Source organism: Erythrolamprus reginae, chromosome 5, assembly GCF_031021105.1.
Source record: "Erythrolamprus reginae isolate rEryReg1 chromosome 5, rEryReg1.hap1, whole genome shotgun sequence".
NCBI lineage: Eukaryota > Metazoa > Chordata > Lepidosauria > Squamata > Dipsadidae > Erythrolamprus > Erythrolamprus reginae.
This window is the reverse complement of record NC_091954.1, coordinates 67,976,315-68,098,210: the sequence shown is the minus strand read 5'-3', so window position 1 is coordinate 68,098,210 and position 121,896 is coordinate 67,976,315. Positions and strand designations below refer to the sequence as shown.

Here is a 121,896-nt window from a genome sequence, read left to right as displayed (position 1 = left end):
ATAAGAATTGCTGAGAAACAATGAACTTGGTTGGAAATGAGATTATTATTATTTGTATAAAATGAGATGATTATTTGTATAAAAAATATTATGAATAAAAGTTGTTACAGAAGACCTTGATGAGCATTGCAATCTGTGTAATTAAGGGACAGAACAGATTGCGCTCCACCCACACCCTCAGTTCACAGTGCGGGAAATCGCGACGTCATGCAGCAGTTACAAGCAGATACCCAGGCTTGCCGCCAAGATATTCAAACTCTGCAAGCCCAAATAGCTAATTTACAGCAAGCCAAGCACCCCTGTACCTCCTCTGAGACCTAGAATTATTTTGGCTCACCCAGAAATTTTTTTCAGAGACCGTAGCAATTTCCAGCCCTTTTTACAACAATGCAGATTATTCACTGAAGCTTCACCAGCCAATTTCCCTAATGATGATATAAAAGTAGCTTTCATCTTCAGCCATTTAAGTGGTGGTGCTTCTAGGTGGGCATCTCTCTTACTTGGAAGACAGGATCCTATCTTAAGAAGTTATGCAGGATTCTGCCAGCTGATGCAGAGGGAATTTGTTGACCCCCTTCTTGTGCAAAATGCCACTAGGCAACACCTGTCATTGCACCTTTACTGTTGCACTATACTACACCATTGAATTCCTGGGACAGGATACTTTCCAGAAGGCATCTCTATAGACCCTGGCAAGATCGAGGCCCTGCAAACCTGGCAACACCTAGCTGTTCAGAGATTCCTAGGCCCTGCAAACCTGGCAACACCTAGCTGTTCAGAGATTCCTAGGATTCTCAAACTGTTCAGAGATTCCTAGGATTCTCAAACTATTAACAGCCATTCATTCCAGGGTTTACCAAATTGACTGCGCCCCTCACCTGACTCCTCCAAAAAGGAGTCAAATTCCAGTGGGGCGATAACGAGCAACAGGCATTCTTGACTGTTAAGCAGACTTTCATGAAGGAACCCATCCTCAAATAGCCAGACCCTTGCTGTCTTTTTGTGGTGGGAGCAGTGCTTCTTCAAACACGCTACGATGGCGGCCCCGTTTCTATGAGCTTACTATTCCAGAAAGCTGAATCCATCTGAACGTCATTATACTATTTGGGAGAAAGAGCTGTTGGCCATCAAGACTGCTTTCAAGATCTGAAAACACCACCTGGAAGGAGCTCGCCACCAAATAGAGGTCAGAACTTATCACAAAAAATTAGAGTTCCTGCAAGCAGCCAGAAAATTGAATTGACAGATCTGTTGGTCATTCTTTGCCAGATTCAACTTCAGTGTCACGTACACACCAAGTTGACAAAACAAACGAGCAGACGCCTTATCCCGCAAACCTGAGTGCCTGCAGACCAAAGAACCCTTGCTGCTTCAAAACATTGTACCTGTTGAATCAATTGCAGCCGGGCACAATCTGGTAGATCTACAACAGCAAGATGACTTGTGAATCAGTGAAAGCAAGAAATTGGGCCCGACTCACTGTGGACATTTTCTGAGGATCTGCTACGCTTCCAAGACCAATTGTATGTCCCCAACCAGGCCACTTTGCAGCCTCATCATGAACCAGCGCCATGACAATCCTGCAGCCAGACATTTTGGTCTCTTCAAGACTCTGAACCTTGTGTTTCGGACTTTCTGGTGGCCCAGGCTCTGCCATGATGTCCAGTCTTATGTGAACTGTGTCCGTTGCCAACAAGCCAAGGTAGCCACAGGAACCCCTCCTGGACTGCTACACCCTTTACCGATGCCTGAGAGACCCTGGGGAACATTTCCATGGATTTCCTGGCCTATTTACCAGTTTCTGCCGGCTTCACCACCATGTTTGTGATGGTGGACATGTTGATCAAGATGGCACATCTCATCCCTTGTCAAAGAGTACCAACAGCTAGGGTCACCGCACAGTTGTTCATCCAACACATCTTCCAATTACACGGTCTACCTGAGAGAGTAGTGTCAGACCGAGGAACCTAGTTCACTGCGAAGTTTTGGACAGAACTCATGTCAGCTCTTCAGGTTCAAGTCTCCCTAGCCTCGATGCATCACCCGCAGACTGATGGGGGTACGGAGAAAGTGATTGGCATCCTGGAGCAGTATCTACATTGTTTTGTCAATGACCAGCAAAAAGATTGGTCCAAATACCTCTCCGTGGCCGAATTCACTTTCAATAACTCCCAACATACTTCCACAATATACCAAATATACCAAAAGGATCAACCAGAGAACGAGAGTTCCAGAAAAACTCAAGGTAGCATCACTACATGCTGACATTGAGCAAACTTGTCCTGAAGGAGGACTTCCAAATGCTAGTGTAAGAATGCAGGTGCCAGAGCGGATTGTAGTGGTAGGTAATAGTGAAGACATTCCACTTTCTAGGCCCTCAGATCTAGATCTTCTACAGTCAACTCTATTCAAGTCTCTGTCACTGAAAACACCTCCCCATGTTATTTCACTCAGTGATCATCCACTAGATTTTCTGGACCTACAGAGACCTCCTTCTCACAATCCTCAGAATGAAGAGATTTGGTCAGTAGGAAGGCTGAAAAGAGAACGTCCCATGAGTGTAAATGCTACTCGTCAGAATGACCAGTTGATGAGAAATGAAGCAGCGCCAGTGTTACGTGGTGGGTCAGCAGCTGTGAGTATCTCTAGCTGAAGCCAGATATACTCTTTCACATATAGACACATCGTTAGAGGGAGCATCAGAAGACATGACAGTTGTGGATGCTGTTTCTTTAAGTGGACAGATAATAAAACTTAATTGCCGCCTATAATTTTTGGAAGAGGAAAATAGAGAGCTAAAAGGGAGATGATCATGTATTCAATCACTCTAGCATTTTGGCTACTAAATAGTTGGCTTTGGTTTCGGCACTAAAAATAGCTTCTACATTTAACAAAATATGACAGTGGGGAAATTCAAAAAAATTACATTTATTTCTGTCTCTGAATTGTATGGTGACTTATGACCTATGTACTGGAAACATCTGCCACTGTAATAAAAACTAATATATTACAAGGTTAAAAGGATGCTTAATTTTTTTTAAAAAGAATTGTTATAACATTAACTCTTTTTTTTTTTGCATGATAATGTACATTTGAACTGTATTAATTTACAAAGGGAAATGTCTTCACCCTGCAAAGGTATCTACAGACACTCTTTGCATAGAAAAACAAACATGGATTTTTCAAATAATCTACAAAATGGTGTAAATTACATTAGGATTTTCATTGTTTTTGTATTATGAAATACAGCACCTTTATTGTTAACTAATTGCACTTGTTTTGTTTAGCCAAAATATTTTTGTGGTGGTTTGCCAAATGGCATCCTTATTTATCTATAGCTCTCATTCTGGCAAGTGTACATATGGATTAAAATTATTATTTGCTAGAATGTCAGCAGATTATCCAGAGGTATTTGTAAAATGTGGTTTAGCTTCAATTTTGCTTCCCTCCCCCCCTTAAAAAATAAAAATTTAAGCAAGTCTGTGTGAGTGATTCAAAGATTATGGAACAAAGTACTGAGAGTAGTATAATTCATAGAAGTAAAGAGATTATAACTTCTTAAAATAAAATAAAAAATGATATATATGTTAATATATACTTCTTTTCTAGGTATCAGTTAATAGTATGCTATGAATTTGTCCAATCTGCTTTTAAAGTCTTTGAGACTGCACCTTGTCATTGTTCATGCCCTAGAAGATCAGAGTTCCACAACCTTTCCGGCTTGGCAGATGAGTGGAGGGGAGAGAGGATGGTTCACCCAAGTGGGAATGCATGCGCTCGCCCACCAATCCGCAGCCCAGTTCTGAACAGCTCCAGTATTTCTTTTATCATTGTCATGAAGAACATCTATGCTGTCTCTAAGTTATACACCCCCCCCCCCCAAATATCTGGAAAATGGCAGCTTTCTCCTCTGCATGTGGTTTTTGCAAGTCTGTGCATCTTAATGGACAGCTCCTCACTATGTTGGATGGAACCCTGCCAAATCTGAAGCCTCGACCCGTGTGATTCCACTGCTCACTATGAGCTTCCACGTGGTGAAGAATATTAATGCCCTGGCATGCCTGTATCAAGCCCACTGCCAGAGCAGAACCCCCTTGGGGCACTTCCTGGCAGGGATGTGCAGACATCACCAGGAAAAGGACCGATGTGCCTCCAGGAAAGTACTGACTATCCACAGCTGTTCCACGTGTTCTTATGGTCCTAGCTTCCCCACCTGCTATGGCGATTTCCAAATAAACAGTATTTTAAGCCCTTTGCAATTTTCCTATATAGACTATTATAGAGTGGGGACTTTGTGCCACCTTGTGGGCAATGAAGAAGCTGTAATATGAAGAACCGTTCCTGGTTTTCTGTGCTCAGTGAGTGGAAAGTCAAGATGCATCCATCCCGCCAGAAGCAACCAGAAAGGTATCAGCAGGAGGAGGCTTAGAATCTAGTATTTCAGCTTTATCCCTGTGGATGGTCTGCCCCCTACTGGCAAGTGGCAACAGAACAAGCTATGTAGCCTGGAAAACACATCTAGAGGAGCCAGAATTGTACCTTCAAGAATTAAGCACCCAGTTGTGCTGCAGAAGACAATCCAGACATGAAATTCTGGAGTCAATGTTCCCTCTAATTTTTTTTCAGTGTGGGCGGAAAAGTATAATGTCTGAGCAGCACATTTTCATGCCTGGGCGTGGATCGGTTAGAAACAAAAGGGGGGTCACGTGACCTCAGGACACAGCAACGGTCATAAACATGAAACGACAGCCAAGTTTTGATCCTGTTATCATCGGGCTCCTGCGAAGGTCGTAAGTGTGAAAAAGGGGCATAAGTAACTTTTTTCAGGGCCGTTGCGGCTTTGAATGGTCAGTAAATGAACCGTTGTAAGTCGAGGACAACCTGCCTTCCCCCCAGATGTTTTCTGTGGAGCTTCAAAATGGATTCCTAATCTGCCAATCTGCTTCTAAAAGAGTGCACTGGTCAGACATAATCCTGGACTTCTGTTCTGACCCCAATGGAGGCCCACATTTCTATCTCCCGAGTAAGACTATTTTTTCTATTTAGATATATGAATTTAGGAATTGCTGATCTGTTTTAATAAACTTAGAAGTATTGATTATAATAAGATATGTAGTAGGTGATACTGATTTGGATTAATGCATAAATGTAATTGAATTTAGAATTGTTGGGGAGATTAATGATGTTAATGATTTTTAATTGATTGAAAATAGAGAATATAATTTTTTTCATTTTTTTCTTTTCTCAAATTGACTGAAATTTAAGAATAATTAAGTAAGAAATGTAGATAAGTATTAATTGGCTAAATGTTAGATGGGCTCAAATAATTTTTAAGTTTGGGATTAGGTAAATGTACTATTTAGAGCGGGGGAAGAAGTCTGATATTCGTATGTGTTTATGTTTTGTTTTTAATTTTCTTTCGTTAACATCTGATTGGCTATACATGGTTTTCTTGGTTTATAGAAAATGTATAAAGAAAGAAGGAAGCACTTTGGCATAATGGTTAATAAGTTAGAAATATAATTGGTGTACTTTTTGAAGGAACATTAAGGAGGGAATTTAATTAAAAGGAAATGTGTGTAACTGGATGACAAAACTAAAAAAAATTGCAACTTTTTGGATGATTGATATTAGTTGCTAACAAAATACTTCATTTTATTCATGGAAAATTAGATGGTACACTATTGTTTGAATGTATGTTGAGAGAGAAATTTAAAAAAAATCACACACACCCCAAAAGTCTTTCCTTCCTCTGTCCCTCCATTCATTTCATTCTTCCTTCCCTCCTTGTTGTCTTCATTTCTCCTTCCTTCCTTCCCTCTTTCTTTCCTTGTTCCCTCCATTTTTTCTTCCTTCCTTCTTTCCTTCCTTCCTCCCTCCATTTCTCTTTCCTTCCTTTCTTCCTCTGCACTTCTCTTTCCCTCCCTCTTTTCCCCCTTTCTTTCTCTCCACTTCTCTCTCTTTTCCCTCTCTCTCATTCTTTCCCTCCAGGTCTCTCATTTCTGTGTACTTCTTCCTCCCCCCCCCACTTCTCTCTCATTTGTTTCTCCTCCCTTTTTGCTCTCATTTATCTCATCTTCATTTCTGTTTCTCTCTTTTTCCTCTCCCTGTTTCTTTATCTTGTCATAATCCAGAAGAAAGGGCTGCAGGACCCGGAGGGAGGTGCGGGAAGAGACAGGCTCTCTTCCAGTGGGGGGTGCGGCTGCAGTGGGAGCAACAGAGCCCGGCAGGCAAAGGAGGAGGAGGAAGAAAGGCGGCTCACAGAGGGGAGCCAAGGAGGAGCGATCCACGCTTTTGTAAGCTTTCCCTGTTGGATGGTCAATCTTTCCCTGCTGGTTGGCGATTGACCATTCAGCCGGGAAAGCTTACAAAAGCGCAGATCGCTCCTCCTCGGCTCCCCTCTGTGAGGTCGCCTTTCTTCCTCCTCCTCCTCCCTACTGCTAGAGGGTGATTGACTGGCGCCGAGGAGGGTGGCGGAGGGACCCGGCCCATCCCCAAAGAAAACGGCTCTTTGCCTGCCACCTGCTGATCTGGAAGCTGGAGAGGGCCAGCAGCAGAACGGGGAGCTCGTGCTCCATTCGCCAGATAAAAGCCTTCACGGCTTCCCCCCCCAATTCCCTACTGTCTACCTACCACGGACGGTTATGGATATGCGCTGGAATTGGAAAGTGCTGCATGGAGTTCTCAAACCTCCTGCGCTATAGCGCACAGCGCAGCTTAGGGGGACCATTGTCTGGAGCGTCTTTAACTGCTTAAGCCTATGGCATTGTTGGATAGGAAAGAAGAGGACTGGTCTTGGTCATTAAATAATGCTTTCTCCTGGGAGCATTTTTGTAAATGTTAACTATTAAATTATATTTTCTAAAAAGCTGAAAAAAATACTCGTACAAACTGAGAAATTGAGGCTTTTTAAAAGTTTTGTGCTTCTTGGGGCATCAATAAATTTATTAGGTGGTGCATGAAAGAATGACAGAAAGGATTATAAATATTTAAAAACACCTAAACATTCTGTTTCAATATTCTGAAACAGTTTCAATATTCTGCAAAACTCCGAATGGCAGCAAAGAGATATAATCTGTGTTTCTTTGCTTTCATTTAGTGCTCATTCAGAGTTTTGCAAATCAGATCCAGTAGCATTATCCCTGCACTTTCTAAAAGTGATGTTTATATTAAGTTAGATGTCACAACTAATTATGAGCAACTAGACATGTTACTAATAACCCTGCACATTTTTCCAGTCTGAGGAACCATTCCATTGTTTACACTTCCATGCACAATAGCTTTTTAGATAGTCCACCCCACATTATTTATCTCTACTCATTTCACCTAACTCAAATATTACTAAAAGGAGCAAAGATCTATACAGTGTTCTTCAAGATTAAATTAAGTTAGCCTGGGATGAAGATAATCCAGATATAAAGTCTTGGGAGTTTTTGGTTGACATTAAATGTAAATGATAATTCAAAATAAAAAATGAGACTTCCATTATATACTTCTTGTCAAAAGAAAAAGAGAACTAGAAGAAATGAAAAAAAAGAACTTTTTCACAAGTGCCATCTAATAATAGTAGTTGACTCTTTTATTGTTTTGTTATCAGCGTTTAAAGTACAAGCCTCACCAAATAACTTGCCTAATTATTTAATGGCCTCTGAAGTTCAAAAATAGTTTTGATATAGATTTAAAGGTCCCTTATTTTATTACTGAATGAAAATTTCTAAACTGGTTTTCTTGACCTTTTTAGCTCATAATTATTTTGCTATGTGCGTGATTGATTTCATTTCCCCTAGGACAAAAAGTAATTACAGAAAAAAAGCTTGCCAATGTTGTCTTTAGACATGCAAGACCAGGAATAAAGCAAACCAAGTCCATATCATATTATTTATGTAATGCTTTAAAGTTTTCAATTACTTTAGGTATGCTATAATTATTATTATTATTATTACTACTATTACTAATCATTACAATAACTGCAGAAGATAGATCAGCATTTTTAGTTTAATATTGCAAATGAAGGATGGATATAAAAGTTAAGAAGTAACCTGCCTTGAACAAAATGAGTAAATACACACAAGAACAAGGCAAGAACAAAGAATGCTTTGATTAATGGATTATCTTATAAATGCTGTAGTAATGATTTACTGTATTAACAGGGTGAACCTCAAAGTTCTTTGGAACATATTCCAAGTGCGATGCTATGCTTCCAGCTACTATTATGCCATACTAATACCAGTATACTGCTCATCCCAGCATAAAACTGAATAGCATGTACAGTAGTACCTCTACTTAAGAATGTCTCTACTTAAGAACTTTTCTAGATAAGAACCAGATGTTCAAGATTTTTTTGCCTCTACTTAAGAACCATTTTCTACTTAAGAACCCGAGCCGGGAAAAATCTCCCAGGAAATTTGAGAGCGGCACGAAGGCCTGGCCAGTTTCCTGCCATTCCCCCTTTAATCCCATCCATCTGGGCTGCCAGAGGTGTCTTTTGGTGGTGCTTAAGGAGGCTTTGGCAGTTCAGAGCGAACAAAGCATTTTCCTTTCTCTGGGCTCTTGGACAGGGAATAAACCTCTGCCAGCGCCCAGAGAAAAGAAATGCTCCCTTCGCTCTGGGCAGCCGAGGAGTCACCATAGCGAAGGAAAGGTGCCGGCTACAAAGTGAGCAAGCGAGAGGAGAGGGGAGGCCTTCAACATGGGAAGGAAGAGGCAGCAGGTAGCAGCAGCAGCAGCAGCCAGTGTATGGGAGGCAGCCTCATGCCGGGTGCGAGAGCGCTTTCTCCGAGCGCTTCGGGAATGCCTGCCCCGCCTCTTCTGCAGCCCCTTCACTGACAGCCTGGGACGAAAGCGTTCCCAGCAAAGGGGCTGCAAGAAGGGTGGGGTGGGCGTTCCCGAAGCACTCGGAGAAAACTCTCTCACAGCCTCTTCGCTGGGAGCGCTTTCGCCGAGCGCTTCTGGAACGCCTGCTCCACCCCTCTCGCAGGCCCTTCGCTGGGAGCACTTTCGTCCAGGGCTGTCAGCAAGCAGGAGAGGTGGGGCAGGCATTCCTGAAGCGCTCAGAGAAAGTGCTCTCACATCTGCTTCACTGGGAGCGTTCGCCGAGCACTTCGGGAATGCCTGCCCCGCCCCTCTCGCAGCCCCTTCGCTGGTAGTGCTGTCAGCAAAGGGGCTGTGAGATGGCCGCTTGAAGCTGCCCGCCAGGATCCTCACTAGCGGCCGGAGGAGGAGGAGGAGAAGCTGCCGCCACAGCCACACCCCAAGGCGGGAGGCGGAGGACGAGAAAGCCGGAGAGAGGGATGGATTGGGCGGGTGGGGGGCAGCGGCGGGAGGCCAGGGGTGCGAGGGGGCCAGAGGCAGGCGATGGGGTCTGGACTCCTGTGCCCGAACATGGCCTCCTTCCCCGCCGAACCCCCCGGCCGCAGAGGAGGCACAGAAACTTTTGCAAACTTCAGAGCCCGGCGCAACTCCTCCTGCAGCAGTGGCTGCAGTGGTGGCTGCTGTTTCTCCTCCTCCGAGCAGGCGGCGGCTCCTAAGCGGGCTCCAGGTTCAGGCGCGGCTCCCCACCCCCGTGGAATCCCAGCAGGGGCTGTAATCAAATGGGAAATCCCGGCGGAGACAGTCACAAGGCAGGAGAATCACTACGGCAGTCAGAGAGCGCACGCGCAGTACAAGAGCACACTCGCAGTAAGAGAGCCCATGCACCCGGGCTCGGGTTCGTAAAATGAAAATGGTTCTTAAGACAAGGCAAACAAATCGTAAACCCCGGGTTCATATCACGAAAAGTTCGTATGAAGGGGTGTTCGTAAGACAAGATATCACTGTATATAGAAATAGAAAGTGATATTAGGTTGGTCAGTGATATGAAGTAAAAGCATCAGAATTCTTGTACATACAGTAATGCAACATGTAGCATATGGGGTGGCACAGTTGCAGTAGAATTTGAGCATACTTTCTTGGAGTCAGCAGGAGAATCAACATCCATAGACTCAATTTATTGTTCTCCAGATTAACTTGAGTGAATTTCCATTACTAGACATCAATATTTGAGCTGTAAAACCTGGTTTTAAAGCTTATACTTGTCTTATATTTATTCTTCCCTGGGCAAATACAACAACCTTTTGAATAATTATTTTTTCAATCTCTATAAGAAAATTTCACAGAATTGAAATTGGTTAACTTCATAATATGCACATCCTTTGACACTACATAATATCCCTATTCTAATTAAACTGTAAAAAAAAGAATTCGTGGAGAATTTAGGGTTTTTTAAATAACAATAACAACAACAACAACAACAATAATAATACAAAATAGAATAGTTGAACAGCAAAATGTAATAGCACTGTGTTCTGGCCTATTCCTGGTCACATAAAGTCATAGAAATTTGTAAATGTTGAGCCAATATTTTCTATAGGATTCCTTTTGTGGCAGTAGTGCATCAAGATAATTTGATCACTTGCTATTCCATTTCTCAAGAGATTATTTTTCTACAGGCATTTCCAGGTTTCTGCTCTATTAGAACCATCGGCAGAAACTGCTTGTTAACCCACAACCCCTTGAAGATAAACTGGACTACTTTCTCCATGTAGGTTTTGTATCCAAAGTAGTGCCTCCTCAGTAATCACATCGTTTTTGGGGATTCAATTACAGTGGTCCCTCGACTTGCGCGTTCTCGATTAGCGCGAAACGCTGCAACGCGGTTTTTCAAAAAATATTATTTAAAAAATAAAATATTAAAATATTATTTAAAAAAAAATTTTTTTTTTAAAAAAAATTTTTTTTTATTCTGTTCCCTGAATGGAGACCGCCGGCCGCTCAATCGGGCCGGCAGGGAACAGAATGGAGCCTTCCGCGGCGGGGCTGGTAAGGGGGGGAGCCGAGGGGGGAGCCGAGCCCAGCCCCGTGGCATTCGCTTTCCTCCCGCCGGCAGCCGACTGATCGTGGGCTCCTTCGCAACCTCGGAGAGCTTCCTGGTTTTCGTGAGCTTTCATGCCCCGGAAGCTCTCCGAGGTTGCGAAGGAGCCCACAATCAGTCTCGGCTGCGGGTGGGAGGAAGGCGAATCCCCCGTGGGCTCCGTTACATTTTCCGCTGCCAGCCAGGCCATGCTGGCGGCAGCGGAACAATCGCTGGGTGGAAGGCGTGCTCGGCTCTGCCGCTCCAGCCGCTTTCGGCCGAGCCTCCCCGGCCAAGCAGCCAGGGAAGTCGAGCCAGGCGTGGCGGCGGCAGCGCTGCTTCTCCGGTCGCCCGGTCCTCTCCTGCCTCCTGCGCCGATGTTCCCCGCTGCGACGGAAGGCAGTCGCTTGGCTAGGGAGGCTCGGCCGAAAGCGGCTGGAGCGGCAGAGCCGAGCACGCCTTCCACCCAGGGAGTCCTGCCCTTTCATTCCCGCCGACCACAGGGGCGAGGGGTGGGGATGAAGGGGCAGGACTTCCCGGGCGGAAGGCGTGCTCGGCTCTGCCGCTCCAGCCGCTTTCGGCCGAGCCTCCCTAGCCAAGCGACTGCCTTCCGTCGCAGCGGGGAACATCGGCGCAGGCCGCCGCCACGCCTGGCTCGACTTCCCTGGCTGCTCGGCCGAAAGGGGCTGGAGCGGCAGAGCCGAGCATGCCTTCCGCCCGGGAAGTCCTGCCCCTTCATCCCCACCCCTCGCCCCTGTGGCCGGCTCATCCAGGGGGGCGTGTGTGGACTGGCAAGCGGCAAGCGGGAAGACCAAGGGAAGGTTCCTTCAGCCGCCCAACACCTGATCCGCTCCGCAGCGCGTTAGCAGCGAGGAGCCGAAGATGGGGTTTCCCCTTTGCCTTTACCCCATCTTCGGCTCCTCGCTGCTTCCGCGCTGCGGAGCAGATCAGCTGTTGGGCGGCTGAAGGAACCTCCCCTTGGTCTTCCCCGCCGCCCACACGCAAACTCCACCATCTGCGCATGTGCGGCCATGAAAAAAATGGCGCACATGCGCAGATGGTGGTTTTACTTCCGCATCCAATATAACGCGGAAATCGGTTAGCGCGGGAGGTCTTGGAACGTAACCCCCGCGCTAACCGAGAGATCACTGTATAGTAAAAAAAAAAACCCACTTTGTATATATTAATTTAAGATTGAACATGGTATAATTGGGTTGAGCAACGTAAATGTTTAGGCATGAGTTAAATATCACAACTGCCTTCTTAAATCGTTCAATGACAGAAACTTAACATATGGGGGGGGACCCTCATTTCTTTCCCCAAAGACAAAGTGTTCTTACCACTTCATTTCAGATCACTTATTGTTGAAATGCATTTTATTTTGACGGAATTTCTATAAAATGAAGAATGAGTATAACACTGTATTAATTCATAATACAAAGGTACAGTTTTTCTGATATTCTTTTTAATGAGTTTTTAATCTGTGTTAGTAGACACAAACACAGCCATCCAGCCAGCCAGGGGTATTTTTGTGGGTTCTGAAACTGATCCTGAAACAGTATCATTATACCTGTCAGAATTTTAATTAGGCAAAAAATCAGCTCTGGTATCAACTTAAATCCCAAGAGAAGATGAAAATTTATATTCTAGACAATAACCAAAACTAAACTAAAAGTCCAATTATAAGCCTGAAATTTTGGCATAATAAAGCCACTTTTTGATTCAGTATCATTTATTCAGTATTAATATCTGGTTTAAAACATACTATCCCCTTTATACATTTGCCCCTCATCTTTATATGTATTCTTTTAATATTTCCAGAATTTCTACTAACATAGGTAAAAACTCATTAAAAAGAATATCAGGAAGACAGTACCTTTGATCTGTACCATTTCATAAAGTTTGTTAATTTACAGGCCTAATAAATCATATGAATCCAATCTATGTAGCTGTGGAGAAACCCCAGATAAATCAAATATGTCTCAAAAAATCACCCTCATTCCCTCTCTCCTTCTTTTCTCAGTAACCAAAATCTGCCCATTTTGAGTTAGAGTAAAAACACCAGAACTGTCAAAGGCTTGACAATCTGGTATAAATCCAATCAAACCTGCATGCATAACAATTGGAAAAAAATGTACAAACATAGTATCCACATTCATCAAGAAAATATAGCTATATTAGATCTATATATACTTATCTATATTAGAACACATAGTATATACTTTCTTACTTGGAAATGTCTGTATTGTTTTACTCATTAAACATATAGGAATTTATCTGAAAAAGTTTTGCTATATACCTCCAAGAAAATAAAAGATATAAACTCCTATATTTTATATCAGTCAATGAGAAAACAATCAAGGCCAGTGGCCAGGAGCTTTTCCTGGTTTCAGATTTAACTGCAGTGACAATTTCTTGAAGTAAATAGGTAAAGTAAAATTAATGACCTTTCCCTATAATAACTGCAGTAATCTCACACTGTGTGTGCTTTTAAAAGAAATCTATTTCATCATTTGTTGATGAATTAGACCTAAACAATTTATATTTTTTAGAAGTGTTGATTGATTTAGAACCTGTATAGTTTCCCATGTGAATAAATGCTACAATACCACATTGCTTAATTTCTGTCTAAAGGCCATTAGTTTATAGATTTTTCTCCTTTCCCAATATTGGTGCCTGGTGCAATGTAATAAAAAATCTGTTTTAGAAGCATAAAGCTTATGACACTCCCATTTAGCAGACACCAAAGATTTACATTACTCAGGGTTGAATGAAATCCATAAAGAATTAATAATTCTTCAACTATTTTTTGTGGGGATTTAACTTTTAACTAATTGTTGCTCAATTTTGTAAGAATAGTATGCTTTGGCAATATCCCATATCAGAGACAGTGATGTAATCTAGTACCTACAGGTAGTGTGTGTGTGTGTGTGTGTGTGTGTGTGTGTGTGTGTGTGAATACAATTTCCTGTTCTACCTGATCAATTAAACCTTAATGCTTTAACAAAGTTACACTTAAGGGCCACCTAAAAGATACATGTAATGTATTGTCAAATAAGGTTATACATTTCAGAAAAACATAATCTGAAATTGTATGTTGATTTTATCTGAAGTATATCTGAAATCGTACATCCTGAATCAACTTTAAATACCAAGGAATGTGAAACAGGAAAAGGTCATCTGCTTGTCTTGATGCAAAGAGGCCTCACATACCATTTGCTGAAGATACAGACTCAGAAGGGAGTGCCTATCCTATAGACCAGTGTTTCCCAACCTTGGCAACTGGAAGATATTTGGATTTCAACTCCCAGAATTCCCCAGCCAGCATTTGCTGGTTGGGAATTCTGGGAGATGAAGTCCAACTATCTTCCAGCTGCCAAGGTTGGGAAACACTGCTGTAGACAACCTGCTACTGAATGTTCAAGGTGGTCCAGCATGAAATCAGTGCTTTCGCAACTCCTGCAGCAGAAGGCCTGCCAAGCGAACCTTAAAACGGTATGGACGAGGGAATAGTACCCTTGCGGGAAAGGAATGTAGGTCCTCCACAAGGTTAATAGCAATAGCACTTAGACTTATATACCACTTCACAGTGCTTTACAGCCCTCTAAGCGATTTATAAAGTCAGCATATCGCCCCCAACAATCTGGGTCCCCATTTTACCTACCTCAGAAGGATGGAAGGATGGTGAGCTTGAGCCTGGTGAGAGTTGAACTGGCAAACTATAGCCAGAAGTCAGCAGAAGCAGCTTTCAGTACTGCACTCTAACCACTGCGCCACGAAGGCTCATTATTATTCCCAGCTTAATACTTAATACCAAAGCAGGACATTTCAAATTATACTTTTACAGATCTTTAAAATTGATGTGGCTTTCTGGAAGTATTCACCGCTGTTTAAAAGAAGATACAATAGAACTGGGCCTCTTCAGATCAAGCATTTATTTTAAAAACCTTCTTCATTTATCATTGTCCAGAACAATAATAAAGCAGTCTTTAAAAAATAAGTCTACTCATTTGAATATTCTATAGACATTTCTAGTTGCTGACTCACCTCCTTGCAGCAAAAAACAAACAGCCAGTTTCAGCCTTTTCCTCTACCTGCAGCAATTTGGTTCCATGGAGCTTTAGTTTCACTTTCATTTTAGCATGGGGGCTTGCCGGCAACTTCAATCAGCTGAGGTTGGGAGGCAGATAAACAGTGGCTTGTGCTAAGCAGGCTCTGCTGCTGTTTGCTGCAAGGAGGTAAATTGTTGGCAGGCAGAGACCAAAGAGTGGGGGTGGATGGAACACACCAAGTTTTCACCCTCTTTGGGGGGCTAAAAGGTGCCTCTTATACAGTAGTACCCCTAGATACGAGCATAATTCGTTCCAGAAGGGAGCTTGTATGTCGAGGCAACTCGTATCTGGAACAAATAACTTTAGACGTTGTTTTTCCCCTCCGAGATAACCAAAAGCAAGGATTCTTGCGCCACCTAGTGGACGCTCGGCTCGTATCCCGAATTTGAGCTCGGGACTGGAACAGAAATGTCTCTCCCCTCGTGGCTCATATCTTGAAATACTCGCATGTAGAGCAGCTTGCATCTAGAGGTACTACTGTATTCCAAAAAATACGGCAATAATCTTCTTTTGCAATTTCAGTCACCTATAAATTGTCCCGATGAGAGTGGAATTCCAGCAACACTGTTTCACCCTGAAGGATTTTATCAGCTTTCAATAAATCAGTTGTAGACATATCCATAGACTTCCCACAGTCTTCTCATTTAGAGATTCTATTTTCGGCTGGAGATAATCTAGCACTTAAGTGTTTATAGTGTCTTTAATCTCTTTTATGTCATCTCCAAAAGAGTGGCCATCACTTTTTTTTTTCACTAGCTGCTGCAGTTTTGCCTTGAAGCCTAGCCATTGGGGAGAAGGGCACTCCGCTTGGGGAAGGCAAGTGTATCTTATATCCACCAGCTCTGTAGTCAAAGGTCAAACATGGAGCCAAGTATCACAAGGCTTCCCAGGACACAAGTGAGGGAACGATTCCAAAAGGAAAGGGGAAATGTTTTCAGTGCATGTTCTTGAAGCCTACCACTGGAGTTCTTCGCTGAAAGTAATTGTCTGCACATCCTTCATTCTGTGTCATGGCATGCTGCTTAGAGAGAGAGCAATTAGCAAATTTGCTGACTGCAGCAAGCTCGCTGGCAAGGCTTAAAATTAACATTATTTATATAGCACAATCAGTGGACATGACACTTTGTGGAACTATAACAAGCACAAAACAATATTCAGTTACACCCTTGAGTAGTCAGGCTGATGGGAAGTGACGGGAATTGTAAAATGAGATATCTAAAAGATGGGCATGAAAGTAGCCAAATGAGAGGATTGATACGGAAGGTGGAAAAGATCAACAAGAAGTTCAAAGGACACACGAGATGGAGGGTTACAGGAGCAATTAGGGCCAGACTCAGAAAGGCAGAGAGAACAGCAGTAGTTTTGATATAAATAGAACAAAGTGGTGCCCAAACTGGTCACTCTATTTTTCACCACCCATATTTCTGCCCAATCTGAAATTTGGAGGAAAACTCTTTCAAACAACATTAAATAAGAAAATAACAAGTTGCCAACATCATCCATCCATCCATCCCTCTTTCTTTCTTTCTTCCTCTTTCTCTTTCTTTTCCTTTCCTTCCTTCCTGCCTTCCCCCCTCTCTTTCTATCTCTTTTTCTCTTTGGGTAGGTGGGGAGGCTTCAAGTCAGTATTGATTCCTGACAACTGCCAAGATACGTCCCTGCACTTTTCTTGGTAATATTTATGGAGGTGGTTTGCTACTGCTTCCTTCCTAGAGCTGAGAGACAGTGACTGACCCAAACTCAATGGACTTTGTTTCCAAGGTCGCCCAGTATCTAGCCCAGTGATGGCAAACCTATGACATGGGTGCCGCAGGTGGCACGTGGAGCTATATCTGCTGGCACATGAGCCGTTGCCGTAGCTCAGCTCTAATGTGCATGTGTGTGCTAGCCAACTGATTTTTGGCTCACATAGAGGCTCTGGGAGGGAATTTTTGGCTTCCAGAGAGCCGGGGGGGGGGGGGGGATTTTTCCCCTCCCCTGGCTTGGGGAGGGCAAAACATGAGCCTATTGGTCCCACCAGATGTTGAGAAACAGGCAATTTCTGGCCTCCAGAGAGCCTCTAGAGGGCGGGGGAAGCTGTTTTTGCCCTCCCCAGGCATTTAATTATGGGTGTGGGCACTCGCGTATGATGTTATAGTATGCATGCACACTCTTTCGGCACCCGAGGGGAAAAAGGTTCGCCTTCACTGATCTAGCCTATTGCCTTAGTACACCACTTTACCTTACACTAGACTCTTATCTTTTATTACAGACTAAATTGTTATTCAAAATGTGTCCACCTGTCTAGAAAAAAAAAGCTAACCAAGATAGCAGAGCCCCTTAGGTTAGAAGCAGTAAGAAAGAGCAATTTTTTGGAAAATTGTTTACTGCCTCATCACAGCTACCATAAAACTTCTAATAAGGTCCTCTCGTGGAAACTATTACAAATGAGCATGCACAAAAAAATTTGGTTGTGCCAAACAGTGATCTGGGATTAGAAAAAATGGCAAGGAGAAGAAGTATATCTGGAGAGGCAGGATATGTGTACACATATACATGCACAGTGCACACACATGCACACCCCATGCTCACTGGTGGGGCATTTTTCAATGGAGGGTTGCTCAGAGTTGAAATGGGAGGGCCATTGGTGTTCTCTTATTTTCTTGCAGACATTTCACAAGCTAGGTAATGGCTGGAGAAAAACAAGCAAACTCAGAGAGCCCCAAAGACCCCTCTATTTCAACCCTGAATTACAAATATTCTCTTTTATTAGTCAACATTTTTGAATGAAAGGAATAATCACAGCCAAATTACCACACCTGGAGTACTGCATTCAATTCTGGTCACCTCACTTCAAAAGGTTCATAGAAATGCTGGAAAGGGGACAGAAGAGAGCAAACAAAATGATAAAGGGACTAGAAACCAAGACATATGATGAGAGGTTACTGGAACTGGGCATGGATAGTCAAGCAAAAAGGAGGGGCAGGGGGGATATGATAGCAGTATACATGTACTTTAGGGGTATGCCACGGAGAGAACATAAGAAGAGCCATGCTGAATCAGGCCAAAGCCCATCGAGTCCAGCATTCTGTGTCACACAGTGGCCCACCAATTGTCCATGGGGATCTTGAGCAGAAAGAGAAAGCAAAACCCTCCCTTTCCCTTGACCCCCAACAAATGGTACTCAAGGGAATCCTGCCTGCCTCAGCCAACATAGAGGCAGCACATGGACATCCGTTTCAATAACCACCGATACACTTGGCATCCATGACTCTGTCTAATCCTGCCTTGAAGCTATCAAGGCTGACAGCTGTCACGACCTCTTCTGGAAGTGAATTCCATAAACCAACAACCCTCTGGGTGAAGAAATATTTCCCTTGATTTGTCCTCACTTTCTTACCTATGAGCTTTAGGAAGGGCCCCCTTGTCCTAGTACAGTATTGTGTGATAGAGAAAAGAATTTTTCTCTATCCACTTTTTCTATTTCTATTTTCTTTCTTTTCTTTCCCATGCATGATTTTATACACTTCAATCAAGTCACCCCTTAAACGCCATCTTTCAAGGCTGAAGAGACCAAGGCGTTGCAACCTGGTTTCATAAGGGAGGTACTCCATTTCCTTGATCGAGGGAAGGGAGGAGGGAGTCACACTATTTTCCAGAGCACCAGAGGGCCACACCAGGAGCAACCAGATGGGAGCTGACCAAGGAGAGATTCAACCTGGAAATAAGAACTTTCTGACAGTGAGCGTGATCAACCAATGTAATGGCCTGTCAGCGGAGGTTGTGAACGCCTCAACGCTCGGAATATTCAAGAGGAGATTGGATTGCCATCTGGCTGAAGTGATTAGATTAGATTAGATTTATTGGATTTATATGCCGCCCCTCTCCACAGACTCGGGGGGGCTCACAACAATGGCAAAACAGTACATAGTGACAAATCCAATACCCACCAATCCAATTACAATTTAAAGCTAAAAATTCATAAAAACAACCCCAGAATATATAAAAAACAAGCACACAATCAATCAAACACCAAAACAACATGGGCAAGGGGGAGATGTTTCAATTCCCCCATGCCTGACGGCAGAGGTGGGTTTTAAGGAGTTTGCGAAAGGCAAGGAGGGTGGGGGCAATCCTAATCTCAGGGGGGAGCTGGTTCCAGAGGGTCGGAGCCGCCACAGAGAAGGCTCTTCCCCTGGGTCCCGCCAGACGACATTGTTTAGTCAACGGGACCCAAAGAAGGCCAACTCTGTGGTCCGGTGCCATGAAGGGCTTTATAGTGGTATAGGATTCCTGCTTCAGCATTGGATTGGATTGGTTGACAAGGTTCCTTTCAACTCAAATTAAATAAACAAATAAATAAATAAATACATAAATACATGCATACATATATACATTCCTACATACATACACATACAAACGTACATACATACTACACACCAGTACTTGAGCCAGCAGAAAACTACCAGGATAAATTTTAATTCTTCCACTAGTGTTTCCTCGCAAATGGATTTCTACTTATTGCACTGTACAGGCCCCATTAAGGATAGAGATTAGATTCCCCTGGCATTTTATCCTTCCCTTCCCACTAAATATTACCACCCAATGAGAAAATATGCATCAATATTCTTCCTACACTGGACTGGGGCTGGAGTTTGGGAGAAGAGGTTGACAGATGACTAGACTAGCAATGGGTGTGTGCATGGAAGCATGACTATCAGCTGATATCTCTTTTCAAATAGCATTAATCTCAAGTCCAAAAGAAGCTTTCAAGTTTAGTGCTATTCCAGAAGAAGGCCCAATCCACATTCAGAAGCATCCTGAATATCAGCTGATAGGGGCTGGGTTAGTTGTGCCATGAAGCAGCAGAAAGACAGATTGTTCTAGTTTCAATAAGCACCCCACACCTGCCCAGGTGCAGTAGGAGAATTGTGCTGGACTCCGCTAGCCTTCAGAGCCACGGGGGCGAGCACGCGTCTCCCTCCCACCTTAGCAGCCCATCTCTGTCAGAGCCGAAAAAGGACTTGCTAAGGGAGATGGGGAAGCAGCCAGATGGAAGTGGGAAGGGGTTCTGCCCGCCCGCCCGCCCTCCTGCTCAGAGAAAAGGCCGGCCAAACCCTACTATGGCCCCCTTCCTTTGCGGCCCTGCTGTCCGGCCCTCTTCACCTCGGACAAACCAACTTCCATCTCCCCAGCACTTTGGCGAAGAGCCCCGCCCTGTCTTCCTCTCAAAGGCGGAGCGGCGGCGGTTCATTAAATAAACCTGCCAAACAACCAACCGAGCGGTGTGAGGAAATAAAGCCAGGCCGTGGCGCCTTTTCCTTCCTCTCCGCCATCTGCCTCACAGACTCGCCGCCGGTTTGAGCCAAGAAAACGGCGAACCCCATTTAAACAGCAACGCCCAAAGGGCGGCAACGGCAGGCGGAGGGGTGGGTTGGGGAGCTCCGAGCCTTCTCTGCTTCAGGCGGAGCTGAAACGCGCCTTCTACGTGTTTTCCCGCGGGCAGAGTCAGGCGCCCGCCGGGCCGCCCCTCGGCGCGCGGGGTCGGTCTTGCCTTCCACGAGTTGGAGTGGCTGAGAGCCGCTTTTGGACGGGGCCGTTTTCTTCTCCTCAGCTGACGCGTTTTGAAAAGGCCCCGCGGTCCGCTCCCGGCCTCGCTTGGAGGCGTGTCCCAGGACGGGCAAGGTAGGGCAGTTTCGTGGCCTGACAGAATGTTCTCCTCCTTCCGGGGAAGCCTCCGCTTAAATCCCGGAGGGTTTCCAGGCCAGCGGGGTGTTTAGCTACTGTTTCTTTTCTTCCCTTCCTTCTCTGCCAACTATAGGAACAAGTTTCGTTTCCGTAGACGAAGCAAGTGGAGGAAAAAAAAAAGGTTCTTGGCTCTTCCTTCTTTCTACAAAGGCCCCCTTGGAGCACCACCAGCCGATAGCCACGTTATAGAGACTAAGTTTGCTTGCTTGACCCCACGCTCCGTTCTTCAGTGGTTACCGTTTTGTTTAGTTTTTTAAATAGTTTTTATTGAGTATAAAATTTAAAAAAACATTAAAATAACAAAAACAAACATATAGACAATACAAAACATCACTTTTACAAATATACATAACAACCTTTAACAATTCTACAGTGAATTGCCTTAAGGTTAGATTTTCGTTTATATGTTATTAAGTCAAACTATTTCCTTTACAGCTTTTATCTATTTCTCTATTAGTAAATATATATGTATATCCATACATAGATTGTCTTAAGTCCTTACATATGCATATACAGTGTTCCCTCGATTTTCGCGGGTTCGAACTTCGCGAAAAGTCTATACCACGGTTTTTCAAAAATATTAATTAAAAAATACTTTGCGGGTTTTTTCCCTATACCACGTTTTTCCCCGCCCGATGACGTCATATGTCATCGCCAAACTTTCGTCCAACTTTAATAAAAAAAATTTTAAATAAATTTTAATAAATAAACATGGTGAGTAATGATCTAAATGGTTTCTAAGGGAATGGGAAATTGCACTTTAGGGGTTTAAAGTGTTAAGGGAAGGCTTGTGATACTGTTCATAGCCAAAAACAGTGTATTTACTTCCGCATCTCTACTTTGCGGAAATTCGACTTTCGCGGGTGGTCTCGGAACGCATCCTCCGCGAAAATCGAGGGAACACTGTACATAGAAACAGAAGATTGACTGCAGTATAAGACTTCATAGTCCATCTAGTCTGCCCTTATACTATTTCCTGTACAGTATTTTATCTTAGGGTGGATATATTTTTATTAAATTCAGTTACTGTTGATTTACCAACCACGTCAGCTGGAAGTTTGTTCCAAGCATCTACTACTCTTTCAGTAAAATAATATTTTCTCACGTTTCTTCTGATCTTCCCCCCCAACTAATCTCAGATTATGCCCCCTTGTTCTTGTGTTCACTTTCCTATTAAAAACACTTCCCTCCTGAACCTTATTTAACCCTTTGACATATTTAAATGTTTCAATCATGTTCCCCCTTTTCCTTCTGTCCTCCAAACTATACAGATTGAGTTCATGAAGTCTTTCCTGATAAGGTTTATGCTTAAGACCTTCCACCATTTTTACTGTCGCTTTTGTTGGTTTATATTTATTGCTAGATACAAAACCAGTCTCCTCCCCCCCCTTTTGTTTTTCGCCTCCTCATAAACAGGAACTAAATTGAGGTAACCACCTTGAAAGCTGAGCGTTTTGTGTTTCTTTACAGATGAAGTGCGTCCTCATTTCCAGCGAGGGTGCTGAAGTCCTTTTCTACCGGGCAGATACAGACTTTTTGGCAATGCTACACCAGCGATTTGAAAGCAAGGATCAGAAGGAGGATGAAGTAAGAGCTGAAGAGAGAATTAGTACAAATTGCAGGAACAGGAGATTGATGCTCTTGGGATCAGCTCCGTTTGGAAATTGTAACTCTTGAAGCATTACAGCAAGTGTACCTAAGATTTCTTTGGATGCCAAAATGGCAGTCTGCCAGCTTTTGCAGGCCCCAGAGCCCCATGCGAGTAGATGGAGGCAAACGTTTTCAGGCCTGTTTCTACAGTACAGTATATGTTTTGTAGTTCAAGGGATTAAAGAGCACAATGGGTCCTTTAAACCTTGCCAAATCACTCAATAAAGGAGTAGTGGCCCTGTAAACTTTTGATATATTGCTTCTTGGTCTGCTGTACAAGGCCTAATGTAATTAGGTACATTAATAGTTACATGTTCCTGTTCAAGAGTTTATGTATAACTTCTTGGAAGGATATTGGGTTTCTGCTAGTTCAAGATATGTGTGTTAATTGAAAGACAAGAATATTTGCTTGTTTTCCTTCTTTTCACAGAGACCTTCTGTGGAAGACAGCATCAACACATTGTTTGCCCCCATGATCATCTCCTGTGCAACTATGCTAGAAAAGTTAGGAGACACATACACTTTCTTCTCTGCTGAAAATGGCAAGCATCTTTATGTGCTGCATATGGTAATTATTCACTGCCCTGTGTTACAAGTAGTTGGTGAACTTCTAACAAAAGGGGGATAAACGTCTTCTGGATGTGCCACTTGCTTTAGGACAGAAATGAACTGTCCGGTTTCAAACATTTTCTCTCTTCTCCCAAAAGAGTTTTGTTTCTATGCAAAATAGAATCTTCTCTACAACTTTGTCTTTTTTAAAAAGCCACAAATCAATCAACAAATAACAATGAAATGATACAAAACAACTTAGCTTAAAACAGCAACAGGATTGCAATATCTCTCCCTGACCTGGGGCCTTCTTATGTGAATTGCATTTCAGTTTTCATAAACATCAGTTTGCATATCATTTGGCCACAATTAGGGGAGTATTTCAGTCAAAAATGAGAGCCAACCAGATTTCCCCCCCTACACTTTAGCTGGGGAGTCTCAATCTTCTCAGTTCTGAGTCTTTCAGTTGTAGGCAGATTTGTATCTGAGTATGTCATAGACTAATGACTGGCCTCAAACCAATTTGGCTTTTTAAATTGGTAATTTAGGTGGCATGGATATCTAAAGCACATGTATCCATATATGTGCATATGAAGTCCCAAGGGAATCATCCTTCAGCTGGATTTGTCTACACTTCAACTCCCCTTATAGTTGAATAGCTTATAGTAGACTGCACACTTTTGGATATGTCTTAGACAGTGTTCTCTAAAGTGAGCTCAGTGACTAACCATCATCAGTGAATTGCCTTTGACTTTTTATTTAAAAATAAAAATGTGTTTAGAGTTTTTGGAGCAGTAAAAAGAGGCTTTTAAATCAAGTTAGTTTTATGGTACATGTTACCAGTACTTGTTGTTGATTTTGTTTTCTTGTCCTTGTAGCTGGTGCAGTTGTGTAAGTGTTTCTTGCTTGTTTTACAGTTTGGCGAGTACCTGTACATTGCCATGAATGGAGATGGCTGTGAGAGTGAGGATGACTTGCGCCGTCAGATCTATCTGCTCAGAAGATTAACTGAGGTTCACTTTGGCCTAGTCACACTGGACAGCCACCTCTTCCATCGGGAGTGAGTGACTGGGTGAAGATGGGGTTTTTGCTTTGCTGGATTTTTCATCATGGCCTTTCCTTGGATGGAAAATCAACCATGCTTTTTATATGTTGTTTTTCAGCTCTACTAACATTAAGTTCCCCTTTTGTAATTGTGCTAAGTGACATGAGGGCAAGATCTTTTTCATTTTTCTCACTCTTGGAATTTAGACTCGAATACATGTTGCACATTAGTAATCCTGGTCAAACTGCTGTAATATAATGTTTATCAACTTTGGCAGTTTTAAGATGATTTGACTTCAACTCTGAAAATTCCCCAGCCAGGAGGCTGCCTATGAAATTCTAGGAATTGAAGTCCAAATGTCTTGAAGTTGCTGCAGTCAAGAACCATTGCTGTAATACAACCATCTAGCCCTGTAATGGTGAACCTGTGGCACGGGTGCCCAAAGTGGCAAGGAGAGCCATGTCACCTGGCATGCACGTCACCCGTTCCTCTTCCGTGTTTCTGGTGTGCATGTGCACATGATGATCAGCTGGCCTATGTGCGTGCAGCAATGTCAGAAACCGGAAGAGTTGGTCTTCCGTTTTCCAGTGTGAGCATGTGCGTCAGCCAGCTGATCAGTGCATGCACATGCATGGCAGTAACCAGAAGACTTGCCAGAAGTACATTTTCCAGTGTGCGCATGGCCCCTGGACAACCCCTCTTCCTGGTCTGAGGTCCAGATGAGTGTGTGTCTAGTCCTGTGCTTTCTTTTTGGCACTCTTTGCCAAAAAGGCTCGCCATCACTGGGCTAGCCCAGGGGTAGGGAAAGTTGGCTCTTCTATGACTCATGGACTTCAACTCCCAGAATTCCTGAGCCATTCATGCTAGCTTAGGAATTCTGGAAGTTGAAGTCCATATCATAGAAGAGCCAATTTTGCCTACCCCTGGTCTAGCCAATGGCAGTTTTAGCCATTGTAATTTTCATATACTCCAATACCAGCTTCATGAAAGTCAGTCTAATATATTCTCTAATGCATATCACCTATGTGTTAGAAATTGGTCATAAAGTTCTGAGATAGAAAAGTTGGCCTTATTTATAGTTGATAGGCAAAAACAGCAACATAAAGACTTCTATGCTTCTCATGAACTGCTTGGTATATTGCTTGGTATATTAAGGAAGACTGAATAGTTGGGTTAAAGATAATGACTGTGGAGTGCAGTAGCATTTTCCCCTGTAGATAGAAAGGGGGACCAATGGCAAAGTATGGAGTGGGTGAAAGGGAAAATTAGTGGTACTCAGCTGATTGGCTTGGTTTGGGTTTTTTTAGACTTCGCCCAGTAGAAACGGAACAACGAGCTCATACCTGGGGGCTTTTTCAGAGCTTGCTGCAGACTTATAACCAGCTGCGTGCGGAAGATCAGAGTTTTGCTGTAGAGGTAAAGTACAGTGGGGTTGTTGAAATGCTTCTGAAATGCATCATTTTAAGAATGGAGATGGGATGAAGGAATTTATCCTACATTTGTTTAGAGCAATAGAAATGTACTTTATGTTCTATAGGGGAATTCAAAGGCACCCAAGCTCCGGAGGTAGGAGTGGAAAGGCTTTTGAAATATAAATGTCCCTCTGCTCATCTTTATCAGGCTGTAGAGCGACTGATCCACCCACAGTTGTGTGAACAGTGTATTGAATTCTTGGAGCGCCAAGTTGTACAGTACATCAATAGCAACACTGAATGTGCTGGACATGAAGTACTGCATGCTTTCCTGCTCGTAGACACTAAACTGTTTGCCTTTTACTCCAGGTAAGATCCTAGTTCTCTTCAGTCATCTTCTGCCTAAAGTAGACGCCACTTTTCCCAACAAATTATTTAATGCTTCCCACTATCTGGGCCTCCTCCTCTGAAACTTCCCACAGTCTGGGCTTCTAGTTTGCTTTCTCTGTCCCTTTGGGAAGCTAGTATATGGCTTCCCTAACAATTACATTCTTTTTCTCGGTGGTGGGGGGCGCTTTGTTTCCAGCCGGAATGCCAGCTGTCTGCGACCAGCTGACTTGCTCACTCTGCTCCTGATTGTGCAAGATCTATATCCCAGCTCTTGTAAGGACCAGCCTGTTCCTGGAGTGCTTGCCCAGGTAAAGAAATAACTATCCCATATAAAGGGAATAAGAATATCTTGGTTTATCACTGTCTTCTTCCCTCCCTCTGTCTAAGAATCCCTTTGACAACTGTTTTGGGATGGAATGTCAGTGTAGAATCAGGTAGAAACAGAATTCTTTTATTCATATAAATATTTATGTGCCAGATATAGAGATATATGCCACTTTTCCTTCGGAGGCTTAAGACAACATGCATAAGCATTCCCTTCGCCAGTTTTTCTCTTCACAATAAAAGGAATTAGGCTGCCAAATAGTGACTGATTAAAAGTCTTCTGATGAGCTCTTTTGGCTGAGAATGAACTTAAATCAGCTCCTCTTCAGTTCTAGTATCTTAATTACTAAACAGTATTGGCTCTCTGGGATTTGCACAAATGCCCGAATGTTCAAGTCTTCCTTGTTGAACTAGAATTCAGAAGATTAGTTCAAATCCTCATCAACTGTAAATCTCATTGATATTCACTCAAACATGTCTAAAATGAAGTTGAAAGATGTAATCAATATATGTTATCCTAAATTCTTTAAAAGAAGGATGGGATGAATGTGACCTTTAGCTCCTGTAAATGCTTATTTCCCCATGTTTTTCTACTATTTTAATTTCCCACAGGGCTACAAAATTAAGTTATGATTAGGCACTGTGAGAAATTAAACACTGAAAAAGTAGCTTTTTATACTGGCACTGGATGCTGATGCCAAACCTTTCTATTCAGCCTATAGAAGGAGAAATAAGTCTTCAGAGACCTCAAAGCAGTGAGAGCATTCCAGTGAACACCCCCCTTTACCACAGCACTTCTGAAGAGCAGGTGAGTACTGGTTAGCCTTTGGTCCAATCTTTCAGTTACTTAAGGTGGTTTTGGGTTTGGATGCTGGATGTGGACTGGATTTCAAACGTTAGAATAACCAAAAAACAAGAAAGCTTCTCTGAGGTTTGGGACAGGCTGTATGAGATCCAGTCTTTGCCCGGACTGGTTAATCTCTGTTGCACACTACAGTGGTACCTCATCTTACGAACGCCTCTTCTAACGAACTTTTCAAGATACGAACCCGATGTTTAAGATTTTTTTGCCTCTTCTTCCGAACTATTTTCACCTTACGAACCCAAGCAACTGCTGCTGGGATGAAGGGGTTTCCTTTCCCCCCCTTTTTTTGAAGAAAGAAAAGGGAGGAGCTGCTTGGGGGAGGAAAAATTTTGTAGAGAACAACGTGCTTGCAAAGGAACTGAAAGGGTGTCTTTTTAAGAAAGAAAAGGGAGGAGGGAGGGGCAGCTTGGGGGAGGAAAATTTTTTGTAGAGAACAATGTGCTTGCAAAGGAACTGAAAGGGTGTCTTTTGAAGAAAGAAAAGGGAGGAGGGAGGGGCAGCTTGGGGGAGGAAGAATTTTGTAGAGAACAACGTGCTTGCAAAGGAACTGAAAGGGTGTCTTTTGAAGAAAGAAAAGGGAGGAGGGAGGGGCAGCTTGGGGGAGGAAAATTTTTGTAGAGAACAACGTGCTTGCAAAGGAACTGAAATGGTGTCTTTTGAAGAAAGAAAAGGGAGGGGCGCCCCCCTTGCCTTTCTTCCTTCCCACTCACCCTTTAGCCTAGCCTTGCTTCTTCCACCCGCCCCCTTTAGCTGCTCCTCCCTGCCCTCTGTTCGCCTCCCTTCTAAAGTTTGGGATTTTCCTGAAGAATTTGCACGCATTATTTGCTTTTACATTGATTCCTATGGGAAACATTGTTTCATCTTACGAACTTTTCACCTTACGAACCTCCTCCTGGAACCAATGAAGTTCGTATGATGAGGTACCACTGTATAAGAATTTCTTCAGGGGCATATGGGAGGAAGCCAAGTTGAGTTTTGGCTGAGTCAGTTCCCTTCTGCCTTCCCTCAGATAGCAGACGATCTCTCTATGCCTGAAGAGTTCTTCACTCCCAAGGCTTCCCCTAGCCAACAGAGCACAGGTGAGTGGGATCAATTGTAGAGAACATTGATATGAGATTATGCAGAATGAGGGGCATCCTGTTATGGCTCTGGGTAGGACTCTTTCAGAAGTGGGTTGCATATTAATTGGCTGCAGTAAATGACAATTGATATTACCTTGGCTGTCTGGCTGTCTTCTCTACTACTATTGTGACATTAGAAAAATAATGTCCTAAAGCTGATAAAAACTGCAGAAAAAGGGATAGGTATTGCTCCAGATGTTTGGATTAGGATAATAATGGACAAAATCTTGTGTGCTGGTTGCTGTCTTTTTTACTTCTTTCCCATTCTTGGAGGAAGGGTATATTGGGTGCTTATATGGACCATCAGCCAGTAGTTATTATTTTATTTATTTATTTATTTATTTTATTTATTTATTTATTGGATTTGTATGCCACCCCTCTCCGCAGACTCGGGGCGGCTAACAACAGTAATAAAACAGCATATAGTAATAATCCAATACTAAAAACAGTTAAAAACCCATTATTATAAAAACCAAACATACATACAGACATACCATGCATAAAACTGTAAAGGCCTAGGGGGAAAGAGTATCTCAATTCCGCCATGCCTGGCGGAAGAGGTGGGTTTTAAGCAGCTTACAAAAGGCAAGGAGGGTGGGGGCAATTCTAATCTCTGGGGGGAGTTGGTTCCAGAGGGCCGGGGCCGCCACAGAGAAGGCTCTTCCCCTGGGTCCCACCAAGCGACATTGTTTAGTTGACGGGACCCGGAGAAGACCCACTCCGTGGGACCTAACTGGTCGCTGGGATTCGTGCAGCAGAAGGCGGTCCCTGAGATAATCTGGTCCAGTGCAATGAAGGGCTTTATAGGTCATAACCAACACTTTGAATTGTGACCGGAAACTGATCGGCAACCAATGCAGCTATTATGCAGCTATTCCACATTTATTTTTATGGGATTTTTGTTGAAAAAGAAAAAAATGTGACAGAGGCTGCAAGTGGAAGATGATTGTGACTGAACATGTCAGTAAAATTTTGTATTTGAGGCAGGGACAAGAAGGCTTTGAAGGCTTTGTTTGGAAGCACTCTTGACTCCCTTCTTTTTCTGCTATCTGAAGGAAGTGTCTGGACTGAGGGTGTTGAGTCACAGAGTGATGGAGATGTAAATTCTGCTGATTTCTTGGTAAGTACTTGGATTAGGGTTGGTAGTGTTGTAATCTATTTTTGTACTTTCATCTTTTGGGGATTTACTCTTTCCTACACTTTTCTCTAACCTTCACCTATTTTATCACCAAAGCAGAAATTGTTTTAGGGTACCACCCACCCACTCATTGCCCTTTTTGTAAGCTAGGCCTTTAGCATAGGCTTTGTTCACCTGTTGTCCCCATATGGAGAAAAGAATAAAACGAAATCTCTCAAACTCTGTAAAACTCCACAAAAGATAAAACGTAGCCATAGAGAAATGCATCAGTAGAAGATGGAGAGAGGTTATCCCATAATGAATCAAAGAGTTCAAGACAGAAAAGATAACAAAGGATTTTCTTTATAGTAGTTTCCCCAGATTTGGTATCCCCCAGATGCATTAGACTACAATCTTTATAATCTTCAACCAATATAGACAATCCTCCTGGCTAGAGAATTTGGGGAGGCTTGTTCTGTGATACAATAAATAACTTTCATTTTGGATAATGTAGATGAATAGTCTACCTATCCTGATAAACATCCTCCAACCCAATTCTTTTTTATCCTGGAAGAATCATTTATAATAATAATATTATTATTATTATTATTATTATTATTATTATTATTATTATTTAGATTTGTATGCCGCCCCTCTCCGCAGACTCGGGGCGGCTCACAACAAAGTGAAACAATTTACAACAAATCTAAATTACAGTTTAAAAATATTTTTAAAACCCCATTTTCTAAACAAACATACATACAGACATACCATTCATAAATTGTATATGCCCGGGGGAGATGTCTCAGTTCCCCCATGCCTGACGACAAAGGTGGGTCTTAAGGAGCTTATGAAAGGCAAGGAGAGTAGGGGCAGTTCTAATCTCTGGGGGGAGTTGGTTCCAGAGAGTCGGGGCCGCCACAGAGAAGGCTCTTCCCCTGGGGCCCGCCAACCGACATTGTTTAGTTGACGGGACCCGGAGAAGGCCCACTCTGTGGGACCTAATCGGTCGCTGGGATTCGTGCGGCAGCAGGCGGTCTCGGAGATATTCTGGTCCAGTGCCATGAAGGGCTTTAAAGGTCATAACCAACACTTTGAATTGTGACCGGAAATTGATTAGCAACCAATACAGACTGCGGAGTGTTGGTGAAACATGGGCATACCTAGGTAAGCCCATGACTGCTCTCGCAGCTGCATTCTGCACGATCTGAAGTTTCCGAACACTTTTCAAAGGTAGCCCCATGTAGAGAGCATTACAGTAGTCGAACCTCGAGGTGATGAGGGCATGAGTGACTGTGAGCAGTGAGTCCCGGTCCAAATAGGGCCGCAACTGTTGCACCAGGCGAACCTGGGCAAACGCCCCCCTCGCCACAGCTGAAAGATGGTTCTCTAATGTGAGCTGTGGATCGAGGAGGACACCCAAGTTGCGGACCCTCTCCGAGGGGGTCAATAATCCCCCCCCCAGGGTAATGGAAGGACAGATGGAATTGTCCTTGGGAGGCAAAACCCACAGCCACAGTGTCTTATAAGGGTTGAGTTTGAGTCGGTTGACACCCATCCAGACCCTAACAGCCTCCAGGCACCGGCACATCACTTCCATTGCTTTGTTGACTGGACATGGGGTGGAGATGTAAAGCTGGGTATCATCAGCGTACTGATGATACCTCACCCCATGCCCTATGCTGTAAGCCACCCTGAGTCCTCCGAGAGGGGCGGCATATAAGTCCAATTAATTAATTAACTAACTAAAGCTTTGAACAAGTTACCTCATCCTAATTAAAAAACAAACAAATTCTATTCAAGTGTGTGGAAGAAATGTGGGAATGTTAACTTCCTAGAACTCAGTTCTGATGAATATTGCCTCCTCTTGATCTGCTCTCCACATATTCCCTACTTGCTTCTTCAAATTGTCAGTAGTTGGAGCTATTGCTTTACATTGCCATCACAAATTGAAAGTAATAGCAGATTACCTTGGCACATCCTTAAATCATAACGAAACAAGAAGTCTTGGAACATTAATCTGAATATATACTGCAGTTCGTTTTATTTTAATTCCATGACACCTGTACATTTTCTTCCTAGCTGGCTGAGGATATGCTGCACATTGTAGAATCCCCAGCCCCAGAAGCTACAAATCCCCGGACAATATTTCTGGATGTCAATTTGAAAGAAGGCTACTGTCCCATGATGCCACACACAATGCACTGCCTTTTACTCTGGCCAGGCATCTTTCTGGTACTCCTCACAAAGGTGAACAGAGTCCACAGACATTCATTTGATACAATCCCCCCTCCCCCGGTACAGGTGATTTCTCAATGTCCACCCTCTTTGCCTTCTAGAACCCTAGTTCCCAAGTGGCCCTTTCTATCTACCAATTGCTGGAGGGAATCCTGACGATAGAGAAGAAATTGAAAGAAGGACAGGAGACCCGGCAACCTCTGCGTTCTCAGCCATTATTTTTGGAGCTCCGACATAGAATGGACAAATTTGTCAAAAAGCTGAGCGGACAAGAGTCACGGGTAAAAATTAAGTTAATCTACACAGAAGTAATATTAGTGGAAGCTTTTGCTCAATTTGAGGAGGGCTGGGCTAATGACTGATAAAATCTAATCCTTCAGCATGGGATAGAATTGAGTAGTCCTTTACAGTAGTTGAGATCCCATTTTGCTTTGGGAATGATAATGACACCTCCTAGATAAGAAAGGAGCGGAACTCTGTTGTGCAATGGATTCTGAATGCAACTTGTTTCTCAATGTCCCTCAGTTGCAGAATACTTGGCAGGACTTAAAGAACAAAATTTCCTCTCGAAGTGAGTCTGTGACTTCCTTGGAGTGAGTATTAGTCAAAATTATCACATCTGCTGACTGATATGCACAAGTAAATTCATCCACTCAAGCAGAATACATCTATGGGATAGTTTAAATTTTGCACCTGTGAGTATTGAGAAGGAAGAAACAAAGATGTTCAAAATTATACATAGCATATAGCAAGAACTAAAAATGTAAAAGATAGAATAAGCAGGAGTGGGCAACTTGTTGCTTTCAGAGCTCCAACTGATTAAGATTGTTAAAACCTGGAGGGACAGGAGACAATTTCCTCAGGTGGGTGGCAAATGAAAACTAGTTTAAAGCTAAAAATCAAAATGCTATAATTTATATAAAACAAGAGATTGTTTTGTCCAATGTTCCTCCAAAGGTAAAGAGTGCAGTACTTCAGCTAAGACTTTTGTGCAGCAAAGAAAAAATAGAGAAAACAATCAAAAATTAGGGAAAGGAAAGCAAAAGAATTCCATATGGATAATTAGTTTTCCTGGGTTGCTGATATGTTCCTTATAAAAAAAAATTGTAGAAAAAAAATTGCAAACTCAAATCAGGCGTGACGTTTAGAGAGAACTGTTCTAAAAACATAGTGATATTTACTTTGGTTCCAGGCTTTTGCAGGCATTTTGCAACGTCCGGCGGCAGCTCTGTGCTGTATACCGGCTCCTTTTCCTAGGATCGCCAGGGGCCCAAGGCCTTCCTCAGAACTTGCTGGAGCGGGTGCAGCAAATCACACAGTGAGTGAGAAGGAGCAGAAAGATGAAATTGCAGCGGAGAGTCTGGTGGGTTGCAGGATTTGTAGGTGCCAAGCACTGTTGTGATAAAAATCATTAATATTTATTTTTCTCCATCTTGTATTGTCAGGGACAAGCTCAAAGACTGGAAAGACTTCTTATTGGTAAAGAGCAAGCGTAATGTCACCATGGTTTCATATCCTTTGATGTTTACCATTCCCCTCCAGCCATATTTCCATTTTGGTGGGGAATGCTAGAAGAACTATAGGAAAATACCCTGTTTCCCCCAAAATAAGACATCCCCCAATAATAATCCCACTCGGGCTTTTGAGTGAACGGCAACAAGGCCAAGCACTTATTTCAGGGTTCAAAATAATGTAAGACAGGGTCTTGTTTTGGTTTTATCTATGGTAGAGAAAGGAGAGGGAAGTACTGGGCAAGATACTATTTTGAAACAAATATGGAAGCAACCTTGGCAGAGAAGTAATTTCTTGGGAAAACAGCCTTGAAAACAAGAATTTATTTTCTATCTTCACATGCACAAAACCTACTTCGTGTTTCCCTTGCTATAGGCATGTGGCAGAACAGGAATAGAATAGCACAGTTCCTAAGTTTCTCAGGTTTTGGAACAGAGCCATAAAAACATGGTGTTGATGGATAACAAAAATACAGCAAGAAAGTACCCATACTTCTAGATAAACATTAAACTCTAAAGAAATTAAATGATAGCTCTGTTATTCATTCAGTTCTATGTTTTAAAAAATAATGATTGGGCTCTTGACTCCAAAAATTCTATGAAGTGCCTAAATATTGCTGGTCATGGCCCAATGGAAAAGATGCCTATATTTAACCAAGTCCTTAACCTGCTTTCATCTACATATTTGGAAAATTTCCCAGGGCTGGTGCATTTCATCTATGTGGATCGTACAGTAGGACAAATGGTGGCTCCATCACTTGGCGCATCAGAGGAATCTTCTTCAGAATTAGGCAAAGGACCTCTGCTTGAATTTATAAAGAAGAAGGTAATGATAAGTGATTGACAAGTCATTTGGTGGGGGAGAGCCTTCTCTATTGCAGCCCCGGTCCTCTGGAACCAACTCCCCCCCAGAGATTTGTACCACCCCCACTCTCCTCGCCTTCCGAAAAGCACTGAAAACATATTTATGTCGGCAGACCTGGGGCTGTTGAGCGATAACTCTGCGCTCTGTCCTCTAGTATATATGGGTGATGACTGTGTGTTCTTTATTGGGTTTTAATCTTTCCATATGTTCTTATGTATTGGGGCATTTTAAATTTTGTAATGATTTTACTGTTGTAAGTCGCCCTGAGTCCGCTAGGACATTCATTCAATAAGGAAGTAAGTCCTTAGTCCTATACATTCATTCAATAAGGAAGTAAATAAGTGTCTGTATTGATATAATTGCAACGGGAGATTTTGAATTTGAGGTTTGGGCTGACTCTTAAAGAAACGTTTACTTTCCTTTCTCTGCCTTTGATCCACAGGTATGGTCACTGGTGGCTTTGGCTCGAAGCTACTTGCAGAAGGGCTACAATACAATGTTGGTCCGAGATGGAGACTACTATTGTACCTACTTCCTCTGGTTTGAGAATGAGCTGGTAATTGTGGATGAACCTGGAGCTCAGAGTAGAAGGGAGGGGCAGGATACTATTTTACAACTTAGTATATAAAAGAGATTGATACGGGAGTTGAAGACCAACTTTTCTTCAGAGTGTGGTGCAAATGATATAGAGAGATTTGCTTTGGTATACCCAAATCAAATTCATAATTCTTCCCCATTAAATCCACAATTGGCTATTCCTAGTTTCTCTATTTAATTGGTATAATTTATGGCCAGGGAGAGTCTCCTTTTCTCCTACTGCTGCTTAAACAACTTGGAATCGGAAACACTTCCTGATTTATTGCAGGTCTTTCAGATCCTTACCAGTAAAGCCAGATTTACTCATCTTTGATGAGGTATTGGACTTTCCCAGCTTTGGGGAGGAACAACTAATGTGGCAATTAAATACTGACGACAGGAAGATAGTACAGACTGATGACTTTAGTCCAGTCTTTCTGAAGAGCACTAAGATGAGGATGCCTTCTGTAGCCATGAGCTAAAACACACATATCTGCTTCAGTTCAAAACATCTTTTCCCTGACAATTTCTTTCTTTTTCCCTGTAGGGATATAAGCTGGAGGTTACGGACGTGCCAGTGCTTTCTGATGATTCAGTTCCCATCGGGGCACTGGCAGGTGATTATTATAGGTAAGCAAGGTTTCTGACTCCATAGATACTGATGGGTGCAGAAGGGATTTGATTCGAGCTCTGTGATTAGATGGCAAGGACAGTGTTTACGGCTTAATTAACTGCCTCTTCCTCCTAGCAATGGTATAATTCACAACTTTGAAGTCGGCTGCCTCCAACATTAGGTCTAAATCTTTACTGTAGTTATCCTTGTGTGATATGAAGTTGAAAGGTGGTGTAACCCTCAATATTCTTGCAACTTTTATCTTTTACTTTGCATAACATTGGGGGGAGATCTTTAAATTGCCTAAAATTGTATGGCTTTATTTTAAATTTCTGTAAGCCTCTTCATAGTTGAAGTGCAGGGCTTTTGTCTTTTACCGGCAGGACCATTGAGGCTTTGTGGGATGTTCTTGATTCCACCTTTTTACCACCACCCACATTTATCCATTTTTTGATTCTCTCCTACAGGAAACTGATCCGTTATTTTGGCAAGAAACATACCGGTACCAATGAACTGGTGAAGTGCTATGAGCTGCTGACCATCCATCTGGGCGTCATGCCAAATGAAATTGTCATCCAGCAGGCACGCAGCTTGGCCCAACAACTCTGGGAACCAACACGCATCCCCTTGCTTTAGAGGGCTCGACTGGTGCTCAGCGCAATTTGGCTGTTTTCTTCTTTCGTGATATGTTGCATCTCCAGTCTCTGTTGACTTCACTTCAGTGGGGCTGCATTTTTACTTGACTTCCATTGGATTTTCAGAGCTAGGAGATCAACGTGTTCATTTGTTTTCCTTCACAACATCAAAAGAGCTCTGTCTTGGAGGCCAAAAGCAATTCATGTCAGATCACAGCTACTGACCTACCAATGGCCCTTGGTGTGAACTTGTGTTGGAGAACTTGCAGTACAGGGCTTCTCTTGTAACTGCACATCACAATTTTGATTCAGAAGGTCATTGGGCACAGCTTGTAAACATTATATGTTTAGTATAGTGCCTCATTTTGTTAGGCACTTCATTATCATTAAATATTTATCCTAAGCTCGAGAAATGTAATATACAATAACTTAGAACAGAAAAGATGACATTTTAGTCCTCTTATAAAATACAGAAGTGAACTAAGAGAATGCCGTCCACCACCCTGGCTAGATCCTAGTTATCAGTCTCTTATCACTTATCTCATAGAAGATCATGGGGCATATTTAAAAAATAAATTTCCAGAGGCTTTTTCTGGGTTTTTTTTGTTCATATCTTGCTTTGCAGCATGCTAGCCTTCCATGTATTTATTTTTTTCCTTTAAATACAATTTCAAAAAGGTGGGCAGGAAATTTTTCAGGTGTCAAAGAACACAGGCACAAGCCCCATATTTTCCCTCTTTGATTTACAAATGTTTGTAAAACTTGTATGCAAAAAGAGACATGAACATAATAAAAATAATGTCCATAAAAAAAGCTGAGGATTCTCAGCTTTTAATAGTTTATACCATTTCAGTTTTCAGTATTCTAATTGCAAATAAAGATTGAGGCAACTTGGCAAAGCTGGCTGTATTTGTGGTTAAAATCATCCTGCGGCCTTTATTGTTGTTTCAGTACAGGCCAGTGATATGGAATCAGTTGTGGAAGGCAGAAATATATTTTTTAAAATTCTTTTTGTGGCTAGGGGATTATTACAGTTGAAGTTGAGCACATCTGGAACATGGTAAGCTGGTTACGATGGAACTTAATTTATTTCAGGTCTGATCAAAAACAGCTATTTGTCTATTTTTAGCCAGTCCGTAGGAGATACTCTTCCACTATTTTATAACCAGATAGATGAGTAAGTTTCTCTGACTGCGTCTGGTATGAAGATGAAATGTCTACATAATGTGCAGCTATTTTATTTTGTCTGTTTCATGTTTATCTGGAAACTGCTTTCAGTATCACCGCCTATTTATCCAGGAAAAATGATAATTATAAGGATTACTATACAGGAAAGCGAGAAGGTTTATTCTAATTCTTGGCAGGGGATTTCTTTATTAATGAAATAATTCTAATAGAGGTGTGCTGTTCTCCCACACCTGTATTACTTTAGTCACCTGTTCTAGAACTGGTAGAAAACTACTGATATAAAATTCACCATTCCCGTTGCTGCCTTGTCTTTGGCTTGGCTTATTGTCAAACAGTGGTATCCTGATATTGCACATGTAGGTCATATCAAGCATGGCAAACTGGTGAAACCCTCTGGCTTTGCTGCACACTAATGTTTTGGCAGTAAAGCATTGGCAGGGTGGGGGTTTCAGGAGGCAGAAAATCTTGACCATTGACCCCCCATCTCCTGTTCTATCAAGTATGTCATCTAGTTTGCAGGTGACATTGATAATCCAGTCACCTCTTCCCAGAGGTGGGCTGCTAAGGTGGAACGGTGACGTGTGCTCACCCCCGTGGCTCTGAGTGCTAGCGGAGTCCAGCGCAATTCTGCTACCTGCCCAGGTGCCGTAGCAGAATTGCGCTGGACTCCGCTAGCACTCAGAGCGCGTGCATGAGATTTTGGCAATTTGTTTGCTTCCGCTCATGCTCAAAAGCAAAAACACCACTGAAATCTCTCTTGTGCGCAGAAGCTAAATCTTGCTGGGATGTGCGCAAGCACATATAGGAGACGTGAAGTGCGTGCAGCTCAACTTTCGCTACTGGTATGGCGTCCTTATCATCCCCCTACTGATATATAGGCTGACAATGAGATGAAGGCCATTTGATGATAGTGCAGAATAAAGTGGTATACATGTTGATACATGGTTGAGATCAGTGAAAGGCTACCAAAATTTTTACTACCACACGACATGGCTTATGCAGGACGCCCTCATTTTCTTTCAACATCTTTCAGTGCAAATTGGGTGCTCTGGGGTGGCGCTCCATTTTCGCTACTCCACTGCGTCGTCCCCCCCAATCCGGGCAGCAGCCCACCCCTGGTTTAGATGCAAAGGAAGAGAGCTAGGCTGTATAACCAAATGAGTCCCAAGTGAAATCTAGCAGTAGAGCAAAGGAAACCTGAATGCAATTTTTGGCAAGGAAAGATCTCAAAGGAAAGTACCCTCCCCATTCTATAAAGCAGTGTTTCCCAACCTTGGCAACTTGAAGATATTTGGACTTCAACTCCCAGAATTCCCCAGCCAGCATTTGCTGGCTGGGGAATTCTGGGAGTTGAAGTCCAATGATCTTCAAGTTGCCAAGGTTGGGAAACACTGCTATAAAGAACCCTGGAAGCACCGAGCATGCCCAGCAGCCTCAACCTAGAACACTCAGTGTGTTGGAAGGAGATGGAATAGTAAATAAGGAGGAAGAGGAAAAAAGGATCTTATGCAGAGGGGACATAACCGGGATTCTGAATGTGATGCAACATTTTGATTCCGGTCTTCTTCCTGAAATAATGTAAACGTGCTGCAGTTTAAAGGTTGACAAAGAATAAAGCAATGGGACATATTCCACATTGGCATCTGCGGGTAAACAAATCTGTTTTAAACACTGGGGGGAAAAATCCCTTTGCGGGTAGATTTTCATTAACGCTGGAAAGCAAAAATATTCCTCCAACCACTTGGAAGGAAGGGTGGGGACTGATAACACAGAAGCATGTGAAAGATGGCCAGGCGAGCCAAGTGGAAGCTGTAATTATACCAATAGATATCAGAAGTTAATTATTTCTTTAAACGCTTGACTGGAAGCCCTCTTAATCTCAGCCGCCTGCAAATGGCTGCGCAGTGGCTGTGATTATCCAGCTTGCTTTTTTTTTGGAGGGATGGTGGGGAGACGGGATCAGTGATCTGCACTGCTGAGAAACATAAGAGAGCCAATGCTCCAGTTCTGCCTAGATCAGGTCATCTTCTGTTTGATGTGCAAGCAAAGGCTCTGAAGATTTTGATTTCATGTGAAATATGTGCCTTGCACACCACCTTTTCTGCCACTTAGAAACATAGAAGTCTGACGGCAGAAAAAGACCTCATGGTCCATCTAGTCTGCCCTTATACTATTTTCTGTATTTTATCTTAGGATGGATATATGTTTATCCCAGACATGTTTAAATTCAGTTACTGTGGATTTATCTACCACGTCTGCTGGAAGTTTGTTCCAAGGATCTACTACTCTTTCAGTAAAATAATATTTTCTCATGTTGCTTTTGATCTTTCCCCCAATTAACTTCAGATTGTGTCCCCTTGTTCTTGTGTTCACTTTCCTATTAAAAACACTTCCCTCCTGGACCTTATTTAACCGTTTGACATATTTAAATGTTTCGATCATGTCCCCCCTTTTCCTTCTGTCCTCCAGACTGTACAGATTGAGTTCATTAAGTCTTTCCTGATACGTTTTATGCTTAAGACCTTCCACCATTCTTGTAGCCCGTCTTTGGACCCGTTCAATTTTGTCAGTATCTTTTTGTAGGTGAGGTCTCCAGAACTGAACACAGTATTCCAAATGTGGTCTCACCAGTGCTCTATATAGCGGGATCATAATCTCCCTCTTCCTGCTTGTTATACCTCTAGCTATGCAGCCAAGCATCCTACTTGCTTTTCCTACCGCCCGACCACACTGCTCACCCATTTTGAGACTGTCAGAAAAACCTACCCCTAAATCCTTCTCTTCTGAAGTTTTTGCTAACACAGAACTGCCAATGCAATACTCAGATTGAGGATTCCTTTTCCCCAAGTGCATTATTTTACATTTGGAAACATTAAACTGCAGTTTCCATTGCTTTGACCATTTATCTAGTAAAGCTAAATCATTTACCATATTACAGACGCCTCCAGGAATATCAACCCTATTGCACACTTTAGAGTCATCCACAAATAGGCAAACTTTCCCTACCAAACCTTCCCCTATGTCACTCACAAACATATTAAAAAGAATAGGACCCAGAACAGACCCTTGTGGCACTTAATTAAGTTCACCCTTAGGGCTTTTCTCTATTCCTTCAAACGGTCTTTCTTCAGGTTGTGTGTGCTGGATGGAAAGTCTAGGAGCTGAATGGGGGCCGAAAGAAGGGTCCCAGGTCAAGGAAAAAGCCCTTTGCGCGGGTACCTAAAGTGCCTTTTAGAATACACTTTCCTGGTCCTTTCATACAGTATTTCCAGAGCATGGAAGGTGATACAAGATCTTTGAAAAAGGCTTTTAAAATTGTCCATCCATGATTATTACTCTGTAATGGTGGGTGGGGCGAAATATGTTTCTGAAATGCTCTGTATCAGGTAAAAATAGAATAGAATAGAATAGAACAGAACAGAATAGGACACAACTTATGACAAAACTGAGCCCAAAATTTGTGTTGTTAAGTGAAACATTTGTTAAGTAAGTTTTACCCAATTTTATGACTTTTCTTGCCACAGTTGTTAAATGAATCACTGAAGTTGAGAAGTTAGTAATCCAATTGTTAAATGAACCTGGCTTCCCCATTGACTTTGCTTGTGAGAATAGAGTAGGGTAGGGTAGGGTAGGGTAGAGTAGAGTAGAGTAGAATAGAATTATTTAATGGCCAAGTGTGATTGGACACACAAGGAATTTGTCTTTGGTGCATATGCTCTCAGTATACATAAAAGAAAAAATACATTTGTCAAGAATCATGAGGTCTATGGAGAGGGACGGCATACAAATCTAATAAATAATAATAATAATAATAATATAATAATAATAATAATAATATAATAATAATAATAATAATAATAATAATAATAATGAGGTACCACACTTAATGATTGTCAGAGGGGTCAAATAAGCAATCAGGAAACAATCAATATTAATAAAAATCTGAAGGACACAAAAACAAGTTAGAGTCATACAGTCATAAGTGGGAGGAGATGGGTGATAGGGACGATAAGAAAAAAACTACTAGTAACAGTAGTGCAGACTTAGTAAACTGATTTGGTTGGCTTGATGCGAGCTGAACAGCTGTGTAATTACTGTATTATAATTTAGATTATGTCACAAATAGTTTTTGGTTTCCTTTGCTGGGACACCGCGTTGTTGGTGAAACACTACAACACGGAACTATTTAAACAACGTCTTCCCACTCTCTCTATATCAGGGGTTTCCAACCTTGGGCACTTTAAGCCTGGTGGACTCCAACTCCCAGAATTCCGGGGCCAGCAAAGCTGGCTGGGGAATTCTGGGAGTTGAAGTCCGCCAGGCTTAAAGTGCCCAAGGTTGGAGACCCCTGCTCTATACTCCTGCCTTGTGCATTCGGGACGGTTTCCGGCCACTCCCCCTCCCTCCTCTTCCCCGCCTTCCCGAAAGCTCGTAGGACCTCCCCGGTCCCTTCCCCCGAAAGTGCGATCTGAAATGCGAAGTTCAGTCCGTGCAAAAAAAAAAAAAATGGCAAGCGGGCGCTGTCGCCGCCTGGGCCCGTTTGGCGTTCGCCGGGTTTTGGAGGGCTGCAGGGCCTCCCACTCGATGCCTGCAGGAGCCTCGTTGAAGCGGGAGTACGACGCCGTCGTGATCGGGGCAGGTGAGCGTCAGACGAACGGAGCCCGTGTAACACCACAGGGCAGGGATAGGCAAAGTTGTGGACTTGTGGACTTCAACTCCCAGAATTCCTGAGCTAATCATGATAGCTCAAGAATTCTGGGAGTTGAAGTCCACAAGTCACAGAAGAGCCAACTTTGTCTACACCTGCCATAGGGGGAGCGTCGGAGGCTCCTCGAGGTTAGATAGGAATGAAGCTGGTCCGCTGCCCAGGTAGAATTGCCTTGGTTTGGAGTCGGTGTCTTGACTTGGCGTCAAGAGTCTCCCTTGACATGCAAAGGTCAAGCCTTGAAGTTTTATACTAGAAACTGTGGCCATACAGTCCTGTAGCCTTTTAAAGAGTAAAGCTTCCTGCGAGCATCTTTATTTATTTATTTATTTATTACTTAGATTTGTATGCCGCCCCTCTCCGAAGACTTGGGGCGGCTTAAGACTCTTGCAATTTTTTTGAACTTAGTTTGCCAGTGTTACCTTCCAAGATAATTGATTGTGATATATATATATATATTATATATATATAGGTAGGTAGGTAGGGAGGGAGGGAGGGAGGGAGGGAGAGAGAGAGAGAGAGAGAGATTGGATGGATGGATGGATGGATAGATAGATAGATAGATAGATAGATAGATAGATAGATAGATAGATACTGCTCAGAAAAATAAAGGGAACACTCAAATAACACATCCTAGATCTGAATGAATGAAATATTTTCATGGAATACTTTGTTCTGTTCAAAGTTGAATGTGCACAACAGCATGTGAAATGGATTGTCAATCAGTGTTGCTTCTTAAGTGGACAGTTTGATTTCACAGAAGTTTGATTTACTTTGAGTTATATTGTGTTAAGTGTTCCCTTCATTTTTTTTTGAGCAGTGTATATATATGTATATATATGTATGTATACATAGATAGATAGATAGATAGATAGATAGATAGATATACATGCATACAAGCAAAAGGCAAAAGGAAGCATTAAGCTCCCCCCATATTTGGGTATACCAGGGTGACTCGACAGAAAAAGAAACATATATGTGTATGTGTGTGTGTAGGTCTACGCATAAGGTTGATAGACTCCTGGCGACGTTTTGGCAAGGTCCCCCTCATCATCCAGGCTGTTGTCTTTGGCTTTGTGCTCGGGTGTTTTGTCACTTTGTTCACTCGAACACAAAGCCAAAGAAAACAGCCTGAAGATGACGAGTGGGACCTTGCCAAAACCTTACACTGGAAAAGACCCGAATATGCCTGGACCTATCTACATACCTATACCCGTGAAGATCTATGAAAACACACACACACATATATATATACATACATGTACAAGATAGCAGGTATTGGTATAAATATAAACAAAAGCAAAATAGGTACAGATAAATTTGGACAATAGGACAGTAGCAATAGCAGTAGCACTTAGATTTATATACCGCTTCACAATGCTTTACCGGCCGCTGTAAGCGGTTTACAGAGTCAGCATATTGGCCCCAACAATCCGGGTCCTCATTTTACCCACCTCGGAAGGATGGAAGGCTGAGTCAACCTTGAGCCAGTGGTGAGATTTGAATTGCTGAGCCTACAGCCAGAAGTCAGCAGAAGTAGCTCCCAGTACTGCACTCTAACCACTGTGCCACCAAGGCTCAAGTAAGACAGGGACGGTAGGCAAAATGGTGCACTTATATGCGTGCATAAGTCCTTACAGACCTCTTAGGAATGGAGTGAGGTTGACTGTAGACAGTGTAAGGGTAAACTTTTTCGGGTTTGGGGCTACTTCCCAGGTATTTTTTTAATAGTGTCCCAACCAAGTGCTGCTGCTTGCCAATAATGCATATTTATCTGGAGTTCTGTATTGCCCTTTAGGTGTCGCATCTAAGCAACCTTGGCTGATCTCAATTAAGCAGAGTCACTTTTGGCCATTCAAAAGGTCAGGACTAGACTGGAATGTTAAAAAGCCACCTCATTACAGTTGCTAAGAAAACTCTCTGAATGTAATCTTAAAAATCAAGCATGGTTTGGAGACTTACTCTAATCCTGGGCCAAACATATTATAATAATTAATTTATAATAATTTATTAGATTTGTATGCCGCCCCTTTCCGAAGACTTGGAGGGATATACAGGGATTGGTAATCTCTGGTCATTTAGATCAGTTTTTCTCCAACATACTGGATAGAGATTTCTGGGAGTAAAATCCACTTGTCTTAAAACACAGGTTTAGATATTGCTGAATTATAATTCCCAGCATCTTCATTCCTAACCATGCTGGCTGGGGATGGCTAGGCATGTCAATTGACTTGCATGTGCAGCCCTCAATGCTGATTTTAAATGTTTTCATATAACCTGTTCTTAATTGTACTATAAATAATAACTTTTCAAATGAATCTTCTTCTTTTTTTTGAGGGCCCTTTCAGGGTTGAAAAAGGTGACAAAGAGGTTATTGAAACGCATATCCAAGTGCCGCCTCTATGTCGGTTGAGGCAGTCAGGATTCCCTTGGATACCATTTGTTGGGGGGGTCGAGGGAAAGAGAGGGTTTTGCCTTCTCTTTCTGCTCAAAATCCCCATGGACAATTGGTGGGCCACTGTGCGACACAGAATGCTGGACTCGATGGGCTTTGGCCCGATTCAGCATTCATTCATTCATTCATTCATCCATCCATCCATCCATCCATCCATCCATCCATCCATCCATCCATCCATCCATCATCTATCTATCTATCTATCTATCTATCTATCTATCTATCTATCTATCTATCTATCTATCTATCTACCTACCTACCTACCTACCTACCTACCTACCTACCCATCCATCCATCCATCCATCCATACATACATACATACATACATACATACATACATACATATATACATATATACCCACTGCTCAAAAAAAAATAAAGGGAACACTTAAACAACACAATATAACTCCAAGTAAATCAAACTTCTGTGAAATCAAACTGTCCACTTAAGAAGCAACACTGATTGACAATCCATTTCACATGCTGTTGTGCACATTCAACTTTGAACAGAACAAAGTATTCAATGAGAATATTTTATTCATTCAGATCTAGGATGTGTTATTTGAGTGTTCCCTTTATTTTTTTGAGCAGTATGTCTGTCTGTCTGTCTGTCTGTCTGTCTGTCTGTCTGTCTGTCTGTCTGTCTGTCTGTCTGTCTGTCTGTCTGTCTGTCTGTCTGTCTGTCTATCTATCTATCTATCTATCTATCTATCTATCTATCTATCTATCTATCTATCTATCTATCTATCTATTAGATTTGTATGCCGCCCCTCTCCATAGACTCAGGGCTGCTAACAACAATAATGAACAGTATATAACAAATCTCATGTGTAAAATAATTAAAAACCCTTATTTGAAAACCAAACATACACACAAACATACCATGCATAAATTGTATAGGCCTGGGGGGAAGGGAATACTTCATTTCCCCCAAGCTTGACGACAGAGGTGGGTTTTAAGGAGCTTACGAAAGGCAAGGAGGGTGGGGGCAATTCTGATATCTGGGGGGAGCTGGTTCCAGAGGGTCGGGGCCGCCACAGAGAAGGCTCTTCCCCTTGGTCCCACCAGACGACATTGTTTAGTCGACGGGACCCGGAGAAGGCCAACTCTGTGGGACCTAACCGGTCGCTGGGATTCGTGCGGCAGAAGGCGGTCCCGGAGATATTCTGGTCTGATGCCATGAAGGGCTTTATGTTCTTATGACAACAAAATGCTTGTTATAAATAAAATATGTGCACCTATATAAGAAGAAGCATATGTTGATGAGTAGCTTTTCATTCTGGGATATCTCTTTACAGGACACAACGGACTGGTGGCTGTAAGTACTGAGGGTGGTGAGAAGAGGTAACACATATGAGCCGGGGTGGCACAGCAGGTAGAGTGCTATACTGCAGGCCACTGAAGCTGACTGTAGATCTGAAGGTCAGTGGTTCAAATCTCATCACCGGCTCAAGGTTGACTCAGCCTTCCATCCTTCCGAGGTGGGTAAAATGAGGACCCGGATGGTGGGGGAATATGCTGGCTCTTTTAAAAAAGTGCTATTGCTAACATGTTGTAAGCTGCCCTGAGTCTAAGGAGAAGGGCGGCATAAAAATTGAATGAATGAATGAATGAATGAATGAATAAACAAACAAACAAACAAACAAATAAATAAATAACATCTGGACATCTCTAGAATAGGTCCCAGGTGTTTAATCTGTACTTGGGGAGACTCTGTTCTTCGCTGGAGATACTTGGTCTTATAATTACCAGCTTCTGCAGCAGGGATTCTTTGAAGGCAGCAGGTGGGACTATTAAAGACCAAGTTAATACTCACTGCATTCCCCAGGCTGCTTACCTGCAAAAGGGAGGGCTGAAAACCGTGGTCCTGGAGAGAAGATTCCTTGTTGGAGGCGCTGCGGTCACTGAAGAAATCATCCCAGGTAAGAATTAAACTGATGTAATCAGAGGTGGGCTGCTCAGGTGAAAGGGTGACGTGTGCTCGCCCCTGTTGCTCTGAGTGCTAGCGGAGTCCAATGCAATGATGCTACGGCACCTGCGCAGGTAGCGAAATCATGCCTGTGGCGCACCTGCATGTCCGCGCACGATTTTGCTACCTGCCCAGGTGCCATAGCATCATTGCTAAACAATGTCTTTTGGTGGGACCCAGAGGAAGAGCCTTCTCTGTGGCGGCCCCGGCCCTCTGGAACCAACTCCCCCCCCCACAGAGATTAGAATTGCCCCCACCCTCCTCGCCTTTCGTAAGCTTCTTAAAACCCACCTCTGCCGTGAGGCATGGGGGAATTGAGATTCTTTCCCTCTTAGGCCTTTACAATTTATGCATGGTATGTTTTGTATGTATGTTTGGTTTTATAATAAGGGTTTTTAATTGTTTTACTATTGGATGGTCACATGTTGCTTTATCACTGTTGTTAGCCGCCCGGAGTCCACGGAGAGGGGCGGCATACAAATCCAATAAATAAATAAATAAATTGCGCTGGACTCTGCTAGCACTCAGAGCCATGGGGGCGAGCACACGTCACCGTTCCACCTGAGCAGCTCACCTCTGGATGCCGTACTTCCCTTTCGCAAACATATCAACTTCTGCTCCTTGGTACACCTGGTCTCCCCTATTCTGCAGGCTTTCACTTCTCCAGAGCCTCTTACCTGCTAAGTCTGCTGAGACCCCAGATTTACACTGAGCTGGAGCTGAAGGTATGTATGGAGTGTGCTTTGGATAGCTTGGTATTGTTTGGTATCTTTTTTCCCAAATTGTCATTTTTTTTCCCCACTGAAATCTGTTACAACCTGATCTGGCATGCTGTGGGTGCTATTGACTGGGGATCTTCGTTTGGTGGGTCCCAGGAGCATAGTTGAGCTGAGCAGTGAGCAATCGCTCACTTAAAAATCATCATCAACTCAGAGTTTTCCAAACCTGCCCAGAAGCCGAGAGGGAAAGAGTGAGAGGGAAGGGGAGAGAGAGGAAGAGAGGAAGAGAGAGAAACAGATAGAAAAAAGAGAGGAAGGAAAAGAGAAAGAAAAAGAATGGGAGTAAGGAAGAGAGAAAGAAAATCAAAATCTAGTTTGAAACTAGCTCAACTATTTAAGTGGCATTTTGATATTGATAGAGTTGCCCTATTATGAGCTCACTGTTATAGACACACAGTACAGTATTTTATTTTGAAATTCTCTGAGGCAAAACAGGGTGGGCTTTTTATTTGTTTGTTTGTTTGTTTGTTTATTTGTTTGTTTGTTTGTTTGTTTGTTTATTTATTTATTTATTTATTTATTTATTTATTATTTCTGTGCTGCCCTATACTTTTCCACCCCCCCCAAAAAAAAATTAGAGGGAACACTGCCCAGGAGATGTGCCTTCTCTGCTGTAGCACCTGCCTTGTGGAACCTCTTCTTTCTCTCCCTTAATTTATTTATTTATTTATTAGATTTGTATGAATTTAGATTAGTTCCATCTCTTTTGACATTTATTTGTTTTGTTTTATATATGTAAAATTTATTGGCTGCCCTTCTTACCTCAAGGTAACGGTTTACAATCATAAAATAAAAGTATGTGAACTAAAAACATAAAAAGTTAATACAAAAAGACAGACACTGTGGCCCAGGGGAGGGTGGGAGCAGTATGGGGGTGGGGAGAGATAGGATTTGCTGTTAATCTATTTTATACATGGTATGCTTGTTTGTATGATTGGTTTTTTTAAATTGGGGTTTTTTAGATTATTTTTAATATTAGATTGGTTTACATTGTCTTTTTTATTGTTGTTAGCCGCCCTGAGTCTTCGGAGAGGGGCGGCATACAAATCTAATAAATAAATAAACAAACCACCTCCATCGTGATGCTCCCCCATTGGAGCCCCAAGCTCAAGTCTTTAGGCTCTTATGGGAGGTCAGGAGGCTCAGAGTTAACCTCACTGGGGGGGATGGATGGGGGTGACACAATGTTCCAGGGGATGGGTGCAGTGGCAGAGAAGGCCCTTTTCCTGGATCCCACCAGCCTGAATGCTGAAAAGATCTGCAGCTTGCCTCCTGAGCTGGCACAGGTGGGGCAGGCCAACCCCAGTGGGATGATATGGTCACTCAAGCTTTGACTGTTATGAAGCCTGGGGCTCCAAGGCAAATTGGAATTTGCTCAGGTGATTCCATTATTTGCTCTCCCCACTCCTGTTGTTTGTATTTTTTACTTTTATGGTATTTGTAAATAAGTTTTTTTATATTCAGTATTTTTGTTTTGTTTTTATTTATTTGATTGTTGTTTGCTGCCCAGCATTGCCTTTTGTGAAATGGGTGTGTGTATGTATAATGTTTGTTTGTTTGTTTGTGGGATTTATCTGCTATCCAACTCCAGTTGGACTGGGTGGCTTACAATAAAATACTATAAATACCAACAATATAAAATAAGTAGGAACAATAAAACAGTATAAAATGCATTGTAACCCTAAAAACCATACATATTGTCAGTCATTCAAGGTCCCAAGCCCGCCGGAAAAACCAGGCCTTTATGTCTTTCCGAAAGGTAGGATGGGGATAACCTGGATCTCTGGAGGCAGTTAGTTCCAAATCATTGGAGCAGCCAGAGAAGGACCTTGCCCTATGTCCTGCCAATCGACATTGTTTGGCTGACGGGGCCTAGAGAAAGCGAACTCTGTGGGCCTTTATTGGTCGCAGGGAAGTATGAGGTAGAAGGTGGTTCCGTAAGTGGTCTGCTCTTATGCATATACAGTGTTCCCTCGATTTTCGCGGGGGATGCGTTCCGAGACCGCCCGCGAAAGTCAAATTTCTGCGAAGTAGAGATGCGGAAGTAAATACACCATTTTTGGCTATGAACAGTATCACAAGCCTTCCCATAATACTTTAAATCCCTAAATTACCATTTCCCATTCCCTTAACAACCATTTACTCACCATTATTACTGGTACTCACCATTGAATAAGACACTTAGTGATCCTAATATTTATAAACATAATTATTTTTTAACAATAATTATTTTTTTTGTTATTTATTTGCAAAAATTATTAGTTTGGCGATGACGTATGACGTCATCGGGCAGGAAAAACCATTGTATAGAAAAAACCCCATGAAGTATTTTTTAATTAATATTTTTTGGAAAACCGTCGTATAGGCTATTCACGAAGTTTGAACCCGCGAAAATTGAGAGAACACTGTATAAATAAATACATTTGATTAACATTTTAATAATCAAGGAAGCAAATTCTTGAAATAAAAAACCAACAGATAATAGATTTTAATAGAAGTCGAATAAATAAATTAAAAAGGAGTCTCTTCAAGTGGAGGAATTTACCAGGAGGCAAGTCCTACTTTATTTGATGAAGTTTACTCCACATATTTAAAAGACTGCAACCTAAATTAGCTGGTGGCCATTTGTGTAATTGTTAGTGGTGTAAAGCGATCATTCTTCTATTGTTTGCCTGAAAAAGGGTCATTCTGGAGCCATTGTATAACACAGTGTTTTTCAACCTTTGCAACTTGAAGATATCTGGACTTCAAGTCCCAGAATCCCCCAGCCAGCGTTTGCTGGCTGGGAAATTCTGGGAGTTGAAGTCCAAGTATCTTCAAGTTGCAAAGGTTGGGAAACACTGGTATAACACACACTTGGCATATGTCTGCCGGCTGTACACAAATCTGCCTGCTGCATATATGTGATAATTCTGTCTTGCAGAAACATGGCTTAAAAGTGCTTCTACGTGACCCATATTCCTTCACGCCAATCCTGGAGGACAGCCAGAGTGGACAAGTTCCTCGCTCGCTGTTGCTGGGAAATAGCATGGCTGAGACACAGAAACAGATTGCCCAGTTCTCCCTAAAGGATGCTCAGGTATTTGGGGAAGACCAATCTTGGAGGCAGAGGGGAAACGAGCATAGAACATATCACAGTCCCATGATATATGTCACATATATCATGTTGTATATGATATGACTTCTATTGAGGACCTGTATACTGCACGAGTCAAAAAGCGGGCTGTAAGAATATTTAAAGACCTCTCACATCCTGGACATAAACTAGACACAAGAACAGTTTTTTCCCCCGAACGCCATCACTCTGCTAAACAAATAATTATCTCACCTCTGTCAAACTATTCACTAAGGCTGCATTACTATTACTATTACTTTTCTCATCATTCCTATCACCCAACTCCTCCCACTTATGACTGCATGACTGTAATTTTGTTGCTTGCATCCTTACCATATATGGATATCAATCGCACGAATCCCAGCGGCCAATAAGGTCCCACAGAGTTGGCCTTCTCCGGGTCCCGTCGACTAAACAATGTCGTCTGGCGGTCCCCGGGGGAAGAGCCTTCTCTGTGGCGGCCCCGGCCCTCTGGAATCAACTCCTCCCGGAGATTAGAACTGCCCCCACCCTCCTTGCCTTCCGTAAACTACTTAAGACCCACCTATACCGCCAGGCACGGGGGATTTGAGACATCTTCCCCCAGGCTCATTATTATTTATGTTTGGTATGTATGTGCTGTTTGGTTTTTAATTATGATGCGTTTTTTAGTTATTTTTACTATTAGATTTGTGCCATTGTAATATTGTTTTTATTGTTGTTGTGAGCCGCCCCGAGTCTTCGGAGAGGGGCGGCATACAAATCTAATAAATTGAAATTGAATTGAATTGAATTGAATTACAGTGGTACCTCATCTTATGAACGCCTCTTCTAACGAACTTTTCAAGATACGAACCCGGTGTTTAAGATTTTTTTGCCTCTTCTTCCGAACTATTTTCACCTTACGAACCCAAGCAGCTGCTGCTGGGATGAAGGGGTTTCTTCCCCCCCCCCTTTTTTTAAGAAAGAAAAGGGAGGGGCAGCTTGGAGTAGTAAAGATTTTGCATGCTTGCAAAAGCACTGAAATGGTGTCTTTTTAAGAAAGAAAAGGGAGGGGCGGCTTGGAGGAGTAAAGACTTTGCAGAGAACAGCGTGCTTGCAAAGGCACTGAAACGGTGTCTTTTGAAAAAGGAAAAGGGAGGGGCGCCCCCCTTGCCTTTCTTCCTTCCCACTCACCCTTTAGCCTAGCCTTGCTTCTTCCACCCGCCCCCTTTAGCTGCTCCTCCCTGCCCTCTGTTCGCCTCCCTTCTAAAGTTTGGGATTTTCCTGAAGGATTTGCAGGCATTATTTGCTTTTACATTGATTCCTATGGGAAACATTGTTTCATCTTACGAACTTTTCACCTTACGAACCTCCTCCTGGAACCAATTAAGTTCTTATCATGAGGTACCACTGTATTTGTACCCTATGACAATCATTGTGTTATACCTTATGATTCTTGACCAATGTCTTTTTTTAATGTACACTGAGAGCATATGCACTAAAGACGAATTCCTTGTACGTCCAGCAAATAAAGAATTCTATTCTGTTCTTTTCCTATTCCTATTCAAGAAGTACAAGAAGATACCTAAATATTTGTGGGTGCTTGGGTGTTGATCTGAAAGAAAAGGCTTGGTCTAGAAATTAGCTGAATAGCTTCTCTTCCTTCACTTTTGCAGGCTTTCCCCAAGTATGAGGCCTTCATGAACCGCTTGGTGACAGCCATTGACCCTCTACTTGATATCTGTCCAGTGGATGTAGCTGCGCTCACCCAGGGCTCCCTGCCTCAGCGATTCAAGGCCTTGATGGGGTTGAGAGCCCTGTTCCGCGCAGGTGAGGGTCGGGTGGCCCAGGCCCGGCCATTCGTGATATATATCCAGATTTCTCTTCAGTGGCTGTTGTGTTGACTTACGTAGGTGATTAGAAAATATCAGCCAACCAAATAGACCTTGTACTTAAATTAACATTCTCTCCTCTTACATTGCTGTAAGGGAGGCAGGAGTAAACTCAACCCCGACAAGACGGAGTGGCTGTGGGTTTTGCCTCCCAAGGACAATCCCATCTGTCCGTCCATTACCCTGGGGGGAGAATTATTGACCCCCTCAGAGAGGGTCCGCAACTTGGGCGTCCTCCTCGATCCACAGCTAACATTAGATAACCATCTTTCAGCTGTGGTGAGGGGGGCGTTTGCTCAGGTTCCCCAAGTGTATCAGTTGCGGTCCTATTTGAACAGGGAGTCATTGGTAACAGTCGCTCATGCCCTCGTCACCTCCAGGTTCGACTACTGCAATGCTTTATACATGGGGCTACCTTTGAAAAGTGTTCGGAAACTTCAGATTGTGCAGAATGGGGCCGCGAGAGTTATTGTGGGGTTACCTAGGTTTGCCCACGTCTCTCCAACACTCCGTGGCTTGCATTGGCTGCCGATAAGTTTCCGGTCACAATTCAAAGTGTTGGTAATGACCTATAAAGCCCTATGTGGCATCGGACCAGAATACCTCCGGGACCGTCTCCTGCCACACGGTCGTCTTAAAATGAGTCCACATTGCTAAGTGCTTAGTGAATAATTTACAATGCATTATTAGGTCCCACAGAGTTGGCCTTCTCCAGGTCCCATCAACTAAACAATGTCATCTGGCAGGCCCCAGGGGACGAGCCTTCTCTGTGGCGGCCCTGACCCTCTGGAATCAACTCCCCCCAGAGATCAGAATTGCCCCCACTCTCCTTGTCTTTCGTAAATTGCTTAAGACCCAGCTATATCGCCAGGCGTGGGGGAATTGAGACACCTTCCCCAGGCTTACAGAGTTGTACAGAACAAAGTATTTAATGAGAATATTTCATTCATTCAGATCTAGGATGTGTTCTTTGAGTGTTCCCTTTTATTTTGAGCACTGTAGATACCCTAGATTTCTTTTTTGCAACCCTTTTAAGAATTTCTGATCATGTTTACTAAACTTTTGCACCCAGTTTCCAGCAACTTTGAGAAGGAAACACATGGATACTAGCATTGGCCTTAAAATAAAACCTAGCCTCACCCATGTGTGTAAGCTTATCTAACCCAAAAGCATTTTAACAAAGGATTTACTTGTTTCTATCTTGGAACAAGAAAACCATCATATAGCCCTTGGAAACTACATTGGTTGATAAATTGAGAGCTGCACTCATTTGCACACTTAGTTGTACTAATACTAATTAGTACATACAAATGTAATAAATAATAATAATAATAATAATAATAATACATGTGTGCACTAATGCCTAAAAAATAGACATACAAGAAGGTGACTATGCTAGATTAGTTCAGATTACTTTGCATCTTCCCTAAATTTAATTGTTGAAATCAACATTTTTATAAATTGAAAATTGGCACTAACATAATAACTTCTGGAGAAGTTTGTGAAGATTTTTTGCCGAAAGGGTGCTAGCCAAAAAATGTGAACTTCTTGGTTCAACAGGCATGGCGTATCACCTGTGCATGAACAGGTGAAGATGAAGGAGGGACCAGAAAAATTTCCCTGATAGGATCTTTCATTGGGGATCTTCTGCAGCTGTAGGTCTGTGTGGGATGGTTAACTAGAGCAGTGATTTTCAACCTTTCTTGAGCCGTGGCACATTTTTTACATTTACGAAACCCTGGGGCACATTGAGCGGAGGGAGGGTGGGGGCTAAAAAAAGTTTGGACAAAAAAATTATCTCTCTCTTCCTCCCTTTCGCTCTATTTCTCTCTCCCTCCCTCTTTCTCTCCCTTCCTTCTTTCTCTCTCCATCCCTTTCCTTCTCTTCCTTCCTCACTTTTTTGCTCTCTTTCTTTCTCCTTCCCTCCCTCTATGTCTTTCTCTCTCTCTCCTTCCCTCCCTCTCTTTCTCTCTATTGCTTTCGTTCTCTCTCTTTCTCTCTCTTGCTTTCTTTCTCTCTCTTGCTTTCTCTCTTTCTTGTTCTCTTTCTCTCTCTCGCTCTTTCTCTCTTTTGCTTTCTTTCTCTCTCTCTCTCTTGCTTTCTTTTTCTCTTGCTTTCTCTCTCTGAGCTTCGCGGCACACCTGACCATGTCTCACGGCACACTAGTGTGCCGTGGCACACTGGTTGAAAAACACTGAACTAGAGTACTTTCCCTTTTTGTTTTGTATTTGAAAGGCAAGAATCGCCTCATTTATTTGTTTATTTTCTAGAGCTGTCCATCTCAAACAAGTACGTTGGGCAGGGCCAAACAATAACCTTGTTTTCGTCTTGCCAGGCTTTGCTTTGGGAAAACAACTTCCACAGTATTACGAGGTTCTCACAGCTCCCATTTCCAAGGTGAATGGCACTGGACAACCTGAAATACGGGGATTGTTTGCATAGCTTTTTAATTGTATAACTATACTACAAGAATGGTGGAAGGTCTTAAGCATAAAACCTATCAGGAAAGACTTAATGAACTCAATCTGTATAGTCTGGAGGACAGAAGGAAAAGGGGGGACATGATAGAAACATTTAAATATGTTAAAGGGTTAAATAAGGTTCAGGAGGGAAGTGTTTTTAATAGGAAAGTGAACACAAGAACAAGGGGACACAATCTGAGGTTAGTTGGGGGAAAGATCAAAAGCAACATGAGAAAATATTATTTTACTGAAAGAGTAGTAGATCCTGGGAACAAACTTCCAGCAGACGTGGTTGGTAAATCCACAGTAACTGAATTTAAACATGCCTGGGATAAACATATATCCATTGTAAGATAAAATACAGGAAATAGTATAAGGGCAGACTAGATGGACCACGAGGTCTTTTTCTGCCGTCAGTCTTCTATGTTTCTACTACTAGTTTTTTCTTATCATTCCTATCACCCATCTCCTCGCACTTATGACTCTATGACTGTAACTTGTTGCTTGTATCCTTAAGATTTTTATTAATATTGATTGTTTCCTCATTGCTTGTTTGACCTCTGTGATAATAATTAAGTGTTGTACATCATGGTTCTTGACAAATGCATCTTTTCTTTTATGTACACTAAAAGCATATGCACCAAAGACAAATTCCTTGTGTGTCCAATCACACTTGGCCAATAAAGAATTCTATTACTATTTTATTACTATCTCTCTAATTCAGTAGGTGCTCAATAATATACAGTGGTACCTCTACTTACGAACTTAATTCGTTCTGTGACCAGGTTCTTAAGTAGAAAAGTTTGTAAGAAAAAGAAATTTTCCCATAGGAATCAATGTAAAAGCAAATGCGTCTAGAGAGACCCCATGGAGGCTTCTCCCCGCCTTTTCCAGCCCTGTTTCCTCCCAGGAGATTCCTAGAGAGGCCCCACAGAGGCTTCTCCCTGCCTTTTCCAGACCTGTTCCCTCCCAGGAGATTCCTAGAGAGGCCCCACAGAGGCTTCTCCCTGCCTATTCCAGACCTGTTTCCTCCCAGGAGATTCCTAGAGAGGCCCCACAGAGGCTTCTCCCTGCCTTTTCCAGACCTGTTTCCTCCCAGGAGATTCCTAGAGAGGCCCCAAAGAGGCTTCTCCCTGCCTTTTCCAGACCAGTTTCCTCCCAGGAGATTCCTAGAGAGGCCCCACAGAGGCTTCTCCCTGCCTATTCCAGACCTGTTTCCTCCCAGGAGATTCCTAGAGAGGCCCCACAGAGGCTTCTCCCTGCCTTTTCCAGACCTGTTTCCTCCCAGGAGATTCCTAGAGAGGCCCCAAAGAGGCTTCTCCCTGCCTTTTCCAGACCAGTTTCCTCCCAGGAGATTCCTAGAGGCCCCATGGAGGCTTCTCCCTGCCTTTTCCGGTTACAGTTTCGGGGGCTCAGGTTTGTAAGTGAAAAATGATTCTTGAGAAGAGGCAAAAAAAATTGGAACACCCGGTTCTTATCTAGAAAAGTTCGTAAGTAGAGGCGTTCTTAGGTAGAGGTACCACTGTATTTTGGATAATGTTAATTTGAACTGTAAAAGGGCCCTAAGATTAGCTTAGCACCTGTGGATCAGAGGAAGGCAATGAGTACATAGAATATATAGCGATTCTTTCAGGGGTTCCCTACAGGCTTGTTCCTCATTCTCTTCTTGCAGATTTTGGATTTTTGGTTTGAATCAGAGCCCTTAAAAGCAACATTGGCCACAGATGCGGTGATTGGTGCCATGGCTGGTCCATACACCCCGGGCAGTGGGTAATAATATTGTTCTTAATTCTTATTGCTGTTTTCCAACTTACCCTCTCCCTCCTATCTCCGCACCTACCATTTCTTTCATCCTTTCATATTCATCCCCAGCCGTTATACCTTGTTGGCAATCAACAGCACTCTATACACCAGCATTGCTGGACACAAGGAAAATAGCTAGTACGTTATACCAAGCATCATTACATTTTATTTCTATAATATTTCGCATTTTTGTAAGTCCTTGGAAAGTGAAGTGTTATTACTGTAAATGCACACAATTACTGTAATGCATAAAGTTATAAAGACTAAGTAGTATTTGAGGCAGAAGACTTGCATTGAAAAAGGTATACATTAAGACAGACCTAAGCTAAAGAAATAATTGACATAGAATTAGAAATGAAACCGGAAATATTTTTGCTTGGTGTTACAGTGTTCCCTCGATTTTCGCGGGTTCGAACTTCACGAATAGTCTATACCACGGTTTTTCTAAAATATTAATTAAAAAAATACTTCGCGGGTTTTTTCCCTATACCATGGTTTTTCCCAACCGATGATGTCATATGTCATCGCCAAACTTTTGTCTGCTTTTAATAAATATTTTTTTAAATAAACTTTAATAAATAAACATGGTGAGTAATAATCTAAATGGTTGCTAAGGGAATGGAAAATTGCAATTTAGGGGTTTAAAGTGTTAAAGGAAGGTTTGTGATACTGTTCATAGCCAAAAATAGTGTATTTACTTCCGCATTTCTACTTCGCGGAAATTCGACTTTCGCGGGCGGTCTCGGAACGCATTCCCCGCGGAAAGCGAGGGAACACTGTATTGAAAAACAGATGAAAAAGGAACAGTACTATCTTATATAACATTTAATAACAGCAACAAGAATAACTTTAGCCCAATTCTGGAAAAATGAAGTTATGCCGAATGAACGCAACTTAATAAAAAAAATGTTGGACTGTGCTGAATCAGACAAGCTCACAATGGAGCTAAAAGAACAAGATAACTCAAAATACTATCAAATAAGGAATGACTTTTATAGATGGTTGAATAAAAGAATAAATACTAGTAGTGGTGCGTGACAATAAACGTTACAAATAAACACAAACAACTTAAGAATTAAACTTTAATATAACTCTTTTCTATATTTAGTTAATGGAATATAAGATTTCAAATAGTAAAACAAAAACCAAAGAATGTAATATTGCATACTATATACTAATGACCACTGGTTACAATACCGCTAAGAATTAAATTAAGGAGGCTGTCAATTAAGCCAGCCTCAGGAGGGGAGAGGAGATATATTTCATACTCGTCTTTTAACTTTTTGTCTGTACTGTAAGTAATGTACTGTAAATTGTAAATGTTTATCTGTGCAATTGTTTATATGTAAATAAAAATAATTTTTTTAAAAAAAGACAAACCTAAGCTGCTGGTCAGCATCCACATTTAAAATAAAATTGCAGCATTCATGGCAGCCCCTAATTTTTGTCCTTTCTCCTAGGTATGTTCTGCTGCACCATGTCATGGGCGGACTAGAGGGGCGCAAGGGCGCCTGGGGCTATGTGTCTGGGGGCATGGGGGCACTTTCCAGGTCCTTGGCTCATGCTGCAACTACATTTGGGGCTGAGATCTTTACAGATAAGGTGAGTAGATTGATCAACTCTTGATCCGAGGAGTGCAAAAAAGGCCTCCAGGAGAGAGGACATTGACAAAGAACAATGCAACAAGGAAAGAGGTAGCAAATGAATTGTTTGCTGTTATGTAAGGTAGTGTTTCCCAACCTTGGCAACTTGAAGATATTTGGACTTCAACTCCCAGAAGCCAGAACCCGGCCACAAAGAGCTCTCTCTCTCTCTCGGCTTCTCTCCCCAGCACATGACTTATGAATAGCAATGGCCAAAGTACCAGATTTTTTCCAAATGTATTACATAGAAACATAGAAGATTGATGGCAGAAAAAGACCTCATGGTCTATCTAGTCTTCCCTTATACTACTTCCTGTATTTTATCTTAGGGTGTATATATGTTTATCCCCGGCTGTTTAAATTTAGTTGCTGTGGATTTACCAACCATGTCTGCTGGAAGTTTGTTCCAAGTAACTACTACTATTTCAGTAAAATAATATTTTCTCACATTATTTCTAATCAATCTTCTAACCTCAGATTGTGCCCCCTTGTTCTTGTGTTCACTTTCCTATTAAAAACATTTCTCTCCTGAACCTTATTTAACCCTTTAACATATTTAAATGTTTCAACCATGTCACCCCTTTCCCTTCTGTTCTCCAGTCCAGTGTTTCCCAACCTTAGCAACTTAGCATTCGCTGGCTGGGGAATTCTGGGAGTTGAAGTCCAGATATCTTCAAGTTGCCACGGTTGGGAAACACTGATGTAAGGAACTGGGTTCTCTTTGATCCCTTCTACCACCAGATTAAGTCGGCAGTTTTTACTAATCATGTGAGAACCCGTACTTACTTGCTGATTGTTTCGTTTTTTCTTCTCAGGCGGTTTCTCAGATTCTCCTGAGTTCTGATAAGAAGGTTCAAGGAGTATGTCTCCAGGATGGGACTGAAGTGAAGAGCCGCTTGGTACTGTCCAATGCATCTCCACATCATACCTTTTTGGAGCTAGCTCCACAGGTATGTTTAGCTTTCTGACAAAACAGAGAAGGCCTTGGGAGGACTTGCTAGAAAACCATCATTGTTACTCTTGGTTTTTCCCCCTCTTCTCTTAAAAACCAGAACTTGCCCCAAATATTTGATGGATTTATTTGCATTCTGGTTCTGGATAAGCAATATGCAAAGTGATGAGCTCCTACGGTGTTGTGGTTGGGTCTGCCCCAGCTCCTGCCCCAGGGAATGTGGAGGTGGAGGCAGGGGAAACGTCAACATGTCCTAGGCCTGTTTTGTTGCCGGCAGAGTCAGGGAGTGAAGTTTCTTCGGATGAAGAAGAAGGTGGGGGTGATTTGGAAGAGAGGGGCTTGGCACACAGCCCAGGAAGCCAATCTCCATTATCTTCGGTCGATTCGGATGAGGAAGTGTTAGACCCACGCAGGCGCAGAATTATGCATCGAAGAGACCAATTGAGGAAATATTACAGGAGATAAGAGAGGACACCTGTGTTTGGGTGGGGCTCCAGTAATTAGAGCTGCTGCTATAAATAGCAGCGTGCTAGTTTGGCCGTTGTGGAAGATTATCTGATCGCAGTTCTTCAGAATCGTGCCTCGCTGTGTCTGAACTTTGTGGATTTTTCACGCCTTTGACACCAAAGCAGAGTAAAGTGTGTGTGTGTTTCACTTCGTGGGAAGAAGGAGGGCTGTGATGTTTCTTCACAGCTACTAGCTAAGTACTTAAGGACTGATTAAGGGACTTGTACAGGCGACAAGGTTGTTTTGGGGATGAGTGCTCTTTGCAATACAAAAAGGGTGCTTTGTTTCTTTTGAATTTTGTGATAAAGGACATTGTTTTGAATTTTCAAACGTGTTGTGTGTCTGAAATTCGTACCCGTGAATTTTCGGGAGGCTTCTACCAGAGAGCCCGGCAGAACATACGGGAACGGTCAGAACACAGTTCCAGTAGCAAAATTTGGAGCTCCTCCCCAGAGCACGCAATTTGCACTGAAACATGTTGCATAAGCCACGCCCACAGTGTGGTAGTAAAAATTTTGGTAGCCCATCACTGAATATGCACCTCTTGCAACAAGAACCAGGAGAAAGGAGGGGCTGCAGTTTGCCTAGAAGAGAACTGGGCTATGGAATTCTCAGCCAATTAAAATTGTTGAGAGTTCCTTCAATCCATATAATGTTTGGAAAGAGGAAAGAGGGAAAAGTCTGAGCCATGTTCTCCCAGGATAATTTTCTCCACCTTCTTCCATTAGAATTCCAACAAATGTCTGGCAAATGTAAAGAGTGTCCCAAAAATCTTAAAGAAGATTCTTCTAGTTCTGTTGTGTATTAATTAATACTTCCCCCCCCCCCAGAACAGTGGATTGCTTTGATATTAAACACTGAACCTCCAATTGTATTGCCTTCCAGAAATGGATACCAACTAGGGCAGGGATGACTTGGGGGGGGGGGCGATCACATGCTCATACCCATAATGCCATGCGCCCCCCACGCATGTGACCCCTCCTCCCAGCACATGATGACACGCCCATTTATCACTTTCCCCAGCTTCAGAGCCTTTTTAGGAGCCTGGGGAGGACAAAAACAGTCTTCCCCACTCCCATCCCAGAGGTCCTCCAGAGACCAAAAATGGCCTGCATCCCAACTTGAATAGTTGCGTATCACGTGCCCACCGATACGGCTCAATGTGCCACAGGTTTGCCATCAAGAGACTAGGGGCACCATATTCTCTGGCATAAAGTCATTATTCTGTCAATAAACTGCCCTATCTGAGGTGTGGGCATTAACTGAGATCCCCTTTAGTGTTTTAATTCCCTTATATCTGAAATAATGGTCCTCTTCATACAAAGTATGTGATGTGGCACTTTATCATGACCCTTGATCAACTGCTCCCATTAGGACAGTTGTCATACTGTATCCATCTAAATCTGAATTCTTTGCAACTGCGGGCACGAAGGGGGTGAGTTGGCTGTGAGTGCCAGTTATATGTCCATTCTTCACATAATATAAATATATGAAGAATGAGAAAATGATTGTGGGCAGTTAAACGCCAGACTATTTTACAATTGGCTTTCAAAACCAAGCATCTGTGTTTCTTCTTCCTAGGAGCATCTGCCCTCGGAGTTTGTACAAAGAATCTCACAGTTTGATGCACGTTCTCCAGTCACCAAGATCAATGGTGAGGACTGTAAGGCAGTGAATAGGTGAGAAGCTTCCATGTAAGAGTTCTTAGTGGTATGAATAATTTCCATGGTCCTGGGCACAACAGGCCGAGTTCTCCCTGACTAATTTATTTTATTTATTTATTTATTCATTAGATTTGTATGCCGCCCCTCTCCGCAGACTCGGGGCGGCTCACAACAGTGATAAAAAACAATATATATTGACAAATCTAATAATTTAAAATCTAAAATAGCAATTGTACATTTTAAAAAATCTAAAAATAAGGAGCCCCAATATAAAAACATACATACAGTCATATCATGCACTAAAACTACATAGGCAGGGGGAGATGTCTCAGTTCCCCCACGCTTGACGACAGAGGTGGGTAAATTTAAAATACTGGGTAAATTTAACAGGGCCAATTGAAACATTACAGAACGGATAACAAATTTCTGTTCTTTTGACGGGAAGGTGTGAAGAATAGAAAAAGCCAAAAAAAAAAAAAAAGGAATTATCTTTTGTTCTTCCAACTCAATTGCTCAGATAATTGGAAGTCTGTTTTTATTCCCTGCCCCCAACTTTAGGGGGCTGGTGATTTAAAGACCAATTTTGACAAAGTGAGCAGTAATGGCTCTCAAGCTAGACGGAATGGCTTCTAAGCAAAGATCGCACGTCCCAATCTCAAAGCAAAGAAGAAAGCAGCAAAATGTTTGTAGGCTTGAAAAGGTAGGAGCAAAAGGCCTAGAATTTAAATCCTAAAATAGAAATTGTGTAGGACTTGATTCTGCTTCAGTAGGTAGGTGTCCTGCATTAAGTATGGCTTCCATTTTATCTGCAATAAATGACTTGTGTCATTTTGTGAATTCCTGTTGTGAGCAAATTCCTGAATGTTGTGTTAAGTATCTGGAGAACTAAAATTTATGGTACTGTATAGCGTTTATAGTGCTTAGTATTTATAACAACAACTTTTACTGCCTGTATCCCCAGTGGCTGTGGATCGGTTGCCCAATTTTCTGGCAGTCTCAAATACTACCGGCAGCGACCCCTTGCCTCACCATCAATGCTCCATCCACCTCAATTGTGAAAATACTCATGCTTTGCACCAGGCCTTTGAAGATGCTTGCAATGGGAGGCCCTCGAGAAGGTATGGTCGGCCATTTTGACTGGCTTCAATAGCGTTGGGGATGGAGCACCCACCCACCCAAAAAACCTGGATATATCCAGTTATTTTAGATTTCAGTTTCTATAATTCCCAGCCAACTTGGCAAGAACAGTGATTGAGAATCATGTAAACTGAGGTACTCTTAGCTTTGAAGGGGACAACTTTATTTTTTTATTTTTTATTTTTTAAAATAAAACTTTATTAATTTTCATAAAAAACACACACACAAACGTACAAACATTTAAACACATAGCAGGGGTTACAATTGCCTCTCTCTTCTTAGAAGAAGTTAATTTTTAAAACAGAAAAAGAATATATTCTTAATTCATTCATATTAATCTAGATGAAAAGAAGAATTTTGTTTAAACATTCTAGTAACATAAAATTATACAGAAAAAGAATATATTCTTAATTCATTCATATTAATCTAGATGAAAAGAAGAATTTTGTTTAAACATTCTAGTAACATAAAATTAAGTTAATAAAAAAGAAAAATTATAAAGTCATTTTAATATACATTTCTCATAACATTCAAGTTTTCTTTTTCTTTTTATCTATCCACTTATAAACTTTATTCCAAATAGTATAAAATTCAGATTCTTCTTGGTCATTCAGTCTTCTTGTCATCATATCCATCTCTGCACAGTCTAAATTTTTTTTTACTACATCTTCTTTTTGGGGGATATTTTCCCCCTTCCAATTTTGTGCATAAACTATCCTAGCCGCTGTTAAAATATGTACAACTAAATAAAAAATATCTTTTTTATATTTCTGCTTGGTTATGCCTAACAAATAAAATTCTGGGGTTTTTTCTATTTTTTGTAGTGCAATCTCTTTTAACATTTTTTCTATCATTTTCCAACTTTATAATCTACCTTTTCCTACCCTGTCAGGTAACAATAATGGTTACAGAAGAGAATGAAGTCAAAGCAATTCTAATATATAAAATTATATATGCTAATATTATTTAATATATATTGAAAACTATTATGGGTGGACCTCCTCCCAGCTATCCTTTTAGGTAGCCTTCCTAGTATTCAAATTGGAAGTGCCAGCAGTTAAACTTACTACTTTCCTACAGTTGAGAACACAGACTTAAACTGTTAACACAAATCTGACCTCTGCTGAGTTTCTAAATCTAAAATCCTTACCATTATCTAATCTGGTCTAATGAGCAGAAGCTCATTTTTGGGCAAAACAAATATTGTCAGATTCTTTTCTGCTAAGTTATATGACTGTGAATTTCATATGCATCTACACAGTTTCATTAGCTTTTTTAGGCACTGCAACATCTGTCAGGCTTTTGTTCCTGTTATGAATGTAGTGCAGAAATTCTAATTTAGATGCACATTCTGCACTGCTGGTTTGATCTTCCAGTGCCATCTCTTTGCAACAACAAAGTGTTTGCTGGCGTTTTCTGTTTTTCCCATCTCTCGGTATTATCATTTATTCAACAGTTTTAAGTGCACAATACTATTTAAAATCCAGAATAGTAATTCACCTTGACACTCAATCTGTGCTTTGTGTAGAAAGGAAATTAACAGCCCAATTATATGCTTGTTTACTCCCTAGAATTAAGTTCATGAAATTATGGAGGCCAGCTCCCAAATAAATCGCATGTGGAATTGCATTGTTAGGTTATAGCAGTGTTTCCCAACCTTGGCAACTTGAAGATATTTGGACTTCAACTCCCAGAATTCCCCAGCCAGCATTCGCTGGCTGGGGAATTCTGGGAGTTGAAGTCCAAATATCTTCAAGTTGCCAAGGTTGGGAAACACTGGGTTATAGTATACTATTTCAATCCCACAATAAATACAATTGAAATGTTAGGTTTTACGCTGGAAATCATATACTCCAGATAAAACGGTATCTATTATCTATAATGAAAACTGCCTTTTTCAAATTTGTATTTTCTTGGTTTTATGAGTAGCAAATGGGACCCAGAACCAACATGTGAATGGTGTTTGGACCAGTCTTTTCTATTTAATCTGCCATCTATCCAATTTCCTTCAGGCTTCCTCTTCTATTGGTCAAAAGAGCTGAATTTGCTGCTAGTATTTGCTAGGAATGGATTATTTTTGCCCCGTCCCCTATGTTGCTGAATTTCAATTCCCAGCAACCCCAACCAGTCTGATTAAAGATTATTATTATTATTTATTGGATTTGTATGCCGCCCCTCTCCGCAGACTCGGGGCGGCTAACAACAGCAGTAAAACAGTACAACAAAATCCAATACTAAAAAACAGTTAAAAACCCATTATATGAAAAACCAGTCATACATACAAACATACCATGCATAAAATTGTAAAGGCCTAGGGGGAAAGTGTATCTTAGTTCCCCCATGCCTGGCGGCAGAGGTGGGTTTTAAGCAGCTTACGAAAGGCAAGGAGGGTGGGGGCAATTCTAATCTCTGGGGGGAGTTGGTTCCAGGGGGTCGGGGACGCCACAGAGAAGGCTCTTCCTCTGGGTCCCGCCAAGCGACATTGTTTGGTTGACGGGACCCGGAGAAGACCCACTCTGTGGGACCTAACTGGTCGCTGGGATTCGTACAGCAGAAGGCGGTCCCTGAGATAATCTGGTACGGTGCCATGAAGGGCTTTATAGGTCATAACCAACACTTTGAATTGTGACCGGAAACTGATCGGCAACCAATGCAGACTGTGGAGTGTTGGAGTAACATGGGCATATTTAGAGAAGCCCATGATTGCTCTCGCAGCTGCATTCTGCACGATCTGAAGTTTCCGAACACTTTTCAAAGGTAGCCCCATGTAGAGAGCGTTAGGGTAGTCGAGCCTCGAGGTGATGAGGGCATGATGATGCTAGAATTTTATATTTTATATTTATATTTTATATTCTGCAAGAGCTGGAGGGCTACTTCTAGCTCATTCCTTGATTTGTGTGCATTGTTTTCAGCACGTTTTTGCAAAGTCAGTACATATTATGAAACAAGTCGGACTTTGTCCTGTCCCGTTATCCTTCAACAGACTTTAGGTCTTCTCAAAAGATTTGTTTCAAGGCTTGGGCGATTTCCTTGGCTTGGTACCAAGGACCTCATTTAGTTCCCTTCTGTTGGAAGCTGTTGGCAGGACTGTATTACCTGTTAGCATAAAACCGAGGCATGATCCCAGCAGCCATAAAAAAGAGAACTGTCAACCAGGGACTCTGGGGATAAGAGTCACAAGATCCCTTCTTTCTTGTTCTTTAGGCCCATGATTGAGATGTGCATTCCATCTGTCTTGGACCCTACGCTGGCTCCGCCAGGCTGCCATGTGATTTCACTTTTTACCCAATACACCCCCTATTTGCTTGCCGAAGGAAAACAGTGGGATTCCCATGACCGCGAGGACTATGCCAATCGAGGTACAGCCAGTTGCTAAACCCTGGCAGGGAATAATCTTGGTATAAAGGGAAAATCTAGCCTTTACTTAAGGAGCATCTTCCATTTGCAAGAATACCTCCCCCTTTCTACTCATGCATACCTTATCCCTGTATCCTTGACAAAATGTTAATTCCCTTACTCTCTTAGAAGGATTTATGGCTCTCAGTTGCTGTTTCAGTACACAGAGATAACCTCCGAGAACAGCCGGTGTGCGTTTCCTGGTGATGAACAGAGAAGTTCTTGGAATGAACAGGAGCCTAACAGCAACCGAAGGATGATTTAATCACAGAGCATCCCTAGATTTATGTTCTTATATTGCTTTTCTTTTTTCCCCCATACAAAGCATATTTAAAAGTTACATATTTTCAATCATTGTTATCTGACATATTCAAAACTATTACGACTAATTCACACTTTTTAATTTTTTCTTTTATCCCTTCTCTTTTACCCTGCTCTGAAATTTTAATCCTCCTTTATTTTTATTTTTTGCTTGCCTCTCTCATATTTATTTTAGCTCTCTCTTTTCTATCTTTAGCGCTTTTTTTGCTAGTGTATCTTTCCTCTTTTTCCTTTTTTGTTGTCCGATATTGTTCATTTTTCTAGTTTTTTCTTTCTTTCTTTCCCCTTCTAGCTTTCTTTTCCTTTCTTATCTTTCCCATACCAGAGATCTTCCCCTTCTGCTCTGCTATCTTTTTCACCCTCTGTATTTCAATCATAGAAACATAGAAGACTGACGGCAGAAAAAGACCTCATGGTCCATCTAGTCTGCCCTTATACTATTTCCTGTATTTTATCTTAGGATGGATATATGTTTATCCCAGGCATGTTTAAATTCCGTTACTGTGGATTTACCAACCACGTCTGCTGGAAGCTTGTTCCAAGGATCTACTACTCTTTCAGTAAAATAATATTTTCTCATGTTGCCTTTGATCTTTCCCCCAACTAACTTCAGATTGTGTCCCCTTGTTCTTGTGTTCACTTTCCTATTAAAAACACTTCCCTCCTGGACCTTATTTAACCCTTTAACATATTTAAATGTTTTGATCATGTCCCCCCTTTTCCTTCTGTCCTCCAGACTATACAGATTGAGTTCATTAAGTCTTTCCTGATACATTTTATGCTGAAGACCTTCCACCATTCTTGTAGCCCGTCTTTAGACCCGTTCAATTTTGTCAATATCTTTTTGTAAGTGAGGTCTCCAGAACTGAACACAGTACTCCAAATACAACCATTTATTGTATTTTCTTTCTTGCTGCTTGTTTCTCGGTTCCTGGTTTTTTCACTCTTCCAAAGTTCTTCATCTTTTCCTCCTTTGCCTAAACTGCATTTGCTGTTTTTTGCATTATATTTTCCAGTTTCAGTTCTACACGATCCATAACTTGAAATATTTCTTTCGTTCCTACACACTGCTTATTTACAGTAGTCTTAGTATCCTGGGGCATGCTTTCCACCTCTTTATTTCCACTTGACATCATTTTTGCAACAAAATTTAATCCACCTTATTTATCCAACAAAGAGATAACTTCCGAGTGTTATACCCTCTCCTTTCCCCTCCAAATGGTGCTCTTGCTTCAAATCAGAAAGTTTTCTTCATTATACTGTGCTCTCAATTTGTTATTTTGTATTTATAAATCCAGTACATATAATAGTCCATTTATAAGTCAAAGACAACTTCCAGTTCAAGTATCAATATTTGTTTTTAAAAAAAAATAGGTTGTCATTCCAAAACCACATCTTCTTTTATTATTATTATTATTATTTATTATTATTTATTAGATTTGTATGCCGCCCCTCTCCGTAGACTCGGGACGGCTCACAACAATAACAAAGACAATATAAGAACAAATCTAATAATTTAAAAAACACTAAAACCCCCATTATTAAAAGCAAACATACACACAAACATACCATGTATAAACTGTATAGGCCTGGGGGAGATGTCTCAGTTCCCCCATGCCTGACGGCAGAGATGGGTCTTAAGAACTTTACGAAAGGCAAGGAGGGTGGGGGCAGAGGGTCGGGGCCGCCACAGAGAAGGCTCTTCTCCTGGGTCCCGCCAAACGACATTGTTTAGTCGACGGGACCCGGAGAAGGCCAACTCTATGGGACCTAACTGGTCGCTGGGATTTGTGCGGCAGAATGCGGTCCCGGAGATATTCTGGTCCGATGCCATGAAGGGCTTTATAGGTCATAACCAACACTTTTTAAATCTTCCAAGAAAAACTTTTCGTTTTCCTCCTAGTTCCCAAACGTTCCCCCCCCCCCCCATTTTGATATGCTTGACCTGCTACTAATCTTTAAACTTCCTTATTTCTCCCCCTTGTATTATTGGGGTTGTTTTAAATAGCAAAGAGTCCTTTTTATCCCAGATTGCAAATCACTCACTTTCCCTCCTGCTCAGTCTTGTTAATTCTGGCTCTCTTCAACTTTATGGCAGCCACAGCTTCACACTATCGGCTGGGGCTTTGCTAGCTCAGAGAGGGGAGATGCAGCTCCCCTCTACCCTCCTGGTGGTCCCTCTTCACTTTTTCATCTCTACGGGGGTGGGTGGGTGGTGTTAGGTCTGAATTCGGACCCACAGGCGTGTCCCGTTCAGAGCCGGCGGTGGAGATCGCAGTCCCAGCTTCCGATCTCACCCTTGCTTTATGTTCTTGAAGGTCTGCATTCCACCCTGTCTAAAAGGTAGATGTTTGGGGGGCGCCACCTAGATAAATAATGATTGATTTGCCTTGAGCCAAGAAACAAGTATTTTATTTTATTTTAGTCGGCCAATGAGAAGACTGCTTCACACTATATCAGACCATGGATCTGAGTATTTTAGTATCTTCAATGGTGACTGGGAGGAGAGTCCAAGATTAAAGATAGAGCAGTGGTCCCCAACCTTTTTTTGGCCATGCCCCACCTAAGCATCTCTAAAATCCCGAGGTTCCCCCCCCCCCCATTATTCTTACTATTCAAATAGTGAACTACTCACATGGAGGAAACCTAAAAGGCCATTAACTAGGTTTAAGCAAGGTTCCAATTGCCCCCATTAAAAATGAAATTGTCCCCCTGTCGATCCCACATTGGGAACCAGGGAGAAGGAGGTTCTCCAGTTCAACCTGGACATTCAAGAGATTAATGTTGGGAAGTTCTGTTCTACTCCTGACTTACAGTCCCTACCAGATGTCTTCTCTCTCTGTAGTATTTGACACTGTTGAAGCCTATGCACCTGGGTTCAAGGCATCCATCATTGGCATAGATGTTTTAACACCTCCAGACCTTGAGAAGATCTTTGGCCTACCTGGTGGGGTATGTATTTCCTGAAAATCAACCCCCCCCCCAAATCAATTTAAATGACTATATAGCTTTATTATTATTATTATTATTATTATTATTATTATTATTATTATTATTATTATTATTATTATGTAGATTTGTATGTCGACTCTCTCCGAAGACTCAGTGGTGGGATTCAATTTTTTTACTACAGGTTGTAGGCGTGGCAGGTTTGGCGGGCATGACAGGTGAAGGATACTGCAAAATCTCCATTTCCTCCCGATCAGCTGGGATTCGGGAAGCAGAGAATAGATCGGAACGGAGCCAGCCAAAGGTGGCATCTGCTGGTTCTCCGAACTATTCAAAATTTCCGCTACCAGTTCTCCAGAATTGATCAAAACCTGTTGAAACCCATTTCGTAGCTTGATCTTTACACAGTAACCTTGTCTAAAACTATCCCACTCACCCCTCTTACAAATAAACATAAGGATTTTTTTTTTTTTAAATCTTCTTGCTTTTGACTGTAAAATGGTCTTGGAAATCTATCCTCTATGCTATTCATTGTGTACATTGTGTATTGTTGCTGTGAGCTGCTCCGAGTCTTCAGAGAGGGGCGGCATACAAATCTAATAAATTAATATTATTATTATTATTATTATTATTGTTATTGTTGTTGTTGTTGTTGTTGTTATTATTGTTATTATTGTTATTATTGTTGTTGCTGCTATTATTATTATTATTATTATTATTATTATTATGTCAATACAACACAGCAAACAAGATCACTATGCTGGATTTCGTATTTCATCACCAGTCAGGCACTTCCCAAGCACCTAGGACTGCATGATGTAACGGCGAATTATGTTTGCTGATCCCAGTAAAGCGGCCTTTTGCAATTGACAGATGGAGATTTTGTCAATTCCGATGGTTTTCAAATGTCCACTGAGATCCTTTGGCACTGCGCCCAGTGTGCCAAGTACCACTGGGACCACTTTCACTGGCTTATGCCAGAGTCGTTGCAGCTCAATTTTTAGATCTTCGTATTTCACTGATTTCTCTAGCTGCTTCTCCTCAATTCTGCTGTCCCCTGGGATTGCGGTGTCAATGATCCATGCTTTCTTTTTCTCCACAATCAGGATGTCTGGTGTGTTATGCTTCAGTTATATTCAATTATTATTATTATTATTATTATTATTATTATTATTATTATTATTATTATTATCTGAATGCCACAGGGTAGCCATTCCCTTTCTCTATACTGGGAAATGGACAAGAACAAGGACCCTTGTCTCTTCAGCTATGTCTCATCTGATACTACCTTTGCCTTTCAGAATATATTCCATGGAGCCATGTCTCTGGATCAGTTATATTTTGCCCGACCGGTGCCCTCTTACTCCAGTTACCAGTCTCCAATCCAAGGCCTATACCTCTGTGGAAGCGGTGCTCATCCTGGTATGTCTGGGGGCGACAGGGCGAGGGGTATAAGCAAGGCTGCAATTTAAAAAATGCGCTTACCCATAGTGTCATTATGGGAGCCTTGATTTCTGCAATCTGGAAGAGGCTGAAAGAGTTGGGGGGGTTCATTTGTTCGGGCCTGCCTGTCGATCACAAATATTTCTGAGAGTGCTGCCATTTTTGCCTTCTGTCGCAGTCAAAGCCTCTTTCTTCTGTCTTCTTCCTAGGAGGAGGTGTGATGGGGGCAGTGGGACGCAATGCTGCTAGAGTAGCCTTGGAGGATTTCAAGAATCTCTGAACCAATAGGATGATTTACTGCATTGGCTCAAAAAAGAAAAGAGAGAAATCTGGGCATTCTCCAATCCAAGCCTTTGAAACAAACTCTCTTATCTTAGTATTTGGGGGCCTATTTTACTAGTGTCCTCTCTTATTTTTTCATCACAAATTACTCAATGTACCACAATGATATACTGCTCAAAAATAAATAAATAAACAACACAATATACCTCCAAGTAAATCAAACTTCTGTGGAATCAAACTGTCCACTTAGGAAGCAACACTGATTGACAATCAATTTCACATGCTGTTGTGCACATTCAACTTTGTACAGAACAAAGTATTCAGTGAGAATATTTCCTTCATTCAGATCTAGGATGTGTTGTTTGAGTGTTCCCTTTATTTTTTTGAGCAGTGTACACTTCTCTTGCAATAGCATGCTCACTAAGCAAGTATGGGCCCCTGCTGTTTCATGTGGGGCATAAAATATTGTACTTCAGAGGATAATCAGAACTGCAGAAAAAACAGTTGCTGCCAACCTGCCTTCCATTGAGGACCTGTATATTGCATGAGTCAAAAAGAGGGCGGGGAAAATATTTACTGACCCCTCACATCCTGGACACAAATTGTTTCAACTCCTACCCTCAAAATGTCGCTACAGAGCACTGCACACCAAGACAACTAGACACAAGAACAGTTTTTTTCCGAACGCCATCACTCTACTAAACAAATAATTCCCTCAACACTGTCAGACTTCCTACTAAATCTGCACTTCTATTCTACTAGTTTTTCTCATCATTCCTATCGCCCATTTCCTCCCATGTTGACTGTTTGACTGTAACTTGTTGCTTATATCCTAAGATTTTTATTAATATTGCTTCTTCATTGCTTATTTGACCCCTATGACAATAATTAAGTGTTGTACCACATGATTCTTGACAAATGTATATTTTATTTTATGGACGCTGAGAGCATATGCACCAAGACAAATTCCTTGTGTGTCCAATCACACTTGGCCAATAAAAATTCTATTCTATTCTATTCTATGAATACAGTGGCTGAGCTTTTCTGGTAAATCTGTGTTGACTGTGTAATCAACATGCTTCCCATGTTGTATTATTTAACCAGGGGTTTGTCCCTCTATCTTGTTCCACAACTTATCATCTTTGGATCACTGAAGAGAGGCACACTGCTATCGTTCACCCATAGTTAGAGGGACGCTTAGAGCAGTGTTTCCCAACCTTGGCAACTTGAAGATATTTGGACTTCAACTCCCAGAATTCCCCAGCCAGCAGATGCTGGCTGGGGAATTCTGGGGGTTGAAGTCCAAATATCTTCAAGTTGCCAAGGGTGGGAAACACTGGCTTAGAGGCATGTGGGAAGGAGAACCCACAGGGTGGCTTTCTCTCCGGGTGAATAAGCCAATTCTATTGAGGTTTGTATAGTTCAGATTGTCTTGAACTGCTCTTTAGCAATTTCCTTTCTTCCAAAGTTCCCAGCTGGGCTATTTATCTTGCTTTTTTGCTTCTTGACCTGTGAAAATGCAGCCATTCTGAAATGCTGCTCCTGAGAACCAGTTTATAACGTAGATGATGGGCCATGCTTTCCAGGAGATCATAACCACGGCCAGGTTGTTACAGAAATCACCTTAGCAGAGGGTTAAGGAGAGTCTGCTGCCATTCATGATATCTAACCTTGTGCTCCCCATCCAAAGCTAGATATGCCTGACTGAGCCGGCGTCCCAAAGAGTCATATTTCTCGCTAGCAAAAAGCAGCTGCTTGCAAACACCTCTTTGCAATCTGACTGCAAATCCAGTCGGGAAGTGGCCAGAAGCCAGCTGCCCTTGCTGTTTCGGCCTTGGTTGGGTTTTCTGCACCCGCTAATCTCCGTCACAAAGCACGGGAGCCAGAATACTTGGCTGCTATCCGTTCCATTCCATTGAAATCAGTGGGAATAAATCAGTTTGAGTCTAATACTCCACCTGAGTTTTACACATGGTTTGCAAGAGAAATGTGTTGACACAATGAGGAATGTCAGTAGCTCCCCTCCTTGTATGTGATGAATGAATTTCATATGAAGAACTGATGATAAAATCATTGCCTGCTAGAAAATACCCAGAGATTAATAAAGAGTTTGAAAAATGCCTTCCTTTCCCCCAATCGTCTTTTGTAATACTGTAATGTTTCTCTTAGTTTTTTGGGGAGCATATCAGCCATTGGCTTCTGGATTCAAAGCAAGCACAGACAATGCTGGTGGTGGGGTTTGTGGATAGGGGTTGCCAGTGGTCTTGCACTTTCTCAACTGCAATTTATGAGCAACAGCCATTCATCTCGGTGTAGCTTCCTTAGGAACTGGCACAAACAGTGACTGTCATAAATTGAAATTGTATGCAGCTGTAGGTAGATTTTTTCCAAGGAAAAGGAAATTGTCAAAGACTGACAATTATCTATCTATCTATCTATCTATCTATCTATCTATCTATCTATCTATCTATCTATCTATCTATCTATCTATCTATCTCTATCTATCATCTATCTATCTATTTACTTACCTACTATCTATCCATCTATCTATCATTTATCTATCTATCTTACTCAAAAAAATAAAGGGAACATTTAAACAACACAATATAACTCCAAGTAAATTAAACTTCTGTGAAAGTCTTCCTGACGTCTATCCATTTAGGAAGCAACCTCTTGACTTCTGTCCACTTAGGAAGCAACACCGATTGACAATCAATTTCATTTTGTTGTCAGCACATTCAACTTTGTACAGAACAAAGTATTCAATGAGAATATTTCATTCATTCAGATCTAGGATGTGTTATTTGAGTGTTCCCTTTATTTTTTTTGAGCAGTGTATCTATCTATCTATCTATCTATCTATCTATCTATCTATCTATCTATCTGTCTATCATCTATCCATCCATCCATTTTCTGTGCTGCCATTCTGAGACCCAGAGTGACTCACAACATGTAGAAATCTAAATGAAATTTACAGATTAAAATCCCCATATTAAAAGTTAGTAACAGATTCATACATCTTCCATCACACATTCATTCATTGGGTGGGGCAAGGTGGCCCCAGGCCTGCTGGCAGAGGTGAGTCTTTAAAAGTTCACAGAAGGCAGGGAGAGTGAGGGCAGTACGGGCCTCCGAGGGGAGCTCATTCCAGAGGGCCGGGGCCACCACAGAGAAGGCTCTTCCCCTAGGTCCCGCCAGACGACATTATCTGGCTGACAGGACCTGGAGAAGGCCGACTCTGTGGGACCTGACCAGCCGCTAGGATACATGAGGCAGAAGACGGTCCCATAAGTAATCTGGTTGTTATGTAAAGCCACATAATTTCTCAGACATCATACAAAATGATGAAATATCAGCTTTATTCTTACGAAACGGGGAAGCATGTTACATAAAATAATAGAGCCTTTTACTTCCCAAACATTGTCAACCCCAAATATCTGGCCTCAGTTGTAATACAACCCAGGGCAACTCCTCTCTATGTTATCACCACTGCTGGTTCGCATTGGGAATATTTCCTTGTTAAATCTAAGTTTCCCCCACCATCCCGTGTATTGCAGTAGCTGCAGTGACAGGAATTAGAGCAGGAACAATTAGCTTTTCTTGAATGGTTCATAGTAACATGAGTTTGTAAATATTCATTTATATGAAGATTGTAAAGGGCCACATTTTATATCGCGTCTCATGGGAATCATCTTGTGTGGCACCTGGTCAAGTGTGGGTGCTTTAGCAGAGGAACCTTTCAGAGCTGAATTGAACCCAGAACAATTGAATTATCTTCCTCAGGCCTATATAATTTATGTATGGTGTGTTGTGTGCATGTTTTTTAAATTATGGGTTTTTAACTTCGTATTATTACATTTGTATTGTACATTGTTTCTATCACTGCTGTGAGCTGCCCCGAGTTTACGGAGAGGCATACAAATTTAATAAATAAATAAAATAAAAATAAATAAATAAAAGGCACAGTGGAAAGAATCAAAAGTCTGGCTTCATTTTTTTGCCAAATAATTAGTTTAACCACAGTTAATTGAATAAACTGAAAGTGGACGGATTCACACAACTTGTATGGCACAGCTTCTAAGGTAACTAGGCCTGAAAGCTCATCACTGCTTCACACAGGTTACTGTATTTCATCACATAACCCAACAAACCACAGTCTCTGCGACTCCTTTCTTGGCTAAGCCAAAGATGTCCACAAGAGGGAAGCATTGCTGCTTAAATTTAGGGGGTTTAAAAGAGCAAGGGCAGAGTAGCCCTGTTCTAATGCTGTTCCATAGCTTCACTAAGGCAGCTGTATTTTTCATTTGTTGGTGTCAGGTTCACTTTTTGCACAGCTATTTTGGTGCTACTGGTAATATCTGGCAGTACTGTGTCCAGAGGTGGGCTGCTAAGGTGGAACGGTGACGCGTGCTCGCTCCTGTGGCTCTGAGTGGTAGCGGAGTCCAGCTCAATGATGCTACCGCACCTCGGCAGGTAGTGAAATCGTGCTTGGACACGCTGCCCAGATGCTGGAGCATCATTGCGCTGGACTCTGCTAGCACTCAGAACCACGGGGGGCGAGCACACATTCCATTTAGCAGCCCACCTCTGACGGTGTCCAGAGCATCTACCTTGCAATAGTGTCTAATAATGATGGACATGGGATTTGGCCTAGCCATTAGCTAAAACATGGGTCATCTGCCCTTTTCCGTAAACAGAAAATGCCAATGCTGGAAACATTTATAATGGATAATGATGATGTCCCAAGGAAAAGCAAAATCCCATTTTCAGAAAATATGTGTTTACATAGACGGCTAAGCCATGAGTTGATTAATGATGGCTTAGCAATTACATAACTGGCTAGTGCAGAGCATGATATGCCCTGAGTCATGATTTATAAAGCACAGCAATGTCTGACTTCATTCTTCAAATATATTTTCCTTTTGCCTTCAGTGTCAGCCCATGAAGATGAAAATCTTAATATATTAAGGAAATATACACCAGGTTTAAGTGCCATCCTTCACTTCGGGAAGTGATTCTCCAGGGTTCCTGGTGGAGAATATCTTTTCCATTATCTTTGACTCGATCCCTCTATCTGAGCTGAATCCAGAATTTCCACATCAGCTTAGGTTTTTGAGCTATCATCCCTCTCGCCACTCTTGCCATAAACAGCACGGGTATAAGGGAGCCCTAGAACAGGCCTGTGCAAGTCAGTTTCATCAAGACACGGAGACAGACCTAAGTGCTTTATTAAGGTGTTTCATTTTGCCCTACCTGCCATTGGCATCCCTGGAGACGGAGAGATGCTGTCGTCATCGCACAAACCATAGAACTTTCTATTTGCAGGAGCATCCGGAGGCAAATATGTGTCGTATTTGTGTCCCTGTGTTGCTATTTCGATGCCATGTGGTTTGCTGCATATGCTTGTGTTAAAGCTGCATTTGCAGAAGCTTCTGAGCTGGCTGCTGGAAAGGCTGAAAAAGGCAGCCCCAGCCATGCAGAGAGCAGACTGCAGGAGTTTTCCCTCCCTTTAAGAACAAATGAAAAGGCCATGCTGTTTTTCTGAAGAAGCTGCTTAAGAGGGTAGCTGACAGCAGCAATTATTTCCCCTGCGCCTTCTTCCCTTCCAAATCAGACTGGGTGAGGGAACTCGCTGCTATGTTTGTACAACATGTTTAACCAGGTCAGTTTAAAAGCTTTAAATAACTGTGTTTGCACATCGTGTAAACGCTGGCAAATTTTAACACTGGTTAGGCTTCCTCGTGGCTTAACATGCCCTGTAAATCCAGCCACTTTGGGTAGTTTATATATTGTGCCAACGTATAAAACGAATTCACCCATTTTAGTGACTTTCACGAGTACAGCCAGAGTTCCTTGGTCATGTTCCTGTCATGAGAGCAACCAGGATGATTTGGGGACTGGAGACTGTTGTGGTTAGCTCTGGCCCAGCTCCTGCCCCAAGGACTGTGGATGTGGGGGAGACATTCACATGCTGCAGGCCTGTTTTGCACACACACACCCCGGTGGAATCTGCTGATGAAGGCTCCTCTGACCAAGAAGACATGAGTGACAGGGAGGAGGAGAGTGTGGCAGACAGCTCAGAAGGAGATCAATTATCTAGCTCCTCCTTGGATTCAGAACAAGAGTTAATGATACAGCCACGCATGCGAAGAGCGATGCATAGGCAACAACAACTGAGAGATTATTATCAAAGAAAATGAGGCCACCTGTGGTTGGGTGGGGCTGTGGTAATTAGTGAGGCTGCTATAAATAGCAGCCTGTGGGTTTGGCCATTGTGGAGGATTATCTGATCGTTGTGTTTAGTGCCTGCTTTGCTGCCTTTGACCTTTTGTGTGCTGATTTTTCCCCGCTTTGAAACTAACCCAGAGCAAAGTGTGTTTCACTTTGTGAAAGAAGGACTGTGAATTGCCTCACAGCTGCAAGCTAAGTATCACAGAACTGATAAGGGACTTGTACAAATTACCAGTTTGTTTGGAGACGAGTGCTCTTTGCACTACCAAAAGAGGGCTTAGTTGAAGTGAATTTTCATTATAAAGAACATTGTTTTGGAATTTTCAAACGTGTGTGTCTGAAATTTGTACCTGTGAATTTTCGGGAGGAGTCTGCCAGAGAGCCCGACAGAACAGAGACTATAACATATGAAGAGCGATTGCAGGAACTGAGCATGGCCAGACCAGGGGAGACATGGTAGCAGTGTTCGAATATTTGGGGGGCTGCCACACAGAGGAGGGGCTCTCATTGTTTTCCAAGGCCAGACAAGGAACAATGGATGGAAATTGACCAAGGAGAGATTCAACATAAGGAGAAACTTTCTGAGAGTGAGAGCGATCAACCAGTGGAACAGCTTGTCTGCGGGGGCTGTGAGAGCACCAACACTTGAGACTTTATTTTTTATTTTATTATAAGAGTTGGAAGGGACTTTGTAGGTCATCTAGTCCAACCCCCAGCTAGTGCAGGAGACCCTATATCACAGTAGTCCAGTCTTTTCTTGAAAGTCTCTATTGTTGGAGCGTTCACCACCTCTGTAGGCAAGCCATTCCACTGGTTGATCGCTCTCACAGTCAGAAAGTTCCTCCTTATTTCCAGGTTGAATCTCTCCTTGGTCAGCTTCCAACCGTTGCTCCTTGTCTGGCTCTCAGGTGGTTTGGAAAATAATGTGACCCCCTCCTTTCTGTGGCAGCCTCTCAAGTATTTGAATACATTTCATTTCATTTCATTTCATTTCAATTCAATTCAATTCAATTCAATTCAATTCATTCATTCATTCATTCATTCATTCATTCATTCATTCATTGGATTTGTATGCCGCCCCTCTCCGGAGACTCGGGGCGGCTAACAGCAATAATAAAACAATGTACAATAATAATCCAATAAATACTAAAAATGAATAAAAACCCATTAATATAAAAAACCCCAAACATACATACAGACATACCATACATGAAATTGTAAAGGCCCAGGGGGAAAGAGCATTTCAATTCCCCCATACCTGGCGACAGAGGTGGGTTTTAAGTAGCTTACGAAAGGCAAGGAGGGTGGGGGCAATTCTAATTTCTGGGGGGAGTTGGCTCCAGAGGGCCGGGGCCGCCACAGAGAAGGCTTTTCACCTGGGTCCCGCCAAGCGGCATTGTTTAGTTGACGGGACCCGGAGAAGACCCACTCTGTGGGACCTAACCGGTTGCTGGGATTCGTGCAGCAGAAGGCAGTCCCTGAGATAATACTGCTATCATGTCCCCTGTGGACCTCCTCTTTGCTAGACTATCCATGCCCAGTTCATGCAACCTTTCCTCGTATGTTTTCATTTCTAATCCCTTTATCATTCTGGTTGCTCTCTTCTGCACTGTATCAATGTCTCTTTTGTAGTGTGGTGACCGAAACTGAATGCAGGTGTGGTCTAGCTAGGGTATTGTAGAGTGGTATTAGCACCTCCCTTGTCTTGGAATTTATTCCTGTTTTCTTTCAAGAGGAGATTGGACAGCCATTTGTCCGAAATGGTGTAGTGACTCTTGCTTGAGCAGGGGTTGGACTAGATGACCTACAAGGTCCCTTCCAACTCTAGTAGTAATCTAATCCAGTGTTTTTCAACTAGTGTGCCGCGAGACATGATCAGGTGTGCCGTGAAGAAGGAAGCTCAGGTTCCGGTCTCGCAACTTTTTGCTGAGAGAGTGAGAGTGAGAAAGAGAGCAAGAAAGAAAGAGAGAGAAAGAAAGCAAGCAAGAGAGAGAGAAAGAGAGAGAGAGAGAGAAAGCAAGAGAGAAAGCAAGCGTGAGAGAGAAAGAAGGCAAGAGAGAGAGAGTAAAGGAGAGGAAGGGAGAGAGAGCAAGAGAGAAATGAGCAAAAAGGGGAGGAAAAAAAGAGAAATGAGAAAATGATTGAGACAGAGAATGAGAGGAAAGAGAGAGAAATAAAAGAGAGAGAGAAGTGACTCCTGATTTAAAGCATATGATAAAAAGCACCCAAAGAATAAGAGAGAAAAACCCCCAGCCCTCACCTGTTTTTGGAAATGGTTCAAGAGTGTGTATACACACACACACACACACAAGGGTGGGGAGGAGACAGGGATGGAAAAAGAGAGGAGAGTGTCTTAGGGTGTCATTTTGTGTCATTTTGGTTGGTGGTGTGCCCCAGGATTTTGTAAATGTAAAAAATGTGCCGCGGTTCAAAAAAGGTTGAAAATCACTGATCTAATCTGTTACCCAGCAGTTTAAAAACAGCAAGTTTTCACTGATTTTTCATTCCTTTGTGTGTATTTCTTGAGACTTATTTTCACAAGCCATTTAGAGGGGAGGCGTCTTTGTTGCCAGGGTCAATGAATAAAAATTAAAAGCAGCACCAGTTCTTTTACTAGATGCACCAGAGCCACGCGTCTTCGGAGAGGGCCGGCATACAAATCTAATAAATTATTATTATTATTATCCATATTGTTATCTGCTAAATTTCTTCCAATCTCAAGAGGCTGTCCTGGCATTCTGCTTCATGTTGAAGGGTTTCTCGTGTGTTTGACCTCCTCTGATTGCAGTGAGGATGGCAGAGGGGAGTCACAAGGTTAGCACATAAACGCTTAACATTATCCAGAAATGCATCATGGAAAGATGGATATGAATACAGATGGATTCTTACGCAGCATTTCCGGTTGATAAGTATGAAGCGGGTTAGAAGAGGGTTAGAAGTTTTCTTACCCACAGCTTCTGTTAGGAAGAAAATTATTACTCTGAAGCTGGAGCCATAATCTACGACAAAAAAAAGGAGGGTGAAACTGCAACCTTTACGCTAATGTAAAGTGCTTGAAAATTACAATATTACGTTAAGATAGAGTGTGGTTTCTAATGGAAGAGAACACTTTCTAAGCTACCTCTCGCACTGCCAATCAAACAGCAGCCCAACCTGTTGCCATAAAAGATGCAAAAGAAAAGGCAGATTAGCAATAGCACTTAAGTTTATATATCACTTGACAGTGCTTTACAGCCCACTCTAAGCTGTTTACAGATTCAGCAGATTAGAGGAAAATATGCAGGAAAATAAGGAGAAGAGGGAGAGAATGTAGAGGGTTTTTTATGCTCAATCATAATTTAGAAAGCAGGATCAACAGCCTTAAAAATAAATGCAGGAAGTTCATAACCAATAAATGAAAGTCCTCCTTTATGTAGCATAATAAAACTGTGGAATTCCACTGCAATAAGATCTGGAATTGGCTGCTAATATAATATTGTGTTCAAGGGGAACTGGACACATTCCTGGAGGATTGGGCTACTAATCCCAAAGGCCATACACTCACAGCCAGCACTTTTCAATAATTTAAAGGACCTTGGAGTACAGTACTCATATCTTATGACCTAAGTACCAGAGCCCATTGTAACAACATTGCCAAGAAGGCACTAAGAGTTGTTAACTATAATCTTGCATAGCTTCTTCTCTGGCAATATTATTATTATTATTATTATTAATAATAATTATTTATTAGATTTGTATGTCGCCCCTCTCCGAAGACTCGAGGCGGCTCACAACAATAATAAAACAGTATGACAATGTAAACAAATCTAATATTAAAAACATCTAAAAACCTCTCATTTAAAAAACATGCAACACACGCATACCATACATAAAACTATAAAAAGCCTGGGGAAGATGTCTCAATTTCCCCATGCCTGGCGATATAAGTGGATCTTAAGTAGTTTGCAAAAGACAAGGAGGGTGGGGACAGTTCTGATCTCTGGGGGGAGTTGATTCCAGAGAGCCGGGGCCGCCACAGAGAAGGCTCTTCGTTCTGTACAAAGCTGAATGTGCACAACAGCATGTGAAATTGATTGTCAATCAGTGTTGCTTAAGTGGACAGTTTGATTTCAGAGAAGTTTGATTTACTTGGAGTTATATTGTGTTGTTTAAGTGTTCCCTTTTAGTTTTTTGAGCAGTGTATATAGATAACTCTATCTATCTATCTATCTATCTATCTATCTATCTATCTATCTATCTATCTATCTATCTATCTATCTATCTATCTATCTATCTATCTATCTCTACCTACCTACCTACCTAATATCTATCCATTCATCCATCCACCCATTTCCTTTCTGAAACTGGTGCCTAGGGAATTCTGGGAGTTGAAGTCCACATATCTTAAAAGTTGACCCGCTTGAGAAACATGGCGTTAAAAAACCGCTTTGGAGAGCTGAGTGAAAGGCAGCGTTGGCCTTCAGCCCCTTCTTGGCTTCTGACCCTGGGGCTCTTTCGGGGCCCATTTTCCCTTCCTGGCCTTCGTCGAGTGGCAGCACTCACCCTCGGGCCCCCTCACTCACTTTTCCTCGCTGCTGTCTGAAGCGAAAGGAGCGCCCCCACCCACCCACCTTGGCTGGGCCTCTCGAAGCCACTTCCGCAGCCCCCGCCGCTGGAACCCCCGCCAGCCCTGAAATAAAAGCTTCCCTGGAGCGAGCGAGGTGCTGCACCTGAGGCAGCTATATAAATATTGACGGGGCTTAGAATAGCTCCCGCTGGAGCTGTTTTTAGCGCCGCCTGAGCTGCTCCCCAGCCTTTAACCACAGGATACAGACAGGCAGCCCGAGCCGAGGGGCTGACACGTGCTCGCGCTGGGCCTGGCGCTCTCGGGAGGCGGAGGTGCGCCTTGCCACGTCGGCCGGGCGAAGGGCCCTGGGTCCGGCCGATCGCTTCAGACAGCCTCCCGCCCCCGCAGGCGGCAGCGGGGTAGAAAGGGCCGCGGGGCTGTTGGGCACTGACCGCGCAGAAGGACGGGGAGAGGCCAGAACCCGGTGCCCGAGGAAAGGAAGAGCAGCTCCTGCCGCCTGCCTGGAAGGGCAGATCCCAGCATTAGTCTCTCGGAGGACCGTCCAGGAGCAGCCCTTTTCCCCCTGGTTAAAAGCCTGAGAGATACCAATATCATGTATATAAACCATGTATACAATCATGTATTTAATAATATTGGTATACAAATAGGCCAATATCATGTATATAAACAATGTTATTTCTTTGTATACTACCAATACATTCTTGACAAATAATAAAATAAAATAAATATAAATATAAATAAATAAATCACTCTGCTAAACAAATATTTCCCTTAACACTGTCAAACTAAGTCTGCACTACTACTAGTAGTTTTTTCTCATCATTCCTATCACCCATTTCTTCCCACTTAAGACTATGACTGTAACATTGTTGCTTGTATTCTTAAGATTTTTATTAATATCGATTGTTTCCTCATTGCTTATTTGACTCCTATGGCAATGATTAAGTGTTCTACATCATGATCCTTGACAAATGTATCTTTTATGTACACTGAGAGCATGTGCACCAAAGACAAATTCCTTGTGTGTCCAATCACACTTGGCCAATAAAGAATTCTATTCCATTCCATTCTAAACAAACAAACAAACAAACAAACAAGCATCTGGAGGCAAAAAAGAAAGAAAGAAGATATATTGCTGTGCTTGGCATATTTGAGCTAGCTGGTAAAAATCTCATTAAGCAGGAGGATCTCTTGATCCTCCCAATAGGTCCCCCATGCAAGTGCCTGAGCTTGTGTTTGCAGGTTCTAGCTGGAGAGTGCAGCCAAATCAATCCTGGGGTGACAGATGTCACAGCCAGGTTCTCCCATTTGACAAAAAGCTCTGTGGGGAGGAAAGAGTCTCGTTTACACCCAACCTGGAAAAAAATTAAGTGGACCAAGTCGGTGGGGTGGCAGAACTCCATAGGTTACTTGGGCCCCCCAAAAGATTTCCTTTGCATAGGCCCTGGTGCAGGGATGCCTGCTCTTGATGGACAGGATCAGAGCAGCAAAACCTGGCTTCTTTTTGGGGGAGGGGAAGCAAGATTTATTTTTCTTCGTAATGCTTCGAGATTCCTCTTGACCAAATTAGAGACATTTTCCCCATTCCTGTCTTACCTGTTAATGCTAGATTAATGCCAGTTCACTTCTAAGAAATGAGAGAGAAGATTGATAGGGGCTGATTATTTATTTATGTGATTAATACCTTTATCCCTAGGATACTTCACGACAACAATAAAAAGTAAAACAAAGGAGAAGTGTTAAAAGTCATTATCCAGAGGGTCTTAGAGGGAAGGGAACTGGTTGAAAAGGTGGGTCTTGATTATGGAAGATCCAAAGACCTTTCTTGAAAGAAATGGGGAGAATCTCAACCAGTGATGGCATGCTACCGGAATGGTAAGATGCTACGTTCCGGCAGTGATTTTTGGGATGCATGCGCAGCTGCGCACCTCCGATGCATGCATGTGCAACCCCGCATGCACAGCAAGCAAGATCTCATGAAGATGCTTGCGCGAGTGAGATTTCAGCAATTTTTGCCAATTTTCTGCTTTACGCATGCGTGAAAGCAAAAATATTGGCAAAAATTGCCGAAATCTCACTTGAGTGTCTTCACACAAGATTCCGTTTGCTGCGCATGCGCTGAAGTCAAATTTCACGCTGGTGGGTGCCTGCGACGGCCTCAGAGGGCGCACTGGTAGCCCCGAAGATGGCAGGCCTTCGCTGGTCTCAACGTAACTCCCAGAGGAGGCTTGTCCACAGCAATGTGGGGCACGGTGAGTTTGCAAGTGTTTCCCTCATATTCTCAAATAGGACATCTGAGGGAAAGTACAGTGTCATCTTTTTTTGGGGGGAAGATGGGGGATTCGGTTCTGATATTTAATTAATTATTATAATATTATTATTTTTGTCTCTATATGTTTTGTTTTGTTTTGTATATTTTCTTTTTTCTTTTTATGTTTTGTAAATGTGTAGATGTATACAGTATATATATATATATGTGATTCGACACAAAATGTAACCCTTCCCTGGTACAGAGCTGAAGGGATTGGATACTGTAGCCTAGAGGATAATTCTCTGCCTTACAAGGCAAAGGTTGCAGGTTCAAGTCCCAGTGGGTATGGCTAGCTGATGAGGCCAAAATAAGGCCGAAATAGATCTATCCTAGTCTCCCTTAATTTTCAAATTCAGCTTAAACATGTGACACATACAGATAGAATTGTCGGCTATCAATAAAATTAACTGCCTTGGAAATGGCCCTGGGTTGGGCCGAGAGGCAAAAAAGGAGCTGTGATGTTCCTTCAATATACCAGGGTGATTCGACACAAAATGTAACCCTTCCCTGGTACAGAGCTGAAGGGATTGGATACTGTAGCCTAGAGGATAATTCTCTGCCTTACAAGGCAAAGGTTGCAGGTTCAAGTCCCAGTGGGTATGGCTAGCTGATGAGGCCAAAATAAGGCCGAAATAGATCTATCCTAGTCTCCCTTAATTTTCAAATTCAGCTTAAACATGTGACATATATATATATATATATATATATATATATATATATATATATATATATATATATATATTTTAAATTAATAAAAATTATTAAAAACAAAACAAAACAGAAAGAGCTTATTATCCGGATCGATGCAGGTGCATCTCTTTTCTGCAGTTCATGGTCAAAGTCTTCTGCCAATCACTCCCTGGACACAAAACATGGAGCCTGCTTGATATGTTGCTGCTGCCCAAAATAATATAAAATGAAATAATGTAACAGACTGAAATAGGAAGAATGCTTCCCTCCCTCTTTCTCCCTTCTGCATTCACTTCCAGAACACAAAAGAATAGTTACCATGTTTTTTTTAAAACGGAAGAGAAGTGAGAGATAAATTCCAAAATAAATGTGATTTTCCCTTACAACCACTGCCAACAACTTGACTCCATTTGTAATACTTGGTTTGTTTTTTTGTTTTTATGATGATAGAATGGAGCTTGGGAGGGAGCAGCAGGCGATGCCGTCTGGAGATCCTGGCAAAATCCTGTTGCTGGACCCAGCCACTTTCGGCTGCAGGGCCCTGGCGGGCAGCTGTTTTTCCTGTGTGATGGCATATTGAAAAGTAGGATGGCAAAGCTGGAGGACTCAGCCCTCACTAGTGCCTAGCCTGCATAACATATATATAATCAGGACAACATTATTTGGAATAGACACATTAGAGGCAGGATGGGGATCAGCAATGGGGTATAATTTTATGCTGGATTTATGCTAGAGATTCAAGGATGGATGGAAAGCAATTTAACTCAGCAGTGGGCAAAATTCCTCTCACTCATTCCAAGAGCAGAGAAAAATGTTATACAAACTTCTATCTTGTAACATTGAATATTGTTCTGTCGGGCTCTCTGGTAGAATCCTCCCAAAAATTCACAGGTACAAATTTCAGACACACACACGTTTGAAAATTCAAAACAATGTTCTTTATAATGAAAATTCACTTAAACCAAGCCCTCTTTTGGTATATCAAAGAGCACTCGTCTCCAAACAAACTGGTAATTTGTACAAGTCCCTTATCAGTTCTGTGATACTTAGCTTGCAGCTGTGAGGCAATTCACAGTCCTTCTTCTTTCACAAAGTGAAACACACTTTGCTCTGGTTTAGTTTCAAAGCAGGGAAAAATCAACACACAAAGATCAAAGTCAGCAAAGCAGGCACGAAACACAAGGATCAGATAATCCTCCACAATGGCCAAACCCACAGGCTGCTATTTATAGCAGCCTCACTAATGACCACAGCCCCACCCAACCACAGGTGGCCTCATTTTCTTTGATAACAATCTCTCAGTTGTTGCTGCCTATGCATCGCTCTCCGCATGCGTGGCTGTATCATTAACTCTTGTTCTGAATCCAAGGAGGAGCTAGATAATTGATCTCCTCCTGAGCTGTCTGCCACACTCTCCTCCTCCCTGTCACTCATGTCTTCTTGGTCAGAGGAGCCTTCATCAGATTCCACCCGGGGCAAAACAGACCTGCAGCATCTGGATGTCTCCCCCACATCCACAGTCCTTGGGGCTGGAGCTGGGCCAGAGCTAACCACAACAAATATAATCTTATTTTGGCATTTGTCCGCCTATCGTTGAAATTAATTGTACACCCAAGTAAACTAAATATGTGTAATTTTACATTTTTTTAAAAATATTCCCAAATAAACATATTCCTTTATTTATATTATTCCCCGTGTTTATTCAAAAAGTCTAACTTTTGGGACATAAGATCAGGAAAAATACGGCCAAGACTTGAAAGACTATGGATCAAATCCAAAATTACTGTCAAAGCTCTTAATGTAACATTGGACCTGTTAGTTTCACTTAGTCTAAATTGTCTCATTTTAATTTTTTGGAGGGGTGGGGACAGAGAGAGAATTGAGCTTTGAATTCTTTGAATTACAAAGCAATGGATACTGTTTGCATTCCTCAATTTTTTCTCCCCAAATTTAACTATAACTAAGTTGCTAACTTAATTACACTAACTCAGCACAGGAATTCAGGGGACTGTGATCCCATTTGAAAGATGCCAATTTGGATAAGGTGATGTTAAACAAATTTTATTTAGATAAATAAGTGATGAAGTGAAAGCAGTTACAGTACATTAAAGTGTCATTTTGGACTTGATTAATCTACTCCATTTTTTCCATGCTTCAAATCACACCTAGAGGTTGGGCCTTTGATTATAAGAAATGTGCTGGCTCAGTTCGATCAGGACAGGGAACCATAATATTTACAGATCTCCATGCGCCGGTTTGCCCTGGCAAATCTCTCCAGAGTTGACATTGTGGCCTGAAAACATGTTGCCCTTCCAGGGTTCTTGGGAAGGTAACAGCTCTTCTCATGATTCAGTCTGCCCCATCGTTCATAATTTCCCTGCTCTGGGTTATAGCAACTGTTCTGTATCAACTGCCTAGACATGGTTTCACCAGAGGTCAAGCTTTTGAGTGGCAAAATACTCACACGCCATTGGTTGATGATGATAATAATAATAATAATAATAATAATAATAATAATAATTTATTGGATTTGTATGCCATCCCTCTCCGTAGACTCGAGGCGGCTAACAACAATGATAAAAAACAACATGTAACAATCCAATAATAAAACAACTAAAAACCCTTATTATAAAACCAAAGATACACACAGACATACCATGCATAACTTGTAATGGCCTAGGGGGAAGGAATATGTCAACTCCCCCATGCCTGGCAGTATAAATGAGTCTTGAGTAGTTTACGAAAGACAGGGAGGGTTGGGGCAATTCTAATCTCTGGGGGGAGTTGGTTCCAGTGGGCTGGGGCCGCCACAGAGAAGGCTCTTCCCCTGGGACCTGCCAAACGACATTGTTTAGTCGACAGGACCCGGAGAAGGCCAACTCTGTGGGACCTTATTAGTCGCTGGGATTCGTGCGGTAGCAGGCGGTTCCGGAGATAGTCTGGTCCAAAGCCATGTAGGGCTTTAAAGGTCATGACCAACACTTTGAATTGTGACCAGAAACTGATCGGCAACCAATGCAAGCCAAGGAGTGTTGAGGAAACATGGGCGAATCATGGAAGCCCCACGATGGCTCTCGCGGCTGCGTTCTGCACGATCTGAAGTTTCTGAACACTTTTCAAAGGTGCTTCTGAGAGCTCCCTATAAAAGGGCTAGCTGTCAGACTGCAAGTTGCAGTCGTACAGAGAAGTTGCCAAGTAAAGACGTTCCTTTTGAAGTCTGTCTCTTGTCGTTATTCCCACTAGTCAACAAATGTAGAGCGCTGGTGAGACCACATTTGGAATACTGTGTTCAGTTCTGGAGACCTCACCTACAAAAAGATATTGATAAAATTGAATGGATCCAAAGACAGGCTACGAAAATGGTGGAAGGTCTTAAGCATAAAACTTATCAGGAAAGACTTAATGAACTCAATCTGTATAGTCTGGAGCAGTGTTTCCCAACCTTGGCAACTTGAAGATATTTGGACTTCAACTCCCAGAATTCCCCAGCCAGCAAATGCTGGCTGGGAATTCTGGGAGTTGAAGTCCAGATATCTTCAAGTTGCTAAGGTTGTGTAACACTGGGCTGGAGGACAGAAGGGAAAGGGGGGACATGGTCGAAACATTTAAATATGTTAAAGGGTTAAATAAGTTTCCGGAGAGAAATGTTTTTAATAGGAAAGTGAACACAAGAACAAGGGGGCACAATCTGAGGTTAGAAGATTGATTAGAAGTAACGTGAGAAAATATTATTTTACTGAAAGAGTAGTAGTTGCTTGGAAAAAACTTCCAGCAGACGTGGTTGGTAAATCCACAGCAACTGAATTTAAACATCCCTGGGATAAACATATATACACCCTAAGATAAAATACAGGAAGTAGTATAAGGGCAGACTAGATGGACCATGAGGTCTTTTTCTGCCGTCAATCTTCTATGTTTCTATGTAATACATTTGAAAAAATCTGGTACTTTTGCCATTGCTATTCATAAGTAGTGTTGGGCGAATCGAATCTGCAGAGTTCGGGTTCGTACCGAACTTTGCGCGGTTTGGTATACCGAACCCGAATTTTTGCTAAAGTTCAGCAAAAGTTTGGGTTCAGGTTCGGGAGAGCGCCAGGAAGTGCCCCGACTGTTCCGGGAGGTGACAGCTGGGCGGCGGCACTTCCTGGTGCTTTCCCGAGCGCCGAACTTGAAAGTTCGGCAAAAGTTTGGGTGCCGAACCCAAGCTTCGTTGGGTTCGCCCAACACTATTCATAAATCATTTGCTGGGGAGAGAAGCCGAGAGAGAGAGCTCTTTGTGGCCGGGTTCTGGCTTCACAAGAGAAGCACCCGAGTCTTCACCAGGAAAGAATTGAAGAGGTTCCCCTGGGGTCATCCAGCTGGACCCTGCACACGGGTGGAGCTAACTCCATTTATGAGAACTCAAGTTGGAAGGCCTATTTTGGAACTGGTTAAAAAAACCATTCGTCCTAGATGGTCTTTCCCTGAAAAGAGAGCAAAGGGCTTGCCAAAAGGATGAGCTCAGGGCTATTTTGAGGCTTCCCTCCCTCTGTCCGTCTCTTCATGTCAGCAACCTACTCTTTAATTTCTAAGCAAACAGGCAGTTGCCACTCGCACATTTCTGCCTGGGATGCGGGCTACAGCCAAGGCAACAAGCTTCCTGTTTACTGCTGGTTGCTCCACTGGGCAGTGGGGTGGGAGCAGCTACTGCCAGGATGAGGCCACAAAATGTGAGCCAGTAGCAGGTGCCCAGGAGGTGCTGCAAACATGTTGCTACTTGGAGGAGTCAGCAGTCCAACAAATCACAGCAAAGGTGGAACTGGATTACAGGGAGCTGTGGGACAAACTCAGGGTCAAGGAATGTGGAGCAAGGCTGACTCATCTTGAGAGCTGCATAGTGGCTACAGCCTGGTGATCATTTCCCTGGTCCTAAAAAGAGAGAAACCTTGAGAGAAGAGGCAGCAATGCCATTAAAGCAAACTGTCAGACCTGAAATTTAGGACTTCACTAGAAAAATCCCTCAATAGCAATAGCACTTAGACTTATATACTGCTTCATAGTGCTTTTAACAGCCCTCTCTATGCAGTTTACATAATCAACATATTGCCCCCCAAAAGGTCCTCATTTTACCATGCAAAAAGAACTTAAATGTATCCATGTTTACATGACACATTTACCCAGGGTTAACATTAACTGAGAATAGCTCTTTGAGAATCTGAGAAGAGACTTATTTATTTATTTAATTTGACTTCTATGCCGTCCAATCCCGAAGGACTCAGGGCAGCTCACAACCATATAAAATTACAATAACAATAAACAATAAAAAGAAGTCAAGGGGGAAAAAACCAAGCAATTTCTAAAATGACTTGAGTATGCCTATAAAATAATTATAGAAATAGAACCTGGAATATTCTGCATCCAAAGTTTACATCTTGCCACTGAACCGCATTTATTCTTAGCACGTTAAAAATATTTGTTGCATCCAATGCTGCCCTCCCCAAGAAACTGAAGATCGGGGGAAATTAACCATATTTTCCAGAGACATATTTGCTGTGGGCGGGATAGATGTTTTTTTAATACACCAATTAAGGAGAATTCCAGCCATCATAGGCAAATCAGTTTATGTTAGCAAAGCACTAAAAAGCTCTGCTTAACGCTAGGGTGTAACATCATGGAAATATCCAATTATTGCCCTTGATACTAACCCAAACACAACCAAAATATCCTGATGGTTGCTGATGACTTTAACCTGCCAAAAAATTGTTGGGTTGCTTGTTTTGCTCGGACATCTATTTCAGAGCTCTTTCCTGTTGGAAATGATGTTGCCAGCAGTACATGCACTAAAGCAGGGATGTCAAACTCGCAGCCCGTGGGCCAGATGCGTCATCCGCTGACCATGTCCATGCTTGATTTAATGAAGGGGGAGGGGAAGTCCCAATATGTCACGTGATGTTGCCATGATGATGCAAGATTGACACCCCTGCACTAAAGGAATGGTAGGCAATTTAGGAGCCTCCAGATGTTGTGGACTATAACTCATGTATTTATTTTATTTATTCATTTGTCCAATGCACAAATACATAGGAAGAAAAATAGACATGTGATGGTGAAAGTGAACTTAGAGGAGAGGATATAAGAAAGGAAGAGAATATATAAGATAGGTGAAAGAAAGGAAAGATAATTGGACAGGGGACGAAAGGCACTCCAATGCACTTATTTACGCCCCTTACTGGCCTCTTAGGAACCTGGAGAGGTCAATCGTGGAGAGTCTAAGGGAGAAGTGTTGGGGGTTAGGGGTTGACACAATTGAGTCTGGTAATGAGTTCCACGCTTCGATAACTCGATTGTTGAAATCATATTTTTTACAGTCAAGTTTGGCGCGGTTGAACTGGCCTTTCTGGACAAGGCTGAATAAATATGGGGGCTAAAATATTTGAATGACAGCACAATGGCCTTTTCTTATCCTAAACAGGTTCGATTTAAGGCTAAACAGGCTCTGGTTGGTTTGAAGACGACATTTTTCTCTCTTCAAGTTTTTGTCAATGCGTTTAAAAGGAAACAAGACTAAAACACGACTTGAGTATTGCCCACAAGATCATATGCTGCAACGTCCTACCAGTCAATGACTACTTCAGCTTCAACAGCAACAACACAAGAGCACGCAACAGATTCAAACTTAATACGAACCGCTCCAAACTTGACTGTAAAAAATATGATTTCAACAATCGAGTTATCGAAGCGTGGAACTCATTACCAGACTCAATTGTGTCATCCCCTAACCCCCAACATTTCTCCCTTAGACTATCCAAGATTGACCTCTCCAGGTTCCTAAGAGGCCAGTAAGGGGCGTACATAAGTGCACCGGTGTGCCTTTCGTCCCCTGTCCAATTGTCTTCCTTTCTCTCGCTTTTCATATATATTTTCTTCCTTTCATATATCCTCTCCTATAAGTTCACTTTTACCCTTATATATATTACTACATGTCTGTTTTTCTTCCTATGTATTTATGTATTGGACAAACAAAAAAATAAAATAAAATAAAATAAAATAATAAAATAAAATAAAATAAAATAAAATAAAATAAAATAAAATATAAAAACAGAACAGATGCCTTGGGTTATCTTTGCTGGTTTTGGTTGAGAAGTTCCGAACCATGGTTCAAATGATAGCTACTCCTTTCAGCGGAACAATAATTATTTTCAAGATTAATTGCAGTACAGATTGTGATTAATTTTCATTGTTGTTGAAGATGAGTTGTTCATACGAAACAACAGCATAAAGAAGAAAGTTGCTAGCAAGAATTGAACAAGCAGTGGGCAGAGTTCACAGATTCTTTATTTAGCGGGTCTTAGATGTCTAGTGACTATTGTAAGGAATATCCTTCTGGGTTTGGTTCCTCTTCCCAGGGGCCATGTGGGGAGTTTCTGTTTGCTAGATGGGTCTACATGAAGGCGGTAGATCTTTCCTATGCAGAATAAACTGTCCTGGGCTATTAACAAAAGTGGGGGAATGAGTGAGCTGTGCCCATTCATCGACAAAGGGCTACTAGGAGTGAGTCTGTTTTCTGCCTAAAAGTATATTTCTCCATTTTCTCATCCAGGAATATTCTATATAGTATTCTAACTTTTTAATATTTCCTAAAATATTTTATTCCCCTAGGACAGTGTTTCCCAACCTTGGCCACTTGAAGATATCTGGACTTCAACTCCCAGAATTCCCCAGCCAGCTTTTGCTGGCTGGGGAATTCTGGGAGTTGAAGTCCAAATATCTTCAAGTGGCCAAGGTTGGGAAACACTGCTCTAGGACACTGATGGCGAACCTATGGCAGAGGTGCCACAGGGGGCACATGGAGCCATATCTGCTGGCACTCAAGCTGTCACCCTGGCTCAGCTCCAAGGTGCATGTGTGTGCTGGCCAGCTGATTTTTGGCTCAAAAAAAGACCCTGGGAGGGCGGTTTTGGCTCCCAGAGAGCCTCTGGACGATGGGGGAGGGCATTTTTATGCTCTCTTGGTTCCAGGGAAGCCTTTGGAGCCTGGGGAGGGCGAAACACAAGCCTACTGGACTCACCAGAAGTTGGGAAACAAGCCGTTGAGGTCATCCAGGGGATAGGGGGAAGCTATTTGTGCTCTCCCCGGGCATTGAATTATGGGTGTGGGCATTCTTTTGGCACCCAAGGAAAAAAAGCTTTGCCATCCCTGCTCTAGGAGGAGGAGGAGGTGCTACGTTCCTACATGACCAATCTTCAATTTCCCCAGAAGTAAAACTATCATTGCTATGCTACAGAGTGTTTTATTTATTTATTTAATAAATTTTATAGGCCGCCCTTCTCCAGGGGACTCAGGGTGGCATACAGAAATAAAAAAAACAAAATACATTATAAAACCCCACAATACAAAAACAAAAAAACAATTGTCCATAACTCATCCACTCCACTGACACACTAAGGTGTTATCGCTCAATGGCCCCAGGATTGCTTGCAAAGCTGAGGTTTTAAAGCCTTTGAAAAGTGGGGGAAGTACAAATCTCCAGGATGAGTTGTTTCTCTTGGAGGGGGGTGGAGTGCACATTTAACCAAAATCAAATCCATAAGTGTTCACACCTATTTCAAATATATCTATTGTGTGTTAGTAGTTGTGAGACTCACTCATTTATGGGGTAAGATATAATTTGAAAAGAAAAATCAGTGACAGATGATAGAACTCTTTCTTTTGTGAAGGAGAATTAGTATAGCTGGGTTTGCCACTGAATTTGCCCTGTGAATAATAACGTAACAAACAGGCTGAACATTGCACAACATTGTAAACTGCGAGAAAAGCAGGTGGTGGTGATAGTGATGGTGGGAATGGACAACTACAAGTTACTGCTAGAAAAATAATAATAACAATATAATAATAATAATAATAATAATAATAATAATAATTTAGATGCTTTCTTTTAAATATTAGATTTGTTACACTGTCACATTGTTATTATTATTGTTGTGAGCCACCCCGAGTCTGCAGAGAGGGGCAGCATACAAATCTAATAAATATTATTATTATTATTATTATTATTATTATTATTATTATTATTATTATTATTTATTAGATTTGTATGCCGCCCCTCTCAGCAGACCCGGGGCGGCTCACAACAATAATAACAACAATGTGACAGTGTAACAAATCTAATATTTAAAAGAAAGCATCTAAAAACCCATCACTTAAAAACCATACAACACAAGCACACCATACATAAAAACTATATAAGCCTGGGGGAGATGTGTCAATTCTCAGGACTCTCAGGACTATATTCATAGAGGAGACCATAGAAGAACAAGACACACCCACAAGTTTTTCAAAACAACTTTCATCCTGTCTGGGAAGAGTTTGATCTGGTGACACCTGAAGAAGTGGACAAGGCCATTGGAGCTGTGAGTTCCGCCACCTGTTTACTGAATCCGTGTCCCTCCTGGTTGGTTTCGGCCAGCAGGGAGGTGACACGGAGCTGGGCCCAGGAGATTACCAAGGCTTCCTTGGGGAGGGGAGTCTTTCCAACTCTCTATAAAGAAGCGCTTGTGCGCCCCCTCCTCAAGAAGCCCTCCCTGGACCCAACCGTACTCAATAACTATCGTCCAGTCTCCAACCTTCCCTTTATGCGGAAGGTTGTCGAGAAGGTGGTGGCACTCCAGCTCCAGCGGTCCTTGGAAGAAGCCGATTATCTAGGTCCCCAGCAGTCGGGCTTCAGGCCCGGTTACAGCACGGAAACCGCTTTGGTCGCGTTGATGGATGATCTCTGGCGGTCCCAGGACAGGGGTTTATCCTCTGTCCTGGTGCTTCTTGACCTCTCAGCGGCTTTCGATACCATCGACCATGGTATCCTTCTGCACCGGCTGGAGGGGTTGGGAGTGGGAGGCACTGTTCTTCAGTGGTTCTCCTCCTACCTCTCTGGCCGGTCGCAGTCGGTGTTAGTGGGGGGTCAGAGGTCGGCTCCGAGGTCTCTCCCTTGTGGGGTACCTCAGGGGTCGGTCCTCTCCCCCCTGCTATTCAACATCTACATGAAACCACTGGGTGATATCATCCAAGGACATGGGTTGAGGTATCATCAATATGCCGATGATACCCAGCTTTACATCTCCACCCCATGCCCAGTCAACGAAGCGGTGGAAGTGATGTGCCGGTGCCTGGAGGCTGTTGGGGCCTGGATGGGTGTCAACAGACTCAAGCTCAACCCGGATAAGACAGAGTGGCTGTGGGTTCTGCCTCCCAAGGACAATCCCATCTGTCCGTCCATCACCCTGGGGGGGGGAATCATTGCCCCCCTCAGAGAGGGTCCGCAACTTGGGCATCCTCCTCGATCCACAGCTCACATTAGAAAACCATCTCTCAGCTGTGGCGAGGGGGGCGTTTGCCCAGGTTCACCTGGTGCACCAGTTGCGGCCCTATCTGGACTGGGACTCATTGCTCACAGTCACTCATGCCCTCATCACCTCGAGGTTCGACTACTGTAATGCTCTCTACATGGGGCTACCTCTGAAAAGTGTTCGGAAACTTCAGATCGTGCAGAATGCAGCTGCGAGAGCAGTCATGGGCTTACCTAGGTGTGCCCATGTTTCACCATCACTCCGCAGTCTGCATTGGCTGCTGATCAATTTCCGGTCACAATTCAAAGTGTTGGTTATGACCTTTAAAGCCCTTCATGGCATCGGACCAGAATACCTCCGAGACCCCCTCCTGCCGTACGAATCCCAGCGACCGATTAGGTCCCACAGAGTGGGCCTTCTCCGGGTCCCGTCAACTAAACAGTGTCGGTTGGCGGGCCCCAGGGGAAGAGCCTTCTCTGTGGCGGCACCGGCTCTCTGGAACCAACTCCCCCCGGAGATTAGAACTGCCCCTACTCTTCCTGCCTTCCGTAAACTCCTTAAAACCCACCTTTGCTGTCAGGCATGGGGGAATTAAGACATCTCCCCCTGGGCATGTTTAAATTGTGTAAGGTATGCTTGTGAGTGTGTCTGTTAGTATATGGGGTTTTCTTTTAAATCTTAAATGTTTTAAACTTACTCGGATTATTTATGATTTGTTTTTCTCTGCTGTGAGCCGCCCCGAGTCCTCGGAGAGGGGCTGCATACAAATCTAAATAATAAATAAATAAAATAAATAAATATTGAGTTGCAGTTGGAGATGGAAGCGGGGCTGTTTCAGACCATAACGCAAAGGGCTGGCTGGACACTCTTTGGGTGCAGGAGGGTCATTGAAAAGAAGCACTTCCCCAGATCCACCAAATCAGATATGTAAGGATCCAGATGATCCTTGGGTGGCAGCCAAGAGGTACAGAAACCACTATGGTACTGCTTCATGTCCTCTAGTGCAGTGTTTCCCAACCTTGGCAACTTGAAGATATTTGGACTTCAACTCCCAGAATTCCCCAGCCAACGAATGCTGGCTGGGGAATTCTGGGAGTTGAAGTCCAGATATCTTCAAGTTGCCAAGGCTGGGAAACACTGCTCTAGTGGTTATCTAGATTTCAGCAATTTGGAACTGGTAGCTATATTTTGGAGGGCCATATCATCATCTTCTAACCTTGCAATGGCCTTTCACAATCCATTTTGTATTTCTGATGGCCTGATCAGTCCATGAGATCCCTGAAGAGCCTCCATTGGAGAACCTGTATCCTGCAAATCCAATACTACTCTGTAAAGTACTGATACGACTCTATAAAGTCTTAGTTAGACCACACCTAGAGTACTGCATCCAGTTTTGGTCGCCACTCTACAAAAGGGACATTGAAACTCTGGAAAAAGTGCAGAGGAGAGCAAGCAGAATGATTAGGGGACTGGAGACCATCACATTTGAAGAACGGTTGCAGGAACTTGACATGGGCGGTCTGGTGAAGAGAAGGACCAGAGGAAACATGATAGCAGTCTTCCAATACTTGAAGTGGCTCCCACAGAGGAGGGGCTCTGACTGCTTTCCAAGGCACCAGAAGGCCAGACAATGAATAACAGATGGCAACTGACCAAGGAGAGACTCAACCTGGAAATAAGGAGAATCTTTCTGACAGTGAGAGCGATCAACCAGAGGAACAGCTAGCCTATGGAGGTTGTGGGAGCTCCATCACTTGGAGATTGGACAGCCATTTGTCTGATATAGGGTAGGGACTCCTACTTCAGCAGTGGAGGGGGGATTGGACTAGATCAGAGGTAGGCAAAGTTGGCTCTTTTATGACATGTGGACTTCAACTCCCAGAATTCCTGAGCTACCATGATTGGCTCAGGAATTCTGGGAGTTGAAGTCCACAAGTCATAGAAGAGCCAACTTTGCCTACCACTGGACTAGATGATCTACAAGATTCCTTCCAACTCTATTAATTGAATCTAATCTAATTTTTTCTCATCATTCCCATCACCCATCTCCTCCCACTTATGACTGTATGACTGTAACTTGTTGCTTGTATCCTTAAGAGTTTTATTAATATTGATTGTTTCCTCATTGCTTATTTGACCCCTACTCTGCTCTGCTCTGCTCTACTCTACTCTAATTTCTAAATCTTCCATCCTTGAAATGTGAACCGTCCCTCCTACCCAAAGTTGCTCCTACCCTTTCCTCTTACAAACTGCCTGTTTGGCTTTTTCTGCTGCTGGCGTTTCTAAGTGCTGCAGAAACCCAACAGGTGAAGCCACCTGAACCCCCTTCCCCAGGTAAAGAGATGCAGAATCGGCTTTATTGTTGAGGTTCTGCGGCTCCTTTGGGGCGTGATGGGGGGGGGGGGAAGAAGCCTGCCGGGGCATACCCCAAAGAGAGAGGGGCGGGGGGGGAAGCTCCTTCTCGGGTCCTGTGAAAGCGCCCGCCCGCCCTGCCCAGATTCTTGCAGGAGCCAGAGCCGAAGGGCGGATGCCGCGGATAAAAAGGGTGGGACGGGACGGGCTGCTGGCAAAACTCGCGCCGGTCGCTTTTCTTCGCCAGGGTCTCTTTGTGGGCCAGAGTTTTTTCCAGCGGGCGACCAGCCTCCCCTTCCTCCCACGGGGGTCCAGCTGCTGACGAGAAGTTGGTCGGGCTCCGGAAAACAGCGCTTCCCCTCGTTCAGCGGCTGCACGTGAGTAACTGGCTGATGAGCTTGCAAGACCGACTCTGCAATCTCTCTCTCTCTCTCTCTCTCTCTCTCTCTCTCTCTCTCTCTCTCTCTCTCTCTCTCTGTCTGTCTGTCTCTCTCTCTCTCTCTCTCTCTCTCTCTGTCTCTCTCTCTGTCTGTCTCTCTCTCTCTCTGTCTCTCTCTGTCTCTCTCTCTGTCTCTGTCTCTCTCTCTCTCTGTGTGTAGGCGTCTGCTTTCAACACCATTTCTTTAACTTGGAAGGTCTGAATCAAAAGTTGAAGATGGGCTAGAATCCTGAAACAGATACCTGCCCCCCCCCCCGGGGGAAAACCCCCGTTTAAAAAAGACTACTAAATGCTAAATACTGATCAAATGCTCTCTACCTCTTGACCTGCCCTGGTTAAGTGTTTCTCCCCCAACCCCGCCCGCCCAGAGTTCCTCCTGGAACTGAATACAGGGGAAGGAGCCCAATTTGTCCTTTAGCGCAGCCCAAAGCAGCAAGTGGAGCGGAGAAATCAAATCCCGCGGCGAAGTATGTTAGGTGGAGATGGATGGGCGCAGGGAGATGGGGGTGGGCTTGTATCTTGCCTGGCTGTCTCCTCTTGATAAGATGTGCTTTGCATCCGGAAAGGCGTCGGTGGGTTCAGATAGGAATCAGACGTCCTCTCCAAATCCTGGTCAGAAATATAGAAAAGCCATCAATCATTTCACTCTGCTGATGTATAAGGGCAGACTAGATGGGCCATGAGGTCTTTTTCTGCTGTCAATCTTCTATGTTTCTATGATGTGGCAGGATGTTGGAGGAGATGGCAAGGCCCCCATCCCACTCTGGTGGGTGGGTGGGCGGGCTGTTGTGCTATGCCTTTGCCAGGCTCCTGGATAGCAATAGCATTTAGACTTACATACCGCTTCACAGTGCTTTCCAGCCCTCTCTAAGCGATATTGCCCCCTAACAATCTGGGTCCTCATTTTACCAAGCTTGGAAGGATGGAAGGCTGAGTCAACCTTGAGCCTACTGAGATTTGATCTGCAAAACTGCTGGCAGCTGGTGATCAGCAGAAGTAGCTTGCATTACTGGCACTCTAAACACTGCACCACCAAGGCTCTTATTTATTTTGTTTATTCGGGGGTTTTTATGCTGCCCTTCTGCTTAGACTCAGGGCAGCTTACAACATGTTAGCAATAGCCCTTTTGAAAATCCGGGTCCTCATTTTACCCCACTTCAGAAGGATGGAAGGCTGAGTCAACCTTGAGCCGGTGATGAGATTTGAACCGCTGACCTGCAGATCTAGCAGTCAGCTTTAGTGGCCCGCAGTACTGCGCTCTACCCACTGCACCACCACAGCTTATTGGCTGCTTTCCCCTTTGTCATTCTCCTTCTGGTGAGGAAGCGGGAGGAAAGAACCTGGGTCGCCTTAAAATGAAGAGCCTTCTCTGTGGCAGCCCCGACCCTCTGGAACCAGCTCCCCTCGGAGATTAGAATTGCCCCCACCCTCCTTGCCTTTCATAAACTCCTTAAAACCCACCTCTGCCATCAGGCATGGGGGAATTGAGACATGTATGGTATGTTTGTGTGTATGTTTTGCTTTTTAATAAGGGTTTTTTAGTGACTTTTAATTATTAGATTTGTTATACATTATTTTATTGTTGTTGTGAGCCACCCCAAGTCTGCGGAGAGGGGCGGCATACAAATCTAATAAATAATAATAATAATAATAATAATAATAATATAATATATAAATATAATAAATATAATAATAATTATTATTATTTGGTACTCTTGATTTTTTTAAAATAAATCCTCCTGGTTATTTTTATATGGTTGCTATAAATTGTCTGTCCATTAAAAGGAAAGAAAAAAAGAGGAACCCTCTGATAACAAGTGCCACTGACCCTTTCGTTTCCCTTGTTCCTTTGTCAAATTTCCTTGCCTCCCAGGAGTCTCCACCAGCACTGGACCAGAGATGCTCCCTCTGCAGGTGTATCCTCTTACCTCCCTCCTCTTCCTCCTCCTATGTCTTCAACGACCTAGCTGGGCAAAGCATCCCAAAATTAAACTGCGCTTGGTGGGGCCCAGGAGCCAAGCAGGTGAAGGGCGGCTGGAGGTGCAGTACAAAGGACAATGGGGCACCGTGTGTGATGATGACTTCAACATCCATGTGGCAAATGTGGCCTGCAGAGAGCTGGGCTACGACCAGGCCATAAACTGGGCTCACAGTGCCAAATACGGCTCAGGAGATGGTAAGGATGGGCAAGGATGGACAATGTTGTTGATCTCAAGTAGTTTTAAGTAATGCTTGCGGACTGGAATCGTGATACCCATTTTCTGTAAACTCACTAATAACGGGGGTATTTAGTATGAAAGAATTCAATTTATTGGTCTAGGTTTTTAAGATCTATAGTTGCTTTCAAGTAAGCGGGCTATGTATCTTCCTGTTCTAAGTACTGGGATTATGTGAACCAGCAAAATTTTACTTTTCCTTGGCTCAAAACCACCATTAATTGAAAGATGGGGGAGATTGCATCCCATACATTACACAACAATTCTTCTCTTTCAGCAAGAAATAGCAAAACAGTTCTGTATAACTAGTGGGGTCTTACAGTACTGTGTGTACTTTGGGCTATGCTCACTTCAACTTCAGGTGAAAAATTTTAAGCCCCAAACCTTGCCAAAAGAAGATAGGGACAAAGTCTAATAAAAAGTAACATGTTGGCCATTGTGTGCTCATCTTAAATTAATGTAAATTAAATTAAATACATTTGTATTTAGGATGAGAACTCTGTCAATGATTATAATAATAATAATAATAATAATAATTAATAATTTATTAGATTTGTATGCCGCCCCTCTCCGAAGACTCGGGGTGGCTCACAACAGTAATAAAAACAGTATAACAATGGAACAAATCTAATATTAAAAATTATATAAAAACCCCTAACTGTTAAAAACTATACAACACATACATCCCAAACATAAAATATAAGAAAGCCTGGGGGAGATGTCTTTGTTCCCCCATGCCTGGCGATATAGGTGGGTCTTGAGTAACTTGTGAAAGGCAAGGAGGGTGGGGGCTATTCTAATCTCCAGGGGGAGTTGATTCCAGAGAGCCGGGGCCACCACAGAGAAGGCTCTTCCCCTGGGGCCCGCCAAACGACATTGTCGATTAGCTAAATTCTAAGTCATAATCCATTATGTTGCCATTTAAGGTAAAAGAAAGTTGTAAGCATGTTAAACAGTACTGAGTCACAGGGAGTAAACTGCAACCTGATTGGGCCAGAGCATTATAAAATGTAAAGCACCTTTACAATGGGTGTGGTGGTATTTTAGGTGGTTGTTAGTTGGCTGGCTGAAGCAGTTTGAGCACGAGTTAAGTATTGAGTTAGAGATATGGTGTTGATACGGAGAAACCTGGATTGGTTTAGTATCTATGTGTAAGTAAACTTTACTGCATATAGCTAAAGTAAAGTTTGTTCCTGTAAATAGAAGACTAAGACAGAAGATATTTTGCTTGCACTGAAGAGTAAAACTGTGTGCTACTGTTTTTTCTACAAAAGTGTCTTCGTTATTTATCTGAACTGGTTCCTGAATTGCCACACTATAAATTCTGGTATCTAGACAAGTCCTGTCCAGCTGCTGCGTATCTCAGTATATCTGGACAAAATCATGAAACCAGATTTCCCATATTCGCTGGGCTTTTTTTGTCCACCAGTCCTGCCTTCCTCAATGTATCCTCTTCAGATACACTGGAATGCAAGTGTTATCGTATTCCACCTGGAGGGTATTTAGTTGGGGAAGACTACTCTAGTCTGATCTCTATCCAGATGTTTCCCATTTTCCTACACTTCTATGCCTCGCCAAATATATATACAGTGATACCTTGTCTTACAAACTCCTTGTCATACAAACTTTTCGAGATACAAACCGAGGGTTTAAATTTTTTTGCTTCTTCTTCCAAACTATTTTCACCTTACAAACCCAAGCCACCACCACTGGGATACCCCGCCTCGGGACTTCTGTTGCCAGCGAAGTGCCCATTTTTGCACTGCTGGGATTCCCCTGAGGCTCCCCTCCATGGGAAACACCACCTCCGGACTTCCATGTTTTTGCGATGCTGCGATTTCGCTGAGGCTCCCCTCGCTGGGAAACCCCACCTCCGGACTTCCGTTGCCAGCAAAGCACCCGTTTTTGCACTGCTGGGATTCCCTTGCTGGGATTCCCCTGCAGCATCACAAAAACACGGAAGTCTGGATGTGGGGTTTCCCATGGAGGGGAGCCTCAGGGGAATCCCAGCAGTGCAAAATCTTCGGCTGGCAAAAGGGGTGAGTTTTGGGCTTGCACGCATTAATCGCTTTTCCATTTATTCCTTTGGGAAACATTGTTTCGTCTTACAAACTTTTCACCTTACAAACCTTGTCCTGGAACCAATTAAGTTTGTAAGATGAGGTATCACTGTACTTAACAAGATGTTCTTTCTGGTGATACAGAAATAAGATTATTTGTTGTGGTGTAACAATGTTTGCTTGATTTCTCAAAATGATCCATATACATTACAAGTGATGTTTGAATTGAAATACTGGCAGTGAGATCAGGCTGGGAAAACGAAACACTGAAAAGAGCAACCAGGCTTCTACTTCTGATCTTATGTATCTATAGGTCCCATCTGGCTGGACAATATGCGCTGCTCGGGTACGGAAAGCTCCCTGGCTGAGTGTGCCTCCAATGGTTGGGGGGTGACTGATTGCAACCACAACGAAGATAGTGGCGTGGTGTGTACTGGGCCCCGACGACTCAGTTCTGCTGCTTCAACCACCCAGCTGCAGGTGAGGACCTGATGGAAGACTGGAGTTGTTTCCTTTCTAGAATGCTAATTTGGAGCAAATCATACGTGCCAGTGATTTTTACTATCACACTGTGGGCGTGCGTTGTTTTGTGGGTGTGGCTTGCCGGCCATGTGACCAGGTGGGAGTGGCTTGATGATCGTGTGGCCAGGGGGAGTGGTTTAAAGGTCATGTGACTGGCTTAAAGGTTTGGGTTGGGGTTAGGATGCCTGGCCTCTCCTCACCTCAAAGAAATACAATTTCCCTATCTATTTACTATTACTGAACATTCAAAATATACTATTTAATTCTATATATATATGCCATATGGGTACATACATATTACACACAGGCACACAAAAATGTACATTATCTAGAAACATAGAAACATAGATTGACGGCAGAAAAAGACCTCATGATCCATCTAGTTTGCCCTTATACTATTTCCTGTATTTTATCTTAGGATGGATATTATGTTTACACCCGGCATGTTTAAATTCAGTTACTGTGGATTTACCAACCACGTTTGCTGGAAGTTTGTTCCAAGCATCTACTACTCTTTCAGTAAAATAATGTTTTCTCACATTACTTCTAATCTTTTACCCAACTAACCTCAGATTGTGCCCCCTACTTTACTAGTATACTTTATCTAGTATATAAAATGGACAGCTCTTCTGAAATTATACACATTCAACCTCATATATCCCATCGACTGGTTAGGGCCCACAGGATCGGCCTTCTCCAAATCCCGTCAACCAGACAATGCCGGCTGGTGGGCCCTAAGGGAAGGGCCTTCTCTGTGGTTGCCCCTGCCCTCTGGAATCAACTCCCCCCGGAGATCCGTACTATTCCCACTCTCCCGGCCTTCTGGAAGAGCTTAAAAACACATCTATGCCAGCGGGCATGGGGTTGTTGAACTTGGTTGCCTTATGCCAGCCCCCATTATTGTATAACTGTTGGAGATATGACAGAGTTGTATGAGGTGGGCTGTCTGTGAGATGTTTTAAGTTAAGGTTTTTTAAAAAAAATAGTGATGTTTTATAGTGTTGTTTTATTTAATTTCGATTTCTTCCATTGTTATATATTAATACGTTGTAATCCACACTGAATCTCAGGAGAAGGGCGGCCTAGAAATTGAACAAATGAATGAATGAATGAACGAATGAACGAATGCATGAATGAACGAATGAACAAATGAACGAACGAACGAACGAACGAATGAACAAACAAACAAACTTCATTTACTGTGATAGCAAAGACATACCCAGAGCCCAGAAGGGGAAAAAAATTCAAAATTTTTCTACTGGTTCTGCGTACCTGACCGTACCTATAGAAGTCCATCACTGATAGGTGTGCACATCTGGAAGCCCTGCTGAGATCAATGGCCATAGAAATGTAATCTTACGGTGAAATGAAAACCAGTTAGTTTTATCTCTGTGCTGTTGCTGAGCGTGTGCATTAGATGATTACACTTTTCATGAACCGCAATCCCAAAACGGAGTCATATCCATTCTTTCTCTTGGATAGGGTTCAAAGGTAGAAGAGGTACGGATCAAGCCGATACTGGCCCGGGCCAAATTGAGCTCCCCGATCACGGAAGGTGCAGTAGAAGTAAAACTCCAGGGACGTTGGCGTCAGGTGTGCGATGCTGGTTGGACTCGAAACAATACTCGTGTCCTGTGTGGGATGCTGGGATTCCCCTACGATGGACAGGTGGCTACCAGATTCTACAGGTACGAGTAAGAAGTACAAGGGTCAAGTGCGCAATGTTATATTTGCAATGAAGAAAGAGACAGACGGAAACGGGAGGGCCCTCCTTTTAATGGCAATATAAGGCGCAGCATAAGCATCAGGTGATTCTTTTGGTATAATTTTTTTATTTTTCTCCACCGTGAAATAAAACAATATATGGTTATAAATACAACAACAATGCTTAAAATCAATCATATACAAACTTTTCTTTTCTCTTTTTTAAAAAAATATATTTTTATTAAATTTTATTACAACAAACAAAAAAAATACTTAAAGAAAAAGTGTCCAACATCAATAAAACCCCACCACCATTTAGGGGGTTAAATTATTTGCAATAAGTTTCAATTTCTTCCTTAGCTCTGGTTTACATTTCTTTACATACAAAAAGTCATTGGAATTTATTTTTCACATTGTCGTCATAAATTCTACTTAAGATACAAACTTTTCTTTTCTCATTACTTGCTCCATGGAGGGTCTTATCTCTCTTCCCGTATAAAATTTTCTGTTAATTTTATACATTATTAGCAATTCTTAAAATTCTAAATTAAATTATTTCCCCTCACTGTCTTACTACTAAAGGTTACAACAATGTAAAGAATAATAAAATCTCTTTTATCTAAATTTAATCTTATATCATATAGGTGATTAAAAATTCTTTCTCTATATATGTATCTTTAGTAAAATAAACTATTCATAATATGTAACCTACATTGTAAAATAAAGTTCTATATGTTTAAATCTAAACAATAAGTAAATTTTGTGTTATATCATTATATAGTGCTACCACCATTTCTCATCTTTGTCATCTGGCTTGCAAAGCTTGAATCAAATTCACTTGTTTCTATTTTTCCAAAATTATTACTAATACATACATAATGTATCTCTTAATTTTCTATCCAATCATAGAAAGGTGATTCTTTAGTAAGGAAAAACAGGAGTGTTTCTGTTTGTCTTGTCGAAAATTTCCTTTTCTTTCCCATGAAGAGGCCTGTCCAATTCCTGTGATTTTTGTGGGTTCTTTTGCTGCCCACACACTGGTAGTTCCGTGTGCTTGTTTCCTTCTGTCCATCTTCTACACTCCACCCACTATTCTCTTGCTAAATACAGTCCTGCAATAAGCAGTTGTGGATGCCAGGGCCATTTCACCATGGGGTCCAGCCAAACCACCATGGGGGTAATTATATAGTGGAGGCTGCGCTTCTCAGAGATTGATCAGAACCTGCACTTTCTGGCTCTGGCTTATGCATCCATTCTGTGAGACTAGCACCCCGGGGTCAACATCTAGAGTCTAGACCAGTGATGGGGAACCTATGTGCCAGAGGTGGCATGCGGAGCCATATCTGCTGGCACACAAGCTGTTGTCCTAGCTCAGCTCCAATGCGCATGTGTGTGCTGGTCAGGTGATTTTTGGCTTGCACAGAGGCTCTGGGAGGGTGTTTTTGGCTTCCAGGGAGCCTCCGGGGGAATGGGGGAGGGCGCTTTTACCCTTCCCTGGCTCCAGGGAAGCCTTTGGAGCCTGGGGAGGCAAAACACAAGCTTTCTGGGCTCACCAGAAGTTGAGGACCAGTCCGTTTCCAGCCTCCAGGAGGCTTCTGTGGGCAGGGGGAGCTGTTTTCGCTGACCCCAGGCATATAATAATAAGAATAAGAATAAGAATAAGAATAAGAATAAGAATAAGAATAAGAATAAGAATAAGAATAAGAATAAGAATAAGAATAAGAATAAGAATAAGAATAAGAATAAGAATAAGAATAAGAATAAGAATAAGAATAAGAATAAGAATAAGAATAAGAATAAGAATAAGAATAAGAATAAGAATAAGAATAAGAATAAGAATAAGAATTATTATTATTTATTAGATTTGTATGCCGCCCCTCTCCAGAGACTCACAACAACAATATACAATACAAATCCAATGATTAAAAACAAAACAATTAAAACCCTTGATATAAAAACAACCATACATCCCAAACAAACTGTACATAAAACAGGACGGCCGAGGGGAATCAATTTCCCCATTCCTGGCGGCCGAGGTGGGTTTTTAGGACTTTGCGAAAGGCGAGGAGGGTGGGGGCCGTCCTACTCTCTGGGGGGAGTTGATTCCAGAAGGTCGAGGCCGCCACAGAGAAGGCTCTTCTCCTGGTCCCGCCAGACGGCATTGTTTTGTCAATGGGACCCGGAGAAGGCCAACTCTGTGGGACCTCATCGGTTGCTGGGATTCGTGCGGCAGAAGGCGGTCCCTAAGGTATTCTGGAATCATGAATGTGAACACTCGCACATGCCCGATAGCACACACACACTCTTTTGGCCCCCGAGGGAAAAAAGGTTCGCCATCACTGGTCTAGACCATCCTAACTTGGTGTGGTGTCTTCCCAAAGTGTTAGATCAGAAACACAGACATGTTTGATGGGGCAGTGGCAGAGTGCTCAGGTTGAGGAAGATGCACACGTTCTCCAACCCTTGGCCACTTAGGTAAAGATGTACTTAAAGCTCTGAACTCCATCATCTTCAAGTGCTCTCTTTATTTCTATGACGATAGCCCCCAGCTCTTGCAGTTTATTTATGGGAACATCTGTGCAGGTACCGATTCAGGAGTGGCAGGGGCTTTAGGTAATTTAGTTGTCACGGAGAGCGCTGTCACCTTTGCTTAAAGAACAAATGAGAATATGAAGAACCATAACTTCAGTGTACTTGGTAATTTATAGAAATGAGAGTTCACAATGAGTTCTTTTTAAAAAAAAAGATCTAAAAATTGTCAACACACAGTGAAGGATCTGAGTTATGTATCTACTGTTTCTGCAATGGAATTTTTAATGCTGTTGCCAAAGTGCATTTACATTAGATCATCTAACCTTTCAGGAAACTCTGGAATCAGAAACTAAAGGATCCAAGGTCCAGGTAAGCAGTTGGCTCATTTTTTATTATTGTCTTGCAGTAGTCAATATTTGGGAAAAGGAGATTCTGGAGTTTCTGGAATTTATTTTCACAATTGCTTCCTGGGCCTTTAACACATGGCAACTCCAAATCTCAACTAGCAAATGCTCTGTCCTACACATTGGGAAGAAGAATCTGAACTCCAAATACCAACTGAATAATCAAATTATCACAGATAATCCCCACTCGGTTAAAGACCTTGGTATACTAATAACAAAAGATTTAAGTGCCAAAGCCCACTGCAACAATATAGCTAAGAAGGCTTCAAGAGTTGTAAACCTAATCCTACGTAGCTTCTGCTCTGGCAATCTCACACTACTTACCAGAGCTTACAAAACTTTTGCCAGACCCATCCTCGAATACAGCTCATCTGTTTGGAAGCCATATCGCATCTCAGACATTAACACCCTTGAAAGTGTCCAAAGATACTTCACCAGAAGAGCCCTTCACTCCTCCACTTGAAATAGAATACCCTATGAGACTAGACTTTCAATCCTGGGCCTAGAAAGTTTAGAACTAAGACACCTTAAACAAGATCTAAGTATTGCCCACAAGATCATATGCTGCAATGTCCTGCCTGTCAGCGACTACTTCAGCTTCAACCACAACAACACAAGAACACACAACAGATTTAAACTTAATATTAACCGCTCCAAACTTGACTGTAAAAAATATGACTTCAGTAACCGAGTTGTCGAAGCGTGGAACTCCTTACCGGACTCCATAGTGTCATCCCAAAACCCCCAACACTTTACCCTTAGATTATCTACGGTTGACCTATCCAGATTCCTAAGAGGTCAGTAAGGGGCGAGTACAAGTGTACTAGAGTGCCTTCCGTCCCCTGTCCTATTGCTCTCTCCTTTAAGCAGTTAATTCACAAAATTTCAAAAGCTTTCCCTATTTGTGTCTAATTATGATATTTACCTGGCCCTTTTCTGCTGTGTTTCAATAAGGTTGCCATATTTTCTTTACCAACCATGAATGAGACAGGTTGAAGACATGTGTCAGTGTTTAGAATAGCATAGACTTCTTTATTGGCCAAGTGTGTTGGACGCACAAGGAATTTGTCTTTGGTGCATATGCTCTCAGTGTACATAAAAGAAAAGATACATTTGTCAAGAATCACGAGGTACAACACTTAATGTTAAAGCACTCTTTTCTTCCTTATACTGACACCATTGAAGGACTGACTCAAGCTGTATTAATTCTGCTAGTCTTTGTCACCTTGGAGCAAAGTCAGGTGACTTGAAACAAAGGCAATAGAAACAGGATGGCAAGTGAGGACAGCAAATTTCACGCTAGTATAGTTTTCTGCGAACTCAAGGATGGGTGGATAGCACTTCAGTTCAGCCACGGAAAAAGCCTTCTGGAGGACGGCCAGAGGGATGATTATCTGACAAAAGGCAATCGTTTCTTCCCTTGTTTTGCAGCCTAAAAAGCCTGAGCAAAAAGAACACCTTCTGGATCCATCAGATGAAATGCCTGGGCACTGAGGTTCACTTGGGGGAATGCAAACTACATGTGCTTCCGAAAGCTCAGAATCAAAGTGCCTGCCCACATGGTATGCATGCCTTGGTCAGCTGTATAGCAGGCCCTGAATTCCAGCCCAAGAAAGCCAAGCTAACCAGCCATAGCAAGCCTAAGCAGGTAAAAAGAAGACCGTTTTCCAAAGAATATTAATAGAGGCTCGTATATCTTGATAGGTGGGCTCAAAATATTCACGGTAAAGAGGACTGGCCATAGCAAATCCACAGTATCTACTAGGGCAAGGAGCAGTCTAATTGTCTGTCAGGATGATTTCTGACAAAGGGTTCATAGTGCTTCACTGAATCAATCCTATATAGCTGTTCCATCCTATAATAGCAGTGCAAAGACCAAGGAGTTACAGGAAGAGTTACAGGAACTTACAGTCACTCCTGCCCTTATCACCTCGAGGTTCAACTACTGCAATGCTGTGTACATGGGGCTACCTTTGAAAAGTGTTCGGTTCGGAGACTACAGTCTCCGAATCCTCAATCGGAGTATTGCATTGGCAGTTCTGTGTTAGCAAAAAATTCAGAAGGGAAGGATTTAGGGGTAGTGATTTCTGACAGTCTCAAAATGGGTGAGCAGTGTGGTCGGGCGGTAGGAAAAGCAAGTAGGATACTTGGCTGCATAGCTAGAGGTATAACAAGCAGGAAGAGGGAGATTGTGATCCCCTTATATAGAGCGCTGGTGAGACCACATTTGGAATACTGTGTTCAGTTCTGGAGACCTCACCTACAAAAAGATATTGACAAAATTGAAAGGGGGCAAAGATGGGCTACAAGAATGGTGGAAGGTCTTAAGCATAAAACGTATCAGGAAAGACTTAATGAACTCAATCTATATGGAGGACAGAAGGAAGAGGGGGGACATGATCGAAAGATTTAAATATGTTAAAGGGTTAAATAGGGTTCAGGAGGGAAGTGTTTTTAATAGGAAAGTGAACACAAGAACAAGGGGACAAAATCTGAAGTTAGTTGGGGGAAAGATCAAAAGCAACATGAGAAAATATTATTTTACTGAAAGAGTAGTAGATCCTTCGAACAAACCTCCAGCAGACATGGTTGGTAAATCCACAGTAACTGAATTTAAACATGCCTGGGATGAACATATATCCATTGAAAGATAAAATACAGGAAATAGTATAAGGGCAGACTAGATGGACCATGAGGTCTTTTTCTGCCGTCAGTCTTTTATGTTTCTATGTTTCTATGTTTCTACAGACAATGCAAAATGCAGCCACGCGAGTAGTGATGGGCATGCTGAGATATTCCCATGTTACCCAAACACTCCTCGAGCTCCATTGGCTGCCGATTGGTCTCTGAACACAATTCAAAGTGTTGGTTATGACCTATAAAGCCCTACATGGCATGGGAGCAGATTATCTATGGGACCGTCTTCTGCCTTATGTATCCCAGCGGCTGGTTAGGTCCCAAAGAGTTGGCCTTCTCCAGGTCCCGTCAGCCAGGCAATACTGTCTGGCGGGGCCTAGGGGAAGAGCCTTCTCTGTGGCGGCCCTCTGGAATAAACTCCCCCCCCGGAGATTCATACCACCCCCTCCCTCATCTGTAAGACCTCCAAAATGCATTTCTGCCGACAGGCCTGGGGCCACTAAAATTTTAACATCTACCCCAGCCTATAAGTGAAGAATGATAGGATGAATGTGGATGATTGGTTTTAAATACACTACTCAAAAAAATAAAGGGAACACTTAAAAAATAGAATATAACTTCAAGTAAGGCCTGAGGTTACTAGATCTTCCCCCTGACCGATGAATGTTTTAGTACAATTGTTGAACGAATGGTAATGGAAGTTTTTGAAATAGGTTTTTAAGGATTGTTTTTATGTATTAATTGGATTGATTTTACTATTGTCTCTTTATATATGTTGTGAGCCGCCCCGAGTCCTCGGAGAGGGGCGGCATACAAATCCAATCAATCAATTAATTAATTAATTAATTAATTAATTAATTAATTAATTAATTAAGTAAGTAAGTAAGTAAGTAAGTAAGTAAGTAAGTAAAAATGAATGAATGAATGAATAAATAAATAAACAAACAAATAAATCTTCTGTGAAATCAAACTGTCCACTTAGGAAGCAACACTGATTGGCAGTCAATTTCACATGCTGTTGTGCAAATGGAATATTTCATTCATTCAGATCTAGGGTGTGTTATTTGAGTGTTCCCTTTATTTTTTTGAGCAGTATAGGGGCTTTAGAATACAACTTAAGTTAGATTTCTATGTGCTTTTACTGTTGAGATTTTTGGAGTGTTTTAATATTAGATTTTTCATGTTCTGTATTTGCTTACTGTGAGTCGCCCTGAGTCCCAGGAGAAGGGTGGCATAGAAATCTGATAAACAAACAAACAAACAAACAAACAAACAAACAAACAAACAAATAAACAAATAAGAAATCTAAGTAGCCTTAGAACTTTCATAAAATGTTAAGAATGAAAGAGGAGAGCTGCAAGTTAAAGACCTTAGATGCAAGCCCACCGCTTTCACTATTTGAGTCCACCTTTCATAAACGCCACTAGCCCATCGTTCTGTTTGTAGGTCCCTAATCTCTATCTCCATTCCAGCAGGAACCTCAGGTGCGTCTCCGTGCAGGCCCACACATAGGTGAAGGGCGTGTGGAAGTGCTAATGGGCAACCAGTGGGGCACTGTGTGTGATGAAGGCTGGAATCTACCTGCTGCCAGCGTGGTGTGTCGGCAGTTGGGTTACGGCACTGCACGGGAAGCTCTTTCAGGAGCACAGCTGGGCCAAGGTGAGTGGAAGGGATGGAGGAGGGAAATCATAAAGTAGGTGGTGCAAGGCTCAAAGTAGGAAACCTGCACCCTTGAAAAACGTTGAAAGGAGAAGGGAGACTCTGGATAAGTTGCTCCTAAGAATCATTTCAGTTCTGCAATACCCAACATAGATAGGAAGAAGAGGATGAATTTGGAGACTACTGAACTGGGGAACTGTTGTGGTTGGCTCTGGATCAGCTCCTGCAACATGGAATTTGGATGTTGGTTTAGAGGAATACTCAGGGTCACAGAGACTTGTATTATTGCCAGCAGCTTCTGATAGTGAAGATTCATTGCCAAGGTCAGACGGTGGGGAAGCGGAAGTGGACGGAGAGATGGGTGCAGCCAGCCCATTAGATAATGACCCCATTAGTGAGTCATCAGACCCGGAGGAGGATCAGTGGATAGACGCCGGTATGCGCAGGCTCATGGCTAGAAGGGACCAACTGCGCAGGTATCGTCGGAGATAAGGGAGAACACCTGTTGCTGAGGCAATTAGGTTAATGGGGTTGATGATAAATTACAGGCATTGGGGAGTGAACATGTGGGTGTTTATTCATTTGGAGAAGGATCATTGCCAAGGTTTGGACTATTCTAGGACTTCTGTTGACTATTTGGACAATTCACAATTTAATCTTGTGGATTCAAAGAAGGGGGAGCTGTGCGGAATCACAGCTGCCTTAATTGCTCTTTTTGTTCCTGTTTTTGATTGCATTCCAGGACTGTTATCTGGGTGAGAGAAATTTTGACTCTGATTCAACCTGTGTGCTTTCAACACTGTTTCAGATAAACTACTTTTATTTCTTCTGAGCTGGCGTGTGTGTGTTTGACTTTGCCTTCCTCTCTCACTGGGGGCTGTTAATGAGACGCCCGGCATAACAGGGACCCAAGTGAAAGAATGGGAGGCTAGAAGATCCATGTATCCCGAGGGAGAAAGAATCACTCTGCATGTGGGGAAGAATTTGGGGTGTACTGTGTGTGTGAGAGACCCGCAATGTGATGGGACTCCATCCTATCAAGAATAATTCATGTTACAGGCCTGGGTCCCATCCATTTAACAAGAGTGCGGTGCAGGGGACACGAACGATCCCTGACGGACTGCAGGTATCAAAAAGCAGCTCAGACAGGATGCCGGCATGACAATGATGTTGCTGTCCGTTGCAATGTGCCCCAGACAGATGCCCGACGCCAGGTAAGATCCAGTTATTTGACTAAAAAACCAAAACCGGGAGAGAAATTAATAAAACAAGGAAGTGGGTTGCTTTTGCAAGAGAACGTGTAGCTGATCTAAGAGCTTTAAGGGCTAAATAAGGTTAAAGGGTTAAATAAGGTTCAGGAGGGAAGTGATTTTAATAGGAAAGTGAACACAAGAACAAGGGAACACAATCTGAGGTTAGTTGGGGGAAAGATCAGAAGCAACATGAGAAAATATTATTTTACTGAAAGAGTAGTAGATGCTTGGAACAAACTTCCAGCAGACGTGGTTGATAAATCCACAGTAACTAATTTAAACATGTCTGGGATAAACATATATCCATCCTAAGATAAAATACAGGAAATAGTATAAGGGCAGACTAGATGGACCATGAGGTCTTTTTCTGCCGTCAGTCTTCTATGTTTCTAAAGAGTAAACTGTGTTTGGAATGAATAAAGAGTTGTTGGGGCCACAACTAAGTAGGCTGCAAGCAAGCAAACAACCCCCCCACTGCCCCTTGACCAATCTGAATGGGCTTCATACAATCCATTCTGCATTTCTAAGGAAACTTGTATCCAAATTGTCAAAGACTTTAAAGAGGCCAATGTAAGTTTTGGATTCACCTGTAACACTTGTCTCATTACACCAGAACTCTTCCATTCTATTAAGCCAGTTTTCCATCCATTCAGATCCGTCTGGCTGGTGGGCGCACTTCAGAGGAAGGAGTTGTGGAAGTCCTGGTGCCCAGAGGAAATGACTTCCGCTGGGGTGCTGTGTGTGGGGAACACTGGGGACTCCAGGAGGCCATGGTCGTTTGTCGACAGATGGGGCTGGGCTTTGCAAGCCATGCTCTCCAGGTAAGCGATTGCCTGCATTACTGACTCATAAGTGTTCTGTCGAGCTCTCTGGTAGAATCCTCCCCAAAATGCACAGATACAATTTCAGACACTTGTTTGAAAATTCAAAACAATGTTCTTTGTACCGAAAATGCAAATAAACAGAGCACTCTTTTTGTATAGCAAAGAGCACTTGTCTCCAACCAAACTGGTAATTTGTACAAGTCCCTTATCAGTTCTGTGATACTTAGCTTGCAGCTGTGAGGCAATTCACAGTCCTTCTTCTTTCACAAAGTGAAACACACTTTGCTCTGGTTTAGTTTCAAAGCGGGGGAAAATCAGCACACAAAGGTCAAAGTCAGCAAAGCAGGCACGAAACACAACGATCAGATAATCCTCCACAATGGCCAAACCCACAGGCTGCTATTTATAGCAGCCTCACTAATGACCACAGCCCCACCCAACCACAGGTGGCCTCATTTTCTTTGATAATAATCTCTCAGTTGTTGCTGCCTATGCATCGCTCTCCGCATGCATGGCTGTATCATTTACTCTTGTTCTGAATCCAAGGAGGAGCTAGATAATTGATCTCCTTCTGAGCTGTCTGCCACACTCTCCTCCTCCCTGTCACTCATGTCTTCTTGGTCAGAGGAGCCTTCATCATCAGATTCCACTGGGGGCAAAACAGGCCTGCGGCATGTGGATGTCTCTCCCCCACATCCACAGTCCTTGGGGCAGGAGCAGGGCCAGAGCTAACCACAACAATAAGGTTAAGTGCACCAGCACAATTCTGGCTTGCTTACTCAGTTGCAAAGATAGTACCTGATGTTGCAAGCTTTCAAGTTCACCATGATTGGGCAAGGGCTTAAAGGAATCCCGGGACCTTATGTTCCCCAAGGCAAGGATTTCAAATTCAGAGCCCTGTGGTTTACTTGGTCCCTCCTCCCTTGTTCCTATTCCAGGAAACATGGTACTGGCAGGGCAATACGGATGCTTCGGAGGTGGTGTTGAGTGGCGTGCGCTGTAAAGGCACAGAACCGTCTATCCTACAATGTCAGCATCATGGGCCCGTGCACTGCCCTAACGGAGGAGGCCGCTTTGTTGCAGGAGTCACCTGCACCAGGAGTAAGTGGAAATAGGAATGGTCTGGCCAGGCCTGGGAAAGTTTAAAGCTAAGACTGTGGGAGCACATCTTCTAGGGCAGCTATCTTAGGCATCACAGAAGATGGTTGAGTGGTTCAGGGTGGGGAATTTGTAGTGGGTGGGACATTTTATTCTATTTTTTATTCTATTTTTAAATTTTATGCATGGTGGGACTGGTGTCTGGGTGTCACACGACTTTCATTGCCAATGACAATTCGTTGTTTTGACAATGACAATTTATTATTATTATTATTATTATGAGAGCCACCTTTGTGCCTAGGACAGTGATGGCGAATCTATGGCACGGGTACCACAGGTGGCACGTAGAGCCATATCTGCTGGCACGTGAGCCATTGCCCTAGCTCAGCTCCAACGTGCATGTGTGTGCGGGCCAGCTGATTTTTGGCTTGCACAAAGACTCTGGGAAGGCGTTTTTAGCTTTCAGAGAGCCTCCAGGTGGATTAGGGAGGGCGTTTTTAACCTCCAGGAAAGCCTTTGGAGCCTGGGGAGGGCGAAAAAGTAGCTTACTGGGTCCACTGGGAGGGGGCAGGAAGCTGTTTTTCCCTCCCCAGGCATTGAATTATGGGTATGGGCACTCACACATGCGGGATAATGCACGAGCATGCTCTTTCGGCACCCGAGGGAAAAAAGGTTTGCCATCACTGGCCTAGGATAAAGGCAGATTGATTGATTGATTGTTATATTGAGCTTCAAGCTGCTTGGGTGAGAAACAAAACGTCTTCAAAGAAAAAACTAGAAAGTCCAGTTGCCTTTTGAAAAAAGCAACTTTGGGGTGATCTGATGTACAAATGTGGAGAATGTGGTGTAGTTGGATTGGACTCAGAGGCGGGCTGTTAAGGTGGAACGGTGACGTGTGCTCACCCCTGTGGCTCTGAGTGCCAGCGGAGTCCAGTGCAATTATGCTACTGCACCTGGGCAGGTAGCGAAATTGTACGCGGACATGCAGGTGCCCCACAGTTGCCGATCAATTTCCGGTCACAATTCAAAGTGTTGGTTATGACCTATAAAGCCCTTCATGGCATCAGACCAGAATATCTCTGGGACCGCTTTCTGCCGCACGAATCCCAGTGACCGGTTAGGTCCCACAGAGTTGGCCTTCTCCGGGTCCCGTCGACTAAACAATGTCGTTTGGCGGGACCCAGGAGAAGAGCCTTCTCTGTGGCGGCCCCGACCCTCTGGAACCAGCTCCCCCCAAGATTAGAACTGCCCCCACCCTCCTTGCCTTTCGTAAAGTTCTTAAGACCCATCTCTGCCGTCAGGCATGGGGGAACTGAGACATCTCCCCCGGGCCTATACAGTTTATACATGGTATGTTTGTGTGTATGTTTGCTTTTAATAATGGGGTTTTTAGTGTTTTTTAAATTATTAGATTTGTTCTTACATTGTCTTTGTTATTGTTGTGAGCTGCTCCGAGTCTACGGAGAGGGGCTGCATACAAATCTAATAAATAATAATAATAATAATAATAATAATAATAATAATAAAAGTGCACTTATGCTACCTGCCCAGGTGCAGTAGTAGAATTGCGCTGGACTCTGCTAGCACTCAGAACCACGGGGGTGGGCACACGTCACCGTTCCACCTTAGCAGCCCACCTCTGGACTGGGATGTTAACTCTTAACCTCATGGGCCTAGAATTTATTTATTTTATTTTATTTATTTTATTTATTTATTTTGTCCAATACAAATTGAAAGTTAAGGAGAATAAAAACGTGTAGTAGTAAATATCAGGGAAGGGATAGAAGAAGAGATATGAGAATAGAATACATCAATGAAGAGTAGAGGAAGGATATATGGATGGGAGAAAAGATATATAAAATATAGGAGAGACAATTGGACAGGGGACGGAAGGCACACTTGGGTAATAATGCTCGCCCCTTACTGACCTCTAATTCACAATGTATGGATTGAAGCATGCTCAACTTGTCGTTTTAGATGCTCCAGATCTAGTAATGAGTGCCCAGATAGTAGAGGAGACAGCTTACCTCGAGGACCGCCCATTGAACATGCTGTATTGTGCCCACGAGGAAGGCTGCCTTTCGGCCTCTGCTGACCGTATGAACTGGCCAGAGGGGTATCGACGCCTGCTGCGGTTCTCCTCTCAGATTCACAACCTGGGCCGGGCTGATTTCCTTCCCAAGATTGGCCGTCACGCATGGATATGGCACGAATGCCACAGGTAGTGGGCAGTTCTTGGCACACCATGGCCATTAATATGTACAGTGTTCCCTCGATTTTCGCGGCTTCGAACTTCGCAAAATGTCTATACCACGGTTTTTCAAAAATATTAATTAAAAAATACTTTGCGGGTTTTCCCCCTATATCACGGTTTTTCCCGCCCGATGACATCATATGTCATCGCCAAACTTTCGTCTGCCTTTAATAAATACATTTTTTAATAACCTTTAATTAATAAACATGGTGGATAATAATCTAAATGGTTGCTAAGGGAATGGAAAATTGCAATTTAGGGGTTTAAAGTGTTAAGGGAAGGCTTGGGATACTGTTCCTAGCCAAAAATAGTGTATTTACTTCCGCATCTCTACTTCGCGGAAATTCGACTTTCGCGGGCGGTCTCAGAACGCATCCCCCGCGAAAATCGAGGGAACACTGTACTTCTTTGTCATATGAAAGTGCTATTGCTCTCTGATGCACGTGTGCAACTTGAAACTGACAGCTGCCGTTGGTCTTTTTGCTTATTCATTTAAAAAAAAAAGGTAACACGTCCAGACTTTTCTGAACCTAGCCTTTTCATCTTCCCGTAAGTTAAAGCTCACGTGTCCCACTGAAAGATATCCACCCTAGCCAGCTCTTTTATGGTGGGAGCTCAGTTTGTTGCATCTGGGAAAAATAGCAATGTTTATGCTCAAGCTATCATTATGGTTGGGCACGGATGAAGCGCTATAATAGCCGCTGAGCCAAAAGCCCCACTTAATTCGTCTACTTTGCTTTGTTTCATGGCTCAGCAGATCTTTGCTTTTCGTTGCCACAAGTAGCAGGAAGGACGGCTGGGCTATTGCCTAGGCAAGCCCGTTTCTGCCAAGCTGTAGTTTTATCCTGACCTATAGTAGCCTCCTGATTCTTCGTTTTCATCGCCCCACAGACATTTCCACAGCATTGAGGTTTTCACACACTATGACTTACTGACACTCAATGGATCCAAGGTGGCTGAGGGACACAAGGCCAGTTTCTGTCTGGAAGACACCAACTGCCCAGAAGGTAAGAGAAACTTCAGTAACAAAGTTAGAACCAAATGCTACATATGCAGAAACATAGAAACACAGAAGTTGACGGCAGAAAAAGACCTCATCTAGTCTGCCCTTATACTGTTTCATGTATTTTATCTTAGGATGGATATGCAGTATGTTTATCCCAGGCATGTTTAAATTCAGTTACTGTGGATTTACCAGCCATGTCTGCTGGAAGTTTGTTCCAAGCATCTACTACTCTTTCAGTAAAATAACATTTTCTCACGTTGCTTCTGATCTTTCCCCCAACTAACCTCAGATTGTGCCCCCTTGTTCTTGTGTTCACTTTTCTATTAAAATCACTTCCCTCCTGAACCTTATTTAATCCTTTAGCATATTTAAATGCTTTGATTATGTCTCCCCTTTTCCTTCTGTCCTCCAGACTATACAGATTGAGTTCATTAAGTCTTTCCTGATATGTTTTATGCTTAAATTATGCTCAGTTTACCAATTTATTCATGACACACAGCACCCACAAAATTCAGAAACAACAGAGAATCTGCCTTGTTATATTTTTTGCTTATGTCTCTGTCCAAGAGACTAGAGGGCAGACCACAACTCAATGATAAAACTACATGTTTTGCATGCAGAAAGTGATAGGAAAGTCTTTCCTGATACATTTTATGCTTAAGACCTTCCACCATTTTTGTAGCCTGTCTTTGGGCCCGTTCAATTTTATCAATATCTTTTTGTAGGGTGAGGTCTCCAGAATGGAACACAGTATTCCAAATGTGGTCTCACCACCAGCGCTCTATACAGCGGGATCACAATCTCCCTCTTCCTGCTTGTTATACCTCTAGCTATGCAGCCAAGCATTCTACTTGCATCATGTACATCAGACGTCTGTTGTGGGCGAGGCAAGACCTTGTCTCTCTCTTACCTCTATTCTCTTCCATATAGGAATGCAGCGGCGTTTTGGCTGTGCTAATTTTGGAGAGCAGGGTGTCAGTGTAGGCTGCTGGGACACATACAGACATGACATTGACTGCCAGTGGATAGACATCACTGATGTGCCCCCTGGGAGTTACATATTCCAGGTAAGTCTGGGAAGGAATTTAACTTGATCTGAACACAGAAGTATTAACATCAAGGCATAAATTCAGCCCTTGTTGTCCATTGCTTTGTCGTGGACTTATTTTAAAAAACAAAAACTGGGAAGGGGCCCAGTGAAGATGAGAACAGAGCAAGCAACCTGAACTTCATCCTTTCCTGCTTCCCTCTTTTTTCTGCCAGGTTATAGTGAACCCTAAGCAGGAAGTAGCAGAGTCTGACTTTTCCAACAATGCCCTTCGCTGTCAGTGCCAGTATGAGGGACATCGTATTTGGTTGCATGGATGCCATACAGGTATAATAAACACAACAGAAAGCCTTAACTATGGTCGGAAGCTAAACTGTGTACCACAGCCTGGAAAGATTGATTGATTGATTGATTGATTTACTTACTTATTTATTTACTTTTTTTACTTTTTTACTTTTTTACTTTTTTACTTTTTTACTTTTTTACTTTTTTACTTATTTACTTATTTACTTATTTACTTACTTACTTACTTACTTACTTACTTACTTACTTACTTACTTACTTACTTATTTATTTATTTATTTATTGGATTTGTATGCCGCCCCTCTCCGCAGACTCGGGGTGGCTAACAACAATAATAAAAACAGCATGTAACAATCCAATACTAAAACAACTAAAAAACCCTTATTATAAAACCAAACATATATAGAAACATACCATGCGTAAAATTGTAAAGGCCTAGGGGAAAATAATATCTCAGTTCCCCCATGCCTGGCGGCAGAGGTGGGTTTTAAGAAGCTTAGGAAAGGCAAGGAGGGTGGGGGCAATTCTAATCTCTGGGGGGAGTTGGTTCCAGAGGGCCGGGGCTGCCACAGAGAAAGCTCTTCCCCTGGGTCCCGCCAAACAACATTGTTTAGTTGACGGGACCTGGAGAAGGCCCACTCTGTGGGACCTAACGGGTCGCTGGGATTCATGCAGCAGAAGGTGGTCCCTGAGATAATCTGGTCCGGTGCTGGTACTCTTTGGCATTGCCAGCTGGTGGGATCATGGGAGAGTGCCTTCTCTGTGGTTGTATGATTTTTTGAGGAATGTTTCTTTTTATTTTAACTTTTGTTGTCATATTTTATTGTTGCTCACCGTCCTGAGTCCACGAGCAGATAGCAATAGTATTTAGACTTATATACCGTTTCATAGTGTCTTTACAGCCCTCTCTAAGCGGTTTACAGAATCAGCATATTGCCCCCAACAATCTGGGTCCTCATTTTACCCACCTCGGAAGGATGGAAGGCTGAGTCAACCTTGAGCCAGTGGTGAGATTTGAACTGCTGAACTACAGCTGGCAGTTAGCTGAAATATCCTGCAGTGCTGCACTCTAACCACTGCGCCACCCTGGCTCTTTTGGGCGGCATATAAATGTAATCAAATCAAACCAGCTGGATTAATAATCTCCTTTCTCCTTCTGCCTTGTTTGTAGGCGACGAGTATGGTGCCAAGATAGAGTGGGACGAGGAAGCACAACGGAGACTAAGCAGCAACTTTATCTAAGGCAAATATTCCAGGATCAGCTGGAATCCCCAAGGAACCTGGATCTAGATCTTCTCATGGCTCAGAGCAACCCAACACAAGCCATGGTAGAATCCAAGCAGCTAGATTCTGCAGACAGATTCTTTCGAGACCTTCTTCCCTCCCGGCTATTTGTCCAGGATTTTCACACACAGCGGCACCACATAACAAACTTCATGGCCATACTGTGACCATCACTACTTTCCCTTCCATGACACAGTCCAGCTTGTCTGGCCTGCTTTCTCTATTTATTCAGCTTGACAACTATGGTCAAATGTGGGACTGGGGTGACCTGGTGGTTGGCACTACAGTTTTTCCCATGTCCGGCTAAGAGAATAGTTCAGAGGCAAAGAGGACCATGCTCCTGCCTTGCTGGCAGAAGGGGTGCATGCGTAGCACAGCCCAGAAAAAACCTACCTCAACCAGCACTATCTGCTGACAAGCTTTTATCTCAGGAGCTGGTTCATCTCAAGGCATCTCCCAGCCGTCTCAACACATATCATTCTCATCAGCCCCATATTCCCCCTTTGCCACAAAGACATACAAGCATGCAACACGCCCAGAAGGCCCAAGCATCCGTACCCACCTCACCTTAGATGCAGAAGACCTTCGTCCTGCCATGGAGGCAGATGCCTCCAGATCCAAGAATTCGAGCCAGACCAAAGGATGCAGAAAAGGCACCTAGGAGCCCTCCTGCGAGAAGGGACCAGTTGGACCATGCTATTAGTTTAAACATTAAGAGATTAGGGAAGGGCAACGACACGATTAACTATGGAGTTAATACCGTGCAATGAACCAGGAGGGTAAAATACTAGTTGGGGGTCACTTGCCCAGGGAAGAATCACAAGCCTCCCCCAAGAGAAACGAAAGGTGCAATTTTGTACCATGTTTTATAGCAGGGGTCCCCAAACTTTTTACACATGGGGCCAGTTCACTGTCCCTTGGACTGTTGGAGGGCCGGACTATAAAAAAAACTGGTGGTCGTCACCGCGGGTTCCTCGGGTGGGAGCTTCCACTTCCCTCCAGGTAGCCCAGCCAGGCTGCCATAGAAAGTGCAGAGATTATTGCCGCCACCTCTGCCTCCACTCAGGGAGCCACTGTGGTCGAGCTGAGCAAGAGGAAAAGGCACGGCTACCACAGGGGCTCCCTGAGTGGAGGCAGAGGCGGCGGCAATAATCTCTGCACTTTCTACGGCTGCCGGACTGGGCTGCCCAGAGGGAAGTGGCAGCTCCCACCCGAGGAACCTGCGGTGATGGCTGCCAGCTTGGCGGGAGGCGCCGGCAGTAGACAAAGGTGGTGAGAGAAGGAAAGGAAGCCACAGCCACCTGTGCTCCTGTCACTCACCCGCGGGCCGGATAAACGGCCTCAGTGGGCCGCATGCAGCCCCCGGGCCGTAGTTTGGGGACCGCTGTTTTATAGAGTTTGGCCCTGCCAATAAAAGGCTTTTTGAACCCCGTGACAATATTCATGGCTGAACGAGAGAAATGACAGGCAGAGATTCTTGCGTCGTCCACTTTTTTTGATGCAAGTTCAAAGGATAAAGTCCAGCTGAGAAAACAGGGAAACAGCACACAGCCAGTCTGTTCGTCTGCCCACCTGTGTGGAGCAGGGTAGCACTGTTTCAGAGGCAGCAGCATTAGACTGGCTCAGCATAGTGGAGGATAGTGCCAGCGGAGAATGATAGAGATGGGTGGAAGCAGTGATGCCTGAAATCCAAAGGGAACACCCACAGATCTCCCAGTAGGAGTGAGGCAAGCCACTGTGCCCATGGGAGGGAGGAGTCAGGCAGAAAGAGTTGATCATAGCAAAACGGCACCTGGCTCCCTCGGCAGCCCCACTGCAGTGTTCATCCAGGCAACGAATAAAGCCTAGCTTTAGGCAGGAGCTTGCAATACATCAGGCACCGTGGAAGCGGGAGGGCCTCTCTTAGGCTCGTGTCAAGGAAG

At 42.8% G+C, this 121,896-nt stretch overlaps 4 protein-coding genes across 9 annotated transcripts; all 4 read left to right on the top strand.

Moving 5' to 3' along the window:
* The first annotated feature begins 2,314 nt into the window (after positions 1-2,314).
* On the top strand, positions 2,315-2,771 carry LOC139168448 (mitochondrial fission factor-like). The gene is made up of 2 exons (XM_070754028.1): positions 2,315-2,618; positions 2,650-2,771. Exons 1-2 carry the CDS (start codon positions 2,315-2,317, stop codon positions 2,769-2,771), a joined length of 426 nt encoding a protein of 141 aa, XP_070610129.1.
* Positions 2,772-20,172: 17,401 nt separating this feature from the next.
* On the top strand, positions 20,173-36,537 carry HPS1 (HPS1 biogenesis of lysosomal organelles complex 3 subunit 1). 5 transcript variants are annotated; one of them, XM_070752955.1, is made up of 20 exons: positions 20,260-20,664; positions 20,801-20,848; positions 22,198-22,314; positions 22,808-22,945; positions 23,844-23,986; positions 25,279-25,387; positions 25,592-25,752; positions 25,970-26,081; positions 26,813-26,905; positions 27,972-28,041; positions 29,139-29,203; positions 31,283-31,450; positions 31,540-31,719; positions 31,964-32,031; positions 32,631-32,756; positions 32,884-32,949; positions 33,631-33,775; positions 34,257-34,370; positions 34,938-35,020; positions 35,471-36,537. In XM_070752955.1, exons 3-20 carry the CDS (start codon positions 22,198-22,200, stop codon positions 35,637-35,639), a joined length of 2,127 nt encoding a protein of 708 aa, XP_070609056.1. In that variant the 5' UTR covers positions 20,260-20,664; positions 20,801-20,848; the 3' UTR covers positions 35,640-36,537. The 5 variants fall into 5 exon arrangements, with proteins under 5 accessions (XP_070609055.1, XP_070609058.1, XP_070609056.1 ...); XM_070752958.1 differs by having other exon boundaries at positions 20,801-20,956; XM_070752956.1 differs by having other exon boundaries at positions 20,262-20,664; positions 20,801-21,114.
* A 4,788-nt stretch (positions 36,538-41,325) lies between these two features.
* Positions 41,326-71,275, top strand: PYROXD2 (pyridine nucleotide-disulphide oxidoreductase domain 2). Of its 2 annotated transcripts, none has more exons than XM_070752951.1 (16): positions 41,326-41,465; positions 45,285-45,304; positions 45,815-45,908; positions 46,607-46,680; positions 49,658-49,813; positions 51,487-51,640; positions 54,038-54,099; positions 55,837-55,934; positions 57,428-57,569; positions 58,426-58,560; positions 60,651-60,723; positions 61,695-61,851; positions 65,075-65,229; positions 68,433-68,539; positions 69,838-69,958; positions 70,189-71,275. In XM_070752951.1, the coding sequence occupies exons 1-16, from the start codon at positions 41,333-41,335 to the stop codon at positions 70,257-70,259; spliced, it is 1,752 nt and encodes a 583-aa protein (XP_070609052.1). In that variant the 5' UTR covers positions 41,326-41,332; the 3' UTR covers positions 70,260-71,275. The 2 variants fall into 2 exon arrangements, with proteins under 2 accessions (XP_070609052.1, XP_070609054.1); XM_070752953.1 differs by having other exon boundaries at positions 41,387-41,465; positions 45,285-45,408.
* A 25,754-nt stretch (positions 71,276-97,029) lies between these two features.
* On the top strand, positions 97,030-120,127 carry LOXL4 (lysyl oxidase like 4). Its single transcript, XM_070754027.1, has 15 exons — positions 97,030-97,108; positions 99,044-99,346; positions 101,760-101,926; positions 103,451-103,656; positions 106,535-106,573; positions 108,040-108,256; positions 110,721-110,904; positions 111,964-112,118; positions 112,811-112,978; positions 113,920-114,082; positions 116,057-116,300; positions 117,225-117,340; positions 118,270-118,406; positions 118,603-118,714; positions 119,862-120,127. The coding sequence occupies exons 2-15, from the start codon at positions 99,070-99,072 to the stop codon at positions 119,930-119,932; spliced, it is 2,256 nt and encodes a 751-aa protein (XP_070610128.1). The 5' UTR covers positions 97,030-97,108; positions 99,044-99,069; the 3' UTR covers positions 119,933-120,127.
* The last annotated feature ends 1,769 nt before the right edge of the window (positions 120,128-121,896 follow it).

What these genes read in the sequence shown, in the direction of transcription:
- HPS1 (XM_070752954.1), top strand. Translation starts at nt 22,198, where the DNA reads ATGAAGTGCGTCCTCATTTCCAGCGAGGGTGCTGAAGTCCTTTTCTAC. An exon ending in ATCTTTATGTGCTGCATATG is followed by an intron (nt 22,946 to 23,843) that starts GTAATTATTCAC and finishes CTTGTTTTACAG; the next exon opens with TTTGGCGAGTACCTGTACAT. An exon ending in GAGTCTGTGACTTCCTTGGA is followed by an intron (nt 32,032 to 32,630) that starts GTGAGTATTAGT and finishes CTTTGGTTCCAG; the next exon opens with GCTTTTGCAGGCATTTTGCA.
- PYROXD2 (XM_070752951.1), top strand. Translation starts at nt 41,333, where the DNA reads ATGGCAAGCGGGCGCTGTCGCCGCCTGGGCCCGTTTGGCGTTCGCCGG. An exon ending in TTTTGGAGCTAGCTCCACAG is followed by an intron (nt 58,561 to 60,650) that starts GTATGTTTAGCT and finishes TCTTCTTCCTAG; the next exon opens with GAGCATCTGCCCTCGGAGTT. An exon ending in CGAGGACTATGCCAATCGAG is followed by an intron (nt 65,230 to 68,432) that starts GTACAGCCAGTT and finishes CTCTCTCTGTAG; the next exon opens with TATTTGACACTGTTGAAGCC.
- LOXL4 (XM_070754027.1), top strand. Translation starts at nt 99,070, where the DNA reads ATGCTCCCTCTGCAGGTGTATCCTCTTACCTCCCTCCTCTTCCTCCTC. An exon ending in CAAATACGGCTCAGGAGATG is followed by an intron (nt 99,347 to 101,759) that starts GTAAGGATGGGC and finishes ATGTATCTATAG; the next exon opens with GTCCCATCTGGCTGGACAAT. An exon ending in TTGCAAGCCATGCTCTCCAG is followed by an intron (nt 112,979 to 113,919) that starts GTAAGCGATTGC and finishes TTCCTATTCCAG; the next exon opens with GAAACATGGTACTGGCAGGG.
- LOC139168448 (XM_070754028.1), top strand. Translation starts at nt 2,315, where the DNA reads ATGCAGGTGCCAGAGCGGATTGTAGTGGTAGGTAATAGTGAAGACATT. An exon ending in TGAAGCAGCGCCAGTGTTAC is followed by an intron (nt 2,619 to 2,649) that starts GTGGTGGGTCAG and finishes GAGTATCTCTAG; the next exon opens with CTGAAGCCAGATATACTCTT.